Source organism: Sciurus carolinensis, chromosome 16 (assembly GCF_902686445.1).
Source record: "Sciurus carolinensis chromosome 16, mSciCar1.2, whole genome shotgun sequence".
Lineage (NCBI taxonomy): Eukaryota > Metazoa > Chordata > Mammalia > Rodentia > Sciuridae > Sciurus > Sciurus carolinensis.
In genome coordinates, this window is record NC_062228.1 from 25,955,928 (window position 1) to 26,080,754 (window position 124,827).

The 124,827-nt window shown below is 41.7% G+C and overlaps 2 protein-coding genes and 1 long non-coding RNA gene across 4 annotated transcripts; 2 read left to right on the top strand and 1 right to left on the bottom strand.

Annotated features, from left to right (window-relative positions):
• Positions 1-22,038: 22,038 nt before the first annotated feature.
• Positions 22,039-37,250, top strand: LOC124967233 (uncharacterized). Its single transcript, XR_007105498.1, has 3 exons — positions 22,039-22,138; positions 34,862-35,001; positions 36,714-37,250. It is a non-coding gene; the product is annotated as an uncharacterized LOC124967233 (long non-coding RNA).
• Positions 37,251-58,594: 21,344 nt separating this feature from the next.
• Prss54 (serine protease 54) lies at positions 58,595-79,891 on the top strand. The gene is given in 9 exon segments (XM_047527137.1): positions 58,595-58,633; positions 58,635-58,683; positions 62,058-62,229; positions 74,533-74,570; positions 74,573-74,790; positions 75,315-75,399; positions 75,402-75,445; positions 78,842-78,996; positions 78,998-79,891. Coding segments are annotated over 9 exon segments (1,182 nt in total). The 5' UTR covers positions 58,595-58,597; the 3' UTR covers positions 79,383-79,891.
• Ccdc113 (coiled-coil domain containing 113) lies at positions 76,227-109,168 on the bottom strand. 2 transcript variants are annotated; one of them, XM_047527134.1, is made up of 9 exons: positions 108,997-109,168; positions 107,295-107,421; positions 106,388-106,549; positions 101,943-102,098; positions 100,821-100,901; positions 98,564-98,719; positions 93,867-93,974; positions 81,085-81,240; positions 76,227-79,902 (listed from the first exon to the last, which is right to left on the bottom strand). In XM_047527134.1, exons 1-9 carry the CDS (start codon positions 109,095-109,097, stop codon positions 79,816-79,818), a joined length of 1,134 nt encoding a protein of 377 aa, XP_047383090.1. In that variant the 5' UTR covers positions 109,098-109,168; the 3' UTR covers positions 76,227-79,815. The 2 variants fall into 2 exon arrangements, with proteins under 2 accessions (XP_047383090.1, XP_047383091.1); XM_047527135.1 differs by lacking the exon at positions 93,867-93,974.
• Positions 109,169-124,827: the final 15,659 nt, after the last annotated feature.

Genomic DNA, 124,827 nt, shown 5'->3' on the forward strand with positions numbered 1-124,827 from the left:
GATTGAAATCACCGAAGTTCATTTTTATATAATTTGAATGTTCTTTTGGTTGAGCTATTTCTTGAGGCCTGCTCCAAAACCGCCTTCCACGAGATCAAAATAAATTGATGGGCACAATGCGACCTTGCGTGTGGGTAGCGCTGATTTTAGCTTCTTCCCACAGTCTTCAGCACTAACAGACATTGTAAACCCATCTTATTTATTTAGAAGATCGTGTGTGTCACCCTCATCACTTGGCAAAGAAGCACATATTACATCATGATCACAGAGGTACTTGTTAATCCAACTTTTCTTTTCTGTGTTCCAGTTCCATGAAAATACCTTTTCTTCCCATTCCTGTAGTTTCATCGTTTGGTGATAATCTAGTATATAATTTAATCCAGGGTCTGATAGCCAGAGTTTTCTTAGTCCATAGGAGTGGAGTGGCGAGCAGATGCATTAGTTTGGAAGAAAACATCTGAGGATGACTGTCCTTTGTACCTGTTCGATGCCTGGGTCAGGGGACACGGGCACAGAGATGGGTGTGACTACTTCTGGACTGTCAAGAGGTCACCCCCGGCCCAATGGAGGAGACGTAAGACCAGGTGCTAAGACAACAATAGAGTGTTCATACATGCACATGATATAACAATATGATTTAGCAAAACATCATTTCCCAGTATTTTCCCTTTCCCTTGGGACAAAGCTTTTAACACATGGGCCTTTGAAGATACTTATCCAAACCACAGCAAGGCATCTTGGAAAAAAACGTTTATTTTACACGTGAGAAAAGGCAAATATTTTGTGGTCAGAAGGTAGACCACGGCAGTTTTAAAAACATAGCTGCCAATTCTTTGAATCTGGGTGGGCTCTGCGATTGCTTCAGATAACAGAGGACCATGGAAGTGATGCTCTGTGACTTCTGAGGCTAGGTCATTAAAAAAAAAAAATGCAGTTCCTGTGCTGTCCAGCAAAATACTCATTCTCAGAGCTGTGATAAGAAAGCTGGCTGCGTGAAGAGAGAGCCCACAGAGTGGGAGAAAATCTTTGCCACTCATACTTCAGATAGAGCACTGATTTCCAAAATATATAAAGAACTCAAAAAACTCTACACCAAGGATACAAATAATCCAATTGACAAATGGGCTAAGGAAATGAACAGACACTTCACAGAAGAAGATGTACAGGCAATCAACAACCATATGGAAAAATGTTCATCATCTCTAGTAATAAGAGAAATGCAAATCAAAACTACCCTAAGATTCCAGCTCACCCCAATTAGAATGGCGATTATCAAGAATACAAGCAACAATAGGTGTTGGTGAGGATGTGGGGAAAAAGGTACACTCATACATTGCTGGTGGGGTTGCAAATTAGTGCAGCCACTCTGGAAAGCAGTATGGAGATTCCTTAGAAAACTTGGAATGGACCCCACCATTTGACCCAGCTATCCCACTCCTCGGCCTATACCCAAAGGACTTAAAATCAGCATACTACAGAGATACAGCCACATCAATGTTCATAGCTGCTCAATTCACAATAGCCAGATTGTGGAACCAACCTAGATGCCCTTCAATTGATGAATGGATAAAGAAACTGTGAGATATATATATATATATATATATATATATATATATATATATATATACACACACACACACACACACACACAATGGAATATTACTCAGCCATAAGAATAATAAAATTATGGCATTTGCAGGCGAATGGATGAAGTTGGAGAATATCATGCTAAGTGAGATAAGCCAATCTCAAAAAACTAATGATCTCGCTGATAAGCAGATGATGACACATAATGGGGGGTGGGAGGCAGGCAAGAATGGAGGAAGGAGGGACTGTATAGAGGGAAGAGAGGGATGGGAGGAGTTGGGGGAAGGAAAAAATAACAGAATGAATCAAACACCATTACCCTATGTAAATGTATGATTACACAAATGGTATGCCTCTACTTCATGTACAAACAGAAAAACAAGATGTATCCCACTTGTTTACAATAAAAATAAATTAAAAAAAAAAAAAAAAGAAAGCTGGCTGCTCTGAAGCCGCCAAGCTGGAGAGGCTACAGGACGCTGTCTGGTGAGCAAACCAGTGGATCCCACCCTTCCTGCCAACTCAACCAAGGTGTGGGACTTTAGAGTGAAGCCATCTCAGACCCTCAGACATATCCATCTGACAGCTGAATCTGACCAAGTGACCTCATCAATGTCATGTGAAACAGAAGAATCACTGGATTGGGCTCTTGCTAGAATTTGTGATCCACAAAATTATGAAGTAATATCAAATTGTTGTTTTAACCACTCAAGTTTTGGAGAATTTTTAAAAAAAATCTTTATATGGACAACTGGAACAGAATTTAACCCTTCCCCCTGGGGGGTGAAAATCAATGTCAAGGTTGGGCGTGGGTCTGTTTAAAGGACTATGACAATCAAATGCAATGAGTCAGATTTCTTTGCTTCTGGATCAAAAAGAGATGGTTAGAAATACTTTGGGGACCAATGGGGGAGATTCGAGCACAGATTATTAGATAAAAATTTTAGGACATTACTATTCATTGCGTTAGATATGACCATAATGTTGTGGTTGTATAGAAAATGCCAATTTCTAGAAGATACTTCCTCGGGTCATTATGTGTCAAGTGACATTTTACAATTAAAACTTACATTGCAACAGGCCAGCAAAATAATTACCCACACGAAGAAAACAGCAGAAAAAGTTAGCAACTGTTTGACTCTAGATACTGGGTATCTGGGTGTTCATTCTATAATTTTTTCAACTTTTCTGTCTCTGAAAATTTTCCCAATTAAAGGCGAGGGGAAAAAAAGATGAGGGGAAAATTAACTTATGAAAATGTTTCCAACATCATTAGTCATGAAGGAAATGTAAATTAAAACCAAAATGTAATACCACCCACCAGAATGGAGAAAATGCAGAGGACAGAAAATTGTTGGCCAGACTGTGAATCAAGTGGAACTCCCGCATGGACCACGGGTGGAGGCATAAAATGTACACCTACCTCGGAAAACCGTCGGCAGCATCTACCAGAGCCACCGGATACCTACCCTATGACTTCGCAATCCCAACCTCCAAGGAAATTCAAAAGTGCATTCATCAGAAGATATGTATAGGCGCTATTGAAAAAAGCCTCCAACTGAAGACTACTCAAATGTACATCAACAGGAAAACGAAGAGACAAAAGTGTGTGCGTGATAAGGCAGGTAAATTGTATGGATGTCAACATCCTGCCTGTGATATTGTTTTGCAAGATGTTACAATTGGGGGAACTGAGAAAATATTGAGAAAATGGGTGAACAAATAAATATCTTTAAAATTTTAATGTAAAAGAGCAGGGCACCGGACAATGTGTGTAGCATGCTGCCGTTTTTTTGTGTGTGAAAATGGGGCCTATATATTTATAAATATGCTTGTGTTGCATAGGATACTCCTCGAAAGATATTAATAAAAATGGGAACAGTGATTTTCTGTAAAGAAGAGAAGAAGGAAGCTGAGGTTCAAGAGGAAGAGGGACGTTTACTTGAATGGTATGTCTTTTGCGTGGTTTGCCTTTGTTCAACTCATACATGTATTACTTTTTATATGAAAAACTCTAAGAAATACATAAATAAATCAAACAGGAAATTTAAATTTTTTTTTGGGTACGGAAAGCAAAGATAAGGGCTTACAAACCACCAATTCACATACCACTAAAAATCCTAGGGCTGGGGATATAGCTCAGTTGGTAGAGTGCTTGCCTTGCATGCACAAGGCCTTGGATTCGATCCCCAGCACCACACACAAACACACACACACATACACACACACACACACAGACATCCTATGCTCCACTGGGCACAGTGGCGCATGCCTGTAATACCAATGACTGAGGAGGCTGAGGCAGCAGGATGACAAGTTCCTAGGCCAACCTGGGCAATTTAGTGAGGCCCTGTCTCAAATAAAATTAAATATCACACCCCTTTCATTGGGGGAAATCAGGGCTTTTACCCTGAGGAAGGGAAGTGGATTCTTGGTAAGGGCTAGCTTCATGTACGCCCCTCGGAAGACCACCTGAGTGACCTACTTCGTATCTGGATGTATTTTGGCCTCACCGCACCTCATGAACCTACAAGGTGCCCCTTCCCAACCTGGGGCTTCTGGGTGTGTAGGCAGCCTGGTGACTCCGCTTCAAGCCACCATAGTTCAGTGCCCAGGGAAATTTCATCTGAAATATGATTACACACAACTTGAACTTTTCAGTCACTCAGTAGTCCCAGCCACGTGGGTGTTCTTATGTCTTAGCATGTTGGAGGGTTGCTGAAGGTAAGGCAGACCCATGCTTCCGAAGGAACCAGAAACACCCCTTCAAGGACTCTGATCCTTGGAGGGAAGATATCAGCAGCTGTTTGAGTTTTAGAGGGAACTCCATCGCTCCTTTACTCTGTTGATGATGATCAATACCACATCATCAATGTGAGTTCTTTTAACTTCCTTGTGGTTTAAACAGTTCACCTAATAATTGTTGACAAAACGTCTTTTTAGGTGACAGAGCTTTTTATCTGATAAAAATAGAAAATTTAACTGAAGCAGCTAAAATACGCTTTAAAAATCCTGCATCCCACAATACCAGTAAACAAAAGACAGTATCATTTAGTTGAAATTTAAAATCTCAGATTTAAAGAACAAATAGTGTGGTGTGGTTTCATAATAAACAGATCCTATACTTATATTAAAAAAATTTTTCTTTCCCTCCACCCATCTCCAATGCCACCAAAGATCTAAAATATTTCAGACCTGAGAGATGTTCAAATCTGTCAGCACTAGCAGTTGGGAAACTAATACAAATAGAACATCACACCTCCCCAAACCTACTGTTCCTGGTCTTGCCACACAACATGCCACGTTGCAGACCCTGCAAACGGAAGTCCTGCCCGTTAGACTGACAGTAATACCAGAAAACCACGCTGGATGCCAGAAACTGAGCATTCTGTTTTCTTGCAAGTAACGCAGTGTGAAAAAATATATATAAAAAAGTGGTACCTTTGGCAGCAAGCGCATTCAAGAAATAATGCACAAAACATAGGGAAGAAATAGATATTGGATTTGCTGAATATGCATGATTTTTTTTTAATAAAGTTTCCTGTTAATGGAAAACCCCCTCAGCTTGGTAGAAGCCAGATCTTTGATGCATTTTGGTATTTATGAATAGGGCCAGGTTTAAGCTTTGTGAGTGCATATGTGTATGTATGTGTGCACACACATGCATGTGCACACGTATAGAATGTTACCTTTGGTGTCCCATTTGGGCAATGAATTTTTTTTTTTTTTAATCTTGTGCCAAGGATTGAACCCAGGGGTGCTTAACCACTGAACCACATCCCCAGCCCTTTTTAAAAAATACTTTTAAAGACAGGGTCTTGCTAAGTTGCTTAGGTTCTTGCTAAGTTACTGAAGCTGACTTTGAACTCACGATCCTCCTGCCAAGCCTCCAGAGCCACTGGAATTACAGGTGTGCCCCACCCCACCTGGCTGGGTAATGGATTCTGTCACTGTGAATTGAATGGTCCATTGGTGACCTCTCACAGCCTCCTCTCTCTAGCCTGCTCTGTCCTCAGAGGCTGTGCAGAAAGGGTCACCTTTCCGGGAAGACTAAAATCATGCTCTATGCAGACAGAGCTTCCTTCATGATGACCCCTTTTCCTCCTTGTGCTGGGATTCTGGTTTCTGAGGCACTAACTAGACCAATGTCTAGAGTGGCCAGCTGTTCTCGTTTGCCCTGCACTGAGGGTGATTTTTTGGAACACAGGAATTTTAATGTTACAGAAGAATCAGTTTTGAGGAAGGAGGAGAGGGAAAGGGGAAACACTGTGGAATGATATTGGCCAAATTACATTGTTATATTGTGTGCACATCCGAATATAACAATGACCCCAACTACAGCGCACCATAATACGGGAAAAAAATGAGTCAGTTCCATCCACAATAGTCCAATGGTAGAACGAACCCAGGCATACACGGAGAAGTAATGCACAAAGAAACATGGAGTATTAATTGACCTTCAAAATTAAGAACATTCTGACACACGCTTCAATGTGGTTGAAACTTGTGGACATTATTCTAAGTGAAATCAGTGAGTCACACACGCTGTCAGATTCCACTTACATGTGAGAGTAGCCAGGTTCAGAGAGACAGAAAGTATGATAGTGGTTGCCAGAATCTGGGGAGGGAGGAGAGTTTAATGGGGACAAAATTCAGTTTAGAAAGATGAAAGTGTTCTGGAAATGCCTGGTGGGGACAGCCATCTTAAAATGGTTAGAGTAGGAACTTCTTCCAGGTTAGGTTTATTTTAACTTTATATAAAAAAAACTTTATATTTAAAACAAAAACAAAAAAACAATCAAACCTACTTAGTTTTAAACCCTAGAACGATGGGTTACCCAAGTTTTGCAACCATGAGCTTTTGCCCCCTCAGCTGTCCATCATACAGATGTGCTTTGGAATGCCTGCACATCAGAGCACGGTCCATTCATGGAAGATTCCCTGGTTTCAGTCCTGTTCTGAAGCACAGGACCCCATTTTCCCTTCAGCCCTGGATGCAGCTGACTGGACCAGCAGACCCTCGTTTTCAGCAGAGCAGGCCTTGTGGGGCATGGCCTGGAAAGATAAGCCAGACCAATCAGATTCCTCCCTTGGATATTTGCACTAAGGGAAACCGAATGCTGTTGCATCTGGCACTGGACCCTGGAGTGAAGAAACAGAGACAGAGACAGTACTGGACTGCGACGGGGCTGAGGGGGGCTGTGCCTTGGGACTTGATGATTCCGCATCCTCTGGATTGCGTGGGGACTGTTTGTGTCCTTTTTTTTTTACTTTTTAATATTTTTAGTTTTACAGACTGTATTTTGATTCATTGTACACAAATGGGGTACAACTTTTCATTTCTATGGTTGTGCATGATGTAGATTCACACCATTCGTGTAATCATACATGTACATAGGGCAATGATGTCTGTCTCAGTCCACTATCTTTCCTTCCCCCACCTACTCCCCCCACCTCATTTCCCTCTACACAATCCAAAGGTCTACTATTCTTTTCTCATCCACGGCCCCAGTTGTGTATCATCATCCACTTATCGGCCTTTGGTTTTTTGGGATTGGCTTATTTCACTTAGCATGATATTCTCCAACTCTATCCTTCTACCTACAAATGCCATGATTTTATTCTTCTTTATGGCTGAATAAAATTCCATTGTGTATATATACCACAGTTTCTCTATCCATGCATCTGTTGAAGGGCATCTAGGTTGGTTCCACAATCTAGCTATTGTGAATTGAGCTGCTATAAACATTGATGTGGCTGCTTACTGTAGGACGATTTTAAGTCCTTGGGTATAAACCAAGGAGTGGGCTAGTTGGGTCAAATGGTGGTTTCATTCTAAGTTTTCTGAGGAATCTCCATACTGCTTTCCAGAGTGGCTACACCAATTTGCAACTCCACCTGCAATGTACAAGTGTGCCTTTTCCCCCACATCCATGCCAACACTTATTACTGCTTGTGTTCTTGATAATAGCCATTCTAATGGGAGTGAGATGAAATCTTAGGGTGGTTTTGATTTGCATTTTTCTAATCACTAGACATGATGAGTACTTTTTCATATATTTGTTGATCACCTGTATGTATTCTTCTGTGAAGTGTCTGCCCAGTTCTTTAGCTTGTTTATTGACTGGGTTCTTTGTATTTTTGGTGTTAAGTTTTTTAACTTCTTTATAAACTTTGGAGATGAGTGCTCTGTCTGAAGTATGTGTGAAAAAGATTTTCTCCCACTCTGTAGGCTCTCTTTTCACAATATTGATTGCTTCCTTTGCTGAGAAAAAGCTTTTTAGTTTGAATCCATCCCATTTATTGATCCTGGCTTTCATTTCTTGTACTCTGAGAGTCTTGTTGAGGAAGTCTGGTCCTAAGCTAACGTGATGAAGATTTGGGCCTACTTTTTCTTCTATTTGGTGCAGGATCTCTGGTCTAATTCATAGGTCCTTGATCCATTTTGAGTTGAGTTTTGCACAGGGTAAGAGAGAGGGGTTTAATTTCATTTCACTGCATATGGATTTCCAGTTTTCCCAGCACCATTTGTTAAAGAGGCTATCTTTTCTCCATTGTATGTTTTTGGCATCTTGGTCTAGTACGAGATAACTGTATTTGTGTGGTTTTTTTCTCTGTGTCTTCTATTCTGTACCATTGGTCTACCTGTCTATTTTGGTGCCAATACCATGCTGATTTTGTTACTATTGCTTTATAAGTAGAGTTTAAGGTCTGGTTTTGTGATACTTCCTGCTTTGCTCTTCCCAGGATTGCTTTGGCTATTCTGGATCTCTTATTCTTCCAGACGAATTTCACGATTGCTTTCTCTATTCTATGAGGAATATCATTGAGATTTTAATTGGAATTACATTGAATCTGTATAGTGCCTTTGATAGTATGGCCATTTTGATAACATTAGTTCTGCCTATCCAAGGGAATCTTTCCATCTTTCCATCTTCCAAGGTCTTCTTTAATTTCTTTCTTTAGTGTTTTGTAGTTCTCAATGTAGAGGGTTTTTACCTCTTTTATTAGATTGATTCCCAAGTATTTTATTTTTCTAAGGCTATTGTGAATGGAGTAGTTTTCCTAATTTCTCTTTCAGAGGATTCATTGCTTATGGATAGAAATGCATTAGACTGATGCCCATTGATTTTATATCCTGCTACTTTGCTGAATTCATTTATTAGTTCTAGAGTTTTCTGGTGGAGTTTTTGGGATCCTCTAAATATAGAATCATGTCATTGGCAAATAGTGACAGCTTGAATTCTTTTCTTATTCAGATTCCTTTAATTACTTTGATCTGTCTAATTGCTCTGGCTAGGGTTTCAAGGATGATGTTGAATAGAAGTGGTGAAAGAGGGCATCTCTATCTTGTTCCAGTTTTTAAAGGGAATGCTTTCAATTTTTCTTCATTTAGAATGATGTTGACTGTGGGCTTAGCATAGATAGACTTTACAATGTTGAGGTTTGTTCCTACTATCCCTATTTTTTCTAGTGTTTTGAGCATGAAGGGGTGCCATATTTTATCAAACACTTTTTCTGCATCTACTGAAATAATCATATGATTCTTAACCTTTAGTCTGTTGATGTGATGAATTACATTTATTGATTTCCTTATGTTGAACCAACCTTGCATCCCTGGGATGAACCCCACTTGATCATGGTGCACTATTTTTTAAATATATTTTTGTATGTGATTTGCCAAAATTTTGTTAAGAATATTTGCATCTATGTTCATCAGGGATTTTGGTCTAAAGTTTTCTTTCCTTGACGTGTCTTTGTCTGGTTTTGGAATCAGGGTGATATTAGCTTCATAGAATAAATTTGGAAGGGTTTCCTCCTTTTCTATTTCATGAAATACTTTAATGGTATTAGTTCTTCTTTGAAGGTCTTGTAGAACTCGGCTGAGAATCCATCTGGTCCTGGGCTTTTCTTGGATGGTAGGCTTTTGATGGCTTCTTCTGTTTCATTGCTTGAAATTGATTTATTTAAATTGTGTATGTCCTCCTGATTCAACTTGGAAGGATCATATGTCTCTAAAAATTTGTCGATGTCTTTGAGATTTTCTATTTTGTTGAAGAATAGATTTTCAAAGTAACTTCTAATTTTGTTATGTTTTCAGTGGCGTCTGTTGTGGTATTCCTTTTTCATCATGAATTTTAGTTGTTTGAGTTTCTCTCTCCTTCTCTTCGTTGGTGTGGCTAAGGGTTTATCAATTTTGTTTACTTTTTCAAAGAACAAACTTTTTGTTTTGTCAACTTTTTGAATGTTTTCTTTTGTCTGAATTTCATTGATTTCAGCTCTGATTTTAATTATTTCCTGCCTTCTACTACTTTTGGTGTTGTTCTGTTCTTCTTTTTCAAGGACTTTGAGATATAATGTTAGGTCATTTAGTTGTTGACTTTTTATTTTTTTATTGAATGCACTCCATGCAATGAATTTCCCTTAGTATTGCTTTCATAGTGTCCCAGAGATTTTGATATGTTTTATCATTGTTCTTGTTCACTTCTAAGAATTTTTAATCTCCTCCTTGATGTCTTCTGTTATCATTGCATCATTTAATAGTGTATTATTTGGTCTCCAGGTGTTGGAGTAGTTTCTGTTTTTATTTCATCATTGATTTCTAATTTCATTCAGTTATGATGATAGAATAAAAGGTAGTATCTCTATTTTTTTTTGTATTTTCTACGGGCTGCTTTGTGGCATAACATATAGTCTATTTTAAAGAAGGATCCATGTGCTGCTGAGAAGAAAGTGTATTCACCCATCGATGAATGGAATATATGTATCTGTTAAGTCCCAGTTATTGATTGTGTTATTGGGGTCTATGGTTTCTTTGTTCAGTTTTTGTTTGGAAGGTCTATCCAGTGGTGAGAGCAGTGTGTTAAACTCACCCAGTAATATTGTGTTGTGGTCTGTTTGGTTCCTGAAATTGAAAAGGGTTTGTTTGACATACATGGATGAGTCATTGTTTGGGGCATAAATATTTATGATTGTTATGTCTTGCTGATTTATGGTTCCCTTAAGCAGTATGAAATGTCCTTCTTCATCCCTTCTGACTAACTTTGGTTTAAAGTCCACTTTATCTGATATGAAGATGGAAACCCCCACTTTTTTACTGAGTTCATGTGCAAGGTATGTTTTCCCCGTCATTTCACCTTTAGTCTATGGATGTCTTTGTCTGTGAGATGAGTCTCTTGAAGGCAGCATATTATTAGCTCTTTATTTTTAATCCAATCTGCCAGTCTGTGTCTTTTGATTAATGAGTTTAGGCCATTAATATTCAGGGTTATTATTGAGATATGATTTGTACTTCTGATCACTTTGACTTATTTTCAGTTTTTAACTTGACTTGGTTTCTCCTTTGATTGGCTTTTCCTTTAGGGTAGTTCCTCCCTTTGCTGACCTACATTGTTGTTTTTCATTTCCTCTTCATGGAATATTTTGCTGAGAATGCTCTGTAGCGCAGGCTTTCTATTTGTAAATTATTTCAACTTTTGTTTATCATGGAAGGATTTTATTTCATCATCAAATCTGAAGGTTAATTTTGCTGAGTATACGATTCTTGGTTGGCAACCATGTTCTTTCAGAGTTTTAAATGTGTTGTTCCAGGTCTTTCTAGCTTTTAGGGTCTGGGCTGAAAAATCTGCTGGTATCCATATTGGTTTCCCTCTATATGTAATCTAATGCTTTTCTCTTGCAGCCTTTAAAATTCTATCTTTATTTTGTATGTTAGGCATTTTCGTTATAATGTGCCTTGGTGTGGATCTGTTGTAATTTTGTACAGTTAGTGTTCTGTAAACCTCTTGTACTTGATTTTCCATTTTATTCTTCAGGTTTGGGAAATTTTCTGAAATTATTTCATTGAATAGATTGTTCATTCCTTTGGTTTGTATCTCTGTGCCTTCCTCAATCCCAATAATTCTTAAAAATGATCTTTTCATGATATCCCATAGTTCTTGAAGTTTCTGTTCATAATTTCTTACCATCTTCTCTGTTTGATTGATCAACCTTATTTTCAAGATTAAATATTTTGTCTTCATTGTCTGAGGTTTTTCATTGTCTGTCCAAGCAAACTAGTTTGTTGGTGATGCTTTCTATTGAGTTTTTAATTTGGTTAATTGTTTTCTTCATTCCAAATATTTCTGTTCTTTTTTTTTTTTTCAGAATCTCTACCTTTTTATTGAAATGATCTTTTGCTTCCTGCATTTGCTCTTTTAACTGTTTACTGGAGTAATCATTCATTATCTGCATTTGCTCTCCTATCTGATCCTTTTCTTCCTGGATCATTTTAATTATGTACATTCTGAACTCCTTTTCTGACATTTCTTCTACCATGCTGTCACTGGATTTTATTAATATAGACTCTTTGTTTGTTTGGAACGCTTTCTTCCCTTTTTTTTTTTTTTTTTTTTTTATGTTGTTTGTGTATCTTCCCCTCTTGCAGTGCAGATCTGAGGTATTGCAGTTTTCCCTGCGGGTTTCCAAAACCTCTTCTTTAGTGGGAAAATCAATATTAGCAGCACCCAGTATAAACAACATGCAGCCCTAAACCAATAGCCCCAAAAAGACGTTAACAGTATTGTAATAAACAGAGAGGATGAGTTCGATTTTTATCTACAGTATAACCAATAGATTTGCAACGAGGTCTACAATTTCTAATGGTGAACAAAGAGGATGGGGAGGGGTGTAGGATGTAACTGTAAGTGCATAAGAAGAGAGCATATAGAGGTACTAGATCATAGGAAGAGTGAAAGCAGAATCAAAAGAAGTTGATTGTTAGCATGAGAAAAGGGAGAAAGAGACTCTGAGGAAACAGATAAACAAAAGGAAAATAGAGCAAGTAAAATAAAGAGGTAAAAACTTAAAATTTTTAAAAGAAGAGAAAATAATCTATAATATAACAGTCATATACTATTCAAACCTTCCAGCCTTCAGTAGCCTGATGCATGAGAGATACTTGACAATGAGCTTCCAGTCTCTGGCAGGAGTCTCAGGATGGGAGTTGCCCCACTTAAAGATGGCAGCTTCCACTTTGGGGATGATCCAAGATGGCTGCATCATTGGTAGATGAGGAGCTGCAGCGTGGGTGCCAAGTCCGTGTGGGGCACGGTCGGGCCAGGGACCTGAAGCGGGGCGCCACTTTCTGTGTTTTTTTGACAACCTCCTTTCACTTGAATTACTTTGCAGGATTTCTTTCTTCAACTCTCCCCACACCAGCTGTACTTCTGAAAAGCCTTCCGTGGTTGGACTCACCTGATAAAATTGTCTCCTATCTGTGTAATTATATTAAGAAAACAAACCTGGAAAAATCACCCAGCCTAGAGCAGTGGTTCTCAATGGGTGGCTGGGGTGGGGGGCACTTTGTTTCCCAAGGGGTATTTGCTAAGGTCTGCAGACATTTGTGGTTGCCACACAGGGGGGAGACAGCGGTGCAGGTAGAGGGGAAGAATGCTGCTAAAGCTCCTGCTGGGCCATAGTCAGGGATCATCCATCCCCAAATGTCAATTGTGATAGGTTTAAAAATCCTGCTCTAGAGAGTTGGGGCCTTTTAAACATATGCACAAGAGTTTATTTAGACCCTTAATTTCTCAAATCAAAAACATTTATTTTGGAGTTCTCCCAACCTTGGAGACAAAGGAAATGAAGGATTTCAGTCATTACGCTTACTCAAGATGTATTCATGGTTAATTTTTCCTTAGGAAACTATCTTCTCCACTGTTAGTTCATGTGGATCCTGTGAGGCTGACCTGGATGGGTTGGGAACTTAGACTGGCCAGTCAGAATATCAACACCCCGCCCCCCAGCAGTGTTGGAGGAACAGAGATGGGTACATGACTTAAATCAGACCAAAGCTGGGATGAGGAGCGTGCTCTTCTAGTGTGAGATGTTGTGAAGGTCAATGTAGCTGAACTGCTGGCTATTTGTAGGGGAGCACCTGCCAGGCCTGGGAGCCCACAGAGACAAAGCTGGGAGGTGGGGCGGGTGAGTCTAGGGCCCTCTTGAGGTACAGGACAGAGCCATGCCAAAGCTGTTATCTTCAGTTTTCAGAGACCTGAAGTTGAGTTTTTCTCAGTGGGTAACTGAGAGACATAGCGACTCAGGTAAGACCTCTGTCCAAAGGTTCAGCAAAACATTGGAAAGACTCCAGGGGTAGCATATAACATGTATGCAAATGAATATTCAAACGCATGCTATATATGATATGTAGATATAAAGTACCAACGTCATTTAGTGTCTTGCTTTATTGTTTTTCCCAGCGGAAGATCCATATAACTTGCTCCCACGCTCCCTACCTCACTTCCTGTTGGGTTCCTCCCAATGTCCTCTCCTGTCCAGCTGAGCCTCAGCCATTACCACCTTCAGACTCTGTGCCTGTGGTTCCTACCAGGGTCCACCTGCTGGCCCCAAAGACCTGAGTTTTGGCTCATGCTCACTGAACCCATATAAGGTGCCACATACTATGTCAAATACCTCACATACCTGACCTCATTTCATCTGCATAATAAGTTTCTGTGGTCGGTACTATTATTTTTCAAATTAGGAACTTATCCAAGTTTCAAGATGGTTGTGTTTCATTGTTTATGCTCTTAAATACTCTTAACTACCATCTGTTTTTGAGAAAAATGAATTACTTAAAGCCAGATGTGGTAACACACACCTGTAATGCCAGCGACTCAGGAGGCAGAGGCCGGAGGATCACAAGTTTGAGGCTAGTCTGGGCAGCTTAGTGAGACCCTGTCTCAAAACAAACAAAAGAAGTGGGGATGTAGCTCAGGTGTTAAGAATCTCTAGGTTCTACCCCTGGTACCAGGAAGAAAGAAAGGGGTGGGGAATGTTATGGGGCACAACTTAAGAACAGACTGATCACCACTGAGAAGTCCAAATTTGAGAGTCTTTATTAAGCCGGCCAGCTGACTGTCTCACACAATGCCCAAAAAATGGCTACTGGGAGAATAGCCTGACCATAGGTTTGTAGGGGGTTCTTATACCAAAGATCACATCAATCATAGGTGTCTATTGCTATGATTCGAAATTACAAACTAACATCATGAGATCATCAACAGAGGGGGAAGTGGGTCAAAACGACCCTTACCTAGGTACAAACTAAAGAATGGTTACTAACATCCACACAATCACTGTTTACATGGTACCTTGGTTAAGAGCAATAGGAATCAAAAGAGAGCAATTTTTCATTACATAAGAATTGTCATTTTGTATTGCTAAACATGTCACACTAAGTAACTGATGATGGGCACAGAGGCGGGTGTTCCCATGGGAGAAACTTATTTCCTACATAACATGGAGCCTTAGAGCAAAATGGAGTCTGTTTAGTCATTTCCCTTAGAGTCTGGCCTATAACATTCTCATGGAGCCAGATCTGTCAGCCCATCACAGGGAAGAAAGAGAGAGAGAGGAATTACTTGAGTCAGAAAATAATATTCTGTGGAGTTGAACCAATGCATTTCTGAGTCATTTTTTCCTACAGAGGCTTAGATATGAAGAAAGCTGCAGGTTTTCTGTACTTAGAATTGATGCTCGTAATCTCAAGGCATTTTTAAATCAAATGCAGGTCTCCAAAGTTCCACAAAGGGAAATGTAACTTCCATAGTTCTAGGCTGTTCTGCCAGCTGTGTTCCACTGTGCCACCATTTAAATCACTGTTTGACAATGCATAGGCACTGCTGCTAATATATAGCACCACATGGCTCTTTGTCAGTGTATCTGAGTCACGGCCGGGTACATGTGCTCTAATGGGGTCTGACTCACTTGTGGAAGCTCCACTAACTTGACATGTTTGATTTTATAAAACTGAGGGGGACTCTATGAACTTGGATTTTTTTCATCTCTCTGCTTAACAGTGAGGTGAGTTCAACATTATCCCCGTGACTCCTTATGGCCTTGACTATTGCTGACTCCTCCCCTTTCACCTGAGCCACATGTCTCAGAAGTAGCGTCCACTCTTGCTCTGGCTGCCTCTTGCTCCACACTCACTTCTCTCTCTGCTGCAGCCTGCTCTCTGACCTCTGCTCCCTGGGTGCCACTAAACTTACCCTGGACATCCCTGCCCTTTTCAGATCCTACCTGGGCTGGCTTCTCTGCATCACCTGATGCTCTTTGCCCTCCATTCTTGATATCCTCTCTCCTCATTTTCCCTTGGTGGTCTTCTCACCTTTTATCACTACTCCCCGCTGCCTCTCTCTCCCCTGTCCTTACTTTCCATTCCCTTTCTAGTCTATACAGCATCCCTAGATGATCTTGTCCACTGCCATGACTGCAATAGGACCCACAGGGTGCTAACCCCAGGCTAATGCCTGCTTGGTTCACACCCAAATTCCAATCACCCATGAAGCTAGGGTGTGGACGGCCGTGGGCACTTAAACTCTACGAGGTCACAGAAGTGAGCAGCCAATCTGAAAGTGAAATAACTACTGTCTGGTTCTAACTAGGTAACATTTTGGAAAAGGGAAAATTACATAGATGGGAAAAAGAACCATGGTTTCCAGAGGGAGGGGAAAGATTGGGATGAATGGATGGAACATAGAAAATTTTAGGCTCTTGAAACTACTCCGTATGATACTGTATTGGTGAATATATTTGTCTTAAAATATACAAGGTACAAAAGCAAAAACGAATCCTAATGAAAACTCTGGGCTGTGGGTGGTGACGATGTGTTAACTTAGGTTCATCAATTGTAACAAATGTATGCCTCTGGTATGGGACTTTTGGGGGCTGTTTGCATGTGTGAGTGGGAATATATGGGAAATACATGTACCTTCTGCTCAATTTTGCCACCGACCTCAAACTGATCTGAAATATAAAGTCTATTTTTAAAATATGTTCCATTTTTCCTATCTTTTCCACTAAAAATTGCCCCCTACATCCCACTCTTAGCGGCTGGTCTCTTCTCCATCCTTCTATCTCTATTCTTTTGGTTTTTATTAACCAAAATTAACTGTAAACAGTACATCTGTTAATTCCACCATTCTAATTACTCTGATCGGGGTCACTGTTGTCCTGGATATACTAAAATATTCCTCTTTATTTAAAAACCCTGTGGGGTCCACAGGAAAATGCCTATGGCATCCAGTGCCCTCCCTGATCCTGCCTGGCCCCATCTAACTTTTCTCTGGGGAAAATGTTACAAATAAATGTAACTTTTATTTTTTTCTTATTGGTTCTCTTTAGTTATGCATGGCAGTGAACTCCATTTTGATGTAGTTATACAAGCATGGACTATATCGTCTTCTGTTTAGGACCCTGTTCTTTGAATGTATCTGGTGGTGGGATTCACTATGATGTATCCCTATATGTACATAGGAAAGGTATGGCTGTTTAATTCCACTGTGTTTTCTTTTCCTATCTGCTCTCCCTTCCCTTCATGCACCTTTGTCTAATCTACTGAATTTCTATTCTTCCCCTCCCCCACCCATAACTAACTTAACTTTTAACTTAACGTGCTTCCCTTACTGGATAGTGAGCTCAGGGAAGCGGGGACTTCATCTTTCCCACTCGGTCTCTTGGCGCCCAATACAGTAACTGGAACACAGCACAGGGCTGTTCTAAGGGTAAGAACTAGCACGTGTTGAGTGTGTACTGTATGCGTGGCAGTGAACTTGGTCAAGGTGGTACCTGTTGGATACTCAGTCCTCCTCTCCTAGAAAACAGCTGTGTTCTAGCCCTGTGCAGAGGCGGCAGCCAGAGCTGGTCACTTTCTACACCATGAAACCCCAGTCCTGGACCACTGGTGCCCGAAACAGAGATGAGGAACCAACTCGAAACCAGCCCACCCACAGATGATCATCAGCCTGAGAAGGGGCTCATTATAAAAGCTCCACCTAGTCAGGGTAATAGTGATTGACAGGGACCATCAGATTTACTCCTGGGAATTCAGCAGGGAAGTTCTAGAGAAGATTTAGTAGGAAATGCAGAAGCTGAAAAGATACAGCAAGAGGCCATCAGATGCTGATTGCCACAAATAAAGCAATGAAGCAGTGGAAAGTTGCATAGTGGAGAAACAAAGTCATTTCAGAGATGGGGTGGGGAGTGACCCCAGCAAAGGCAGGGGCAGGGAGGAGCCAGTGATGCTGAGGATGGAGGAATGCTACCGGAGAGGGTGGCAGAATATTATGGTATCAGAGCCAGGCTGCATTCTCCCCTCTAGGCAGGTCTCCCTTCTGCCTGGCGTTGGCTGTTTCTATGAATCCAGCAGGTGGGAGTCGGCGTCTGATCTTGCTGCAGATGTCATCATGATGAGACCCCGATTACTTGCCTGTGTCTTTATTCCTCTGCCAGATAGAGAGTCTGTACTTGCCACCTGGGTTAATTTTCACAAGGATCGGGAGGCTCCCAGAAGTCAAGTGACCTTACAAAGTGCTGAAGCCGGACTGTGAACTCCGGTTCATGGATTCCGAAGCCCTGTAGGGATGTGACTCAATATCTAATGACTTAATTGACAGGGTGTGGCATAAAGCTGGCTCTGTCAACTCAGGCTCTTTGCAGGCTTATGCAAAGCAGGCTCTTACTCAACATAGCCATAGTTTTTATAAATCATAGGTTTCCCTTTGCAGAAGTCTTAACTCTTCATATAATGACTGTACCAGATGGTGTTCCAATCCTTGAGGGGATGTACCCAGCTCAGTTTGCAGACAGTGACGGCGATAACAGGAGACAATCAAGACAGAAACACTAGAGCGTATTTATGATGGTTGGATATTGGACCATTCAGCCCAGTTTCCCTGAACCTCTTCCCCGTTTCTCCCTTGCCTTTTTCGGGAGCACGCTTCTGTGTCCACGCCAGCTTGCGGTTTGAATGGAAGTTGGCAGTCGTAGACTCCATATTCCTAGCTAGAGTTAATCGGGTTAGTCACGGGTATCTGCTTTTTGCTCCTCTCCAGCAGCCTGCGGAAATCATGGTGCTCTCAGACTGTTCATCTTTGATTGGTCTAGGCGTGGGGAGGATCCAAAGCTGGGGCCAATCAGAGCCCTTCTCTGGGTTTATTATCCTGGAGAGCAGACAGATGTTTAAGTGTGTGGAGAAAGTTCACCTACCTTTAGTAGGAGGTGAACTTTTTTCTTTTATTCATGGTAAAATAAACATAGAATTTACCACCTTAATCATTGTGAGTTCAGCAGTGTTAAATACATTCAGGTTGTACAAATGAACGCCAGAACTTTTTACCTCGCACAAAGGAAACTCCATGCCCGTCAAACAACTCCCCACCCCGCTCCTCCGGTCCCTGAAACCACCATTCTGCTTTCTGTCTGGAGGAATTTGACTATTTTAGGTACCTTATAGTTTTATAGCCGTCGTTGACACTATATGATTTAAAGAAAAGAAACTTTACTGAACAAAAATTGCTTACAATTTATAAACACTTGGAATATACCATAGTCTGATTATTTTAACCATGGTAGGATGATCAGCCCCTATTTTACTTTTAGAAATTTCCCAAATAAGCATGGTAGACAGATTCTTCATTGATCTTCATAATGGCTACACCAGATGGTGTCCCAAATGCTGTTGAATGGAACCAGCTGTTTCAGCTTGATGAGAGTCACGCTCCAGTGGCTGAACCTGGACACCAGTGGTGCTACCCTTAGGGCAGTTTGCTTTCCAGGGGACACTGGGAGATATCTGGAGGCACTTTTGATTGTCTCAACTGGGGACAGGTGCCCCTGCCATCTAGTGGCCTCTGGGCAGGAGTGTTGCTAAACACTCTACAATGCCCAGCACATTGAGGAGGGATTCTCTGATCCAAAACGTCCATAGTGCTGAAGTCAGGAGATCCTGACCTTCACAGTGGTGGCCTTTCCCAGCTCTATGCTGACCACAACCGTTCAATCAAGGAATGAATCATAGCAGACATAATGGAATTTGAAAATCATCTTCTTTCTCTGAAGAAAGACACAGGGAGGGTCTAACTGCTTTCATTTTCCACCAACAAAAATCCTAACCAGTCGCTCCCCTGCGCAGGGATTCTGAAAGTCGTCCTGTGTGCTGCATTCCTAGCCTGCTACAACTTACTTCACACCTTTAGAATTTTACAGTGGAACCACAAATGACACCAGTGTTCCAGCACATTGACTGGGACTCCTTTTCCTTACTATGCAAGAGTACTTTCAGGTTCCTTGCTTTCGGGTGGCCTACAAAGTGGATATGATCCACAAATTTATTTCTTTGCAGCAACTATTTCCACATCAATACCACCATGTACCAATTAATCAGAAACATGTAGGACCAGGAAAATTCCATCTGCTTGGCAGCTATCTTACTGTGATAAAAATCTTCAAAATTCCAAGAACAGATGGTTCCTGACTTAACGGTGCTTTGACTGACCATGTTTTGTCTTTACGATGGTGCAAAAGCAGAACACATTCAGGAGAGACCATACTTTGAATTTGCATCTTTTCCTGGACTCGGGATTTGCAGTAGGATGCTCTCTTGCAATGCTGGCCAGTGGCAGTGAGCCCCAGTGCCCAGTCAGCCATGTGAACATAAGGAGACAAAAACAAGCCCTTCAGTGTGCGGCCATAAGCTATGATGTTTGGTAGGTTTGGTGTAGTAAATGCATTTTGACTTGCCATATTTTTAGTTTATGACGGGTTGATTAGGATATAACCCCATCGTAAGATGAGGACTATCTATAATAGCATTTCCCTGTTTCCCAGAAAAGGAAGTGAAACAGTGTTTTCAGATGTTTTTTTAAAATACTTTTTTAGATGTTGATGGATGGTTATTTTATTTATTTATTTATATGTGGTGCTGAGAACTGAACCCAGTGCCTCACACATGCTAGGCAAGTGCTCTACCACTGAGCCACAACCCTAGCCCCTTAGACTTTTTTTAAGAGTTCTAACTTGGAAGTAATCAAGAGTACCTCCAGATTCTATGGGCTGGTCAGTGGCTTAATGAATCCCTGAGTTTAAGTTAGATATTTAGTGTTTTAGTCAGCTATTGCATCCCTGTGACCAAAATACCCAACACGAACAACTTAGAGGAAGAAAAGTTTATCTGGGGGCTCATGGTTTCAGAGGTCTCAGTCCATAGACACCAACTCCATTGCTTTGGGCCCAAGATGAGTCAAGACTATCATGGTGAAAGGGCATGGAGGAGGAAAGCAGCTCAGTTTGTGGTGAAGTCAAGAAGTGGGGGAAAGAGAGAGGGAGAGAGGGAAGGCGAGGGCTAGGGTGAGGCAGGGAGGGGTCACAGGGAAAATGCACCTTTCCAGGGCACACCCAGTGACCCCCCTCCTTCCAGACACGCCCCACCAGCGTACAGTTTCCAGCAGTCTATCCAGACTAGGATGGACTGATTAGGTTACAGCTCTCACAACCCAATCATTTTACCTCTGACTATTCCTGCGTTCATATAGGAAAATTTGGGAGACACCTCACATCCAAACCATAATAGCACTTAGTGTTGTGGTGAACTTCCCCTCGTGATGCCAAGTACCTTCCACCAAGTTACCAAGTGTCTTATGAAGGAGGACTCTTGTTTTCCTGTTTCAGAATACCCAGCCTCCCAACCCCAGATCAGTCCCAGAGACAGCTGAATTCAGGGCAGAAGCTGGATTAGAAACCAGGTCTTGGGCTCCTAAAGTTGCCTTCTATTTATCCAGAGGGCAAAACTGCTCTGATTATAGGTCGTTATGTGGAATTTTTTTTTTTTTTAAGTAGCTGGCTAAGTTTGTGCTTCGGATAGGTAAAAAAGAAGCAGCCTAAAAGCAGTCATGCTTCTTGTGATGTCACTAGGCTGCTTTGGGTCATCATGTAATTTCCGAGTTCGGAGGGAAGCGAGTGGGGTATGACAAAGATGTAAGCGACGTGCGCTGACTTGAAGTCGTCTGTGAAGCCGGAAAATTCTCAGTCAAGTACAGAGAACACAGAGGTCTTTAAAGAGATGCAAGCGGCGGTGTCCTTGGCTTTCATTTGGGCTGTCATTCAAGGGCAACCCTCTGGAGAGAAGGGGCCCTTTGTTCAGTGAGCCGCAAGGTTTGGGCAAGCGAATCGCCACTAGATCAGTGCCTGGTATTCTTTTAGGGGTTACGGTCTTTCCAAAAGGTGCTGGGGGCACTGAGCCTTTGTGAGTCATTGGGTGGTGCCCTGACAAGTTCTTGTCTCTGTTCCTAATTTTAGAGCCAGCAGCTGTCACTGCTTTGTCCTAACAAGTCGGTAGTTTTCCATTGCCCTTCCTCATTCCTGTTCCCGGTCTATACCCAGCCCATCACTCTGCAAAAACTTCCAATGTGGTTTTATTCTTCTAACTCCAAAGACAGAGTTGCCTGTCATATGTCTTAACATTTTGTAACTTCTGTAATTTAAGAGTCACTTTTAAAAAATTAAAATAACACTACCTCTGCAATCCACTCGACCTGCATGCCCGGTACCCGTATGAATCTTCTGACACCATGTGACAGACACTGAGGTTTTTCATGCAGTGATGTGGCATCCCGTGCTTTTCCTCTTCATAGCAGGAAGGGTTTGGGGGTGGTTGTTTCTTTTTTTGTCCACTATTCACGCTTTAGGATTCCATGGGGTGACACTCGAATTCTTTGGAAGTGTTTTACAAGTAAGTGGTATGGTGACTTTTTCTATTTTCTTTTTGTGGTAGACTGGGATTTGCTTCCAAACTATCAGGATGGAGGGGAAGGGGACAGTGAAAGGAAGCTGCTGAAGGGGTGGTGGAAACACACCGGGTCCTTAGGGTACTTTCTCTACTTCTGTGTACACTTGAAACTTTCCATAATAAAAAGTCAAAAAAATTTTTTTGCATGAATACTAATACAAAGGCTGGGGTTGTGTCTCAGTGGTAGCATGCTCGCCTAGCCCCTGTGAGGCCCTGGGTTCAATCCTCAGCACCACATGAAAATAAAAAATAAAGGTATTGTGTCCACCTACAACTAAAAATACATATATATTTTTTAAAAAGATTAGTAACATCTTCCTTTAATAAAGATGATGATGATTGTACAAATATTGCCATCTATAGGTGGAAAACATATTATGCTTGTTTTGCTTTAAGTCTCAATATAAAAGGAAAAAAATATTTATTATAATCTTTATCTCTAATCTCCAAGTGATAACTCTAAAATGTTATTGCTGTTATCGCAGTTTGCTCAGAACTCTTCACTCAAATGAATCGCTTGGTATAACTGACACGTTTTATTTCAATCTCTGTTCTATACATCAGCAAAACTATACTTTGAAAAAGGCCAAATTATGTTTTAATGTAAAGACATGGTTTTTAAATGTTAAAAAATTCCATACAAGTATATAATAAAAATGTATTTTGGATCCTTCAAATATTTTTGGTGATATGAGACTGTGTCTGTATTTTAAGACAAAAATTCACATGACCTTGACATTTTTACATGAGCCCTCACAAAAGAAAAGAGCTGCTTTCAAGTTTGATGGAAAAGTAAGAGAAACTTCTTTAAATCATATAAAGCAGACATAGATACTTTATGGATACTATAAATGAGTAACAAAAATAAATACCTTTTGGGTTAAGCAGAATGTTCTGGAATTCATACCTGAAGTTCTTGATAGCAGGATATGCACAAAGTTGCCATCAGGACGTATTTCAGACCTCCCTTCCTGTCCTGGGATCACAGTTACACTCAACTCCCCTTTGTTTTCTGAAGGACAGATTGTGTTCCAAGAGTTGGCATGCCTACGCCTGTCAGTTAAAATTCATAATACTAGCTAACCTATTAAAATTCCATCTTTTCTGAGATGACCTTGCCCAACATTGTCCCCCTATTTAATTGCATCTGTAGAATTATGTCTGTACCCTTCTGTTCCTAAGCAAGGATTCTGAGACGGAAAGAGTTTCACCTGGGAGTGAAATCAGACTATACTGAGCCTTTTGATCCAGTCTATTGATTAAGAGTCAGGACTCTTCCTTCCCTTCCCTTCCCCTTCCTTCCTTCCTTCCTTCCTTCCTTCCTTCCTTCCTTCTTCCTTCCTTCCTTTCTTCCTTTCTTCTCTTCCCTTTCTTCCTTCCCTTTCTTTCGTCCTTTTTGGTTCCAGGAACTGAACCCAGGGGCACTTAACCACTGAGCCACATCCCCAGCCCTTTTTATATTTTATTTTGAAATGGGGTCTCACTAAGTTGCTTAGGGCCTCACTAAGTTGCTGAAGCTGACTTTTAACCTGGATGCTATTGCCTCAGCCTCAGGACATGTACTTTCATATCCTCTGGAAAAACCTACATAACTGACCCACTCAGACTCTCTTATTAATCAGTAAGGCACAACACAAAGATAATATCCAAATATCCTCAATAATTACAATATGATTCCTGATCAAAATCACATTTTAATAAATAAAATATCAACATTTCCTGCTTGAAGATGGTGTAGAACTTCTAATATTTAGGATGAGAGCCTACTTGGGGGGCCTGTATTGTAATGTCAGATTGACAGGTCGTTTTTGGATATGACACCAAAAACATGGCACCAAAATAATAATAATACTAATAATAAAAGGTAGATTGAAGTACAAAGTTAAAACTTTTGTAAGTCAAAGGATACTGATGAGAGTGAAAAGGGAACTTTCATGGGATGAGAGAGAATATGTGCAAACTACTGAAAAGAGATTAAGATCCAGAATATATAAAGGACCCTATGCCTTGACAACAATCAAAAAACAGGACTGGATTTAAAAATGGGTAAGAGCCAGGTATGGTGGCGCAGGCCTGTAATCCCAGTGGCTCAGGAGACTGAGGCAGGAGGATAGTGAGTTCAAAGCCAGCCTCTGCAAAAGCAAGGCTCTAAGCAACTCAGTGAGACCCTGTCTCTAAATAAAACACAAAATAGGGATGGGGATGTGGCTCAGTGGTTGAGTGCCCCTGAATCCAATTCCCAGTACCCTGCAGCAAAAAATGGATCAGAGACTTGAATAGGCATTCTCCAAAGAAGATGTACAAATAGTCACTTCACACAGGAAAAGGTGCTCAGCGTCACTAATAATTAGAGACATGAAAATCCAAACCACAATGAGATGCTGCTTCCCACCAATTACAATGTATATTATTAAAAAAACAAAAACAAACAAACAAAAAACAGGAAAACAAACCAACCAAAAAAAATCCCAGAAAATAGCAAGTGTTGATGAGGCTGTGGAGAAACTGGAACCCCTGTGAACTGACAGTGGGAATGTAAAATGGTGCCATTGTTTGGAAAAACCAGTATGGCAATTTCTCAAAAAACTTAAAGACTATGATCCAGCAATTCTACTTCTGGGTACATACCCAAAAGACTGACAGCAGGGACTGGAACAGACTGTACCCCAATGTTCATGGCAATATTATCCACAGTTACCACAAAGTGGAAGCACTCAAGTATCTATCAACAGGTGAGAGGATAAACAATGTGGTATATACACGAAGGGGAATATTATTCAGCCTTAAAATGGAAGCTCTGTTACATACTACAACATGGATGAACCTTGAGAATATTGTGCTAAGTGAAATAAACTAGTCACAGAAGGTGCATGATCCCACAAATAGAAGACACCCAGAGGAGTCACATTCATAGACACAGAAAACGGAATGGTGGCTTCCAGGGCCTGATGGGAGGCAGGAAATGGAGTAGTTTTATGGGTACAAAGTTTCACTTTTACAAGGTGAGAAAAGTTCTGGAGAGGGATGGTAGTGATGGTTACAGGACAATGTAAATGTGTTCAATGTCACCAAACTACACACTTAAAAATGGTTAAAATGGCAACTTTTACCACAGTTAAAAATAAAAATATAAATAAATTTGAACACAATTTGCAAATTAAAAAAGTGATCAGATTAAGAGAAATGATTCTGGAGAGAAGTATCAGAAATTAATGTTATTTAAAAGCATTGTGTTAATTGCTACCAATTCTGAAATTGTTCTTTTCAATTATATTTTCAGGATTTCCCTACATGCCTAGCATTGTACCAGAGACTGATTGGGTATTGTAAGTACATGACAGACTGAGCTCATCTTTGAGGAGAGGACAACTTCAAATGGGTGATACAGTTAATAAGTTTAAGAAAGAAGGCAGAAAGTTCCCGGGCTGCCGTCTAGGGGTGGGAAATGGCCTAGAAATGAGAGGTATGAAAGATCTTGACATTGCTGTGAACCGAAGAATCTAGTCTTCAATTTTTTCAAACTACCAATGCTGATTGAACACAATTCTCAGTAAAGATAAGCTTACGAATCTCACAAAAAAGAATAAGACACTTTCTCTGACCTTAAAGAGCTTTAATCTAATAAAGAAGCTAGGGCATGTATATAAAGAACTATAGTGTAAGGCAGACAGTGAGAAATACTGTTAGAATAATCAAGAAATAGTATAAACAGATTAATATTGGCACTTGAATAACATACAAATCTACGTGACAGAACAGAGTACACACACACATACACACACAAGATTCATTTTTACCCCAAACATGCATGAAAATTTGCTTTCTCATAAGAGTGGCATTTCAGATCAGGGGGAAATGGTAGATTATTTAATAAATGTGATTGTAGAAATTATTATGTTGAGACAAGACAAGGATGTCCACTCTCACTACTCCTATTTAATATACTGCTAAAATTCTAGCCAGAGCAATTAGACAAGAAAAAGAAATAAAAGAGATAAAAATAATAAAGGAAGCAGTCAAGTTACCACTGTTCACAGGTGATATGATCCTATACCTAGAAGATCTAAAAAAAAAAAAAAAATCTGCACCAAAAGACCACTAGAGCTAATAAATTTGGCAAAGTAGCCAGTTATGAAATCAACCTCCAAAAAATGGTATCTTTCCAATACACCAATAATGAATCTGAAGGTCAAGGGTTGCATGCTTTTTCTTATGTGCTGAAGCTAGAGAGGAAAAAGGAAAAGAAAGGTGGAGGCAGATCTTATGAAAATCAAAAGCAGCTCAGCAGAGGAAAGGGACCAAGGGGAGAGAGGTTGGGAGGGAGGGGGACGTACTACAGAGTGATATTGGCCACATTCTATTGTTGTATTGTGTATCGTGTGCATGTATGCATGTGTAACAACAAATCCCATCAGTAAATACATGCACCAATTAAAAAAAGTGGGAGAAAAAGAGAATTTATGATGTTGAATTCCAATTTACTTTTTATACCTAAATATATTTCAATTAGATCAAAGATTTAAAGCCCATGAAATCTTTAAACTACTTCGAAGAATTATAGTAAAAAAGAAGCTATTAATTTATTTTGCAGAGCTGGAGAGTGAACCCAGGGCCTCCCACTTGCAAAACACGTGCCGTACCACTGAGCTACCTCCCCCGACTCCAGCCAGGCAAACCTGCTTTTTAAACCTTGATGTGGGGAGAGCTTTCCAAGCTAGACAGAAAACCAAGAAATTTGGAAGAAAAAGATTGATAAACCTTATCATATAAAGATTAAAAGATAATGCACAGGACAACTTTTATCAGAAACAACATTTCAATAGAATGAGAAATTGGGGAAAATACTGCAAGATCAATCTTAAAGAATTATTTGATAAAGCACTCCTATTGATAAATTAAGAAGTCCAATGAAATCAAGAGAAAATGGATACTGGAAAAGAACTAGCGGCTTCCAAAAAGAAAGCAAAAATGGTTTATGATGTCTCATGAATGAAAAAAGCTTACAGCCAGGCACAGTGGTGCACATCTGTAATCCCAGTGGTTTGGGAGGCGGAGGCAGGAGGATTGCAAGTTCAAAGACAGCCTCATGAACTTAGCAAGGTTCTAAGCAACTTAGTAAGACCCTATCTCAAAATAAAAAATAAAAGAACAGCAACAAAAACCGCCTAAGGGGAACGGGTTGTGGCTCAGTGGTAGAGCCCTCGCCTGGCAAGTGTGGGTCCCTGGGTTCAATCCTCAGCACCACATAAAAAATAAAATAAAGGTATTGTGTCCACTAAAAAAAAAAAAAAACTAAAAAAAACAAAACAAACAAACAAAAAAAGATGGCCTGAGAATGTGACTCAGTGTTTAAATGCTCCTGGGTTCAATCCCTGGTACCAAAACAAACAAAAAAAACTTACAAACTCTTACTGAAAGGGAAAAATGAATGTTTATGTGTTCATGTCTCAGAATGGCAAAAGTTTCAGATGATAATGATATAAATGTAAGGGAGACTAACACAAATTGTTTCTGAAGAAAATAATGAACTCAGGCTTTAGGCTGGGAAAGGAAGTAATTTTAATATAATTTTTAATGTTGGAGAGAGGGTTTTGAACAGAGTTTTGAAAGACAGGAAGTTCGAGGGGTGGAAGGAAGATTGCCTGGGTTAACGGAGGGAGGCTTTGTCAGGGACAGGAACAGAGAACTGAACCTGAGAAAACATGGAGGGACTTTTGCTTTTGAAACAATGACTAACCTAAATGCTACATTTTCATCAACTGCTTCTGGGGTAGAATGTTGAAAAAGTCCTTTTATTAGACAGATTATGGCCATAGGAGAGAAAAAAAAAAAACAGAATATTTTTGAAAACTCACTATTCTTTTAATTTTCCAATCATAGGAACTAAGGTCTGTCAGTAGCCAAAAAAAGAATTCTCTGGGAACTGGGTCATAAGAAGTTCCAAGGCAATTTTCAATGTGCACAGTCCCTCTGGGCTGGTCTTAGTCACTTGGGATGTGATGGGGAAAAGCTCCTAATTAAACTTTCGCTCCAGCTGTGATACCCAGGCAAGTCCTTAACCGCCTCCACGTCTGGAAACCGAGGGTGGAAACGTCCAAACGCCGCCCTTTCCAATGCCACAATTCTCCCTGGTGGCTCTCTCCCACCTGTTCTGGGGGCTAGAATACAGAGATGTCTCTGTGGTTTTCCTTGAGGCAACAAAATGGAGTCTGACGGTGTTTGAGAAAGGCGAAGAAAGGAGAGGAGGAGCCCCCAGCAGAGGGGACTTGCTCCACCCTGCCGGATAGGTAAGGACAGAATTCTCTCTGTGGGAAGAAAGTCTGAGTGAGAAAAGCAGGCGTCCAAATTGCTGCCCCCAGAGCTGCGCCCCCTCTAGGCATTTCCTCTTGTCCACCACCAGGAGGTGACCTCGGGGTGCTGTGCAGTCCTGAGGCAGGGCGCTCCTGGGAGTCATGCCTACTTTCACCCTTCCGGGTTTGGAATAGCTCTCATCTGTGGAAAGTTGAAAGGGTTGCAGGTTGGCCATCTTTCAAAAATCACTGTGATTACAATTAGCCAAGCCTGGTGTGGCCGGGCTCATGCCGTCCTAGTTGCTCAGGAGACAGAAGCAGGAGGGTCGCCTGAGCCCAGGAGTTTGAGGTCAGCCTGGGCAACAGAGCAAGACCCTGTCTCAAAAAAAAAAAAAAAAAAAAAAAAAAAAAAAAAAGAAAGAAAAAAGAAAAAAAAAATGAGATTACAGTTTTCTTCTCTGAAGCCTGGATGTCCCTGAACATTCATTTAAAATTCAAGCTCACAAACACTAACTTTTTTATTATTTTTTGATGGTTCTGGGTACTGAACCCTGCAACACTCTACCACTGAGCTACATCCCAGCCCTCTTCTGCTTTTGTTTTTTTATTTCAAGACAGGGTCTTGCTAAGTTGCTAGAGCTGGCCTTGAACTTGTGATCCTCCTGTTTCAGCCTCCTGAGTTGCTGGGATTACAGGGATGCGCCATCACACCTGGTAAATGCTAACTTTTGAGAACATCTTCAAATTGATCATAATGCAGCTTAAACATCCTGTCTGGCAATTGAGGTTTTATCTTTGCCAACTTAATTTATTTCTCTTGTCTAGAGACTTGGAATCTAATCCCCAGCTGCCTTTCTATGTCACTGGACACTCGTAGGCCTCTGTAAAATAGTGATTTTGGAGAATTTGTTTTTTCCGGCAACAAAGAATTTCCAACATAAGAAATCTCACCCTTGAACTCTAATGAGAAAACAGGTGCTGGGGCTGAAAAAGGGTTCTACTCAGACTTTGAGGTTCACTCTGGTCTATAAGATGCTGCAAAGGAAGCCAGAGTGTGACTGGAATTCCAAGTTTCCAGCAGAAACAATGTTCTAAGCACTGCCATCCAGTTATGGTGACAACCACAGGTAGACCCTTTCTTGTAAGGTCAATCTGCTTTGAGAGTTCATTTCTGTGAGCCAAAGGGGAGGCTGCCACTCTGCCTCACTGGAAACGACAAAAGAAAAAGTCACCTAACACCAACTAAGAGAAGAAAGAAAAACACATCTTAATTTTAAAGTTTTAACATTCTCAATAACAAAAGCAAGCAGTCTCCCCGCCCCAGCGGTTCCTCCTAAAAACAGCGATAGGAAGCCAGAGAAAGCTCGTTTGCTTCGGGCACGTTTTCTCTTGTTTGCAAATGGCAGTTTCTGTGCCAACAAATTATCAGCGTAGCAACGGTTTATCTTAATTTTCTTGAAGGCCGCCCCAGTCCACCCTTTTGCAAAAACCTAAGTGTGTAACGTTGCAAGCAAGATCGCCACCTACCGGCGGAAGGAATGTTCGCAGTAAGCTCCAGCGTGGCCTTTGGTTGGCGGGGTTGAGGGAATGAATGAGCGAATCAGAGAATGACAGAGTGAACGAATGAATGACTGAACCGGAACGAGGGATAAATGACGCCGTGGGTGCGTGTGTGAGTGAAGGAGTGAATGGAAGCGAGGTTGGTCTGTCCCCGGTATGTTTCTTCCATCCACTTAGCCTGCCCGGGGCTTTCGTAACAGAACTTTGGAAGGGTTTCGTTGGGAGCGGGGCTTCCCGCAGGTTTATTCCTGCAGAGAGGAGTAGCTTCAATGCTGGCAGCGGGAAGGTGTTTCCAACTTCTCAATTGCCAAACTTCTCTTGCTGTTACCTCCAGCCTCTGCACAGTGGGTCAGCTGGGGAGCGTTAAGGCTCTAGGGATGCCTGGGACGCACACCAGTGTCAATTGGTCCGAGGGTCAAAGAGGGCATGGAGGGGTTTAAAAGGCCCAGATGATTTAAAAGTGCAACCAAGACCAGAAACCACTGCCTTCGTGCTTAGTTGCACTATTCTTGAATAATTTCATTTCTTAAAGTTCTAAACCATTCTGAAACTGGTCCCTAGTGTTCCTTCATTTGGAAACAGAAGGAGGTTTAGCATGGCTGTGGTAGACTCATAGAGCTGGCTCTGGAATTTGATGCTATTCCCTGAACCTTTTTGGCTTCAGGGTCTGACAGCCCCTGGGGGAGACCACGTGCTCTCTGCATCCAATGACCGAAGGAGGGCCTGGACCCCAGGTAAGGAAGAGAGCAAGGCCTTGTTCTGCAGTCCACGTGGCTTCATGCAGCTGAAGTGAGACATTTGAAGGACTTGAAAAAGCTGAAGGATTATCTTTCTTTTCTAATCTGTTAATAAACAGAGTAGGTGAAGCCAGCCTCATGATCTGACATTCCAAGCCTTTCCTAGCCACCCTATTAAAATGCACCAACACATTTCATGTTTATAGTTAAAGCATTTTTTTTAACTCCATATGTTTGTTTAGTTAGAATTATACTTTGCTGTTGAAGAAACAAATGTGTGATCCTTGTTTTAGTTAAATACGCTTAAATACTTGCTGTTTGGGATGCTATTATGCTGGTAATGCTTGCTGTTTCTCTTAATTACAATGTTACAAAAAATAATCCACTTAAATATTCATGACTAATTCTTAAGTTAAGTATGATCCCATCCGAAGACTTCACAAATACTGGTTTTGCTTAGCTTGGATTTAAAATTTTATTATGGTAAAATACCCATTATAGAAAATCAACCATTTTGACCTTTTTAAGTGTGTACTTCAGTGGCGTTAAATACACTTGGGACATCGTGTCAATATCTACTTCCAGAACTTTCCTACCGCCTTTTGTACCCATTAAGCGGTCATTGTCCATTCCACTTTTCCCCACATGATTTCATTGATATGAAATACCCAGAATAGTCAAATCTTTAGCAATAAAAAGCAGATTAATACTTGCCAGAAGCTGGGGAGGGTGGGATTGAGAGAAACTAGGCAGTGACTGCTAATGGGTATGAGGTTTTTAAAAGGTAATTAAAATATTCTAAAATTGATTATGGGGATGTGTGCACAAATATGTGGACATAGTAAAAATCATTGAATTGTATACCTTACATGGGTGAATTTTTTTGGTATGTGAATTATATTTCAATATATCTGCTCAAAAAAAAAATGCCAAAATGTTGGGCATGGTGGCACATGCCTGTAATTCCAGTGGCTTGGGAGGCTGAGGCAGAAAGATTGCAGGTTCAAAGCCAGCCTCAGCAATTTAGCAAGGCCCTAAGCAACTCTACTAGACCCTGTCTCAAAATAAAAAATAAAAAGGGCTGGGGATGTAGCTAGTGGTTAAGTGCCTCTGGGTTTAATCCCTGGTACCCAAAACAATCCCCAAATACTCAATGTCTAACTCATTACACTCCAATGAGTTCATAATTGTGATATTTATTGTTTTGCATCTTGAAGCATTTTACTTAACTAATGTTTTTGATTCTGGGGAGTTTAACAAAACAAGATCCTCGCCTCAGGAAGCTCCCAAGCAAAAACAATGATCCTCATCCCTACTTCTTGGGCACACTTGGCTGACAGTTGTATTTTATTTTTCTATCTGATTCAGCAAAGTGTTTTAAGAGTAGGCATGTTCCACTGAGTACAGCTCCAGCGCTCTCCAGGGGTGTTGACGTGTCATGTATTCATTAGTATTAGTTCTCAAATATTCTTAGTCTGTTTTTTGTTGCTATGATAAAATACTCAAGACTGGGCACTTTACACATAATAGAAATGCATCTGGCTCATGGGTTTGGATGCTGGGAATTGTAAGAACATGGTGCCAGCATCTTCTCAGCCTCTGGTGAGGGCCTTCCTTCTGTACCACAACATGGCGGAGGGCACTATGGTAAGATGGAGGAAGCGAGCTACACTGGGTCCCTCTTCTTCAAAAGCCACTACTGCCATCTTGGGGCTTCAGCCTCACAGCCTCATCTAAGGCATTTTGGTTTCCCACACAAACTTTTGGGGGACACATTCAAACCATAGCATATTCTATACATTTATTTATTTTTTGTCCATAAGTAGTTTGCTAGAAAGTCTTCACAGTCTCAAAATGACTGACTTTCTGCTTCTACTTTTTAATTTATTTCTAGGTTTGTTGTGTTATGATCAGAGAGTGTGATTTGTACTAGTTCTAATTTGTTATGTATAATTGATTTTTTATTTCTATTTTATATTACTGTGGTAATGACACTTAACATAAGATCTACCCTCTTAGATTTCTAAGTGTTCAATGAAGTATTTTTGTCTACAGGCACACTGTCAATTAGCGGATCTCCAGAACTTACTGGCCTCCTAGATTAGCAACTCTTTATTCCCATCTCCCCCAGCCTCAGGTACCCACCCTTCTCTTGTTTCTAAGTAGAATCCAACAGCATTTGCCCTCCTGTGATTGGCTTATTTTGTTTAGCATAGTGTCTTCCAGATTCTTCCATGTTGTTACATATGATAGATTGTGTATGTGTGTGTGTGTGTGTGTGTATTGAGGATTGAACCCAGGGCCTTGTACATGCTAGGCCAGTGCTCTACCACTGAGCTATATCTCTAGCCCTTTGTATTTTTAATTTTAAGACAGGGTCTCACTAAGTTGCCTGTACTGACCTCAAACTTGCAATCCTCCTGCCTTATCTTCCCAAATAGCTGGAGCACATGCCACTGCACCTGTCTAGAATTTCCATTTTTTAAGGTGGAATACTATTCCATAATATATATCCCACATTTTGTTTATCCAATCATCCGTCGATGAACTCTCATGACTTTTTCCATTCCTATTTGAAAAAAAGTCTATTCTTTTCAAAGTAAGAGCTCAGAATATATAGTAATTATATTCTCCTTATCTTTTTTTTGGGGGGGGGTGGTGGGTGGTGGTGTTTACCGGGGATTGAACTCAGGGGCACTCGACCACTGAGCCACATCCCCAGCCCTATTTGTATTTTATTTAGAAACAGGGTCTCACTGAGTTGCTTAGGGCCTCGCTGAGTTGCTCAGGGCCTCGCTAAGTTGCTAAGGTTGGCTTTGAACTCACAATCCTCCTGTCTCAGCCTCCTGAGCCGCTGGGATTACAGGCATGCACCACCACACCCAACCCTCCCTATCTTTAATACCCTGCTTTTCCCCCTTTGCCCAGTCCAACAAAGACTGGATAAGTGGGTGCAAGTGTACCACTACCTTCCTATTTCTATTGATTTGTCTCAGTTGCTTCCTGCAATTTATCTCTACATACGTAACAGGATGCTAAGATGGGGCTCTCATTCAGCTTTCGCTGAGGCCCCAAAGGGTGAGATCAATGCCATGGGTGCCAAGAGCCCACCTCCGAAAGTCAGATCATCTCTTCAGGACCTGCTAAGAGGCCGTAAAGACAACCAACCTCAGGGCTTGGGGTGCAGTTCAGGAGTAGGGCACTTATCAGCATGCATCAAGCCCTGGTTCAATGCCCAGCACCAGGAGGAAAAAGAAAAAGAACAATCTTATAATTAGCATTGAACAAGATTAAAGTATAAGAATAACTTACGGTGGGTTCATGTGGTAGAATTTTATACCATTGTTAAAAATTGTACTTTTGAAGAATATTGATGTACTTTAAAGACCCTAACCTACTATGAAGGAGGAAAAAAAACGCAGGACAGAAAACTATATGATTAAATCTAATGTTATGAAATAAATATACATATATATGGAGAAAAGACAGGAAAGAAGTACCCCAACTAGGATTTCAAGTACTTTTTCTCCTCCTCCTCCCCTAACTTTTTCTCTTTGGTACTGGGGATTGAACTCAGGATACTCTATCCCTGACCTACATCCCAGCCCTTTTTATTTTATTTCAAGACCAGGTCTCGCTAAGTTGCTCAGGCCGGCCTTGAACTTGTGATCAAGTTCCCCTGCTCTCTGGGGTTACAACTGTGTATCACAGTGCCCAGCTTATTTCTTCTTTATATTTGTCTGAATTTTAGAAGTTTTCTACAATAAATATGTCTTGGTTTCTTTTTTAGTCATTACTTTTGTGATGAGAAAAAATACTTAAAAAAAAAACAGTTTTATCACCTTCTTTTGATACCTTTCCTCTCCAATTTATGACCGATACATGAATGGAAACCATTGATGTGGGATCTATCCTTCTCTTACACAAAGCCGCAGAGGGCCCTGGGGGCCAGGCCCTGGCCTCATTAGCAGGCAGGGTTAACAGCAGTCTGTTGTCTTGTTTTCCCTGTAAATGGCCAGAATCTCCTCAAAGGTTGTGTAAAGTTCACCCACTTTGTTCTCACGTGTGTTTATTTGTAGCTGGTGCTGGGACTGATGCAGTACCTCTACTTTGATGTTTAATCAAGGCTCAGAAAGTCCGTTGCCATGGACACAGAGGACCAGGATGGCGTGACTGTTGCCATTCCCCTCATGCACTGGTTAAAACTGACCTTTAAAAGGTAAGCTTAATTACCTTTACTGCCAAAACAGGCTCCAGGGACTATGTTTTATGAATTCATATTTTGACAATCATTTCCTTCTTTCCTCATCATTAAAACTTATTTTCTGGAACTCCCAGGAATGCACCCTGGGCCTCTTTAAATTGCACATTTTCCAAATCTACACAAGAAAATAAATAAATAAATAAATAAATAAAAACCTTGTTTGTACCCTGCCTTCTCCCTGGAGAGGAGGAGGGAAAGGAGACCCCAGGAAGGAGGCCCCGTTCGTTCTCTCGGTCCCTGGCTCTCTTGCTCCTTTGGTGGGCAACACAGCTGGAAGGGGAGATTATAACCAACCTCCCACACCCCACTCCTTCCTCAGCACAGCACTGTCTTGTTGGAAAATGGATTCTATAATGAAATTTGTTGTGGTTTAAGATGGGAAGGATCCTCATAAATCTTGCTGGGTACCAGCCACACCCTGTGCACAGCTGCAGAGCCCCAGGGCTTGTGCTAATTGGTAACCACCTAGCACAGCTTCATTCATTCATTCTTTGAACTAAAGATAGAACAGTAAACCAGGCAAGGAAACTAGCTTTGTGCATCTACTCTGAATGGGACAGACTGATAGGAAACAAAATACTCTCAGATGTAGTTTTACAATCCCCCTGGTATGGGAGGGAGGCAGGAAGGAGGCAGGGTGTATGAGAGTCTATTTTTGCTCTGTGGGGTGGGGTGCAAAAGAAGAGTCCAGGCGAAGTCTCCCCAAGGAAGTGACATTTAAATTAAGACCTCAACAATGGTACTTTAGATTTTCTATATAGGAGATGACTTGGGACACCTATCAGGTTAGAAGGGGAGGGGGCAGTTGAACTATCTTTGACGAAACAAAGGAAGGAGATGGGTAAGGCCCCCCTCAAGCACCCTTTTGTCATCCTGTGGGACTTGATGAATGAGATTCATGACATGAGATGAATGACAAATGCCCTCAGTGTTCTAGTGGGTTATTTGGATAAAGGATCTAAACACAAATTATGTTCACTGTAAAACAGTGGTTGTCAAACTTTTGGTCTTGGGACCCCTTTATAAAAATTACTGGGGCCAGGCATGATGATCCATGCCTGTAATTTTAGTCATTTAGAAGGACAAGGTAGGAGGATTGCAAGTAAGGCCGTTGTGTGCAACTTGGTGAGACCCTGTCTCAAAATTTAAAGAAATTAAAAAAAAAAAAAAGGGCTCGGGATGTAACTCAGTGTTAGAGCATCCCTGGGTTCAATTCCTGGTGTGGCTAAAAAAGAAATATATATATATTTTTATATTTTATATATATTTTTATTATATATAATAAATACTAAATAAATAAATATTATTATATATATAATTTTGAATTCCAAAGAACTCTTGTTTATGCAGATTATATCAACCCAAAATAAGTTACCTATTAAAAGTTAAAATGGAGAAAGTTTAAAGTTATTTTCTATTAATATTTTTGAAAATAATAAACTAATATTAACACAACATAATTCTGTGAAAAATAACTGCACTTTCCAAAAAAAAAAAAATTCAGAGAAGAGTAGCATTATTTTACAACTTTGTCAATCTTTCTGCTATCTGGCTTAGTAGTAGACAGTTGGATTCTTAAATCTGCTTCTATATTCAGTTTCTTGCAAAATGTTGTTTTGTTGAAATATGTTGTTATGGGCTAAATTGTATCTCTCTCCCTCCCATAGTTCCATGTTGAAGTCTAACCCAGTGCATCAGAATATGACTATTTGAGACAGGTTCTTTGAAGACATAATTAAGTTAGGAGGACATTGGAGTGGCCCTAACTCACTATAACTGGTGTTTGGGATGTCTGGACTTCAGTCCCAGAAGAACCTGTAAAGACATTGCACTATCACAAGCCAAGGGGAGAGGCCTTGAAGAAACCAGTCTGCAGGTATGTTGATCTTGGACTTCTACACTGTAGAATTGTGGGAAAAATTAATATTTGCTTTCTAAGTCACCCACTTGGTGGAACTTTGTTTTGGCATCTGTACCAGACTAATACTAATGCAGAAAGTTTGGCCCCACACAGATAAATAGCTGGAAAAGGTAGACTATTGTAATGGTCTTTTCAGATCATTGTAAATATTCCTCTTTGATAGTGTACTCAAACTTGAATATTGATAGTTCATCTTATAGGTTAGTAGCACTGTGCAATCTGAAACCATATGAATTAACTTTTTGTTCTCTCATATTAAAAATCTGCAGGTTTGCATTGTTCTTTGAATGGATCTTTACTCCTCATGCATGATTTTATAATATTGTGTTTTCATCATTTGGAAAATATTGGTTCATTGAGTTATATAAGGAAAATGTTTGGAAATTTTTAAAAATTACATTCATCAATGTCACCAAGCATCTCATTAAAAAAAAAAGAAAAATCAGAAAGCTGTCAAGTTCATTGTAGTAGACACAAGTTTTCCAAATGCTACTTTTCATTTGAAAGCTCAAATTTTATCATTGCCAACTAATATTTCAGTTGTTTTCCTTGAAGTAACAGGATTGCTTCCTTTTCAAGAAAACATTTGCTGAATACCTAAGTCTAAGAATCCAGTGTGTCAGTCATCTTTTCAAATAAAAATGATATTCATCATAAAGGGGGATAGTTGAGCTGGTAACTCAATCATGAAGTTGTTTTTCTTGAAATGATCTTTGTCCTTTAATTTGCAGAGGAAATCTTCCTGTTTTATCACACGGAATATTAGAAAATCATGGACTTATGTCAAAATTTAGTAGAATTAATCATTTAAATGATTTTATCAAAGACATCACTAAGCAAAACTGCCACCCTGCTTCATGAGCGTGTTATGGTAAAGAACCAGGCCAGCCTCATCTTTGGGTCCCCTCTTATCTGTTTTACATTCAAATATATCTCAAAGCAGACCACTTTTCACTAAAATCCAGTTTTACCTCCTTGGTCTGTGTTTCCACCTTCTCTCTTAGATTACTGAAGAAAGTTCCTAAGTGGACTTCCTGCTGCCACCACTGTAGGCTTTCTGGTCTGTTCTCCCCCCAGTTATCTTCCCCTCTGCACACTGTATCCGAAATAAGACACATACCCTGCCTCTCACCTAACCTTATTTTTCTTCCTAGAACTTATTGTGGACCTGATATTGTATCTGAGTGAGCGAGTGTGTGTGTGTGTGTGTGTGTGTGTGTGTGTGTGTGTGTGTAAATTGTCTTCATGATTAGCAGGTGAGCTCCCCTGTGAAGGATTTTATTTCGTTTATACATCTAGAACTGGGTCAGCACATAGCAATTGCTCAATAAACATGAGTTGGATTTTTAAAAACATGAATGCCTGGGAAGGCCAGCACCCAACTGAACCTTCCTTACTAAACCTGAAAATGACTCTCCTCTTTGCCTCCTTTCCTCCACCTTTCTTTGTGCTTTCCCGTCAGACCCTGTGCTTGACCTTGGGAGTATAAAGGTAAATCAGACACATAATCCTCCCTTCAGGACCCTCCAGAAGACAGACATGTGTGCACACAGTTCTGATGTGGTCTAGTGCATCAGCAGCCAGGACTTGGAGTGACAGAGACCTGAGTTCAGAGCCTGGGTCTTGACCTTTCCAAACCTCAGTTTCTTTATCTGTAAAATGACAATAATAATAGTACCTACTACCATTCAGGTTTTTTGTGAAAATGAAGTGAGCTAATAAAAATACTTTTTGCATATTGGTTATTAATCAGTTCTTTATGTGGTGAAGATGAAATTTGAGTATTAAAGACTAGATTAAAAACAAACAAGCCAGGGGCTGGGGTTGTGGTTCAGTGGTGGAACGCTTGCCCAGGATGTGTGAGGCCCTGGGTTCGATCCTTAGCACCACATAAAAAATAATGATTGTAATAATATAAAGTATTGTGTCCATCTACAGCAACAACAACAACAGAGAAAAACAAGCCAGGCTCAGTGGCACATGCCTGTAATCCCAGCAGCTTAGGAGGCTGAGGCAGGAGGATCGAGAGTTCAAAGCCAGCCTCAGCAACAGCAAGGCAGTAACCAACTCAGTGAGACCCTGTCTCTAAATAAAGCACAAAATAGGGCTGCAGATGTGACTCAGTGGTCGAGTGCCCTGAGTTCAGTCCCGGTACCAAAACAAACAAACAAACAAACACAGAGAGGATTCATAAGAGACAGGGAGAAGAGGACAGGGGCAGGGGTGACTTTGTGAGGCTGTGTCCAACCCTGTTGAACTGGTGAGACTGGGTGAGACTGAGGTGGGGAGAGGTGGGTGTGTCCCTAGACAGGTTGGCAGAAGCTGGGTGGCAGAGGACTCTGCGACCCTACTGAGGTGCTGGGGGCTTCTTGCCTGAGAGTGAGGAGGGGAGACCGAGGCAAAGCTGCACAGGGTGGGTTGGATGAGGCAGGAAGATGCCCAGCGTGTCCTGGGGATGGGTTTGGGGAGGGGTAGGGATGGCAGACCAGGAGGCTGGGGAAGAACCTGCACTGGAAAGGAACTCCAGTACCATGCCAGGACTTGACTGGGAACCTCTTCCTGCTTCCCCCCATTTCTTGCAACTGTCAATTGAGGTATTTGTTGCCAGAAATTTCCTGCCGCTCCCGTCTGTCTCAGTAAGGTGATGTAGGTAATCCAGGAGGCAGAATACCTTCACAGCTCGTCTGACAGATGGGTCCTCAGTCTCTGACATTGCTTTATTCTATAGCCAGGGACACATGGAGGGACATGTGGAGCCTTTCCTTAGTTGGTTGACTTTGCTACGTCATGCTTCATTCCCAAAAAAGATCCTCTCATGCTAAGCCTTAGTCAATACGCGTTCATTGGCTGATAGATGTTAAAGATATCATGGAGTTTTTGAAACACAATAATCTTTGTTACTAATTATTTATACTAGAATGTTCTTAAAATTAACTGTGCTCCTTTGAGGCCCACGGAAAGGCTGGAGGGACAGCAGCCTACATTCTGGGAATGTTCTTTACTATATAAAACTGACACAGGCTTATTAAAGAAAAAGGACAAAATTGAATGAAGCCAAAATAAAAGATTCCCATCTCCTTCCCACCACCCCCGCATCCTTAACCCACTCCTCAGAGGTGTGGATGTAGCTTGTCAGACATTTTCTAAATGTATCTTTTTATAATGTACTTTAAAAAGAGACAGAAAGGAGCCCACACTCTATCTACATCCTGTTTTGTAGCTTGCTTTTCTCCACAAAAGATGGCCTTTTGGAAGTCCGGGCATTGACTGTACCCCATTCTGTTTGGGCTGCTGAGTCCTCTCTGTGCAGGATTTGTTCCTATGGGCATCTTTAGTAGAAAAAGAAGACCTCAATTCCACCCGCTTAATTTGCACAGGGATTCTTGGGGAAAGGGCAGTTTTTATCCTTTGTAAAGCACCAGCCTGTGGCCGGATGCCATGTGCCTCTCACGGAAACTCCATACCTCCTCAGGGAATAAGGAGGTCCCAGGCGGAACTGGGCAAGGGCCAGCCCCAGAGGGCTGGAGAAGGGTTTGTTGCTAGTTCAGATTCTTTCAGGAGATCCCGAGAGCCCCAAGAAAACATGGTTAAACACATTTTGCATTTCCTCCGGGGCTTTGATCACTGACATTGAGAAATGTAATGGCAAGTTGATTTTTGTTAAGATGTTCCTCCCAGGAAAGTTAATTATAGCATTCACTCCGAAGAGTCTAGTGAGGATGTTTCTTTGGTGATATGGAACACACAATCCTTGACACCTGAACACAGAGCCCTGTACAAAAATATTTGCTGCAGCATTATTAATATTGTAAAAACTGGTAACAATTCAGATGTCCTTTGGCAAGGGAATAAATAAATAAATTGAGGTGCAGTCATAGGATAGAGTACTTGACAGCAAGGAAAGTGAGTGAACTGGGTCCTAAACTAACATTGAGTGAAAGAGCAAGCAGCAGATGGTGTGGATGGTGTGAGGCCATTTAAAACATGCAAATGTTATAGATGCATGTAATCTGTGGTAAAATGTAAAAACACCAGAATTACAGTGCTCATGACCTTGCGGAGATAGGAAGGGAATAAGCTTCCCAGCTGGCCGTATTGTGGACTTCACCCGTACCTGTGATGTTGATTTCTTTTCTTCTTCTTTTTATTTTTGAAATTTTAGAAGAATCTACTGAAGTCTTTCCTCTCCCCTGCCCCCTTTTTGGCCCAGTTTTATGCAGATATAACTGACCAAAATTGTATATATCCCTGATGTACAATGTGATTTTTCTTCTTCTTTTGGCAATCCTAGGATTGAAGCCAGGGCCTCATGCATGCTCTGGTAAGTACTCTGTCACTGAGCTACATCCCCAGCCCTTTTTATTTTTGAGACCAGGTCTTCCTAAGTTGCCCAGGCTGGCCTCAAACTTGCAATCCTTCTGCCTCAGCTTCCTGAGTAGCTGGGATTGCAAGTGGGCCCACTGTGCTCATCTCCAAGGTGATTTTTGATATACATTTGTGTTGTGAAATGATTGTCACAAGCTATGTAATATATCTGTGACATCATATCGTTATCCTTTGTGTGTGGTAAGAATATTTAAGATCTATTTTCTTAATAATTTCCAAGTATACAATTTATTATTAGTTATAGTAGTACCAGGGATTGAACCCAGAGGTGCTTAACCACTGAGCAATGTTCCCCGTTTCTTTTATTTTGAGACAGGGTCTCACTAAGTTGCTTAAGGTCTCAAAAATTGCTGAGACTAGGCTTAAACTTGAGATCCTCTTGCCTCAGACTCCTGAGTTACAGGCATGTGCCACTGTGCCTGGCCACAATATATTATTATTAACTATATCCACCATGTTAGTTCAGTAAATCTCCAGAATTTATTCATCCTGCCTAACTGGAGCTTTGTACCCTTGGAGGTATCTCTGTCCCCTTACGCTCCTCTCTGACAATGACCATTCTATTTGCTTCTTTGAGGCTGATTTTTTTTTAAGCTTCTACCTACAAGTGAGATCATGCAGTATTTGTTATTCTGTGACTGACTTACTTCACTTTAACAGAGTGTCCCACAGATTCCTCAGTGTTGCTGCCAATGACAGGATTTTCTTTTCTTTTAAGGCTGAATAATACTCTGCTGTGGATAAATATCATGGTTTCCTTATTAATTCATCTGTTAATGAACACTTAGGTTGATTCCTTGTCTTGGCTCTTATGAATATTCCATATCTTGGCCATGAGGAATGCAGATGTCTCTTGCTATACTGATTTCACTTTGTTTAGCTGAATACTCAGAAATGGGACTGCTGGATCACATCCTGTTGCTGGAACTTGGTTTCGGTTTCTCAAGGAACTTCCATATTGGTTTCCATAATGGTTCAGCTGATTTCATTTCCCAAGGAGAGCGGACAGTGTTCCTTTCCTCCACATCCTCGCCAATGCTTATCTTTTGCATTTTTTGAGAATAGCCATTCCAATAAGAGCGAGGTGATGCTTCATTGTTTCAGTTTGCGTTTCCCAGATGATTCATGATGTGGAGCATTTTCCACACATACCGTTTGTCTGTTTCATATGTCTTCTTTGGGAAATGCTTATCCAGGTTCTTTGCCTATTTTAAAAATCAGGTTATTGTCTTTCAGTTATTGGGTTGCATTCCCTATGTAGTTTGGATATTAACTACTTATCAGATGAATAGCTTCCAAATATTTTATCTCACTCCATAAATCATCTCTTCACTCTGTTGGCTGTTGCTTTTGCTGCACAGAAACTTTTTTAGTTTGGTGTATTTTTACTTTTGTTGCTGTGCTTTGGGGTCACGTCCAAAAAAATTATTGTCCAGGCCAATGTTGAGAAGCAGCTTTTCCTCTATGTTTCTGTGGACTGGGTTTTACAGTTTCGGGGTGTATGTTCACATCTTTAATCCATCCAGAGTTGAATTTCATACACTATGTGAGATGAAGGTCCGATTTCACTCTTGTGCATGTGGATGTCCAGTTTTCCCAGCACCACTTACTGAAGAGATGCTCCTCTCCCCCTTGTGTGCTCTTGGAATCTTTGTCAAATTTCAGTTGACTATTAGTGCATGGGTTTATTTCTAGGTTTTCTACTCTGTTCCATTGGTCAATAGGTCTATTTAAACGTCAATACCACACTATTTTGATTACAATAGCTTTGTAGTATATTTTGAGACCAAGTATTGTGATGCCTCCAGTTTTGCTCTTTCTGCTCAGAATTGCTTAATCTATTCAGGGTGGACAATATGATTCCACATGAAAATGTCCTTGAAATTTTGATAGAGATTTTATTTGCTTTATAGATTAATTTGGGTAGTATGGATATTTTAGCAGTATTAACTCTTCTAATACATGAGCATGGAATATCTTTTGAATCATTTCTGTCTTTGATTTCTCCCATCAATGTTTTACAGTTTATTTTTTATGCTATTATAAATGGGTTTTTAAAATAATTTCTTTCTCAGTTTGTTGTGTATAGAAATGTTACCCATTTTTGTTGATTTTATATCCTGCAACTTTTCTGTATTGGTTTCTCAGTTTTAACAATTCTAACTGTTTAGGATTTTCTGTATATAGGATCATGTGAACAGGAACTAAGGTGGCCGCACTCTAGGCCTCTGTCCATCCCTCAGCTCCTGATAACAACCCTTTCTTTCTTGCTAGTGATTAAAGCAAAGGTGACTTGGAAAGTAACTGACTGTCCCAGAGGGATCTCCTTTAAGGGATTGGAACTGAATGATGAGAAATTCATCAGCTTCTAGCAGAAGCAGAAACAGATACACAAACAGAAGACAAGAAAACCAAGGCCATAGGGAGGCCATTAAACCATTATGACTATGACAATCCGGCCATTTGGGGACAAAAGCTGTTTGTTAAATTGAACTTTTGATATTAGAAATGGAGAAAAGTACCAAAACAAAATAGCATAAAATTAGAGTTTTCTAGAATGAGAGGCCTAGTCTGGCGTAAAGTCTGTGTGAATGCAGTAGAAGATGCAATGAAACCTTTTTGGAAGGATGAACTTCATAAACCGCTATGACTTAAAGGAAGAATAGAGGTGAATTCAGTTATAAAGTCAGGGCAATAAGAGCTCAGAAGGGATAATGACTGACCCCAACTGATGGCGTGGGGAGAAAGTTTCATGCAGAAGGTGGCATTGGACATGGACCTGAAGATTAAGTGAATTTGGTCTGTAGAGTTGCAAGGAAACAGATTGAATGAAGCTTTCCCATCTGGAAATAGTAAAATGTGGGCAAACGTGGATAGTAGCATAGTTGAGAGAAAAGGTTTTACACTGGGATTGTTAGGTAGCTAGTCAACCATGAACGCAGAGGTAAGGGAAGAACAATGAAAGGTGGTAATTTATAGAAGAGAGAGCAGACGTGTACATCAAAGAGGGTCCATAGGTCACAGGACTGGGAATCACAGGGAACCTTATCAAAACAAACATCTGGAATAGTTAGCCAAAATGCTCCCCGCCATACTAATTTTAACTCCTTAAAGGAACTATTGTTTCAAGGTCATGTCTCACCCCCATCCCTGTGATGGGTCCTCACTAAGGAAACTAGCTGAAAGCTATAGAAAGGGAAACCAACCCCTTGAGGGGGCGATTGTAAAACTAAGAACAAAGGAACTCCAAACCCTTAAAGACCCCAGACTCAGTAAAATCCACACCAATCTCTCTTCTTTAGAGGCAGTTTATACTGTCTATACTATAGGTTATCCTCATTTCTCACTTTCCTACTAGACTCCTGTCTATACTCTGTGCAACTTGATTGAAATTCTCCCTGTAGGATCACAAGAACAGATAGATGGCTGTGGACAACCCTGCTGCTTGGGCTCCAGGGGTGGGTCTCCCCTGCTACTGGTTCGAGTAGCAAAGCAGAGACATACAGAGGGTCTTTTAAAGAAAGCGAAAGAGGGTATCTGAGGTTTTGCCAGCACTATGAGAGTCCAACTTAATCCTAGTGGGAAGCACTTAAAAATACATCGCTGCTGGGTACATACCTGAAATAATTGAAACAAGAAATTTAGATAGACATTTGATATCAATGTTCCTAGCAGCATTGTCACAGAAGGGTGGGGAGCTGAGGCTCCAAACCGCGTTTCTTGTCTCCCAACCGAAGAAAATTTAAATTCAGACACAAAAAGTCAAATAAGAGAACTTTAGTTGAGTGAAAGTAATGTCAGGCTCAACCAAAACAGCATGAGAGGAGAGAAGGGGGGCGGGGAGAAATCCATCTCAAAGCAAGAATGACAAGGGAAACAATGTTGCTTACAGGGGAAACAATATTGCTGTTTGATGTTTGCCAGGAGAATTGGGTTCCACTTCCTGCCATCTTTATCAATCAGATGTTTACACTGATTGATAAAATTCCACTCCTCCTTCACATGAGGTGCGGGAGTTTTTGACCCTAGTTGGTCTTCTCCAGAACTGTCATGGTGGCCATGACATCTGCAAGTCAATTGTATGTTATTGTGGGTATTGGGGTGAGTGACAGGACAGAATTTACCTTAGGGTGCCTGTGCTGCTGAGGACCGCTCTCTTCTGAAATACAAGGAGAATCCTATGACCTTAAATCCCACCTTTACAATGACCTCAGTGGACCCTGCTAGGAGTTAGTCCCATTGATCTTTCTTTCTTGACAGACTTCTTAATTAACTCCCTTTGTTTCTATGTGCTTATTCTCAGTGTTAGTTGATATTCTTCAAGTTCATGAAAGGCAATTTCAAAGAAACCCAGTGATTCTGCTTTTATTGGTTCACATTTCACTCCTCATTACTAGTTACTACCTAACAACATTATTTGCGGTAGTCAAAAGGTGGAAATGGCCCAAATGTACAACCATGAATGAACGTAGGCAACACGGTATTTCTATAAAATGGTATATTATACAGTTTTACAAAGCAATGAAATTCCAGCACATGCTACAACTTTGAGGGATAGTAAAGGTAATATGCCAAATTAAATGTTAGACACCAAAGGACAAATATTATAAGATTCTACTTATAGGAAGAAGCGAGAGTAGTCAAATTCCTAGAAACATAAAATACAGTGGGGGTTGCCAGGGGCTGGCAGAGGGGGCCATGTGGGGTTGTTTAATAGGTAAGGAATTCCACTCTGTAAGGATGAAGGGGTTCTGGAGATGAACGGTCGGGATGGTCACATGACGACATGAATGTACTCAGCGCCACAGAAAGCTGTACACTTCAAAAATGTCAACTGATAAGTTTTATGTTACTATTCATTTTGTGAATTACAAATACATTTTACAAATACAGCAGATTACTAAAATTAGTAGAGTGGGAAGCTCCAAAATCTGCCCCTCCATAAAATCAATGAAAGAACTGGCAAATATGATCAGAATCAAGTTTATTTAGAATTCTGGAAACTAACAAAAGCCAAATGCAACCAGGGGAATGCTTAATAAAGAAAATCCAGCTGAGTCAAAGAACAGGGAGTTTTTTGCATGTCTTAACTGTCTGGTCCCATCCCCTGCTTACCAGCTTAGCAGGGCCCTGAAGAAAACAGCCCCTATCTGGAGTCTAGGGCCTCTATTGGAGGGAACAGGAGGGACCTGATTCATGAAAAATTGTGGTTGGTGGTTTTGACCTGTCCGGTGTTTCCTTGGAGGATCAGCTTAAAGGGCTTAATTTATCTCATTGTCATGAGCAGTGAGTAAGAGAGGAATCGAGTTTAGTTCCAACAAGTGGATTTTATTCATGCAATACACACTCAATTTAACATTCCAATAATAGCAAGTCAACTTAACATTCCTAATAATAGCAGGTAACAAATACATTAAAGATTCACCCTCTTATTCACCTAGAGTCCAATCCCCGTAAACTTACTCAATGCAACATCTCTTAGCCAAGAGGTCAGTCAGCAAGACCAAGGGGATTCATGTCAACCGTAGCCTCTCTCAGCTCCTTGTATGTCCACAGATGTCCTCTGATTGTCCAATGAGTCGGGGGCTGGGTGTTCGGGATAGGAGTCACTGTCACTGGAGCGGTGGTTAGTCATCCAGGCTTGGTAACAACAGTCCATCAGCAATTAGCGAAGATGTGGACAGCAACCAGGGCAGTCAAGTGACAGAGTGATGTGGAGTTCTCTGGTCACGGTGTTGCTGATCATTTGCTCCAAAAGTCCAGGGGCTTAAGTGATGATTTTTAGTCTAGTCATGTTCTGGTCTCATAGATAAAGGTTCATGTTGACATTGGTCAGGAGTATTGGTCAGGAGGTGCCTTATCAACCTGCCACACACCCGCCATACTTGCTCCATACAGCAAGTGTGTAACAAGTTGACAAGGCATCTGCTACGTTTTATGATTTTAATTTTACAAGTCCAGGCAAATACCAAATACAACTTATTATCACTACGTAACACACAACTATAGCAATTCCTATTATTTTCCTTATCTTGTTACACTCATCAAACTCAGAACCCTTCCAGTGCTGGGTGGCTCTCCAGTTACAGGCTAACCTGTCTGCTGCAGCTACCTGAGCAGTGGGTAACAGTGGAGGGGAAAAAATGGATCACAAGCTTGGAAGAAAAACCTGGGGAATTAAACTTTTTATGGAATAAAGGTTTTGAAAAGCCCTGGGAATCTAGAAACAAAGAATCAATAAAGGATGGAAGATATATAAAGAAACCAAATAGAAATTCTGAAAAATGCAATAACTGAAACAAAAATTCAATAGAGGATTTCAGTAATGGATTTGGGGTTTTTTTGTTTTTAAATTTTGTTTTGTAGTTGTAGATGGACAGCATGCCTTTATTTTATTTGTTTATTTATTTATTTTTAATGTGGTGCTAAGAATTGAACCCAGTGCCTCACAAGAACTAGGCAAGCGCTCTGCCACTGAGCCCCGGCCCCAACCCCTCAGTAATGGATTTGAATAAGCAGAAAAAGAAATCAGCAAATGTAAAACGTTGTCAATCAAGATTACTAAAACCAACAAAGGTAAATGAACAGAGACCAAGAGACTTGCAGGATACCATTAAGCATATCACATATATGTATAATGAGAGAAAAGGAGAGAAAGGAAGGGGCAGGAACATTTTTTGATAAGGTCTGAAAAATCCCCCATGTGTGAATAAAAATCATTTATCCACACGTCTAAGAAGCACAGCGAACTCCAAGTAGGATGAAACATAGAGTAACAGAATGTTACATAAAGAGTAATGTTATTAATAGTTGCCAAAAAGCAGAAACAATCCAAATGTTCAGGCATCTGATGAATGGATAAACAAAACGTGGCATATCCATGCAATGCAGTATTACTCAAGGTAGGAAACATTGATACATGTTCCCATGTGGATGAACCTTGAAATCATCATGCCAGATCAAAGGAACCAAACATCAAAGGCCAGACAGCATAAGACTCACTCAGGTGCAAAGCAGATTAGTGATTATGAGGGGAGGGAGAGGTGGAGGAACAGGGAGTGACAACCTAAGGGATCCAGGGATTTTGTTTGAGGTGAGACAAATGTTCTGGGATTTGATGGTGGTGACAATTACCCAACATTGAACACCCTAAAAACCCCAGAAATGCATTTATACTTTAAAGTGGCTTTAAAATGGGTACTTAACATGTTGTGTGAATTTTAGCCCAATTAAAAAAAAATACCAAGCTACAAAATAATGAAATAAAATTAGTGGCTTATGAAAAAGTTAGTATGCCTTTTTCTCCTCCCGGAATTTTGCGAGACTACTTCTGGTCCCTCTTCTCCAGAGTCAACAACTGTCACCTTGTTTACCAATCACGGTGTGTGGATTTCCCAGTCCCTACAGGTTGCAATAGTTTCAACAAAATGAATGAGAACAATGGGCACTCCATGGTGTGGCCAGGTCAGGAACCGGTCCTTATGTGGACTCCATTATCCCCGGGGAATGCTTTCTTCCTCCATTTATCTCCATAATGCCTTAAACCCGGGATGGGCAAACTATAGGCAGTGGGACAAATCCAGCTGCCGCCTCTTCCTGCAAGGTCCAGTGGGACTGGTTTTCACTGAGCGAAGGAGAGGAAGGGATGGACATGGGGTACCCAGCATTGCTTCTTTTGCCTGGTAGTCCCTTGACCCTCATCCAGCAGGCGCTCTCCAGTGACCACAGGACCCGCGTGCTTTCCACAGCACCTTCTCCTTCCTGGGACTTCTGAGGCTCCTGCCCCTGGATGCTGCCTGATTGGTTTGTTCTGCCTCTCTCCCATGGTGAGGCTGTCCTGAGGACTCCGATGCTTCACCCAGCTGAAATATGATCTTCTAAAAAGAATTTCATTCTTCTCAGTAGACCTGTCTTAATAACAACAACATCATCCTATTTGACAATCATTTGTCAATCAAAATTTTTGGAAATTTGTTGTTTTCTTTTGTTATATAAATACCTATATAATATCTTCAATGTTGCTTCTAGGCTCCTGCAAAGCCTAAAATATTTCCTACCTGGTTACTATGGTTTGAATATGGGTAGTGTCCCCCAAGGGTCTGTATGGTATAAAGGCTTAGTTCCCAGGGTGGTACTCTTGGAAGTGAACCTTTAAGAGGTGAGATCTAGTGAGAGATCCTGAGGTCACTAGGGCATGCCCTTGAAACAGATTATGGAACCCCTGTCTCTTGGTCCCTCTCTTTTTTCTGGTTGAAGATGTGAGCACTTATTCCTACATGTACTCTGCCCAAATCCATGGAACCACCTGATCTTGGACTTAAATCTCCAGAACCATAAGCTAAATAAACTATTTTTCTTTGTGAGTTGATTGCCTCATGTATTTTACACTATGGTTACATGAAGCTGACCATGACACTGGCCCTTAACAGAAAAGGTTTTCTGAGTCTTGAATTATTTGCTTACCCTCTTTCCATCTTGCCTTCTTTTTACCTTTTCCCTTCCTTTACCTCTCTGCCTTTTTTCATCTCCCTTGTTTCCTGAGTGTTACAGTTTAGATGTGGTATCCCCCAAAAGCTCATGTGTGAGACAATGTAAGAAGGTTTGGAGGAGAAATGATTGGGTCCTAGTCTTAACCTAATCAATTACTGATGGGTTTAACTGAGTGGTAACTGGAGGCAGGTGGAGTCCGACTGGGGGAAGCGGTTCATTGCGGGGCATGACTTTGGGGTATATATTTTCTATCTGGAGAGTGGAGTCTCTCATTCTGTTTTCTGATCATGTGAGCTGTTTCCCTCCACCACACTCTTCCACCATGATGTTCTGCCTCACCTTGAACCCCAAGGAGCAGCTGTCTGTGGATTGAGACCTCTGAAACCATGAGCCCTCAAATGAACTTTTCCTCCTTTACAATTGTGCTGGTCAGATCCTTTAGCCACGGCAGCAAAAATGCTGACTAAGACACTGGGTTTCCTTCTCCAACTGATGTCTCTGTCTCATTCCACAGAAGCCTAACTGGGAAACTTACTCCAAGGCCAAGGGCTACAGATGAAATAAGTTGAAATCCCCACCTAGTGCCTGCTTATTTAACTGGAGGCTCTGATCACTTAACTACAATTCATTCTCATTTGGGCAACCTGGTTGTCCACGGTGGGGAGGAATCCATCTTCCTGAGGTCCACAATCTCAGGGGAGAATGCAGATAAACAAGTTGGCTCATGTGCTTCCCCTTCCACAGGCAACTCTAACCATCTCTTCCTTACAGTCAAATTCTGTTTTGCTTTGTTTTCTCTGCTATGTATGCGTTTGTCAGACTGTGTTGAGTTCACATAATAAAATATTTGCATATTGTCTCAGAAAACAAAACCAAAAAAATCCCCTTTACCACAAATTTCAATCTACTGGATAGTATATACAAAATAACCAGGTACCCTCTTGTGCAAGCATCCATTCATTATGCTACTTCGATTAAACCAGCAATCATAACATAAGCATTTTCATTCTTTTCTAGTAACTTAAAATGTTTAACCGAAATTAATATTTGATTTAGTAATATTTGATTTAGGCTATTGGCATGAAATAACCTTGTTTTGAAGGATGGGGCTGCTGAATAAATATGTCTTCTCTTTGGAGGGGAAAGTGAGTCTATTGATTTTATTCTTGTGGCCCAGAGATGACAGAGGGTTTTTCCTTATGAAACAACTCTGACGGATCGGTAGTGATGTCTGTTCTGAGCAGCATTCCAAGGAGGTAGTTCAGGCTCAGAGGGGAAGGGTGCAGCTTAGTGGGATGTCACTACTGCTCTGGGCAAAGCACTGGAGAGCTCAGAGCTGCAGTGTGGATACCAAGTATTTGTAATTCCAGTCAATCACTTTATTTCCTTTGATCGACTATCACCCAGAGTGAAGAGGCATACCAGATGGTTGGGCACCGTTTCCCAAAGACCTAGCTCTCTGGGACTGGAAATGGATCTCTTTACTTCAGACACCTTCCCAAAGAGGAATCAATGAACAGAGTTCCCTCAAAAGTGTTTTGGGCTTTTTTGAAGAACTCTTTGTTTTTGATAAAAGTTTGTGTATTTATAAGTAAACCCCAAAGGGCCATTCTATAACTTAGTGGGAATTGCTCCCAACATTGAAAGTATAATAATTTTATGTCTAAAGAGACAAAAGCAGGTGATGGATGTTAGATTGCATACTATAATTTGAGTTTTCTCTGTGCTGTTCATGAAATAACTGACAAGTGTAAACCTACCTTAGGTCCACTAATTGCCCTTAGTTGGAAAAGGCAGCTCCAAGAGTTGAATGCTCTAAGGTCTACAGATGACATCAGAGATATTTTGATCAATGAAGGACAAGTGACAATTAGGGACCTGGATTAGGGGGTGGAAATCTTTAAGTGGAATCTTTGAAATAGTTTTCAATTTAGGACTATTCATCTGAGGGAAAAAATGCTTTTTTATTCCCTATAAATTCTTAAAAAAAATTTTTTTTGGCCAAAAATCTTATCTTTATTTCTAGACTATTTATTGGTTTTCTTGCAGATATTGAGTAAAAAAATAATATTTAGTTTTTTCCACTTTATTTAAAGAATCAGTAGTGAGAATTTATACACTTAAAACAGTGCCTTACTTTTAAAAACTAGCATTTTTCCCAATTATAAATTGACTTTATAGTTCAAACAATACTGAAAATAAAAATTTTATCGTAATTTTATTTTTTATTTTGGTACTGGGAATTGAATCTAGGGAAGATTTACCGCTGAGCTACATTCTCAGGCCCCCCCCCCCTTTTTTAAATTTTGAGAAGGGGTCTTTGCTAAGTTGCGGAAGACCTCGTTAAATTGCTGAGGCTGTCTCTGAACTTTCCATCCTCCTGCCTCAGCCTCCCAAGTTGCTGGGATTATAGGTGTGTCCTTCCACCAGGCTAATTTCAATCTTTCATTCTACCTCTAGAAAATCAGGGTCAGTAGTTCATCTGGTTTTCTCTTTTGACATGGTATTAGTGTTTACTTTGAAAATGAGGAATCGGATGTACTCAGTCTTGCCCCATCGACTTTCAGTATCTGTATAGTTATATCACCCTCATTAGCGGGTGGCATTTCATAGTACTATTGCTTATTAAATCAATGCCCTATTAATGAACATTTGGGTTGTTTCCAATTTTTTCCTATAAAACTACAGGTAATGCTGGGATCATGTGACCACTGTTTGTAGAGGTGACCCTGTCACTTTGAAACATTGTGAGTGTGTATCTGACCTCTTCCTGTGCATGTGGTAAAGAGGCAGTGGCCCAAGGTCAGGTCCAACTTGGTTGAGAGTTAGTGAGGCTGGCCTACATCAACCTGGAATAAATAAAACATTTGTGTAGGACTGCTTGTACTAGGGAATTTATATTTTATTAAAATAATGTAATTTTGTTTAAATAACAATAAAGCATTTTTGCATATTTGACTGGGTGAAAAAAAAAAAAAAACCATGGGGCCACCCTTACTGGGAAGGAGGAGGAATATGACTGGGAAGTTCAAATGACGCCATGGTGATGCTCTAGTCTAGTTTATATGCTGGGTTGTAGGTACCCGGTAATGCTGTTTTTGTGTGTGTTTATCTTGTGTATTAGCCTGTCCTCCATTGCTATAGCAAAATACCTGAGGCTGGGTAACTTGCAAAAAGGTTTATTTGGCTCACAGTTTTGGAAGCTGAAAGTCATGGCACAGACTCTGGTGAGGGGGTCCCTGCCAGGTTGCCTCACATCACCGTGCATGGCATCATGACAGGAGCACAAGTGAGAGGGAGAGGTCACATGGTGAAGCAAGAAGCATATCAGTCCTGTGTGGCATTATAGCCCCTACACACACACACACACACACACACACACACACACACAAATGAGAAGGCTAAAGAGGTTCTGTAAAGTGTACAGTGAAAAAAAATGGAGACATAAATGCTGTAACTCAGAAAGAGTGACTGGAACTCAAGCGTGATTCATTCATACTGGAATATGTGAATCCAAGGGTCCGATGGCTTCAAGTAAAGCAACCAGAAACCAGAATGTGTAAAACCAAACAGTAGCAACACCAAACCCAAAGGTGCAAACAGGAAGTCTGATACGACCTGAAATCACACTTCACTTGACCAGGAAGCCACTAGCCCAGCTTCTAGCACGTGGTCTATTATAAAGCTCAACCCCTCTTGACTTGGAGCATCGCTGCAGACCGGGTGGCCTCTCATGCAACACAGTGCAGGGGACACCCCCTTGAGTTATCTTCAATTGCACAAGCCTCAGGAGAAGACCCCAAGAAAAGTGAGCTGAGCTCAGAGCTGCAGCCAGCTGGGAGAGGAAGGGGTGCCTTAGGGCAGGTGTTCTCAGCAGCACAGCTGTGACCAGCTGTAACCAGTGCAGAGCCTGGGAAGCCAGCCACAGGCCCTGCTTAGTGGTGCTCTCTGGGGACAGCAGAAGCAGGAGCAAATTCTCTCTGGAAGAAAGTGTATTCACTTTAGACCCCTGGGCACCCATGTGGAGCAAGAAGAAAAAACTAGCAATTATGAAGATACAAGGGAAGACAAGCCTCTTTTGTGTGCCAGGTAGCAGACCAAACAAAAAAACCGATTTAGAATCCCTCCACCTCTCAAAGAGCTGACTTTGGAACTGTCAGAAACCAAATATAGAACAGATAGATGCACATGTGAAGTGTCTGATGAAGGATGTAATAACAAACCTAAGACCCCAGGAAACACAATCAGAAATAAACAGGCTTTAAAAATGAATCTTTTAGAAATAAAAGAAGAAAAATTTACCTTGTTAAATTAAAAAACAGAACAAACCTCCAGAAGGTGGTTGGACAGAAAATTAGACATAGATGAAAAGAGAATACATACACTGGAAATTATACCACAATAATCACCCAGAACACGACACAGAGTGATAAAAATATGAAAACAATGATAAGAGATATGAAGGATAAAATGAGAAATATCTATTTGGAACCCCAGAAATAAAGAATAGAGGACCTGAAGAAGAGGCAATATTTGAAAAGAAAACAACCAGAACCTATAAGAAAATATAAATACACAAATCTAGGAAACATGCTGTATCCTAAACAAAATAAATGAAAAGGAATTCATGCTTCAACTTATAGTGAAGTCACAGTATACCAAAACTAAAGTTCTTAAAAGGAGCCAGAGATAAAGAACAAATAGTTCCTGTAATCCTGAGAAACTAAAAAAAAATGAGTCATAGTTAAAAATTCTCGACACAAAGCAAATACCAGACCTAGAGATTTTTCAAATGAGTTCTGCAAAATTTCAGTGAACAGGTCATTTCTATCTCCCTATCTAATTCCATGAGACCAGTTTAACAGAGAAGAGTACAAGAAAGGAAAATTCCGGGTCAGTCAAACTCATAAAGATGCTTGCCAAAAATCCTACTTGAAACATTGATGAGTAATAGTGTTTAAAAAGAGAAAACAATCTCTGAAATTCAAGAGTGGTTTAATTTGAGAAAGTCCATAAACTTCATTAATTACTTTAACAAAGAAGAAAAAAGCATATCTTTATCTCAATAAATGCCAAAGAGTTATGACAAAATTCAGTCTCAGATTTTTATTAAAACAAAATCAAACCTAAAAGTAAAAGGGTTATTCCTTAGCCTAACTAAGTAAATCTACTTAACAACCTATATCATATATTATTTTAAATGGGGAAGAGTTAGAAGCCTTCCCTTTGACCATGATTGTAGTAAGAATGCCCTCTATAGAATAGCCAATTCTATTTAGCTTTGTACTGGAGGTCTTAGCCAAAGCAATAAGACAAGAAATGAAAGACATAACAATTGAAAGGGAAGAAACAAAATTTTCATCATTTGCAAGTGATATGATTCTTTACATGGAAAACCAAAAATAATCTAAATATGATATTTATTATTAATTTAAAATTGTTTTAAAGCATAATAATAAGAGAAGACATCATTTAATTACAACCCAAAAGTTTAAGATATCTAGGAATCAATTCTATCAAAAGATGTACAAGGTCTATGTGGAAAATAATAAAATTTTATTGAAAAATCTTAAAGGAGACCTAGTTAATTGAAAGATATTTTGTGCTTATGAATAAGAAGATTCAATATTGAAAAGACGTTAATCTATCCACAAACTGACCTACAAATACAATGCAATTCTAATCCAAATCTTAGCAAGGTTTCATGTGTGTGTGTGTGTGTATGTGTGTGTGTAAGTTGCCAAGTTGTTTCCAAAACATATGAAAGTATGAAGAACCAAGAATATTTAAGATATTGCTAAAGAAAAATATTTAGGTAGGATATTAAGACTTATACAAGGCTGTAATATTTTAGATTGTGTGAAATTTGTAGAATTTGCACAGGGCAAAAGACAAATGGCCAATAAAACAGGAGAATGATCTCAGACATAAACCCAGGCACACATGGAACTTTGATACAGAGTCACATTGAAGACCTATAGACACAAATGATCCTGGCTCAACTGGGCATCTAGTGAGAAATGGATCCACACCATGTACCTCAAAAAAAAAAAAATAAATAACATCGAGGCAGAGGACTTACTATGAAGAACTTGAAAGGTTTGAGAAGATAAAGTGGAACTGATCTCTCAAATGTTCAGCTACTAAAGGATTTCTTAAATAATAAGATACCAAGGGTCCTAACTGATACATGGAACTTTACCCCAAAGAAACTCTTGTACATGTGCTTAATAAAAAGTTTAGGCATATATCCATGTACGCAAACCTATTAGAGAGCAAAGGTCTAAGAAATGCATTCTCTCCCAGGAGCAGGAGAAAGAGAAAGGAGGAAACTTTTGGGTAGGTACAAGATGATACTGTATTCTAGCACTTCTGTTGTAAGTTTAATGGTTCATAGAATTTAATGGTAAGAAAGAGAATGGTGCCAGGCATGGTGATGCATGTCTATAATCCCAGTGACTTAGGAGGCTGAGGCAGAAGGACCCCAAGTTCAAGGCCAGCCTTAACAATTTAGGATTGCCCTAAGCAACTTAGTGAGACCCTGCTAAAAATTAAAATTAAAAAAGGACCAGCGATAAAGCACCCTTGGGTTCAACAATCTCTATTAACCCCCCCCAAAAAAACTGAATGATAAATTTAATGACAAAGTTTACAAATATTCCATTTAAATTGAGTAACTTAAGATCTAAAGTTTTCATGGGACTTCAATTTAAACTTTGCACTAAAATTTACATCAGTAGACACAGGAAACAGGTATAAATGTTCGTTATTAGTCAATCCCTATGACTATTGATTATAGTTTGACTTTCAGGGTACAGTACCTTAAACGCAACCCATGGATTTGCCCCACTTACCATTTCTGCTTCTGTCCCTTCTAAAGGACACCATGTGACTCAGACTGCCAAGCCCAGACTTGGAGGTGGCTCACCACCCTGGAGTTGTAAGGATCTTTTTTGGTCCTGTCCCTGCCACTTTCTAGGTTTATGACTCGAGGGAAGTGACTTCCACACTCTGAGCCACCATGTTCTATCTGCAAAGCTTAACCTTCATCCTGTCCTGGTGACTTGGATTGTGAATGAGAAAATGTACATAAAAGTTCTATGAGATCTTCAATGTGGAGCAAAGGAAGGACCAACTTCTACTCTTCTCGCTGCCCAAAATTGTTCCCATTCTGTTCTCCCAGTGGAAGTCATCCCACGTAGGGTTAATGGTGATCGGCGCAGGCATGCAGGGCATCGGGGGATCACCAGGGCCAGGAGACAGCAGTCCCTTTCATCCCGCCATTTTGTCTCCCTCCAGGCATCCATGGAGTGAATCTCCCCCGCACTCTGGTGCCAGGTGCCTATGAGCCCCTGTGGCTCACTAAGTTAGATCTTACCCCATACCGTCAACACTTTCCTCGAGTCATGGCATTTGTGCTGAAACCAAAGTTGCTCATAATGGCTGAAGCACAGGTTCTAACTGGCCCCATGACTTGGCAGAGCTGGTCTGTTGCTTGGTTTGAATCTACTGGGCTGAACCTTGAAGAACCACACTGGGGATACAGGATGCTGACAGGAACCCGAAGCCCCAAACCTACCCCAGCTGTGGGCTTCCTCAGTCCAGCAGTCTAACAAACTTGTGCAGCTACGGGGTGGGTACTGAGGATGAAGACATACCATGGCTACGACCGGTGAGAACTTCATGATCTAGCAAAAGGGATGTCTCCCCAGCCAGACTCGGGGAGCACCTGACCAGGTTAGATAACGAGAGACTTTTCATCCTAGGTCTTCCTGAGGTCCCACATCCAGACGTTTGCTTGGAGGCACCATGGTAACCACGATGCCACAATGGAACATTCTTCCCGAGGTAGTAGAACAAACTCCTCTGTGGAGCTTGCTGTGGAAGGCCGCCAGAGTGAATTCATTTCTTCTTTAGTGAGAGCAGTTCATGGAAGAACTCTGAAGACCATCCTGAGGACCAGAAACATCCAGTGTCATGAGGGGAACAAGGTGACTCAGAACGGTGAACCTGGGTGTCTTTCGTCATTGTGCACTCTTTGAAGCAAGGGTGCTGGCCTGGGGCGTGGTGTGAGGTGAAGAACCCAAGAGCTTGGATTCAGACAGTCCTGAGATCAAATTTCAGGTCCCACAACTTGGGAACTGTGTGACCTTGGGCTGGTTTCTCAATGTCTTTGAGAGTCACTGTGTGAATCTGTAAAATGAGGATCATGAGAGGGTCCATCTCCTGGGGTAGTTGTGTGAATGAATGAGTCACGTGCTGGGGCTGCAACTATGGACAAGTACTGGCTGTTACTAGTGAAAAGAAATCCCAGCGTGACTTACCCCAGCAGAGTTGGGTGGAAGGATAAAATCACACACAGAGACAGAGGTTTCCCCTGTGATTTTACTCTTCTTTTTCTTTCAGCAGCATTTTATGGATACAGAGTTAAAGCAAGGGTTGAATTCCATGAGTCAAAAACAAACCCTTTTCAGAGACCTAACTCTCTAGGACGTCCAGGGGTCCAGGCTGGATTGAGAAGAAAACTGTAAAGAAGTGTGCTGCCTTCTCTCCCGGAGCCAGACGGCTGCTGAAATTCGGTGCCAGACGGCTGCTTCCTGCCCCTTGACTGCACAGAACCAAGCCCGAGGGATGTGACAGGTTGGTTTCCAGGGTCGCGGGCCCGGGGGCAGTCACCACTCTGGGGAGGAGAGGAAACACTTGTGTGCTTGCAAAGATGTGGAGCCGCTGAACCTCCTGTCTCCCCAGCTGCCCATGGTGCCCGCGGTGGTCCTCTCCGGGGATGGCAGAGATGAGAGGGGTGCTGCTGGTGCTGCTCTGCGTGGCCCAATCTTCTGCCGGTGAGTGCACAGCTGTCGCCATGTGTGGCCTGGCTCGCGGAAGCGGTCCTCAGTGTCCAGAGAGGGACTCTGCTCTGACGGCATGTGTAGGGAGCAGGAACCAGGCCTGCCACTGAACCACAGGGTGTGGATGTAGGAAAGCAGCTTCAGAGGCCCAGTGCCAGGGTTAATCCTTAGGGTAGGAAAAAAAGCCTCAGACTGCAGAAAGGGACACTGGGCTGAGGTCAGCGTGAGGCCTGTCCACCACCCTGCCTTCCTAGGATATCCCACCCTCTGCCAGCTGTAACCCCTGAGTACAGGGCTGGTCCCAGGAGCAGCGCAGGCTCCTTCCACTGTAGGTGGCTTGCAGGCTGCCAGAGCCTCAGGTGGCAAAAGTGGCAGCTGCAATCAATCCCCTCCTCCCCTGACCTCCAGGCTCTTTAGGACTAAGAGTTCCAGCCCACAAAAGGGCAGGTGGACAGGGGCAGGCTGGCTACTAAGCCTACTAAATCAGGATTGGTCCCACCCTGGAGCCATCACAGCTGTCTGTGCCCTGCCTTCCTGGGAAAGATGGCAGACACCCCCACGCACATGCAGAGGCCCTCCGCCTGCCTCAGCCTCCTCCACCTCCGCTGCCTCCTTGCGGCCCCAAGGAGACAAGGGGATGCCTGGAAAACACAGCTAAGTGACCCAGATAACCATTTTGTCTCTGCATCAGCTCTCTCGATAACCTGGCTTTCCCAGGGTTGCTTAGGTCAACTGAGTGGGCCCATTAGAGCTTTGAACAAGCACAAGCTATCACATGCCCATGGCGCTGGGTACAGAAGGACTGATCAATGTCTTGGATTATAGACTGCAGTGTCCCAACCAAAATATCAAATTGTAGATAAGGAATCCTATCTTTGGTGGTTTCTGAAGCACTTAGTGGCCTTACTGATACCATTTGATAATAAGCCTACTTATTGTTCCAGCAAAGTCTCCATGGGTCCCTTAGTGGAGATGTTTGATCACATGATGGCCCATAATAGTGAGGTCCTCTGCGGTCTTTTAATGATAATACCATAGGTGACAACTGACCCCTAATATCATGACCCATAATATCATGGAAACTCTGTCTTTGGCGCTGACACGAAAGGTCACCTCCCGGACTTCACGCCCTGGGAAGAATTCATGGCTTCTCTTCTGTATGCTCCAGGTACACTCCCTCAAGTCACATCTGCCCACGTGGCCACTACTCAATTAGCTTGTGCCTACACCTGGCAGGGGTCTGTGCAGGTGAATTCCTGGCTGAAAAAGCAGTCACCAATAGTATAATCCATACAGTCTGTTGGGGTGTTCATCATGTGACACCTGAGACCCAAGGCCACCAGTTTCTACCTAAGTGTTAGTGCTTGCAGGTCTGAACTTACAAAGAGCCACCAAGGCAATGGTTTGGTCTATTCTGCCCAGCGGTTGTGCATTATCTGTCTTAGGGATAGTGTTTGCAAAGCATTGTCCCATGATTTCATCTCCTGTGATCTTCACAACAACCTTAGGAGCTGTGTGGGTCCTGGTCTATACCCCATGTTTCCAAAGAGGAAACGGAGACTCAGAGAGGTGAAGCATCTCACCCACCTTCTTGCAGCCTAGGCAACTTGACTTTGGATTCTGCGTTTAGTCCCTTCCTAAATACACACTAGAATCTACCCTGAGAAACTTTCACTAAATGCAGTGCCCAGGATTCTGGTAGATGCAGTGTGTGGCCAGGACAGAGAATCTCTGTCCCCACCTCTGTTTAGGTGAGCGGGAGAGGGGCATTCCAGGTTCAAAAGGTAGACAGGGACAGAGTCCTGTGGGTATGGAACTCCTCCAAACGAGGCACGTTGACAGAGGACGAAGACAGGCACAGAGAGAGCCAGCAACCTGCATGAGCAAAACAGCCCTTGGAATTGCTGTCTTGTAACAAAGGGTGCCTGGAAAGTGGGGGCTCAGCTCACCCCTCCTGGGACTTTGAGGAAGTCAATTCCCTTCCCTTCCCTTTCTTTTTTATTCCTTCCATCCTTTCCTTTTTCCTTCCCTCTCTCCTTCCTGTCCCAAATATGTTTTGTTTTTAATTTTCTTTCATTGCACTTATTTGTGGGGTACTCCCTCCCAACTAGATCAATCTTGAGTCCTCCTGTTCTGACATCCATGACTCTATGTATATAGAATTTTTTTTTTTTTTTTTTTTTTTAAAGTCAGGGCAAGACAGGACCATCCTGGACCAACCCAGCACTGGTAGGGGAGTATATTATTTAAAACATTAATCAACATTTAAATCTCACTGGAAACAAAATCCAGGCTTCCCAAGAGATTGTGCAGTTGGGTAGTTGGAAGGCAGAGGCCAAGCAGGACTGAAGGAGGACACAGATGAGCCCCAATAGCCAGCACCTTTTAGCCCCTCAATGACAAGGGGTTAGGGAGCCTTGGTGGGCAGAGGCCTTTTGTTCATGAACCAGGTAACTTACTGAGCAACTACTAGGTGCCAGGCACCATGTTACACCCTAGGGATATATTCCAAGCAAAACCGACATGGCAGGGAGACTCACACAGCTTGCTGGGAGAGAGCAAGGGTGGATTCGAGGATATGAAATGTGGCTGGACTGTAAACATTGAGGTTGAGAGGATGGAGTTTGGATTCATCTGGAATGGCCCCATATACTACCAGCTGTGTAAACCGGACAAGGGTTAGTCACCCTAACCCTTGATTTTCTCACCCATGAGCTGAGAGTGACAACACCCAACCCTCAGGGTTGTCGGGGGATTGTGTGAGGTGGTGAATGCTGGCAATTATCAAACTTTTCTCAGGACCCTTTAACATTCTGGAAAATTACTGACGATGCCCAAAGATTTTTTTGCTTTCTGGGGCTATAGCTTTCTGTATTTACCGTATTAGAAATTTAAACTAGGAAAAATTAAAAACACAAGAACACACAGATTTACACATACCATTAGCCATCAGAGGGATGACATCACGAAGCCTCTGGAAAATTCCACCTACTGGTAAGAAAAGAAGAGAAAGAAAAGCAAATTATAGTTTTAACCTGGCAGAAAAGCATCTCGACTGCCCAGGTCCCAGAGGACAGTTTGGGGGTTGGGGACATATCAGAAGCTCAGGTACTGCCTGGAGTGTAGTGCTGCATGCTCAACAGATGAGCATTAATATCAATAGATGTGATTTTTTTAGGTCCAAAGATGCCACCAAACATCTTTAATGTGGAAGGCCACCTCCTAGGATAAGGAAAGAAAAGAAACGGGTAGCAGAATCATAATGAGCAAGAGGAGAGCCAGCAGAAGGGTCCCCAAGCTGGTGGATGGTGGCCGCCTACAGGTCACTAACCCCTTGCCCCGCAGTGAGGCCCACGCTCCCCCTGCAGGTTGCGGCCTCCAGAAGTTCCCACTTAAGGACCGTTCGGAGGAGAACCTGGTCATCAGCACGCAGTTCCCCTGGGTGGTGTCGGTACAGGACTTGCGGTACACCCACCTGGCCTTCGGCTGCATCCTCAGCGAGTTCTGGATCCTCAGCATCGCATCTGCCTTTCAAAACAGGCCAGTACCCGGAGGACAGGGGAGCGGGGTGGCTGGTGCCTGCTGAGTCGGAAAGGTCTTGCAGGGCAGGGCGGCTTCCCACCGCCAGGGGGCTGGTTCTCAGCTCAAGGCTTTCTCTGCCGCGAACCTGGGTTTCTACAATCGCAAGCTGCCAAGGCGCCTCTGCGCTGAGGACTTGCGGGTGGCAACTGAGGAGCAAAGTGCCTTTTCCTTCATTCCCTACAGGCAGGACATTCATTCTGATTTTACTGCAATCACAGAGGCACCGACTCCTAATATTAGACTTCCCCACCGTTTATCCCGCTAAGCGAGTCATAGACCTTACATTGAGACACCTTAGACCCTACAAATGTCCCTGCCACAAATATATGTGAACAGAGAAAAGACTAAGGAAATTCAGAAACCCCTTAAGAGCGCTTATTTCTAGGAGATCAGAGCACACGTGAATTTTATTTTCTTCTTTGAACTTTTCTGTATTTGCTAAATTCTGCACAATAAGCATATAATCTTGGAAACCAGAAAAAAATTTTTTTTGTAAATATCTCTAAAATATTTTTGCAAATATTTGTAAAATCTCGCTTTGGGACCAATGGTTTTATTTCGGAGAATCAACATTAAGAAAATAATTTCAACCACTGGAAAAGTTTTCTGCACAAAGTTGTTCATAGGATAATCACATACAAAACACTAAAAAGAATCTAAAATCCAATTATCACAGCTGAATAAACTAGTATAATTTCTTTCATGTATAGAATATGCAATATGTGATAATATATGCTATAGAAATAAAATATATAACATATGTGGAAAGAGCATATTTAGTATAATTAACTAAATAAATTTTAATATAAATCCTTGATAGATTGTGTGTAGTTGCTGAATTTTTAACATGATTTACTTTTTTAACCGAAAATATATACACATAGATTCATGTACATGAGGAACCAAAGATATAGTGACTAGCAGTTCCCTCCTGCCCTGTCCCTCAGGCACTAGTTTCCCTCCCTTACACCATGTTCTGTTAATGATTTCTTGGCTATTTTTCCTTAACTACCCAATACATGCATGAATATCTATATACTTATAGGACTAGATGTACTGATTCTTTTTTTTTTTTTTTTTTTTTTTTTTTTTTTTTTTTTGTGCTGGGGATGGAACCCAGGGCTTCACACATGCTAGGCAAGTGCTCTGCCACTGAACTATATATCCCTAGACCCCATTGATTCTTTTTTTTTTTAATTGTAAACAAATGGGATACATGTTGTTTCTCTGTTTGTACATGGAGTAAAGGCGTACCATTTGTGTAATCATAAATTTACATAGGATAATGTCGTTTGATTTATTCTGTTATTTTTTCCCTTTCCCTCACCCCTCCCCACCCCTCTTTTCCCTCTATACAGTCCTTCCTTCCTCCATTCTTGCCCCCCTCCCTAACCCTAACTCTAACCCTAACACTAACCCCTCCAATCCCCCATTATGTGTCATCATCCACTTATCAGCAAGATCATTCGTCCTTTGGTTTTTTTGAGATTGGCTTATCTCACTTAGGATGATATTCTCCAATTTCATCCATTTGCCTGCAAATGCCATAATTTTATGGCATTTATGGCTGAGTAATATTCCATTGTATATATATATACCACAGTTTCTTTATCCATTCATCAATTGAAGGGCATCTAGGTTGGTTCCACAATCTGGCTATTGTGAATTGAGCAGCTATGAACATTGATGTGGCTGTATCTCTGTAGTATGCTGATTTTAAGTCCTTTGGGTATAGGCCAAGGAGTGGGATAGCTAGGTCAAATGGTGGTTCCATTCCAAGTTTTCTAAGGAATCTCCACACTGCTTTCCAGAGTGGCTGCACTAATTTGAAGCCCCACCAGCAATGTATGAGTGTACCTTTCTCCCCACATCCTCGCCAACACCTGTTGTTGCTTGTATTCTTGATAATCGCCATTCTAATTGGGGTGAGATGGAATCTTAGTGTAGTTTTGATTTGCATTTCTCCTATTACTAGAGATGTTGAACATTTTTCCATATGTTTGTTGATTGCTTATACATCTTCTTCTGTGAAGTGTCTGTTCATTTCCTTAGCCCATTTGTTGACTGGGTTATTTGCATTCTTGGTGTAGAGTTTTTTGAGTTCTTTATATCTTCTGGAAATTAGTGCTCTATCTGAAGTATGATTGGCAAAGATTTTCTCCCACTCTGTAGGCTCTTTTTTTTTTTTTTTTTGCGGTGCTGGGTATTGAACCCAGGGGTCTCATGCTTGCAAGGCAAGCACTCTACCAACTGAGTTATCTCCCCAACCCTCTGTAGGCTCTTTCTTTGCATTGCTGATAGTTTCCTTTGCTGAGAAAAAGCTTTTTAGTTTGACTCTATCCCAGTTACTGATTCTTGCTTTTATTTCTTGTGCTATGGATGTCCTGTTGAGGAAGTTTGGTCCTAAGCCTACATGTTGAAGATCTGGACCTACTTTTTCTTCTATAATCTGCAGAGTCTCTGGTCTGATTCCGAGGTCCTTAATCCACTTTGAGTTTAGTTTCATGCACAGTGAGAGATATGGGTTTAGTTTCATTCTGTTGCATATGGATTTCCAATTTTGCCAGCACCATTTGTTGAAGAGGCTATCTTTTCTCCATTGCATATTTGTGGCACCTTTGTCTAGTATGAGAAAATTGTATTTATTTGGGTTTGTGTCCATGTCCTCTATTCTGTACCATTGATCTACCTGTCCATTTGGTACCAATACCATGCCATTTTTGTTACTATTGCTTTGTAGTATAGTTGAAGTTCTGGTATTGCGATACCCCCAGCTTCATTTTTCCTACGAAGGATTGCTTTAGCTATTCTGGGTTTCTTATTCTTCCAGATGAATTTCATGATTGCTTGCTCTATTTCTGTAAGGTACATCATTGGGATTTTAATTGGAATTGCATTGAATCTGTATAGCACTTTTGGTAGTATGGCCATTTTGACAATATTAATTCTGCCTATCCAAGAACATGGGAGATCTTTCCATCTTTTGAGGTGTTCTTTAATTTCTTTTTTTAGTGTTCTGTAGTTCTCATTGTAGAGGTCTTTGACCTCTTTTGTTAGATTGATTCCCAAGTATTTTATTTTTTTCAAAGCAATTGTGAATGGGGTAGTTTTCCTAATTTTTCTTTCCAAAGAACCATCACTTATGTATAAAAATGCATTAGATTTATGAGCATTGATCTTATATCCTGCTACTTTACTGAATTCACTTATGAGATCTAACAGTTTTCTGGTGGAATTTCCTGGTTCCTCTAAGTATATAATCCCTATCATCAGCAAGTAGGGATAGTTTGAGTTCTTCTTTTCCTATTCGTATCCCTTTAATTTCTTTGGTCTGTCTAATTGCTCTGGCTAGAGTTTCAAGGACGATATTGAATAGAAGTGGTGAAAGAGGGCATCCCTGTCTTGTTCCAGTTTTTAGGGGGAATGCTTTCAGTTTTTCACCATTTAGAATGGTATTAGCCATGGGCTTAGCATAGATGGCTTTTACGATGTTAAGGAATGTTCCCACTATCCCTATTTTTTCTAGTGTTTTGAGCATGAAGGGGTGCTGTATTTTATCAAATGCTTTTTCTGCATCTATTGAAATAATCATGTGATTCTTGACTTTAAGTCTATTGATATGGTGAATTACATTTATTGATTTCCTGATGTTGAACCAAACTTGCATCCCTGGGATGAAACCCACTTGATCATGGTGCACTATCTTTTTAATATGTTTTTGTATGCGATTTGCTAAAATTTTGTTCAGAATTTTTGCATCGATGTTCATTAAGGATATTGGTTTGAAATTTTCTTTCCTTGATGTGTCTCTGTCTGGTTTAGGTATCAGGGTAATATTGGCTTCATAGAATGAGTTTGGGAGGGTTCCCTCCTCTTCTATTTCATGGAATACTTTGAGAAGTATTGGAATGAGCTCTTCTTCAAAGGTTTTGTAGAACTCGGCTGAGAACCCATCTGGTCCTGGACTTTTCTTTGTTGGTAGGCTTTTGATGATTTCTTCTATTTCATTACTTGAAATTGGTCTATTTAAATTGTGTATGTCCTCCTCGTTCAGTTTAGGCAATTCATATGTCTCTAGAAACCTGTTGATGTCTTTGAAATTTTCTATTTGTTGGAGTATAGATTTTCAAAATAGTTTCTAATTATGTTTTGTATTTCAGTCGTGTCTGTTGTGATATTTCCTTGTTCATTCCGAATTTTAGTGATTTGGGTTTTCTCTCGTCTTCTCTTTGTTAGTGTGGCTAAGGGTATATCAATTTTGTTTATTTTTTTCAAAGAACCAACTATTTATTTTGTCAATTTTTTGTATTGTTTCTTTTGTTTCAATTTCGTTGATTTCAGCTCTGAGTTTAACTATTTCCTGTCTTCTACTACTTTTGGTGTTGGTCTGTTCTTCTTTTTCTAGGGCTTTGAGCTGTAGTGTTAGGTCTTTAATTGTTGATTTTCACTTCTTTTATTGAATGCGCTCCATGAAATAAATTTTCCTCTAAGTACTGCTTTCATAGTGTTCCAGAGATTTTGATATGATGTTTCTTTGTTCTCGTTTACCTCTAAGAATTTTTTAATTTCCTTCCTAATATCTTCTCTTATCCATTCATCATATAATAGCATATTGTTTAATCTCCAGGTGTTGGAGTAGTTTCTGTTTTTTACTCTCTCATTTATTTCTAATTTCAATTCATTATGATCTGATAGAATACAAGGTAGTGTCTCTATCTTCTTGTATTTGCTGACATTAGCTTTGTGGCATAATATATGGTCTATTTTAGAGAAGGATCCATGTGCTGCTGAGAAGAAAGTGTATTCGCTCTTGGTTGGATGGTATATTCTATAAATGTCTGTTAAGTCTAAATTATTGATTGTGTTATTGAGATCTATGGTTTCTTTGTTCAATTTTTATTTGGAAGATCTGTCCAGTGGTGAGAGAGGTGTGTTAAAATCACCTAGAATTATTGTGTTATGGTCTATTTGGTTTCTGAAATTGAGAAGGATTGTTAACATACATGGATGAGCCACTGTTTGGGGCATAGATGTTTATGATTGTTAAGTCTTGCTGATTTATGTTTCCCTTAAGCACTATGAAATGTCCTTCTTTATCCCTTCTGACTAACATTGGCTTGAAGTCCACATTATCTGAAATGAGAATGGATACCCCATATTTTTTGCTGAGTCCGTGTGCGTGGTATGTTTTTCCCCATCCTTTCACCTTTAGTCTATGGGTAGCTCTTTCTATGAGGTGAGTCTCTTGCAGGCAACATATTGTTGGATCTTTCTTTTTAATCCAATCTGCCAGTCTATGTCTTTTGATTGATGAGTTCAGGCCATTAATATTCAGGATTATTATTGAGATATGATTTGTATTCCTGGTCATTTGGCTCATTATTTAATTTTTATTTTTTGACACGACTTGGTTCCTCCTTTATTTGACAATTCCTTTAGGATAGTTCCTCCCTTTGCTGATTTGCTTCTTGTTTTTCATCTCTTCCTCATGAAATATTTTGCTGAGAATGTTCTGTTAATGCTGGCTTTCTTTTGTAAATTCTTTAGCTTTTGTTTATCATGGGAATGATTTTATTTCATCGTCAAATTTGAAGGTAAGTTTTGTTGGGTATAAGATTCTTGGTTGGCATCCATTTTCTTTCAGGGCTTGAAAAATGTTGTTCCAGGCCTTCTAGCTTTTAGGCTCTGGATTGAAAAATTTGCTGATATCCATATTGGTTTCCCCCTGAATGTAATTTGGTTCTTTTCTCTCACAGCCTTTAAAATTCTGTCTTTATTTTGTATATTAGGTATTTTCATTATAATGTGCCTTGGTGTGGGTCTATTGAATTTTGTGTATTTGGAGTCCTATAAGCCTCTTGTACTTGATTTTCCATTTCATTGTTCAGATTTGGGAAATTTTCTAATATTATTTCATTGAATAGATTGTTCATTCCTTTGGTTTGTTTCTCTAAGCCTTCCTTAATCCCAATAATTCTTAAATTTGGCCTTTTCATGATATCCATAGTTCTTGGAGATTCTGTTCATGATTTCTTACCATCTTCTCTGTTTGGTCAACTTTGTTTTCAAGGTTAAATATTTTGTCTTCAATACCTGAGGTGTTCTATCCTATTGGTTATGCTTTCTATGGAGTTCTTAATTTGGTTTATTGTTTCCTTCATTTCAAGGATTTCAGTTTGGTTTTTTTTTTTTTTCAATATCTCTAACTCTTTATTGAAATGATCTTTTGCTTCCTGTATTTGCTCTTTTAACTGTCGATTGGTGCGATCATTCAATGCCTGCATTTGCTCTTTCATCTCATCATTCAATGCCTGCATTTGCTCTTCATCTCATCGTTTGCTTTCCTGATCATTTTAATTATGTACATTCTGAACTCCTTTTCTGTCATTTCTTCTGCCATGCTGTCGTTGGATTCTATTGATGTGACATCTAGATTTGTTAGGGGCATTTTCTTCCCTTATTTTCTCATATTGTTCAGGTATCAGTGGACTGCTGAGATATTGTAGATTTCCTCTATTGACTTATAATGTCCCTGAAGATTTCTAATATATCCCCTCTTAGCCTTCAGTAGCCTTCAGTCTTGGAGGAAGTTGATAATGCAGTGCTCCACAAGGAAGTTGCCTCTATCGGGGTGGTGGCCTTCAGGTATATTCCCTGCTAGTGGGCAGAGGTGCCTCCACTTGTTGACCAATGATCATCCAAAGGGGAACTAGGCTGCAGGCTGAGGCAAGGCCTGTTTGGGCCTGTGTCTCTGGTTTTATTGTCCTTGTGGGAAAACCTCACCCGGCGGGGAAGACTCACCCGGTGGGGAGGTCCCGCTGGTCAATTCCCCTCCTAGAGGTTCCCCTCAATCCACAACTACCCCCCGGCTGGGCTGTCTTCCTCTGCAATGTTCCCAGGGGCCCGGACCTACCTCCTGGGCCTGGGAGCCTCACCCTGAGTAGAAGAGTCTCCTTAGGCTGCCCCTCCTCAGAGAAGCTGCCTGCAGTCCTGGAACCTTCACTCCGCCTCTCAGCATGTCTCTGTACGGCTTTTCCACCAAGAAGCCGCCTAGGTCCTGGGACCCTGCTCTGCACCTAATCGCCCGGTTATGCAGCCCCTCCTCTGAGCAGCCACCTGGAGCCCCGTACAGTCACTCCGAGTCCCAGCGGCCCACTGCACTCCTCCTCCTCCTCCGGGCAGCCCCCCGGTGTTCAGGAGCAGTCGCTCTGAGTCCAAACAGCTCGCCGCGCACCTCCTCCTCTGAGCAGCCGCCCGGAGCCCCGGTGGGTTGCTCCGAGTCCCATCGTTGTGCTGAGCGGTCTCTTCTATGATGCTCCCAGTTGTCCAAGTTCACTGCTCCAGCGGGGGAGGGGTGTCTCGTTGGGCAGCTCTGCTTCACACAGTTCCCTGCGTTCTGGGACTACCGCCCCATCCGGGACGCCTCCCCAACGGGAGAGACTCACCCAGCGACTTTGAGTTGGTCCCCAAGTCTCTCAATATCTCCTCTTCTTGAATCCTGAGTCCTGGAGCAACATGAAACGCAGCCACCCTCTAGTCCGCCATACTTGAAATCCCCCCCCATTGATTCTTGTATCTATTGACAGGGAATTTTTTTCCCTCCAGTCCCTGTTTAAGCCATCTCAAGCAACCATAACAAGACATCTTAGACTGGGTGGTTTAAACAACAGAAATGCAATTTGGCGGATTCTGGAGGCTAAAAGTTCAAGAATATAATGTTTGTGTTCTTCCGAAAATTGAACCCAGGGCCTCACGCCTGTCAGGCAAGGGCTCTAGTTTTAAGCTATACCTGTAGCCCTTCTTAAGAGGACACTAATCCTATTGGATTAGGACCCCACTTTTATGACTTCATTTGACCTTAGTTACCTCTATCTCCAAATATGGAGAAAAGGGTTCTATCTCCAATTACGGTCACACTGGGGCCAATGGGACTTCCACCTATGAATTTTGGAGGGATACAATTCGTTCTTGCCTAGTCAACCCCAAAATTCTTATCCTTCTGGCATACTTTCATCCCATCCTATCAGACCAAAGTCAACCCATTCCACCATCAACTCCAAGTACAAAATCTTATCTAAATCAGGTATTGGTGGGACAGAGGTGTGATTCTTACTGAGGCAAAATTCTCCACATGTGAAACCTGCAAAACCCGACCCATTGTACGCTTACAAAATATAATGGTAGGACAGACCTAAAATAGATATTTCCATTCCAAAGGGGACAAATCAAAATGATGGGGTGATTAATTCCAAGCAAGTCTAAAATCTATCAAGGCAAATCCTTAGATATTAAGGTTTATTTATTATTTATTTTTTATTGTTTGTTCCTTTTAGTATACATGACAGCAGAATGCATTTTGGATTCATGGTTCACAAATGGAGTACAACGTTCATTTCTCTGTTTATGCAAGATGTAGACTCACACCATTTATGTGATCATACATGAATATAGGGTTATGATGTCTGTCTCATTCCACCATCTTTCTTCCCCCTGCCCCAGATCTGAAGGTTTAAGAACAACCTTTTTAGGATAGATGCTCTGCCCTCTAGGCTCACTGGAATAGCCTTGCCCCCCTCAGCCCTTGGGCAGTGACTCCTACTCCGGAGCTCTGGTTGGGGGCTTTGTCCTTGAGGCGCTGGTCTGGGGCAGCCTAGTCCACTGAAACTGAGGAGACAGCCCTGCATCCAGCCTGTGCACTCTGAGCCCAAGGTGGGGGTGGCAGCCCTGCTGGCCTCTTAATCACCCATGTGGTCTTCCCTCCCTTCTCTGAAGGAAAAGGCACATTCACTCTAACACCCTGTCCTGAAGAATCCAAGAAATATAACACCTTCCTTTATTTTGTCCTGTTCTGTCTCCTTTGTTTCCAGATTAGCTGTGTTTCTCCTGGTATTAGAGAATCCCATAAGCTCTTTATCAAGTAGAAGTCCAGCACATCCTTAATGCTCTCTCTAGGACATGCTTTCTTATTATTTTTTTTCAATATTGACAGGCTGAGAATTTTCCAAATCTTTAAATTCTGGTTCCTTTTGCTTAACACTTACGTTTTCAATTTCTTCTGACATTTTACTATAAGCAATAAGGAGAAGTCAGGCTGCGTCTTCAATGCTTGGCTTAGAAACCTCAGGTATCTAAGGCAGCAATGGTACCTTCTTCTCCACAAAATGCAAACACACGATTCAGCCAAAGCTCCTCCGCCTCTTTGGCCATTTTATAACAAGGATCATTTTTCTTCCCGTTTCCAATAAGTTCCTCTTTTCCATCTGAGACCTCGATAGAAGAAACTTCTGCAACCATATTTCTATCTCCAGTCCTTCCAAGGCAGTACAGATTTTTTAAAACAGGTGCCTCAAAAACTCTTCCAAGCCTCTACCCATTTCCCAGTTCAAAGGCACTTTCACATTTTTAAGTAATTTAATTTTGGAACAAAATAACAAACCAACAAAAAAAACCCCTGCTGCCAAACTAGGTAGGGGAAGGGACTTGAAGTCCTTGTTTCTGCCTTATGACGCCTAGGACAGGAGAAAAACCACTAGAACATCAATCGGCAGAGGAAGCCGGATGGGAAAGGGCCATTCAAGGCTACCGTAGGAGCTGCGGGGTTAACGGTGGGACTCCAGCGCTAAAATTTCTATCAATTTGCTCAAGGTGACAAAAGAAATTTATTTGTCATAGTTTCTGGTGTTGGCAGGTTTGGTTTCTCCTGAGTCCTCTCTCCTTGGCTTGTTGGTGACTGCTTCTAGCTGTACCGTGTGGCTTTTCTCTATGTGGACACCCCTGGTGTCTCCTTCCCACCAATAAAGACATATGTGCTATTGAATTAAAGCCCTGCCTCTTTAACTCCAATTACTCTCTAAATGCAGTCACATTGGTGGTCAGGGTCTCAACTTACGCATTTTTTTGGGGGGTGGGGGGATGAAATTCAGTCCATAACACCCCCTGATACAACTGCTAGCTCGCCATCCACCTTATTCCTCTCTTAGCTTTTTTCACTCTATCATGAATTTTGGAGAACTTATAGATATGAATCATATTTGGCATAGTTTATATTCTTTGGGCCAACTGTACAATATCCCACTTTGGATACGCCATAATCACACAGTCCATTAAGAATGGAAATTTGAATGGTTCCAATCTTTCACTAATATCAAAAATGCTGCAGTAGAGTTTGTACAAATATTATTTCACACACATGCAAATATGGTGTTGTATGAATAACCTAGGTGTGGAAAGGATGGAATTAAAAAAGACATGCCTTTATATAATCTCCATTGCTCTTGCCAACGAGCCCTGCATGGAAGTTCTTCTTTCTGTTAGAGTTCTCATTGTTGCTCTTCGCTATCACTTGGTCCTGGTTTTAAGTGTTGAGCTCAGGTTTTGAGTTTTGCGCTGATTCAAATGTTTATTAAAGACAGAGTTTTAAAATATCCAGATGCTAGGGTCATTTGTTGATTTTTCCCCTAACTTTATTCATTTGAGTTATGCTGCATGGTGAGTTATGTAGCCATTTTTTGGATAGTCCTGTAGTCTGCTATATGTGGACCACGGTAATATTTTCCAAAAGTAAATTAAAAAGTTCATTCTCTGTCTTGATATATAATTTATTACATTAAAAAAAAAATGGAAGAGGAAGTCTACCTGATCAGTCTACTGGACCGATAAGAGGTGAGTTGAAATCTCCTACCAAGAGCAAACTTCTGGCTTTTTTCTCCTCCTGTTTCCTGTGGTTTTTATTTTATGAGCACTGGGTCACTTCATTACAGACTGAATTCGTTGTTGTTTCTAAGAGATGATTGTCATCTTACTTAATGCTCTTCTCTGAGTCGATGCTTGGGATGTGACCCCTGCTTCTCATTCCTGTTTTTGGTTGTGTTTTCTGGTTTTCTTTTCACTATATGACATTTCTTTTGCTTTAGATGTCTCTGCTGACAATTCGGAAAGTTTGTTTTTTCATTCTGTTTCAGAATGAAAAACTTTTTTTGGCTTAGAGCTATAATTTCATGTAAAACCCCCAAATCCTCTGTTTCTTCTAGACAGTCCTTTCAAGACTCTACGGTGACCAATGCCAGGACTCCTGTCTCTCCACTTCTCTCCTCTTCCATCATCCAGTTTTTAATGGATTACATATGTGTTTCATTTCATTTATGTATTTGCATGTTGCATTATTACATAATTAGTTGTACAAAAATAATAAAATGTTTAAGACATCCTCAAAAGATGAAAACATTGGTTTACATACCCGCCTCTGACTTACCTTCTAACTTGTTATGCTATTGATTTTTGCCAGGGTTTACATTTTTATTATAAGCTATAAGATTTGAAAGTTTTTTTGTTTAAGTTTAGTCCAATATTATAATGAATTTCACACTTCCTGACGTCCTTTCTCTAGATTTTCTCCATTGGACACTAGGTTTGGCTGAATGTGTCTTCGGTAGTCTATCGAAAGGGCTCCCAAGAACCATGTTTCCCTTGGGTCTTTGCATATTCAAAAGCATTGTGCTGTCCTTAATCCTGAATCCTCCCTTAAGGACAGATTTCATGGCTCATGACTTCTTTCTTTTGAGGATTTTAAAGGCTTCAGCCCACCCCACCCAACTCTGGCTTCTGGAATTGGATCTTGCTATAGAGAAGTCTGAGGTCGCTCTCTTTTCTCCCTCAGGGTAGAGTGACCACATGTTCTAGTCCACCTGGGAGAAGTCTGGTTTATACCTGCTGCTCCAGCTTCCTGTTGTTAGCCTCTCCTTTCCTTTTCACAAGTTCCCTGTGTTAGACAATAAATGATATGACCAAATGTAGAATGACTTCACTTTTGTTCATCTGGATGACTAAGGGACTCCTTGTCACCTTAACTTAAACTTAACCCCATCACTAGTAAAACCAGAACTTCCCCCAGAGTGTATTTACAAAGTATATGATAGAAAGATGCTTGTACTAAATTGTCAAGTGCTAAAATCAGGAGGCTTACATAATTGGCATAACTACAGATATGTTCTAAAAACATTCATAGAAAGTTCAACGTGGTAACATGATTGTCTTTGGGGGTGGGACAAAGGGTGTAAAATAGAAGATCCTTCAGGCTCCCAAGGGAGGGCACAAGCCTAGGGATTTGGAAAATATTTCCTGGAGACCGATCGAAAGGAATGAGTAAAAATAAGCCCAGGGAAGATGAGTCGGATGCCCATTTCATGCTGGTAAGAAAACAGGAAATGTGAAGCTCCTGGCAGCCGTGGTTTCTCAATGTTCTCTTGCTTTCTCTCTCTCCAGGAAGGCCGCCATAGTTATGGTTGGTATAGCTAACATGGATCACAGAATATTGCTCACACAGAGTATCCAGTCAATACCATCATCATCCACGAGGAATTTGATAACCGTTCAATGAGCAATAACATAGCCCTCCTGAGGACAGACTCGGCCATGCATTTCAACGACCTGGTCCAGTCCATCTGCTTCCTGGACAGAAAGCTGCATAAGCCGCCAGTCTTGCGGAACTGCTGGGTGTCAGGATGGAATCCCACATCTGCAGTTAAGGCAATCCTCCTCCTGGAGGAGGCTGTGTGTGTGCTGGATGTGACTTGGATGAACTGTTCTAGGGCTTATTTTAATAATGCAGGCTGTTTGAAGTTCTGGAGTTGGGCTGGAACCCTCAGCCAATCATGGAATCTCTACATTACATTGGTCCTTTTTCCTCCAGGCCTAGATCCAAACTACAAGTACATAGGTAGTGGACTGCCTGAAATGTGCACAAGTTATGGAGGGCAGGGGGTGGGGATGGGGATATTATTCCCTGGCCTAGAGCTAATTTTCCAGTCATTCCTGGAAAAGAAACAAGGAAATAGATGTTTCTCAAGATGTGGAGGAGGGTTCTCTGCCTGTTCACACATACAAAGCAAGACAAAAACTCAGACATAGGTTCTGATTTCTAGAAAGAAAAGGGATTTATGGGCACATCTCCTGCTTGTTGTCATTTGGATTGTGAGTTGCAGTTGCACTGACACAGGGGACGGCCGTCTTCTTATAATTCTTGGGCTCTCTGTTGCATGCTCCAGACAGGAAATCACATGACAATGAGTATCCTGAGGAGAATCTCCGTGAAAGACATTGACCTGTGTCCCTTACACCTACTCCAGAAAACGGATGCGGCAGTCACACACAACAGGAAACCGAAGCCGTCTGCTTGGTAAGAACTTGATGAAGTAGAACCTAAATCCTGAGAGTGAGCATTGGGTACATCCAGGAGGCCTTGACGCTCCTCCTCACTGCATGAGGAGCTCCGTGAGGGCGTGACTTGGGATTCATGGCTGTCTCTGGAAGGAGTAGCACGAGGCAGATAGCAGGTACTCAATAAAAATCTGCTGAATGAACAGTTACGTTTTCAGTGTGACATGATTAAACATGTCTAATCACAGATTTTTAAATGGGCTAAAAATGTGAAACGGGCTGAAATCTGTGCCCGATTCCACATGCAGATATAGTTTAGCAGGTCTGTAGGAGAGGAATCACTGAACCCCAGCATCTCTGGAATCTAGACTCTCCTCTAGTGCTGTTGATATCAGATATTGGGGCTTTCTTCTGCGAGAAGCCCTGCCCTCCCCCACCTGAGGGCTGTACAGATTTGGTGTCCTAGTGTTTCAGGAAAATGTGTAGCATTCACAAATACCTGGTTCAGGCACCCTGGCATCCAAGGCTGGACAAAGTGTGACTCATCAGGGCCTGTCAAGGAATGTTGGGACAGACAAGAATACAAGGCCAGTAGACTTGGGTGCTACTCCAGGTAGAGTTTGTCTCCTCTACTCTAAAATAGTCTTTTTAAAGGTACTTTATCACTCACTTTCCTCTAAATGACCTTCAGGACTCTCTCAAGGGGACATAATTTTTCATCCAAGGATCTAAAAGGCCAACTTTTTAGGGTAAGGGGGACAAATACACATATACAGATGATTCATTTTAAAAGTCTTTTTATTGCAAAAGCATGAAGGCCTGCCTCTTGTGAAGCAGTAAGTTTGCTCTTTGAGGTTGGTTCAACATTTCTTGAGTGCCTACTTTGTCCTGGGCCCTCTGCCATATAGGCAACCTTAGCAACTTCCTAAATCAGATAATGTGTTAAAATACAGTAGAGGACACAGCAGCTAACCAAACCCGGCTGCCAACCGTTCCATCAGTCCATTGGCATACTGCGTCAAGTCTAAGAGGCCACCCATGGTAGAATCCACAATTCTTTTCTGTATTGCCAAGAAAGTAAAGACAAACTCTGATATCAACTCATTAGAGACCCGTTTTAGTCTTAAGGATGTCAATGTTGAAGTGTATCTTGCACTCATGGAATCTGATAAGCTGTTTACGCATGCAGTGATCGCCCTTCTACATCCCCTCGAAGTTCAGGGTTTTTTGTTTATTTTTAACTGGGGCACATCTGTAAATAGTCCTTTGTTTCAAACACTGTGCTTGCAATATTGGTGTCTACTTAGAATTTCCTCCTCTCGGGGCTGGGGAGATAGCGCAGTCAGTAGAGTGCTTTCCTTGTAAGCACAGGCCCTGGGTTCATCCCCAGCACCCCCCCCCCCAAAAAAAAAGAATTTCCTCCTCTCTTGGAATGGGATCTAATGTCTGTCTAGAGATTCTCAAAGACGTACTTCTCACATGTCAAAGAAACTCCCAGTTTTAGTAGCTAAACTTCCTCAGAAACCCAACAGAAGTTGAATTCACTCCACACACCACTTAGTTTTATTTTTTATACTGCGAGGACTTTTGAAGAATGTCAAGGGAGAGGATCACTCAATGAAAGCCCCTCTGTGCTGTGGCTACCCAGCCTGGAGATGAAGTAGGGCTGTTCCAGAGAGGCACCTGGTACTAATTCTCTCAGCTCTTTTGCTTCACAGCCCCACAGGATTGTGGGGAAAAGAAAGAGCAGCATCTTCTGAGCCGGGTGGAAAAAGCACTTGCAAAATCCATGCAGTAGCCGGGGACATCCACCACAACCACCATTCAATCTGTTTGTCCTGAATTGCAGTTTTTCCCCTTCCTTGAGCACAGTTGAGATCAGCTGATAATGGGTCCGGGAAAGGAGGGACCCATACTTTCTTGACCAGGGAGTCTCCATGCCCCACACAAACTCAGTGAGGTGGGGAAAAGGACCCATTTACCAGTCCTAGGTAACCAACCAGAACTCTGGAATGAGATCTCTATCCTCTGTTGTCAGGGTGGGGTGAAACTGAAAAAGATCAAAGCTACCGCAGCACTCCTTCCTTTAGATGAGAGCACAGAGTGAAGCCCAGACTGTCTTCCTCATGCATCTGGCCTTGGCCTTCCAAGGGGCTACCAGGGCGTGATGGCGGCCTTGGGGGGGCGTGCCTCCCTACTGCCCTTCCTGCAGAGTTGCTCCTTTCTTCTGTTTACCCTCACCTCTGTTCTGGTGTGACTTCCTCAGGAAAAGGGGTGCTTACTGAGGAGGATACCCCAAACAGACCAAACACCCCCGCCTCAGATAGGAAGGAGCTGCAGTGGCCTCTCTTCTGCCCTCTCGGCTCCTTTTGTCAGACACTCCGTGTCTCCATCCAAACTGGTGAGAGCAACGTTTCATTGCTTGGCTCCTCCCTCCAGGCAGGCCTCACAGGTCCAATCTGGCCGACTAGCCTTTGGAAGGCAACCCCCTTCTCAGACCAAAGATGGACCACGGGCTGGGGGTGGGCGTGGGATATTCCTTTAAGAGGAGGCCTGGGGTGGCGAGTGGATGGGACAAGTAAGGTAAACCATTCCTAGTAATTGTCTTGTTGCTTTTTCCATTTTCCTCACTTTTTGTACCAAAACGATGGCTTTTTATAGGTGTCAAGATGATAGTAGCTAGCACTTCAGAGAGTGCATGCTGTGTGCTAGGTGCCATGCTAGGTGATTTGCATGTGTTAGAGGCATTAACTGTGTCCCCACTTGGACTGAGAAAGAACTAGGTCACTTGCCCAGGGTCACCCATCTAGCTAAGCATGCCAAATTTCTGCCCACTCATCATATGTAAGATAGAGTGTTTACAGAATCCCTGAGTTCCAGAGGAATACCCCTTGGGATGTCAGACAACGATTGGGTGGGAAAGCTTTAAGGCTAGCCCAGGGTGCGTTCCCTGGGGACTTTGGCTCTGCATCCCTCCCTAGCCATTCCCTTTGGGACTGCAGGTGGAAAGGATCAGCTTAGATGAAAGATGGGAACAAGCTGGGGAAGAGAAGGGGAAACTGAAGCATTCCAAGCCAGAAAGAAGATTAATACCAGTATTTGAGGAATGAGAAGCCCAAAGAAGGAAGCACTAGACAAAGTACTGGGGACAAGAAAAATGCAATATGAACCAGGAAATTTCAGTCCACAAATAATTTGCATAATAAACAGGAAAAACCATCATGTTGGAATTTGTGGTGGTGACTGTCTAGATTTGAAATAGTATCCTATAATTTGCCCTATTTCCAGGGAGAACCAGTGTAAAATATTTCTAGAACAAACAGTAAATTGGCACAAGAATCTATTAAAAAAAAAAAAAGAAAAGAAAAGAAAACAAGGTCTTCTAAGACCTGATGCCTTCTGTCCTTTGTTGCAGGGGGAACCAGGAAGTCCCATGATGTGCCAGCTACAGCAGTTGGACCTGTGGGTCCTGAGAGGAATCTTGACCCAAGGTGGAGATACATGCCCAGGCCTCTTTATGTACACCAGGGTGGAAGACTACAGCGACTGGATCATGTCCGAGACTCGCAGGGACACCGCCCCTGTCCTCCCTCCGCCACTGGCAGGACTTTATCCCTCATCCCTATTTCGAAGAGCATGCTGCTGTGACACGGAATTCATATTCTGAAGTGAGCCACACTGGATGGTCCCAAACCACCTCCCAAGAACCAAGTAGTTCCGCTTCCACTGTGACTTCACAGATGACCAACAGCACTAGAGATGGGCTGGACTTCCGGGAAAAGGGTCTCCGGGAATCAGGCAGATCTTCGGAGGCGGCCCTTCAACCCATGTACTATGACTATTACGGCGGGGAGGCTGGGGAGGGGGGGTCTTTTGCAGGTCAGAACAGGTTACATCAGCCCCAAGAAATTATCTTGGTTTTCTTCGTGCTTGTTTTCTTTGGCAGCGGTGTCTAGTCTAAGGGGAGCTCACCCACCAAACGGAAGAGGAAGCTCAGGATGCCAAGTGCTGGGTATTCGCCATGCTGCTGGGCTGTCTGTTTTTGATAGCTGCACACCTGGGCTGCCGCAGATGGCCCCACAGCACACACGGGGCTGGCTCTCCCTCCTCTGTCCCACTCCCACATGCGGAAAGGTCACTTTCATTTGTGCTTGTGAACTAAACGTGGGCTAACAAGTGTCAAACCGTTAGCGTGCCCTGTGGTTCTTTCAGTGACAACGGTTCCAGAGGCCAGGCGGTGAAGACCCCCCGTGGGCAGATGTAGCCTGGGAGGTGAGGGTCAGCCTGGCTGGGGAGTTGGGGACACCAGTGAGAGGACCCCGTGACTAGAAAAGAGCTGAGTGCTTTAATGGATCATTTCTCGGTCAGCGAGCTGTGGCCTACCCCTGGCTATTTCCCAGGGGAGCAAATTGCTTGCAACTGCTCATTGCTTGTCTTCATCTTATCCCAAGCCTTGCGATAGCCTTTCAGGGACATCTGCAAAATGGACAGAGGGGAGGGGAAGAAGGTCACTTGGGGAAGTCTGAGTGCCTATACCCAATGCAGCACTCATCCAGCTTTGCTGAAAGTGTGGGCCCGCCTGTGGGGGGGCAGTGCTGACCCTGCACATGCCACCAAGGGGAAGTGAGTGCCCGTCAGGAGATCTTCCTAAGGAGCCTCTTTCATTCCCATGAGGCGAGGAGTTGCAGATTCCTGCTGCAATTCTCGGCTACAGATTTAGTGAGCCCGAGTTTGGATCTAATTTTCTCCCTGCCACCAAGTGAACAGGGGAAAGGCAGGAGAAAGGAACATGGGAAATGGAGTGAGGGCCTAGATGTGAAAACGCCAAGCCCCCAGTTTCCCAAGCCGCCTGACCCGGAAGCTATTCAAATGATGTCTTCCCAGTGACCTTGGTTTGCAACCTGGCTGTGGCAGTCTTGACACCAGCACAGTGTTTTTATGTTGCCTGTTTCTCTTCCACAGCCCACAAGGAGCCAGGGCACTTCCTGGACACACAGGACCATATTCAAAGGCTATGGTATTAGTTAAAGACAAAGTCCCATGGTAACTCTGTAAATGTATGGAATTGGGTTCTGAGTGATATTAAAAATCCATTATTATCTCATTTTTTAAAACTGGCTTCTCCATGTATAAAGTAGCAATCACATTACCCATGATGTGGAGGGATTCAGAAGCTTCTAGAATTCATTAAGAAAACAACTCACTGGAAGTTGGTGGTGCATGCCTGTAATCCAGTACCTCAGGAAACTGAGACAGGAGGACTGCAAGTTAGAGGCAAGCCTCAGTAATTGTCTCAAAATAAAAAATAAAAAGGGCTGGGATGTAACTCAGTGGTAAAGCGCCCCAGGATTCAATCCCCAGTACCAAACAAAAACAGAAAAAGAAAAATAAGCAGCTAACACCACTCAATTACTACAGAGTATCTCCCTGATACCTGAAAATACTGTGCCCCTAATAGTGAGAAGGGAGTTTTTAATTATCTTTCATTTTGGTTTAATAATTGAAGCACTGCTGAGATTTCCCACAGATAAAATCTACCCAAACATCCATGTTCTTAGCCCCCAAAATAAATCCTAAACAAGATATCATGGACACTTAAAAACTGGACAATCCATTGGACATGAGGAGTCCCAGTCCACTGGGTTCTCGGGGGCTCACCTCTGCGATTTCCACTTTTCTTTCCCACATCTTGATGGTCTTCTCCATCTCCCCATTTAGGATCTTCTCCCGGAGGTACATCATCACCTGTGGTGCCCGGAACTCAGTCAGCTGCTTCCGTAACTTCTTGTTGGAAGCCTCGGCTTTGGCCCGGTCCTGGGTTGGAAAGGACCAATTACCCCAGGGAACCCTGGTGGCTCTTTCTCTGGGGCCTTGCTGGCCCCGCCGACTCTCCATGTAGTTCTGATAATAACGGTTACATGTTCACAGGGTGGGGCAGTCAAGAAGTTCTGCTGAATTTTGGGGGGTTTGGACTTTTATAGATTGTGATGTCTTAATCCAGTTCAAGAAACACTACTCTTCTTTCCCTTCCTTTCCCCCATTTCCTTTTCTTTCTTCCTTTCTCTTCTTTATTTAGGAATATGCTTTACTTATTCTGATTTCTTAATTTTGTGTATATGTAAAAAATTGGGTATTGAAGTACACTTTGATCAGTCTCAGTTCACTTTCCTGTCTTCTTTTATTGTAAAACACACATAAAATTCGCCATTTTAACCAATTCTTAAGCCTTTGGTTCAGTGGCATTAAATACATTCACGTTGTTGTGTGACTTCTCCACCATCCATCTCCAGAACTTTTTCATCTTCTCAAACTGACACTCTCTACTCACTAAACCACTAACTCACCATTTCCTCCCCACCTCACCCCCTAGCCACCAATCTTCTGTCCCCATGAATTAGACTATAATAGGTAACCCCTATAAATGGAATCATACATTATTTGTACTTTTGTAACTGGCTTATGTCACTTAGCATAATGTCCTCAAGATTTATCTACAGTATAGCATGTGTCAGAATGTCCTTCCTTTTTTAAGGCTGATTTTTTTGTTGTTGTTGTTCTGGGGATTGTGTCTAAGGGTACTTTATTATTGATCTACTTCTCCAGTTTTTTAAATTTTTTATTTCAAGACAAGGTCTTGCTAAGTTGTCAAGGATCTTGCTAAGTTGCTGAGGCTAGCCTCAAATTTGTGATCATCCTGATTCAGTCTCCCTAGTTACTAGGACTACAGATGTGCACCACCATGCCCAGCGGCGTTAGAGAAAGAGACCACTAAGAAGAGCACTATTGCCAAACCAGAGACTGAGGCAGGAGGATCACAAGTTTGAAGCCAACTTGGGTAAATTAGTGAGACCCTGCCTCAAAATAAAAATTTAAGAAGGGCTGGGATGTAACTCAGTGGTAGAGTGCTTGCCTAACATGTGCAAGGCCCTGGGTTCAATCCCCAGCACCACAGAACCACACACACATAAATAAAAAGCAAAGTCCTCTTGAGGTTGGAGCAAGCCTTCTCAAAGATTAGCAGCACCTTGCCCCTGCAAAGGGTCCTGACTTTAATTGGATTGGGATGTCTCAGGGTGTTGTTGAAAGCAATAGAAAAATTGGGTAGCAATTAATAGAAGCTAATAGCTGGGTTTGATGCCAATAGAGGCAGCCAGAAGTTTGGCAGAAAGATGAAAAACCAAACAGAAGTCAGCTGAAACAGAAATGAACCCTGTTGTCAGGGAGACTACATCCAAGACCAAGGCTACACCCTCTGCTAACAGCAAGGGAAGCAAACTACTGACCTAGTCTAACCAAGTCATAAACAATGACTAGTCCAAGAAGGAGGAGAAGAGGGATTATCCAAAGTCACTACAATATCTAAAATGTACAGTTTTTAACAAAAATTATGAGATAGGCAAAGAAATGGGAAAGTGCAACCCACACAGGGAAAAAATCAGCAACAAAAACTGTTTTGGGGACGTCCAGATGGTGGACTTAGCTGATGATCTTCAAAGTAGCTATTCAAAGAACCAAAGTAAATCATGTTTGAGGACTTAAAGAAATACATGATGATAATGTTCTATCAAGTGGAGAATATCAATAAAAAGACAGGGATTATTTAAAAAGAACCAAATGGAAATTTTGGGGTATTTTTCAATATGACCAAAAGTAGAATTTCACCACAAGGAAATGGACAGTAAATTTAAGCCATCAGAAAAAAAAAATAAGAATCAGTAATCTTGAAGGTAGGTTGATAAAGATGATACTATATAAACAGCAGAGAGAAAAAGAACCAATTAATAGAATCTCAGAGAAATGTGGAATATCACCAAGTGCACCAAATTACATGTAATGAGAGTGAAAGAACAAGAGAGAGGAACAGAAAAAAATATTCACTCAATGGCTGAAAACTTCCCAGATTTGATTTAAACAGTACATACCCAAGAACTCAACAAACTCCAAATAGGATAAATGCAAAGAAATCCACACAAGGCAAAGAAAGATTGTTCAAAGCAGCAAGAGAAGACAATTCACTACAAATAAGATGAAAGCCTGATGAGATTAACAGCAAACTTTCATGTGAGATGATGCAGATGAGAAAGCAATGGGATGACACACATGCTGAAAGGAGAGAAAAGTGACAGGCACCACACATCTTATATGCAGCAAAGTGGCTTTTCAATAATCAAAGCAAGCAATGAGCACACAGAGATCTTGGTTACTAATGCCATGATTGAAAGGAACCATTTCTTGGAGAAATGGTTAATTTGGGGGTTGGAGCAGGAATCCTCCAAGATGAACCTGGAGCATCCTGTAGTGCCAGGAAGATAAGCGCTTCATATTTCTTCAAATTCTTTAAATGAAGAAGTAATAAAAACCTTCCCAAATAAACAAAAAACCAGAGACTTCATCGTTAGCAGACCTTCCTTATGAGAAACAGTAAAGGAAGTTCTTTAGACCGAAAACAAGCGACCCTAGACAGTAATTCAGAATTCACATTTTTTTTATAAAAAAGGTACTTATGGAGGTAGTTGTAAAAGATAATATAATTTCATATTTCATCTCAACCAATTTAAATAGCAAGGGTATAGAATAATATGTATGCAGGGGGTCTGTAACATAAAATTGTAATATATTTGACAGTAATGGCATAAAGAAGGCAGGTTGAAACAAAACTATATTTGAATAAGAAAGTAACAGCAGATGGTAACTCAAATTCACAGGAAGAAATGAAGAAAAACACAAGAGAACCAAAGGGAAAAAAATTTTTTAATAGAACAAAATCTGTGAACAAACTTCATCTTCTTTCTTATTTTGGCTTTGAACCCTTTCCTTACACCACTTAAAAAATTAATTCCAAATCAATCATAAACCCAAATGTAAGAACTAAAACTATAAAACTCTTAAAGAAGACTTAGAGGCAAATCTTGATGACCTCAGGTTAGGCAAAGGTTTCTTAGATATGAAACCAAGCAACAAGTATAAAAGAAAATAATAAACTGGACTTCGCCAAAATTAAAACTTATTGTGTTGTAAACAATACCATCAAAAAATGAAATGAGGGGAGCGAAGATGGCGGCCTAGAGGGCGGCTGCATTTCACGCTGCTCCAGGACGCAGGATTCAAAAGAGGAGATAGTGAGAGACTTGGGACCAACTCAAAGCCGCCGGGTGAGTCTCTCCCGTTGGGGAGGTGTCTCGGATGGGGTGGTAGCCCCGGAACGCAGGGAATTTGTGAAGTGGAGTTGCTCGGCGAGACGCCCCTCCCCCCGCTGGAGCGGTAAACACGGACAACTGGGATCATCGTAGAGGAGGCCGCTCAGCACAGCGCTTGGACTCGGAGCAACCACTGGGACTCCGGGCAGCTGCCTGAGGAGGAGCTGCGTGGCGAGCTGTTAGGACTCAGAGCAGCCGCTTCTGAACACCGGGGGTTGCCCGGAGGAAGAGGAGAAGCGCGGCGGGTCGCTTGGTCTAGGAGTGACTGCATCAGAGACACAGGCAGTTGCCTGAGGAGGAGGCGAGTGGTGAGTTGATTGCACTCAAAGCGACCGCTCCTGAACACCGGTGGTCTGCCTGGAGGAGGAGCGCGGTGGGTCACTTGGTCTCGGAGCCACTGCCCCTGAACACCCGGGGGCTACCCCGAGGAGGAGGAGGAGGAACAGGGCGGGTCACTTGGGCTTGGAGTGACTGCCTAGGGCTACGGGAGGTTGGCGGTAGGAGGAGACGCGAAGTGAGTTGCTTGGACTCCTAGGGACTGCGTCGGAAACCGGGCTGTTGTCCGGTGGAGGAGGTGTGTGGCGGGTCTCTGGGTATCGGAGCTATTGTACAAGGCTCCAGGTGGCGGCTCAGAGGAGGGGCCGCATAGCCAGGCGATTAGGTGCAGAGTAGGGTTCCAGGAGCTAGGTGGCTTCTTGCTGGAAGAGCCGCACAGAGACACGCCTAGGGGCGGAGCGAAGTTTCCAGGACTGCGGGCAGATTATCTGGGAGAGGCAGCCTAAGGAGACTCGCCTGCGGAGGGTGAGGCTCCCAGGCCCAGGAGGTAGGTCCGGGCCCCTGGGAATGTTGCAGAGGAAGACAGCCCAGCCCAGGCGGTAGTTGTAGATTGAGGGGAACCTCTAGGAGGGGCACTGACCAGCGAGACTTTCCCACCGAGTGAGTCTTTCCTACCGGGAGAGGTTTTCCCACAGGGACGGTAAAACCAGAGACACAGGCACAAACAGGACTTGCCTCAGCCCGCAGCCTAGTTCCCCATTGGATGACCATTGGTCAACAAGTGGAGACACCTCTGCCCACTAGCAGGGAATATACGCCACCTGAGGGTCACCACCCTAGAGAGGCAGCTTCTTCGTGGAGCTCCACATTATCAACTTCCTCCAAGACTTCAGGCTACTGAAGGATAAGAGGGAATATACTAGCAATCTTCAGGGACATTATAAGTCGATAGAGGAAATCTGCAATATCTTAATGACCCACTGATTCCAGAACAATATGAGAAAACAAGGGAAGAAATGCCCCAAACAAATCGAGATGTTACATCAATAGAATCCAACGACAGCATGGCAGAAGAAATGACAGAAAGGGAGTTCAGAATGTACATAATTAAAATGATTAGGGAAGCAAACGATGAGATGAAAGAGCAAATGCAGGCATTGAATGATGAGATGAAAGAGCAAATGCAGGCATTGAATGATCGCACCAATCGACAGTTAACAGAGCAAATTCAGGAAGCAAAAGATCATTTCAATAAAGAGTTAGAGATATTGAAAAAAAAACCAAACAGAAATCCTTGAAATGAAGGAAACAATAAGCCCAAATTAAGAACTCCATAGAAAGCATAACCAATAGGATAGAACACCTGGAAGACAGAACTTCAGATATTGAAGACAAAATATTTAACCTCGAAAACAAAGTTGAACAAACAGAGAAGATGGTAAGAAATCATGAACAGAATCTGCAAGAACTATGGGATATCATGAAAAGGCCAAATTTGAGAATTATTGGGATTGAGGAAGGCTTAGAGAAACAAACCAAAGGAATGAACAATCTATTCAATGAAATAATATAAGAAAATTTCCCAAATCTGAAGAATGAAATGGAAAATCAAGTTCAAGAGGCTTATAGGACTCCAAATACACAAAATTCAATAGACCCACACCAAGGCACATTATAATTAAAATACCTAACATACAAAATAAAGACAGAATTTTAAAGGCTATGAGAGAAAAGAACCAAATTACATTCAGGGGGAAACCAATACGGATATCAGCAGATTTTTCAATCCAGACCCTAAAAGCTAGAAGGGCCTGGAACAACATTTTTCAAGCTCTGAAAGAAAATGGATGCCAACCAAGAATCTTATACCGAGCAAAGTTTACCTTCAAATTTGACGATGAAATAAAATCTTTCCATGATAAACAAAAGCTAAAAGAATTTACAAAAAGAAAGCCAGCATTACAGAACATTCTCGGCAAAATATTTCATGAGGAAGAAATAAAAAACAAAGAAGCAAATCAGCAAAGGGAAGAATTATCCTAAAGGAACTGTCAAATAAAGGAGGAACCAAGTCGTGTCAAAAAAGAAATAAATAAATAAATAAAATTTTAAATATGAACCAAATGACCGGGAATACAAATCATATCTCAATAATAACCCTGAATGTTAATGGCCTGAATTCATCAATCAAAAGACATAGACTGGCAGATTGGATTAAAAAGAAAGATCCAACATATGTTGCCTGCAAGGGACTCACCTCATAGAAAGAGATACCCATAGACTAAAGGTGAAAGGATGGGGAAAAACATACCATGCACATGGACTCAGCAAAAAAGCTGGAGTATCCATCCTCATTTCAGATAATGTGGACTTCAAGTCAATGTTAGTCAGAAGGGATAAGGAAGGACATTTCATACTGCTTAAGGGAAACATAAATCAGCAAGATATAACAATCATAAACATCTATGCCCCAAACAGTGGCTCATCCATGTATGTTAAACAAATCCTTCTCAATTTTAGAAACCAAATAGACCATAACACAATAATACTAGGTGATTTTAACACGCCTCTCTCACCACTGGACAGATCTTCCAAACAAAAATTGAACAAAGAAACCATAGATCTCAATAACACAATCAATAATTTAGACTTAACAGACATTTATAGAATATACTATCCAACCAAGAGCGAATACACTTTCTTCTCAGCAGCACATGGATCCTTCTCTAAAATAGACCATATATTATGCCACAAAGCTAATGTCAGCAAATACAAGAAGATAGAGACACTACCTTGTATTCTATCAGATCATAATGGATTGAAGTTAGAAATAAATGAAAGAGTAAAAAACAGAAACTACTCCAACACCTGGAGATTAAACAATATGCTTTTATATGATGAATGGATAACAAAAGATATTAGGAAGGAAATTAAAAAATTCTTAGAGGTAAATGAGAACAAAGAAACATCATATCAAAATCTCTGGGACACTATGAAAGCAGTACTTAGAGGAAGATTTATTTCATGGAGCGCATTTAATAAAAGAAGTAAAACTCAAAAAATAAACGACCTAACACTACAGCTCAAAGCCCTAGAAAAAGAAGAACAGACCAACACCAAAAGTAGTAGAAGACAGGAAATAGTCAAACTCAGAGCTGAAATCAACGAAATTGAAACAAAAGAAACAATACAAAAAATTGACAAAATAAATAGTTGGTTCTTCGAAAAAATAAACAAAATTGATAAACCTTTAGCCACACTAACAAAGAGAAGACGAGAGAAAACCCAAATTACTAAAATTCGGAATGAACAAGGAAATATCACAACAGACACGACTGAAATACAAAACATAATTAGAAGCTATTTTGAAAATCTATACTCCAACAAAATAGAAAATTTCGAAGACATCAACAGGTTTCTAGAGACATATGAATTGCCTAAACTGAACGAGGAGGACATACACAATTTAAATAGACCAATTTCAAGTAATGAAATAGAAGAAATCATCAAAAGCCTACCAACAAAGAAAAGTCCAGGACCAGATGGGTTCTCAGCCGAGTTCTACAAAACCTTTGAAGAAGAGCTCATTCCAATACTTCTCAAAGTATTCCATGAAATAGAAGAGGAGGGAACCCTCCCAAACTCATTCTATGAAGCCAATATTAGCCTGATACCTAAACCAGACAGAGACACATCGAGGAAAGAAAATTTAAGACCAATATCCTTAATGAACATCGACGCAAAAATTCTCAACAAAATTTTAGCAAATCGCATACAAAAACATATTAAAAAGATAGTGCACCATGATCAAGTGGGTTTCATCCCAGGGATGCAAGATTGGTTCAACATCAGGAAATCAATAAATGTAATTCACCATATCAATAGACTTAAAGTCAAGAATCACATGATTATTTCGATAGATGCAGAAAAAGCATTTGATAAAATACAGCATCCCTTCATGCTCAAAACACTAGAAAAAATAGGGATAGTGGGAACATTCCTTAACATTGTAAAGGCCATCTACGCTAAGCCCATGGCTAATATTATTCTAAATGGTGAAAAACTGAAAGCATTCCCTCTAAAAACTGGAACAAGGCAGGGATGCCCTCTTTCACCACTTCTATTCAATATCGTCCTTGAAACTCTAGCCAGAGCAATTAGACAGACCAAAGAAATTAAAGGGATATGCATAGGAAAAGAAGAACTCAAACTATCCCTATTTGCTGATGATATGATTGTATACTTAGAGGAACCAGGAAATTCCACCAGAAAACTGTTAGATCTCATAAGTGAATTCAGTAAAGTAGCGGGATATAAGATTAATGCACATAAATCTAAGGCATTTCTATACATAAGCGATGAATCTTTAGAAAGAGAAATTAGGAAAACTACCCCATTCACAATAGCTTCGAAAAAATAAAATACTTGGGAATCAATCTCACAAAAGAGGTGAAAGACCTCTACAATGAGAACTACAGAACACTAAAGAAAGAAATTAAAGAAAACCTCAGAAGATGGAAAGATCTCCCATGTTCTTGGATAGGAAGAATTAATATTGTCAAAATGGCCATACTACCAAAAGTGCTATACAGATTCAATGCAATTCCAATTAAAATCCCAATGATGTACCTTACAGAAATAGAGCAAGAACTTATGAAATTCATCTGGAAGAATAAAAAACCCAGAATAGCTAAAGCAATCCTTGGCAGAAAGAGTGAAGCAGTGGGTATCGCAATACCAGATCTTCAACTCTACTACAAAGCAATAGTAACAAAAACGGCATTGTATTGGTACCAAAATAGAAAGGTGGATCAATGGTACAGAATAGAGGACACGGACACAAACCCAAATAAATACAATTTTCTCATACTAGACAAAGGTGCCACAAATATGCAATGGAGAAAAGATAGCCTCTTCAACAAATGGTGCTGGCAGAATTGGAAATCCATATGCAACAGAATGAAACTAAACCCATATCTCTCACCATGCACAAAACTAAACTCAAAGTGGATTAAGGATCTCGGAATCAGACCAGAGACCTTGCATCTTATAGAAGAAAAAGTAGGTCCAGAGCGTCAACATGTCGGCTTAGGACCAGACTTCCTCAACAGGACTCCAATAGCACAAGAAATAAAAGCAAGAATTAATAACTGGGATAGATTCAAACTAAAAAGCTTTCTCTCAGCAAAGGAAACTATCAGCAATGCAAAGAAAGAGCCTACAGAGTGGGAGAAAATCTTTGCCAATTATACTTCAGATAGAGCACTAATCTCCAGAATCTATAAAGAACTCAAAAAACTCTACACCAAGAATGCAAGTAATCCAATCGACAAATGGGCTAAGGAAATGAATAGACACTTCACAGAAGAAGATCTACAAGCAATCAACAAACATATGGAAAAATGTTCAACATCTCTAGTAATAAGAGAAATGCAAATCAAAACCACCCTAAGATTCCGTCTCGCCCCAATTAGAATGGCGATTATCAAGAATACAAGCAACAACAGGTGTTGGCGAGGATGTGGGGAGAAAGGTACACTCATACATTGCTGGTGGGACTGCAAATTAGTGCAGCCACTCTGGAAAGCAGTGTGGAGACTCCTTAGAAAACTTGGAATGGAACCACCATTTGACCCAGCTATCCCACTCCTTGGCCTATACCCAAAGGACTTAAAATCAGCATATTACAGAGATACAGCCACATCAATGTTCATAGCTGCTCAGTTCACAATAGCCAGATTGTGGAACCAACCTAGATGTCCTTCAATTGATGAATGGATAAAGAAACTGTGGTATATATATACAATGGAATATTACTCTGCCATAAAGAATGATAAAATTATGGCATTTGCAGGCAAATGAATGAAACTGGAGAATATCATGCTAAGTGAGATAAGCCAATCTCAAAAAACCAAAGGAAGAATGATATCGCTAATAAGTGGATGAGGACACATAATGGGGGGTGGGAAGAGTTAGTGTTAGGGTTAGAGTTAGGTTTAGGGAGGGGGGCAAGAATGGAGGAAGGAAGGACTGTATAGAGGGAAAAGAGGGGTGGGAGGGGTGGGGGGGAAGGGAAAAAAATAACAGAATGAATCAAACATTACCCTATGTAAATTTATGATTACACAAATGGTATGCCTTTACGCCATGTACAAATAGAGAAACGACATGTATCCCATTTGTGTACAATAATAAAAAAAATAAAGAAAAAAAATGAAATGAAACTCACAGGAGAAAATATTTGCAAATCATATTTCTGATAAGAGACTGAGTCCAGAACAGATTCTTATAACTCAAGGATAAAAAAGTAAATAACCCAATTAAAAACTGACCAAATAACATGAATATACATTTCTGCAAAATAGGGATGGACACATGACCAATGATGCTCATCAGTAGGGAAATTCAAATAAAAACCACACTGAGATATTAGTACATACCAACAGCAATGACCATTAAAAAAATTTTTTTATGACAAGTATCGATGAAAATGTATAGAAATTGGAAGGTGGTAGGAGCGTAAAATAGTGTAACCACTTTACAAAACAATTTGGCAGTTTCTCTAAATGTTAAACATAGAGTTACCACATATAACTCACAATCTCCTTTTAGATATATGTCCAAGAGAAAAGAAAACACATATTCACATAAAAAAAAAACTGTTCAAGAAAGTTCATATCAGCATTATCCATCTTAGTCAAAAAGTAGAAACCCAAATATCCATTGCCTGATGAATAGAAAATAAACTGTGGTCTAGCCATACAGCAGAATATTATTAATTCATAAAAACAAAGAATTAATGCATGCTACAACAACATTAACTCTGAAAATGTTATTCCATGTTAACGAAACCAGACAGGAAAGACCACATATTCTATGACCCCGTTTACGTGAAATATCCAGAATAGACAAATCTGAAGGGACAGGAAGTAGATTAGTAGTTGTTTGAGCTGGAGAGAGGGAATGATGTAAGGGGGACTAGAGGACTTATCATAGATGCAGGGTTTCTTTTGGGGGTGATGGAAATGTCGCAAAAATTATTGTGCTGATAGTTACATAATTCTTAAAATACCAAACACCTTTAAGCTACATACTTGAAATGGATGAAATGAGTGAATGATATGGTATGTGGATTATATCTCAATGAAGCTGTTTTCAAAAAGCTAATAAACAGTATGCCAGCCTTTTAAATACACTAAGTAGTGAATGCTAGGCTTTTAAAAGTCAATTTTAAGCTTTACTTGTTATCCAATAACTATCAACCCAAAGACAAAATAAGTGACACAAAAATCCTGCAAGGAGAGAGAACACAGCCTTCTGCTTCAGTTTTGTCACCTGTCACTCTATACTGAGGCTGGGTCTTCTGCAGAAAGTGTTGATTCTCCATTGAGGCTACTGTTATGGTTTGGACCTGGAATGTACCTCACGAGTTCATGTTAAAATGGTCCCCAATGCAAAAAGGTTCAAAGGTGAGGCTCTTCAGCAATGATTGGATCATGAGGGCTCTGACCTCATCAATGGTTAATGAAATGGATTAATCCATTAATACATGGATGGACCACTGGGAAGTAGGACCCAGGTGAAGGAGGACACTAGGGGCGAGTCCTGGAAGTGTGCCTTTTATCCCTAACCCCTTCCTCTCTCTCTTTCTGCTTTCTGGCTGCCGTGAGTTGATGGCTTTGCTCCACCATGCCCTTCCACCATGTTTCTGCCTTGGAGCCAGCTGACTATAGACTGGCTCCTCTGTAATCATGAGCCCAAAGAAATCCTTCCTTCTCTAAGTTGTTGTTCTCAGTATTTTGATCACAAAGACAACATGACTGATGCAAATACGATGTGAGTGGCATGACAAAACTGTTTCAAGTAATACTCTGGACTTCTGGCCATTGGGGGCAGGCTTGAGCCACACGGATGGGTACACTTGAGACCTACTCAAGACAAAAGCACTAATAATTGTAGTCAAAGCTTTCGAGGTTGACAAAGCATCATTATATGTGATCTCATCTAATTGCCACAAGAAGAGCTGTGACCTCTATGTTACATATATGGAAACAGTCCTGTCTCATTTGAAGGCTTGTTCAGGAGGGATATATAGCTCAGTGTTACAGCCCCTAGCTAGCATATGTGAGGTCCTGGGTTAGATCCCCAGCAGTGCCAAAAATAAAATTAATAATTATGTAAAGTTTTGTTCAAGGTCAGAAGCTGGCAGTATGAAACCCAAGGCCAGGCCATTTAACTATGGTGTCCAGTGTTCTTTTTCCTCCATCCTTCCAAAAAACTCACATCCTATGTGTAGCTGAGTCACATCTTGTGTGCATTAAAGTCACAAAAATTTAGCTCCCTGTGCTCAGAAAATAATGCAAGAGATAACTTGCAAGGCAGATATGTAGGAAGGTCAGCTGATTCCTCTCACTTTCCACACAGTGACCACAGGTTCTGGAGCGAGCCTGGGGCAGAGGTCATAGGTCTGCCATCCTTCATAGATAGGCATGGAACCAAGGAACCAAGGACTGCTGTCCTTCAGGGCAGCTACTGCGCCAAGGAAGAGTTGTGTTTTAAAAGAGCATCCTCTCTCTCTCTCTCTCTCTCTCTCTCTCTCTCTCTCTCTCTCTCTCTCTCCCCTTTATTCAAAACATTATAGTTTGCCAGGTGTACATGACATGCATTATAAACATTTTTATGGGGTTGTAGGTACAAAACTTTAAATATTGTATTTTACAGATTCTTGCACTATTTGGACTCTACGACTCTACGAGATTTTTAATTGACTCTAGAACCTCACTCAGCAGTAAATGTAACACTCCTGGGCTGTAAGTCCACCTTCTGCTTTGATGACTCAGAGCTATTTTGATTTGGATGGTCTATACTTCTCGAGATAAAAAACCAGGCATCTTGGATCTTGGTGAACATTCACCCAAACCCTCTCAGACAAAAGACAAACGTCAGAAACGTTTCTCCCTCTCCTACCTCCTCTACTTGTATGGTTTCTTTATCAATTTTTTCAAGTAGCTCTTTTCTCAGCAAGATCTCCTTGCCCAAACAGATGTACATCTCCACTGCTCGGTGAAGCTTGCTCTGAAACACAGTAACACAGCAAGTCTTGAGCCCAGAGTTCCTCTCAAGATGGTGGGAAGGGTAGTAGGAAGAAAACAGGACTGTTCAGGAACTTGGGCTTACTCCTCTCATGGGGGCCCAGGTTTCCAGAGTCCTCATGTCTGAGAACTGGCAGAGGAGGAGAGGACTTCAGGATTTTGTCCTCAGATGGAGAGTGGTTAACACACCAGGACCCACCGTTTACTAAGGGACACGTTGTGAAAGTCCCAGACCTCTCCGAGCTTGATCCAGTCAGCTTATAGGATTGTGGCAAGGTTACAGGAGATATCCTGGTAGAGAGCTGGACACTGTGCTTGGCATATGGAGGACATTCAACAAACAGTTGTCATGGCTACCTGGTGAGGATGGAGAGGAAGGGACACTCCACAGGAAGTGGTGCTACCACTATCCCCACTTAGGACAGTGAAGCAATTTGCCCAAGATCTCAAGATGGGGGAGGCAAGATTTGAACCTAAGCAGTGTGACCCCATAGCCCCCGGCTTCCATCTACCATGGACCCACTGCCAAGTCCTGCTGATGTCAGGGGGTAGGGAGAGGATCCTCAAAGCTCCCTTAAAGGTTCCCATTTCATCACTTGCCCTCCACCAGCTCCCCATGGTTCCCACTTCTCAGTCTGGTCCCCTTTGGGTGCTGTCCCCCAGGGGGAAGTCAACCAGAGGAGGTGAGATACGCTCTGCCTGGCTGAGGAGTGGGCCAAGGGAAGGAGCCAGTGATTTCCAGATAATCCACCCACCCGCCCTGCACCAGATACTGTTCAGGGTAACCACCCAGGTCCTGCCTCCAGGAGGCTGGCTCAGAGATTTGGAGGCAAATAAACGCAAGAAGAAACTCAGAATTGAACTGCACCAAGGTGTCAGAATGACAGGGAAGGTGGTCCTGAGGAAGGAACGCTGGAGAGAGCTGAATCAGGACAAGTCCAGGAAGAGGGAAGAGAGGAACGATCCAAGCTAAGGAAAGGGCCTGGGAGAGGGTGTGAACAAGCTGGGAGAGAAGATGGGAGGGCAGTAGAGTCACAGATGGAGGCAGAGCGGGGCTGCACAGGGGTGTCGCTCCAGGGTGTCAAAACTGGCAAAGCAGAGCCAGAGCCCTTGCCTGGCGACCTTAGGCCCTGGGGGTCCCCACTGCTCATCTCTCCAGCCAGCACTTCTTTAAGGTGCATTTCCTATTCCACATCCTGCACCTGGATAGGAGACCAGACTCCGGGGGTCAGCTTGGGGGTGGGGAGTGCAAGACAAGACTCCTCTGCCAGCCAACCATTCAGCAGGAAGGAAGGAGAGCAGAGGGAAGGTAGTGCAGCCAGCAACTTAGAGAGGAGGGTCAGGAGAGAGTGGACCTGCAAGGGCCACAGCAAGGCAAGGACTGGCTCTGTTGGGACAGGGTCTTCACAAAGTGCCGCAAGAGTTGGTGTCCAACGCTCCGTTCAGATGCCAGTCACTTAAGGAGGCTGCTGCTGGAAAGGTTTCCAGAGTTTTCTATTGTGGTGTGGCCAATTAGCATAGACTTTGAGGCTTAAAACAATAGCGATTTGTTGTCTCTCAGTTTCTCTAGGTCAGAAGTCTGGGCACAGAGTGACTGGATTCTCTGCCCATGACCCTGCCAGACTGAAATCAAGGAGTGGCCAGGACTGTGGTTCTCACCTGGGGCTCGGGGTTACAGAGGAACTCTGCTTTCAACAGGCTCACGTGATTAGTCAGGCCCAACGCATAACCTCCCCATCCTCAGGTCGAATGTGCCGTATGATGTAACAGGCAGAGCCTCATGAGCGTTCACAGCCTCAGTTGCACCTGAGGGCAGGGTCTGGGGGCATCTTAGCGGCCTACCTTCTGTGGGCACCTATCACTAGTTCAGTCAGTCAAGAGCAACTTACTGCAGCCATAGTTATCGGCTTGTGCTCTATCAGGTACCGCCATGCAGGTTTGAGGGCATATAGCCACAGGAAGAGACACCATTGATCTGATTCAGGATCACTCGGGGAGGTCACAGAAGACACCTTACCTGTCTTGTGCTGTCTGAGTGCTAGACCCTCAGCACTCGGCCCTGTGTCTGGCAGAACACAGGTATTGATACTTTTGCTAATAGAGGGAAGTTATTCTGTGTGTTTTTAACAAGGTCCACTTTGGGGTCTTTTGATATTTATATTAAAATGACCCCTTCTGTCACCTGTTTTCCCCCACCAAAAACACAGCCAATATTGTCAACGAACTGCCTCCCCCGCCCCAAGCTGACCCCCGGAGTCTGGTCTCCTATTCAAGTGCAGGATGTGGAACAGGAAATGAGCCTTAAAGAAGTGCTAGCTGGAGAGATGAGCCGGGGGAGGAGAGTGACCCCCAGGGCCTAAGGTCGCCAGGCAGGGGCTCTGGCTCTGCTTTGCCAGTTTTGACATCCTGGAGCGACATCCCTGCACAGCCCGCTCTGCCTCCACTTTGCGACTCTGCTGCCATCTCATCTCCTCCTAGCAGTTCATTTGATAATATCGGCTGAGCACCTGCTCTGTCGGGCACTGTCCTCGGTGCTGGGGACACAGCATAGACTACACAAAATTCCATCCTGGTGGTAAGACACAAACCCCCACCTCGGACAGGTGAAGCGTCTTGCCCAGATGAAGCATCTCCCCCAGCAGAGCCATCTCCAATCCCAGGTGAGGTTCTGCCTCCATTTCTCCCAGGAGAGCTGAAGTGGGTCATGGAGGAAGCGGCTCAGCTTGTCCCTCAACCTGCTCTACCTTTGGACTCCTGTGGGGCCTCTCCCCAAGTTCTGCCATCTGCTTGATCATGTGCAAGAGGTCTATGGACACAGTGGCCACTGGACTTTGGACCAAAGTGGCTCCTGTTTGGCCCACAGTGGCCTATGCAGCTGCTACTGCTCTGGTATTGGATAACAATCCGCACCTTGAGTCTAGATACAGCCTTATGGACCTCAGGCCCTGCAACCTGGCAGATCCATTTTATAAAGCAGTAGCTCCACTTCCAAAATCCCAAGACCCGACAGGTCCTGTGCTAGTAAACTGATTCCACAGAATGAGATCCAGGTCCCATGTACCTGACCGCCAGTTATCCAAGGTGGTTAGCAGCAAGGGGCCTGTTTCATCTTGAACTAACAGTGATCAGATGCCAAGTGTGATGAGGTAACCTAAAAGCAGGTGACCTGTTGGACGCTCATGACACATAAACATGTCATGCCAGCACAATATTTTCCACATACTCTAGGCCAGGAGAAGGCAGTGAGAGGGACACATGCTGAACTGGGAGTCCTAGCTCTGCTACTAACCTGAGGCTTGAATCTGGCAAATACTCTGCATCTTGGAGCCTCAGTCTTTTCCATTTGTAATAGAAAAATATTGACAAACATAAGCCTGGTCTAAACATATTCAAATTCACATTTTTAAATGACACTGTGGACCCATTGAAGGTCACCTGTGAGCTACCTAGGCTCACAGCCACTATTGCCACCTGGGAACTAGGCCAGGAGTCAGCAAACTTTCTGTAAAGGACCAGATAGTAAATATTTTAGACTGTGTAGGCCCAGAGGCAAAACGATTGTACCTATTAACATGATTACTTATATTAATAAGAGAAAAGACCCAAACCCTACAAATGTTTAATTGATGATAGTATGTTTTATTGACAAAATTATAGTTGAGTATAATATATTGGAATACAAGTCTACTAGTGAGAAGAATGGAATTTCTGGGGGAGAAACAATTTTGCTTAACTGGGTTTCAAAGTTAGTATTCTCTATCATGCAATCACTTACAGATATTCTATGAAAACCACCCTTAGCTCACAGGTCAGTGGGTGGAAATACACTGGCCCAGTTTGTTGACCACTACATTAGGTGGTTGCTAGAAGGTGACCAGATGACCTGGTCTGCTGGGGTCAGGCCCTACTCATGCCCAGAATCCCTGCTTAATTATTAATAGTGCCTCTTCTCTCCCAAAAGCATTGCATTTGGATGATAAATAATTTAATAGTTTCCTGATTTAGAGCTAAGACTGTTTTTCTTTACAGGGTTGTAAGCAGGGAAGTACTTAGTACATGCCTAAATTAAACAGGGCCCTAAAGGTCGTAGTGTGTACAATTCTGTGCATAAAATTCACCTGGTGAATTAAAAATAAAGCAAGATACATGACCCTTACCCCTATTTCAACGAGTCAGGGTGGGACTAGGACATTGGTATATTTTTAAAAAAGAAAACCTTGCCAGATGTGGTAGCACACTCCTACAATCCCAAAGGCTCAGGAGGCTGAGGCAGGAAGATCACAAGTTCAAAGCCAGCCTCAGCAGCTTGGCGAGGCCCTGAGCAACTTAGTGAGGCCCTGTCTTAAAATAAAATATTTAGAAAGGTCTGAGGTTGTAGCTCAGTGGTTAAGCACCTGTGGGTTCAATTCCTGGTACCAAAAACAAAACAAAACAAACCACCCCCGCAGGTGGTTCTCATGTGCTGCATTTGGGATGCTTCAGTGCTGGGTTTGAAACCTAGTCCTAACCCTGTGGCTGGGAAGCTGGGTAAGTAGGCCTGGTGGGGGTCCCCAGCACTGGGGTGGGCCTTACTTTGTACGCGTTGAGGATCTGCAGGGTGTTTCCGGATGCCAGCTTCAGCTGGATCAGGTCTTGATTCCGTGCTTCAATCGTCTCTAAAAACTGAGCATTCTCGATCTTCAACTGCTGAAAATCAACGTCGTGCAGGGCCTCGCCTACCTCTTCCTTCTACAGCCCAGAAAGAAGAAAAGATGGCACAATCAGGTCTGACTTCCAAACGTAGGCTCCCACTGGCAACCTGGTGAGACTCTGGAGGTCAGTCATTATTCTGTCACTCAATGAACATGTACTGGACATCTGCTGGGTGGCATGGTGCTAGGCACTGGAGGTAGATTTTGAGTAAATACAGTGCTTCCTGGCCTCGAGGAGTACATGTCCACAATCACAGGTAACCCAAGAGTGGTGTGGGTGAGGGGCAGTGGGTGGACGGGGGCAGAATGTACCCAGGGCCCCTCAGCCAGGCCAGGGCAGGCTTCCCAGAGGAGACAGTGCCCAGACAAGGCTGTGAAGGAAAATTAGGAGTCAGGCCATTTAAAAGTCATTTTAAACCACTGAAAAAGCAGCCTGTAAATTCCTCTCTTCCGATCCTATGGCATTACTGTAGAGCAGGTGTGTCCGAGCATCCTCTCTGACCTGACCCCACCAGGCCTCTGCCATCTTATGTATGTTTGTGGTGGCAATAGCCCAACTCAGGCTGCTGTTCCCCACAGAGCTCTGGTCTGGCTGTGTGAGTTCCAGGGATGCTTCTTCCCCTTCCCCCCAAACAACACGATGTCCTTAAGCCCAAATACGACCCATCCTCCTGCTCCAGTGCGCCAACCTGTTCTTCACACCTGGGAGTAACCTGAGCTCAGCAGGGCAGGGCCCACATCAGTGTCATTTCTGTGCAGCAATGGTGTGTAGCTTGTCATTTTTCTCCTCCCTGACTTAACCTGAAAATCCCTGTTTCCGAAATGGCTAAATCTGCATGAACTCCAGGAACGAGGACTCATGCTCTGCAGGCAGCTCCCCTGGGCAACAATCCTTCTTACCCTGGCTCGAACCTCCTTCCTGACACCTCCAGACAGGCCCAGCTCAGCCCTCAGGTCCCCCCAGTCAGTGCATTCACCTTCCGTGGGCGCTCAGAGACGGTGGTCATGGCCATCCTGGGCCACCGTCCTTGGCCTTCCCATGTGCTTTCTCCTCCCCTCCGCATCATCGCTCACTTTACATGAACTCTAGTCTGTGATTCTTTCTAGGGCGCAGCTCACGCTGGATGTAAAACTCCAGGTCAGAGCTACTCAGGAGAGAGAGCAAGGCCAGTCCTTTCCTGGCCTGGGCGCGGTGTTTCCATGGGGGCAGCTGAGCCACAGCTTTCCAGCCAAGCTGACTCTCAGGCACTCTGTCGCTTAGCCAGCCATGCTTGTGCAGGTATTTGGGGAAATCAAAGTGCAGGAGCTCACATTTGTCCCTAATCATGTCGTGCCAGCTGTTCCAGCTGGTTGAGATCTTGATGGACCCTGAGCCAATCAAGTATGTTAATTTTCCTGCCCAATTCTGTGTCGCCATCCATGGCCACCTCTGATGCACATGCCCATATCTGGCACATCAGTGCTCATATTTGACTTGGTGATAAAAGTTGAGGAGGAGGTGCCGCACAGCATGCTCCATCATGTTTGCCACCCCTTCCCCATCCCCAGAGGGGCCAATGAATATATCCAAGAGAGTCTTCTAAATTCAGACCAGCTCTGGGTCCACAGAGAACCCTGATTTGCCTGCATAGTATCCATTGGATTTCTATGGTTTCTAAAACCAATTGCCACAAACCAATGGCTCAAATTAGGCAAAGTTATCATCTTATAGTTCTGGAGGTTGGAAATTGGAAATGGGTTTGGAACTTAAATCAGGATGTTGGCAGGGTTGCCTTCCTTCTGGAGGCTCTGGGAGAGTCTTTCCTTGCCATTTCTAGCTTCTAGAGGCTCCCTGCATCCCATGGCTTTGGGGGCCCCTTCCTCTCTCATAATCTCATCACTCCCCTCTCTGCTTCCCTTACTGTATGGTCTCTCATCCTCCTGCCTCCCTCTGATAAGAAGGGAGATTATATTAGGCCCGATCAGTAATCTAAGATCATGTCCCATGTCAAGATTCTTAAATGACTCACTTACCACGGAAGGCAACACATTAATAGATTCCAGGGAGTAAGACAGGGACATCGTGGTGGGGGCGATATCATTCAGTCCATGAAATAAATAAATGAAGGAAAGAAGGAAAAAAGGAAGAAGCTACATACCTGCCTCAATTGTAAAAGCAGTTTTTTCCTCTGAACTTTGAGGGAAATATTTTTCAAACGTAATTTATCCCTCAAATTATCCTAAAAAAAAAAAGTAAAAACCTAAGTTAATGAATTTCTTTTCTGTTGTTTTGAAAAGTAGACCTAGGGCTGCAAATCAAACCTTGAACCCTAACGTTCGGTCCTCTGTTTTCAGATCCTTCTATTCCGCCCAAGATGGCCATGTGAAGGCACTTCACTTATGATCAAGATGCAGAGGAAGCTGGGTCTGCCCTGTGAGCATTTCACAATGCTTTTAAATTCAAGATTCTTTGCATATAGTGTAGGGGACTTTCCTGACCAAATTATCTTCTGATTCGTGGGTCTTGTATTCTTCTGGTAGCTATTACTCATCTCATGTTAGAGTCAGCAAGCTTATCTAGCTGTCCCCTGGGTCCAAATCTTGCCATGCTATAAAATCTCTGGAAATGAATACATATGCCCCTCCCCCGTCCTCTTTTCTTTCCTTTCCCATGCCAGCCTGGGGTCCACTTCCTTATAGTAAGGAAATTCAAAAAGCTTGAGATTTACTTGTCCCATTCCATGTAGTCACCTGACTAGCCCAGTCTTACACCTTTTTCAAGAAAATACATTTGCTCTTGAAACAGATAGGAACAACAGAAAAGAGGATATCAGTCAGGTGTGGTGGTGCACACCTGTAATCCCAGCAGTTTGGGAGGCTGAAGCAGGAGAATCACAAGTTTGAGGTCAGCCTCAGCAACTCAGTGAGACCCGGATCTCAAAATAAAAAAACACAAAGGGCTGGGGATATGGCGCAGTGATTAAACGCCTCTAGGATCAATCTCTGGTACCAAAAAAAAAAAAAAGGAAAAAGAAAAAGAAAAAAAGAAGAAAGGAAGTCAGTCTGTTATACTACCAATATTCATCCTGCCTGACTGGTTTTAGCCTACATAAATATGCATTTTAAATATGCATTTTCAAACACACGCACACACTTCAGGAGATGTGAAAACTGCCTATGTGGGCAACATATATGAAGTCAGGCTGCCCTACATGGATAATCTGTGCCATTGTTATGACTCTATTCTCCCTTTTGAAGCTCTAACCACCAAGTCAACTCACCCGCCGGTGGTTCATGTCCTCGATGTACTTCAACACTTTCTCGGTGGCCAAAATACTCCCTTTCTTCTTGGATATGGTTCTTAGAATATCTTTTTCAAAGTCATGCACTGCTTTCTGGACTTCAGTCCATCGAATTTCAGCTTCCTCAATGATAGCCTGGTCGAGTCAGCACAAGAAAGGAGTGTTTCCAAAGTTTCTCAAGGACAAATCCTCTGAGGATGCCCAAGTTCCCAGGTCTTTGTCCCAGGGCAAAATGCCTTTTAGTTTTAGAAGATGTCCTTAAGCCATAAACCTGACTATGTGAATATTACTATTAAAAAGCATGCTTCAGAAAAGTGATAGTATCCATAAAAAGTGAGCAATCAAAAATGATGTCTCAGGTATAAGTATGTATTTCCATATCTGAAATATTATGCATCCATTAAAAATTATGTTATGTGAAAAATATCTGAGAGGATACACAGCAAAATGTGAACCCAGTTAAATCTAGAGAGATCAAGTAGTGGGATAAAGCATTCTTATTATATACTTATGTAACTTGAAAAAAGATGTTATCAATGATGGGAAGTTACACTCCATAGATGTCAAAATATGCTCCACTGTCATGTATATCCAAAAAGAATAAAAAAAAATTTAAAAAGATGTCATCAGACTGGGGATATAGCTCAACTGATAAAGTGTTTCCCTCATGTGCACAAGGCCCTGGTTTCAATCACCAGCACCACAAAAAATAAAAATTAAAAAAAAGATGTTATCCATGAATATATATATATATATATATATATATATATATATATTTATATATATATGTATGCATACAGAGAATCCCCCCTTATCTTCATTTTCATTTTCTACAACCTAACCATCTGAAAACATTAAATGGAAGATTTCTGAAATAAGTAATTCATAAGTTTCAAACTGTACACCATTCTGAGAAGCCTGATAAAATCTCATGCTGTCCCACTCTGTCCTGCCTGGGACATGCATCATCCTTTGTCCAGTGTAACTTTATATAATGTACTGCTTGGCCATCAGGCACTTAGTATCTACCTCAGATCAGCTGTGGTGGCACTGCAGGACTTGCATTCATGTAACCCTTATTTTACTTAATAATGGCCCCAAAGGACAAATGACATTTGTAATGACATTGGGACAATTTTATTACAGTGTATTGTTACAATTGTTCTGTTTTATTATTAGTTACTGTTAATCTCTTACAGTGCCTAAGTTATAAATTAAATCGTATCATAAGATGTATGCAGAGGAAAAAACATGGTACATATAGGGTTTGATAATGTTCAAGGCTTCAGAAATTCACTGGATGTCTTGGAACGTATCCTCTGACAGTTAAGCGGAACTGGTAAATTGACATAGAAAGACATTGTTAAGCACAAACACACACACACACACACACACACACAAAGATACAGTGCACAAAACAATGATACCTTTTAAAAAAGAAATTCATATATGCATAGGAAATGATATAAACTCCAGAAGGAGATGAATCCAATGGTCAACCGTAATTACTTCTAGTTAGAGACACCATTGTGAATGTTTTCAAAACCTATATTTTAAAATGTTGTATAACAAATATGAATTGCCTTGGAATAAACACATACTCACACATCATTTTAAAGCATAAACTGAGAAAGTATCTATGGTCTCACAGCAAATCAATTCAGTTTGGGACTCTCCCCTATGACACCAAGACACTAAAGCATCTTCTCTGGACCTCTCAGGCTGCAGTCCCTTGCCAGCCTGTCATTCAGGTGCTGGAACAGAGATCACCTTACACACTGCTTTGGACGTGCTGCTTCCCCGCCCAGGCATCCTCAGTGGGATCCAGTTTTCCAACACATCCAAGATAAACTCCTCTTCCTGCCTCTCTATGTCTCCCTGCCTTATTCAATCTGATTTCCTAACACAGCACCCTCTTTTCTAATCAATCCCGTCTACTCAACATCATGAACTTGCCAATCCCATTCCCATCTCCCCTTCCTCACTCATGTCATTCACCTTATCTGGGGTGCCCTTCTTTTCCTATTCCTGAAATAAAAGCCATCCTTCTTCAAGGTCATGCCAAGTCTCATGTTAAGCCCCACCTCCTCAACAAAGTCCTCTTTGGGGATGGGGCATAGTTCAGTGGTAGAGTACCTGACCATCCTGTGTGAGGCCCCGGGTTCAATCCCCAGCACCATTCAAAAAAAAAAAAAAAAAGCCCTTTTAACCTCAGCAGCCCACACCAATCTCTCTCTGCATTTGACATTGATGTCACACGAACTAGCAGATTAGGACAATGCTACCTATCATATCCTAAGATATTTTAGCTTGCTATAATTTAACAGTGCATGTTTACAAAGAAAAAGGAGATGGGGCAAGTCAAAAGGGAAGGAGAGAAGGGAGAGAGGTGGGGTTGGTTTATGTGGTACAGATGATATGGCCCTCTGTAGGCAATGAGGGTGACTCTGTGTGTCTACCTTTCATTAGAAAAACAGAAACAGAAAATTTTAGAACAAAAGTATGTATTTTTCTATTGTCATGTATAACTAATTAGAACAAAAAAATAAAAAGAAGTGTCTATTTTTTGACCAGTGTAACTCCACATTATGCACAACCATAAGAATGGGAAGTTATACTCCATGTATATATAATATGTCAAAACATACTCTACTATGATACATTTCTAAAAAGGACAAAATTAAAAAATAGAAAAAATTACTATATTTGGAAAGAGTAAAGAAGCTACTTCAGGCTGCTGAACTATTAGTGTTTAAGCATAAGTATGGAAAGTTTAGAAAATTTTAAGTTTTCTTATTTTGGGTCCCCTATGATGGCATGAATCAGCTTCTCCACTTTGCACATATCTGTATTATTGAGACATTCTAATTTGTGCACTCTTAAAAGTTACCAGCCGGGCACAGTGGCACATGCCTGTAATCCCAGTGACTCAGGAGGTTGAGGCAGGAGGATTGTTAGTTCAAAGCCAGACTCAGCAACTTAGCAAGATGCTAAGCAAACAGTGAGATCCTGTCTCTAAATAAAATGCAAAAAAAGAGGGCAGGGGATGTGGCTCCGTGGTTCAGTACCCCTGAGTTCAATTCCTGGTACAAAAAAAAAAAAAAGTTAATAAAATTTAGGAGATTTTCTTTCTTTTTTCCAATAAAGTCTAAATGCAGACACAGACATACACACACACACACACACACACACACACACACACACACACACAAGAAGTGTCTATTTTTCATACAACATGACTCTCAAATGCAAGGTAACAACTTCCTTCCATGGGCAAATGAATTAACAGGGATAGTTCTTCTCTGGAGGGAAACTGACTTGGTTTGACTCACTGAGAGATGCTCTGGTGGTCTCCAAGGACTAGGCCATGATCATGCATATGTACATAAAGGATGACTGTTACAGTTTGAATCTAGAATGTCCCCCACAAACTCACGTGCTGAAAGCATGGTCCCCAAAGCAGCAAGGTTCAGAGATTGGGTCATGAAGCTCTGACCTCATCAGTGGATTAATCTATTTGATGAAATAATCCTTTGAGAGTTAGACTACTGGAGGTAGGACCCAGTTGGAGGAAGTAGGTCACTGGGGATGTGACCTGGAAGGGCTTGTCTTATCTCTGTCCCCTTGCACACATTTTCTTTCTTTCTCTCTCTCTCTCTCTCTCTCTCTCTCTCTCTCTCTCTCTCTCTCTCTCTCTCTCTCCCTTCCCTGTTGCCTGTTGCCATAAGCTGAGAAGCCTTCCTCCACCATGCCCTACTGCCATGATATTTCTTAATTGGAGTCAGCTGACCACGGACTGAGTTTTTTTTTTTTTTTTTTTAAATCATGTACCAAAATAAATCTTTCTTCCTCTAAGTTGTTCTTATGAGGCATTTTGGTTACAGCAATGAAAAGCTAACATGATGATTTAGGGATTTTTCACCTAATTCATGGCCTTAAACCTCAAACCCCTGAATTATTAAAGAATTATTGCAAATTTTTAAGGGCATGTATGGTTATTGTGGTTATATTTTTTAAAAAGAAGAATCCATATCCTAGAGACATATCTAAAATATTTAGAGATAAATGATGTCTAGGATTCTTTTCATAACAGCCCAGTGGGGTGAGGGGGACACTGGTTGGGACATGGATGATAAAAAAGTAGCCATATGTTGATGTTAGCTGCATCTGAATATTGAGTACATAGGGGTTAGTAGGGATAATTCTCTACATTTGAGTATATTTGAAATTTTCCATTTAAAAAGGTTTCAATTTTGTTGTCTCCTCAAGAAAATGGTAAGTTCTTTAAAGACATGCCCTCAATTTGTCTTATCCTACTTCTGTTTCTTCCAAAGCACCAATAATAGCACAGACACACCCCAGGAACTTCTTGACCAGGTGGAATTGGGAGTGCAAAAAGATAATGAGACTGAGAGGAGGGTCACCTCATGGTACTGCAGGTCCCGTTCAGCATTTGCCCTCATATGCCTCAACTCGTCCTTCATGTCTTCCAGCTCCTTTTGCACAAGGTCAAGTTTTTGTTCGACAGTGAGGCCTATCATGCGTTCACCACCTGGCCGGGATCTGGATTTACGTCTGCTCCGTAACTGCAACCCAACAAAACCAGAGCCACTATCAAAGAGGTGAGCATCGACATGATCCTTCAGAACTGCTAGAACTTATCCTAAATGAGAGCCTGAATGGGAACAAACTCATGGTGAAAAGATTTGGGATATTTGGTCAGAGGTGGGGTTTATTTCACAAGTCAGTCTAAGATCCCATGCTAATTTCCTTGAAGGCCTATGAACTAAAAATGAACTAAAAAGTCCGAACTGAAAACATCTTGAAGATGAAAAGACTGTGAACCACTGTAGACCAACATTTAAATCAAGATCAGGAGAAACCTGGAGCTCAGTGCTTCCTAAACTGAACACCAAAGAGAAAGTGCATCCAGGAGCACAGTGTTCAGCAAAACAGACAAATAAATCAAAGTTGTGGGTTTCCTAGACATCTAAGGCAAAGGTCACAAGTAAGTGTTCCAGGGCCTCCAAGTAGCTTTATCTGATCTTCAAAGGATAAGCCTACACAGATAGGCCCTCTGAGACAAGGGCTCCTAGCAAGGCCACTTCACTCCCCTATGCAGATGGCCTGGTCTTCTAGGGTTGAATCCTCCAATTTAAGGAAATTCTTTCAGATAAAATAAGATATTCTGGGAGAGTAGATTCATTACTAATTGAACCTGATTCCCTTCACATTGACTTGAAATAGAAACTCTGACACACCAAAGGAAGAAATCTCCTGCATTTAAGGGGACAGACAGGTTAAAGTACAGTTCAGATCTTTGTTGTGTACCTGTGCAAACTCTGCTGCTGACATTTTAACATCTGAAATTCGTTGAGGTCGGTGATCTCTGGCCTCCAGTTTACAGCAGTATTTTTCAAACATCTCTGTCTCCGTTTTGAGAGCAGAGTTTCCATAGCTGCAAGAGAGTGAGTACTGAAGTTAAGTTCTAAAAAGAGTTTAAGCCCCAAATAACCAACTTATCAGCCATGTGTGACCTTCCACAAGACAGGTAGCCTCTTGGTGTCTTATTTTTCTCACCTATAAAAAGGAAATAAGAATTGTATCTGCCTGTTAGGGTTGCAATAAGAGTTGCAAAGATTTTAGGACAGCTGCTGGCCACGTTGTAAGTGTTGTTTAAGGCTCTGATATCTTTACTATCACATTTAATGAGCCACAAAAGTCACAGCACTGGTATTATATTGAAAATTGTTGTTACTGGTTCCATCTTCAAGTATCATCTAACTCATTTGTGAAATTCCTTCCTAAGCACGACTTTTTTGAAACTATACATATCCACTGACTCCAGACATTTCCTTTGGTTTATGTTTCTCAATTCTTTTATTTCTAGCACCCAAGAGATGAAAGAATCTGCTGGAAGTTTATCACCAACTGTAAAAAACTTTGAACAATGTTTTTTTAAACAACTAAAGATGACAAATCTAGTGTAGTGTCTTAACTTCTCATATATATAACTTATATGTTTTATATATCTGTTATAATACATACACGTTACATATGCATACGTATGAGTGAAATGACTTTGAGGTTTTCATATATTACTATGCTAATTCCTATTTGACTGAATTTTAAGATTAGTAAAGAAGACTGAATAGAAAACACAAAATACCAAAATGTCTTGCTTTCTCAGCATATATCATGTTTCCAGTGTACCTGAGGAATTACTCCTGAATCTGAATCCAAGCATGAGCACTCATGAGTTCTGTGAACTTAGGAAAGGAACTTAATCCTGTGTGCTTCCTAGGATTGTTGTGTCATTTATATAGGGCCATATATTCAAAATACAAAAATTGTTGCTTTTGGTAATAATACCTCAATTCTGGACAAAACTATATGTAGATGTATAGAAGTAACATCTGTTTAACTGCCAGAGTCAGGCTATTCTGTGCAAAATCAGTAAGTTGTGCAATTTACCTTCACAGTATCATAGAATCTTGATATCCCATTACTTACTATAGTAGACATAAAACAGACTGCTAAAAGCACAGAACACCGGACCAGTCACTCTTTACCGTCTCCCTCCATGCTTACTCTCTTTCAAGTCCACGTTGCCTCACAGTAAAATCATTTCATTAGCTTCCTTCCATCCTGCTTCCATATTCATTTACCATAGAATCTCAGCATTGGAAAGGCTTTTCTGGTGCAGAACAGGGGAGCAGTTAGGCACACATGGTCTGGCACTAGGCAGAACCCAGGTGAAAGCTCTAACTTCACCAATTACTCTCCGGGCTTTCCACCCACCAGGCCCCGCGCCTTCGCCCCTTCGCAACTTCGCCTAGTCTTGTCAGCTCAGAGGCTCAGGAGCTCAGAGGCTCATGAAGCCTCAGGCATAACACCCACTTTGGGGGTCTTAGATTCCCCCGCGTTCTGTGTGGACTTGGACGGTCTCCAGGCTGGAGCCAAGGTCCGAGGGCACTCCGGGAAGGGGTCCATGGTACGGAGAAGCGGCCAGCAGCAGCCGGCTGGCGGATACCTGAGCTCCTCCACCAGCCCGCACAGTTGGATAACGGAAAGCTCGCTCTCCTCCCCGGCCTGGGAATCGGTGTGGACGCTCTCAGAGTCCTCTTCAGTCATCGCTGTGCCCAAGCGGCCCTTGCCAATGCCAAGTGTGCCCAGGAGCGCCGGACGCTAGCCGCCACGCGTCAATCAGGCTCCTACCCACAGGGCGCGTTGCCCGGACAACCGGACGCCAGCAAAGGGGCGGGGCTTCCGAAGGCCCCGCCCAGACCCTCCAGCCTATCGCCGCGCTGACTGGAGCGAAGTTCCTGGCCTCGCCCAGACACGCGAGTGCTTTTAGTTTCGCTTTTTTTTTTTTTTTTTTTTTTTTTAAACAATAGCTTTTAAATTGACAGCAATACTAGCAACTACCGTTTGCTAAGCACTTCTTATGTCTTTGGCACTGTGTTAAAGCAGTTTATGAAAATCCTTGCAACAACCTTGTAATATTATTATTCCGTCTATTCTCCAAAACAGGATCCTGAGATCCCGAAAGCTAAAACGATTTGTCTGATTTGTCTATCTGGCTGAGCGCCTTCTTTCCCCACCTCACCGTGAAGCCTATACTCTGTCCACCACCTGCTGTTTCATGCGTGCTAACTGCAGTTTCTCTCAGGTATCAACATCTTGGTATAAATTCAAGAGACATGTCTAAATACGCACTCATCTCTGCCGAGTCCTTAGTATCCTGGGGGAACTTGCAGAAAAGACATTTTGGCCCTCGAAGGTCTCCTAGTTAATTGAGGAAAATGACCCCTACACGAGTCAATGCAGCCTGTTCGACTGGGTGACCACAGTAACAACATACTTAACACAACTGTACACTTAGAAGTGGTTAAATGGTAAATTTCGTATTTTGTGATTTTTAACCACAACTTTTTAAAAAAGTAAAGCAGTGAAACCAGATGTGAACTTCAGGATGTAGTCTCTCGGTTGGGTAAGTGCAAATTTTAGTTCACACATGTAATATGTTACAGTAGTTGAATAATATCTTTTTTAAATTATTTTTTTCTAGTTGTAGACGGACACAATACCTTTATCTTACTTAATTCTATGTGGTGCTGAGGATGGAACCCAGGACCCCACACATGCTAGGCAAGCGCTTCACCACTGAGCCACAATCGCATTCCTGAATAATATCTTTAAGACTGAAATTTGTTCTTTTGTGTTGGTTTGGGAGTGCAGCCTGTTGACACCTTGATTTCAGTTCTGAAATCCACTTTGGAATTCTGGCCTCTGGAACTATAAAGGAATAAACTTGTGTATTATTAAGCCACCAAGTTTGTGGCAGTAGTCACATGAAGTTAATAGAATTTACAAGTTAACAAAGGAGATTAAATAGGATTACGTCTTTTAAAAACCCTCAATTGATCCAAATGAAAACAGAAAAGGAAAGCAGAAATATAAAACAGAAAGAACAAAGAGAAACACAAGCAGCAAAGAAAAATAGATAAATTGAACTCATCAAAATTAAAAACCTTTGCACTCCAAAGAACACTATCGAGGGACTGAAAGGGCAATGCACAGAGTGAGAGAAAAAATTTTTAAATCATAAATCTGATAAAGGACTTGTATTTGTAACATATAAATGATGATTATTACAATTTAAAAATAAAAACAATTAAATGTGGGGCAAATTCCCAAATTCTGATAGAAGTGTAAAATGGTATAACTTCTTTGGAAAGCAGTTTGGTAAATCCTAAAAGATTAAACATAGAATGTCCATATGACCCACCAAGTCTACTCCTGGTATATACCTGAGAGTAATAGAAATATATATTCATGCATGAACTGTAACATGAATGTTCATGGTAGCATAATCCATAACAACCAAAGGGTGGAAATAACCCAAATGTCCATCAAGTGATGAGTAGACCAACCAAAGTGTTGGATTATTATTTGGCAATAAATAGAAATGATGTGAGGCTGGGGTTGTGGCTCAGTGGTGGAGCACCTGCCTAGCATGTGTGAGGCACTGGGTTCGATTCTCAGCACCACATATAAATAAATGAATACAAATAAAGTTAATTGAGGAAAATTAACAAACCAACCCTAAACAAGCCAACAACTAAAAATGTATATAAAATAATTTTAAAATAAAGAAATGATGTGCTAATATGTACTTTAAGATGGATGAACCATAAAAATATTATGCTAAGTGAAAGAAGCAAATTGCAAGGGATCATATATTGTATAATTCCATTTTTAAGAATCATCCAAAATAAGCAAATACATGTAGAAAAAGTAGATCAGTGGTTACTTAGGGATGGGGCAGCAGAAATGAGGGTTGAGGAGTGGTTGCTAAGGCATGTAGAATGTATTTTGGGGTAAGAAAAAGCATTCTAAAATTAATTGTGGTGATGATTGCACAACTTCTGAATATACTAAGAGCCATTGGATTGTATGGTTTTGGTGAATTTTAAAATATGTGAATTATATCTCAATAAAGCTGTTTTTTAAAAAGAACAAGTAGGGACTGGAAGTGTAGCTCAGTGGTAGAACATTTGCCTACCATGTTTGGAGCCCTAGATTTGATCCCCAGCACTGCAGTAGTAGTAATAGTAATAATAATAATAATAATAATAATAATAATAAAACAAGAAGAAAGTAAGCAGAAAGATGGTAAGCTTAATTTAATCATATCAACATTTATATCAAACATAATTAGTCTAAGCCATCTGATTAAAAGGCAAAGGTTATTTGATTGAATTAAGAAGCAAAACCTGGGCTGAGGTCGTAGCTCAGTGGCAGGGCACTTGCCTAGCATGTGTGAGACACTGGGTTCCATCCAGTATTGTGTTCATCTACAACTAAAAATAATATTTTAAAAAAGTAAAACTGAACTATATATACTGTCTATAAGAAATGTGCTTTATGGACTGGGGATATAGTTCAGTTTAGGCCTTGCATGCACAAGACCCTGGGTTCAATCACCAGCACCAAAAAAAAAAAAAAAAAAGAAGAAGAAGAAGAAAGAAAGAAATGCACTTTAAAGATAAAGACACGAATAGGTTAAAAGTAAAAAGAGTGGGATCCAGATGCAGTGGCAGATGCCTGCAGTCCCAGCTATTCAGGAGACTGAGGCAGGAGGATCACTTGAGCCCAGAAGTTTGAGGTCAACATGGCAAGACCTGGACAACATGGCAAGACCCCTCCCACCTCAAAAAAAGTGGGAGTGGGAAAAGATATATAAATACTAAGTAGAAGAAAGCTGAAATAGCCATGTTAATGTCAGATATAGTAGATTTCAGAGCAAAGAATGTTACCGTGATAAAGAGGGTCAATTCATAACAAATAAGGGTCCCACATATACTATTTATGCACCTACTGATAGGATAGGGCTTCAAAATACATGGAGCAAAAATTAGTAGTACTGCATGAAGAAATAGACAAGCAGAAAAATCCACAAAGATTTTAAAGACATCACTGCCAATCTCTCAGTAATTAATAGAGCAAGTAAATAAAACCAGTGGGAAATAGAAGATATGAGCATCTTTATTAACCAACTCACTAACATCTACAGAACACCCTACTCTACGACAGCAGAATTTATATTTTTTCAAGTACACACAGGACACTTACCAAGAAGATCATATTCACAAAACAATAAATTTAAATAAATTCAAGAGGATTGAAATCATACAAAGTATGTACTTTCACACCATTGAAATAAAATTAGAAACTAATAACAGAAAGATATCTGAATACTATTTGAATACAACACACTCAAATCACAAATGAGTCAGAAAGGAAATCAATAAGGATATTAAGAAATAATCTCAACTGAGTAAAAATGAAGCACAATCTAGCTTGCATGAAGCCCTGGGGTCAATCCCTAAAGCCCCTCCTACACACACACACACACACAGACACACACACACAGACACACACACACACACACACACACACACACACACGAGAAAGAAAGAAAGAAAGAAGGAAGAAACAGAAAGAGAAAAAAGAAACCAAATATATTTAAATGTATAGCATGTAGTCAAAGCGGTATTTAGATGCAAAAATAAAGTATTAAAATGCCAGAAAGAAAGGACAAACAGCCAACCAGCCTTATATCAATGAACTCAAGTTTCTACCTTAAAAAATTTGAAAAGGGAAACAGATAGGGGTAGAAGCTGCAGAGTGGTGTGAATGTAGTTAATGTCACAAAACTATACACTTAAAATGGTTTAAATGGTAAACTTTATGCATATTTTACCACAAATTTAAAAAAATAATTAATAGGAATTAGAAAAGGAAGGGCAAACAAAAACCAAAGTAAATAAGAAGTAATAAACATCAAAGTGGAAACCAATGAAATATTTTAAAGACAGGGAAAAATATCAGTGAAGACAAAAACTGATTCTTTGCAAATAGTAAATAAACCTCTAGCACAGGTGATCAGGAAAAAGGAGAATAAATTGCCAATAGGAATGAGAGAGGAGACATTCCTATAGGTTCTAAGATACTAAAAGGATAACAAAGGTCTATCAACATCTAAAAAAATATTTTAAAAGAAAAACTTAAGTCAATGAACTTGGTAACTTTGATGAAACAGATAAATTTCTTGAAGGACACAAATTCCCAAAGAGATGGACAACCTGGATAGCCTTATAACTATTTAAAAACTGATTTTATATTTGAAAAACCTTCAAAAACAAACAACACAAAAAAACTACACACCTCCAGGCTCAGAAAGCTTCACTTGGGAATTCTACCAAACAAGTAAAGAAGATAAAACTCATTTATGCAAACTCCTCTGGAAAAATTGAAGAGGAAGGAATCCTTTTCAACTTATTCTAGTAGATGTACATTTTTCTGATACCAAAAATGGACAAAGGTATAACAACAACAACAACAACAAAAAAACTGCAGATAAATATACCTCATGAACACAGGCACAAAAATTCTTAAAATTTTAACAAATAGAATCAAACTATATATAAAATAAGATAATATATCATGATCAAGTGGGATATATCCCAGGAATACAAGGTTGTTTTAACATTCAAAAGTTAATCAGTGTAATTCACCACATTGACAGACAAAAAGAAAAAAGAAAAAAGCATATCATCATTTCAATACATGTATAAAGGTTTTGATGAAATCAACTTCCATTTCTGTTTTAAAAAAAACTGTCAGCGAACTAAAAATAGAGGGGAGCTTCCAGTCTGACAAATGTCACCTTAAAAAGAAAGAAAGAAATTAAAAAAAAAAAAACTTTAACATCCCATTTAATGATAATAGATAAATTCTTTCCTCCTAAAATCAAAAGAAGAGGCCAGTATATCCACTTTTACCATTTGTATTCAATTGTGTACTGGAAAGTTCTAGACGGTGTAATAAGACAAGAAAAATAAGTAAAAGATGTCCATATCAGAAATGAAGAAATTAAACAGTGCTTATTAACAAATTATATGATTATATGTATAGAAAATCCAATGAATCCTATAGAAAAATCTACGAGAAAAAAAAAATCTACCAGAACAAGTGAGTTTAGTAACATTACAGGACATAAAATCAATATACAAAAATCAATTGTATTACTATATTCAAGCAATAAACTATTTGAAATTGAAATAAAAAAATAATACCATCTTCAATAGCATCTAAAGGTATGAAATACTTAGTTATATGAATGGTAAACCAGCACATGAAAAGACACTCAACATCATCAGTCCTTAGGGAAATGAACATTAAAATTACAAGCTACTGACATGCACTTATTAGAGTGCACAAAAATTTAAAAGACTAGTTATACCAAGTATTAGGTGAATATTCCCACTACTTGTCAAAATATAAAATGATACAACCACTTTGGAAAACAGTTTAGCAGTTTCTTTTTGTTGTTGTTGTTGGGGCCAGGGATCAAACCCTGGGACTCATACTTGCAAGGCAAGCACTCTACCAACTGAGCTATTTCCCCAACTCCCTAGCAGTTTCTTAAAAAGCTAAAAATGCTTTTACCATCTGACCAGCCATTCTACTCTGAAATGTTTACCCAAGAGACTTGAGAACCTGTGCCCATCTACAAAGACGCAAATGTTCAAAACTTTATTTTTAGTAGCCCCAAATTAGAAACACCCAAATATCCAAAAAAAAAGAAAGAAAAAAGAAATTGTGACATATCTATACAATTGAATACTCTTCAAAAAGGAGGGAGGAACCAATTACTAATACAGGCAACGACATGCATAAATGTCAAATTAATTATGTCAAATGAAAAGAAGTCAAACCAAAAAGAGTACACACTGTAAGGATCCATTTGTATGAAGTTCTAGAAAATACACAGTAATTTACAGTGATAGAAAGTAGATCAGTGGGCCAGACACGGTGACGCTTGCCTGTAATCCCAGCGGACTGGGAGGCTGAGGCAGAAGGATCAAGAGTTCAAAGCCAGCGTCAGTAAAAGCGAGGTGCTAAGCAACTCAGTGAGACTCTGTCTCTAAATAAATACAGAATAGGGCTGGGGATGTGTCTTAGTGGTTGAGTGCCCCTGAGTTCAATCCCTGGTATCCCACACCCCACCAAAAAGAAAGCAGAAAGCAGATCAGTGATTGCCTGATACAGAAGGGGCAGGGAGGTGGGACTACGGGAAGAGGGATTGCTCAGAAGCATAATGAAACTTTTGGGGGTGATGATTTCATGGATGTAAATAAACATCAAAACTTATCAGGTTGTACCCTGTATACTTCTTAAGTATGTGCATTTATCACCTATCAATTGTACCTCAATAAAACTGTAAAACATATTCTCTTCCCTACTCCAGCCCTGAACATCCAACCACCAACTCAACATCTGTTCTGTATGTGTAATGGACATGTCAATCTTAACATTTTCCCTCTAAAGTCATGATTCCCATCACCCACCTCCAAATCTGCTCTTGCTCCATTCTTTCTACCTTCATAATAAATTCAGAACTTGACCTTGTCTCATAGCTTAACCATCCTGGCTCAAGTCACCATCATCTCTTGACTGAATTACTGCAGTTATCTTTCCACTGTGTACTTTGTTATATGCCAATAAAATTGAAAAGTAGGGGAGAGGTGGAGAAGAGAGAGAGGGAAGAAGGAGAGAAGAGGAGGAGGAGAGAGGCAGGCAGGCAGAAGGAAGGAAGGAAGAAGGAAGGAAGGAAGGAAGGAAGGAAGGAAGGAAGGAAGGAAGGAAAGAAGGAAGGGAGAAAGGGAAGGAAGGGAGAAAGGGAAGGAGACTCTGCCAACTCCCAATTCCTGGTCCCCTTTTGATCTCACCTCCACCTCCTGTAGTGTATTCGCCACCCAACAGAGACATCCAGTTAAACAAAAATTAGATCATGCCTCCTTGGCACAGAACCCTTCAATGACTTCCCATGTCACTTAGAGTAAGCTCCAAAGTCCCTTATGGTGGTCCACCCTCTCCACCCCACACCTGCCGTTTCCTATCTGACCTCAATTCCTGCCCAACCCCTTAACCTTCTCTTTGCAGTCACACTGGTCTCCTGGCTATTTCTCAAGTGTGCCAGACATGCTCCTGCCCCTGGACCTTTCCCCTGGCATTCCCTCTGCCTGGACAATCTCTCCTCAGATAAACCACATGACTGATCCCTTCACTTCCTTGGGATTCTGTTCTTATTCAAGGATATCTCCTCCATTCTGCTTCTCAGTCCTGGAAACTTAGCAAGCAAAGTAGGTTGGTTTTGAAACCAGCACCCAGAATACAGGAGTCAGAGTCAGTATATTTTCAGGCTCCCTGTCATGGCAGAAGAGTTTGCCCCAATATAGCCTATTCCCCCACCCACTCCTGGGCTGCTGATCCTCCCTTTGCCCCTTCAAATCAGCACCCTCCTCATGTCTGTGCTACCAATACTCCCTCCTCTGTCCCTTCCCCCAAATCCTGTTCCTACTGCCCTAGGCACTGTGCTGTAGTTTGCATCTGGAATGTCCCCAAAGATCCATGTGGTAAAGGCTTGGACCTCAGCTTTGGTGCTTTGGAGAGGCCCTAGTGAGAAGTCTTCAGGTGTGCCCTCAAAGGGGACAGTCGGATCCCAGCTCTTTCTTCTTCCTCTCTGCATTCCCTGGCCATAAAATGAGCAACTTGGCTTTACCACACACTCCTGCCATGATGGACTGCCTTACCACAGTTCCAAAGCAAGGGGGACAACTGATCGTGAACTGACATCTCCAAAACTACAAGCCAAATAAACCTTTTTTCTTCACAAGTTGGGTATCTGAGGTATTTGTAACAGTGACAGAAAGCTGCTAATATACCCTGGAAGGCCGTTGCCTGTGGATTTCCCAGGCTTCCTTGCTGGTTGACTGGTGTCTGTCCATGAGAGGCATCCATGGAAGACCAGAAATCAGGAAGAGAGAGCACCCGGGAATTTCTTCCCTGCTGCAGTTCTGAAGGGCACAGTCCCTGTATAAGCACACTTCTGGTCTGGTGGCGCCTCACTCAATGCTACCACCTTCCCTTTCCCTCTGATCTGAGAATACTGTGGTCCCTTGAGGGCCTTGCCATGCCTACTGGTTCCCTCACCTCTGCCTGTGTGAGTACCAAGAGCCCCTTCACTAAGGTCTCTTCGGTGGCACTGAGTGGAATTCTGTTTCCTAGAGGACCCTGACTAATGAACGCATCTGGACTCAAAATACATCTGGACTTCAAAAACTGTTTGCCCACCGGACAGAGAGATTTACTCTACAGATACTCCCAGAAGAGAGAACTGGTATATGCAAGTCACTCTAAACCGTCAGTCAGTGGTTTCTGTTCTTAGAGTTTGGCTCTTGAAGGTGGTAGCCAGTGTCTAGAAGTGGGGGAGGGAATGACTTGGAGGTGGGGGAGTCAGAAGCAGATTCTTTAATGGCCCAGGGTTCCAGCCTTGGTTTGGCCACTGGCTACTTAAAACTTGTGTCTCCCAATGCTTTTGGTCCCTCAGTCTCCACCTCTGGAGAATGGGGACAATACATTTTAAAGTCTTACAAAATCACTATCAATGATGATATCACTATCAGTGATCACTATCTTGGGATGGAGTAAGAAAAGGTATGAAGCCAAGATGGCACCCCGCATCTTCTCTATCTGGGAGGAGGCATTGCCCCGGATTGGCAGAAGTTCATAGTAGATTACTATGCGACACACTGACTCAGCTTGCAGGCTTAAATAATAATAGTGATAATTTCCATTGTTATTTCTTATATATTTATTACCTATTAGGTAATATTATTGCTTAATAAAACACATACCAATTACTGTTTCAGTTACTATTCATTGAGTGCTAGCTGTCTGTCCATGCTGCATGGAGCACGTTCTACTCATTATCTCATTTCTTCATCATGAAGATGCTCTGAGATACAGAGACCTTCAAAACCCCATTTTACTCATGAGGAGACTGAGGTTCAGAAAAGCTAAATAACTTGCCCAAGGTCACGTAGCTATTCTGGGCGGGGCTGACGTTGAAATCCAGGTTCATCTGGCTCTGCTCAGTCCTCCCAGCCTATTCATTCTGGTAGAGCAGGGGTTCCCAGCAGTAAGTAAGGGTTCCTACCCAACTCCCACCTCCCACTTTGGGCAACATCCAAGATGTTTTTGTTTGACCTAACTGAGGAGGGGGCTGCTGGGATCCAGTGGGTAGCTGCAGATTTGCAGCCAGCATTAGTTTCCTTGGGTTTCCATAACAAAGACCGGAAAAGCAGAAGTGATTTGTTCTCTCCCAGTCCTGGAGGTGAAGTCTGAATCAGGGCCAGTCTGCCCCTGGAGGCTCTGGGGAACTCTTCCCTGACTCCTCCCAGCTTCTTGCGACTTCTGGCAATTCTTGGCATTGTGTGGCTTGTGCCTACCTGGTTTTATCTCTGCTGCCTCTTCACATGGCCTCCTTCCCTGTGTCTTTGTGTGTTCTCAATTCTTCATGAATTTGGGACAGGAACTCTTGAACTACTACGCTGGTGAACACCCTGAAATGTAGTCTCCACAACAAAGACTTATCTGCCCCCAAATATCAATGCATTGAGAAACTCTGCTCTAGAGAAACATCTCTTCTCTGAGAAGCAAGAAGAAGGTTCCTCTGCTTATCTAGATTGCTACAAACAGCAAGGGTCTCAGAGTGAGTGGCTTCAAGTTCAGAGGCCACCCCCGCCTGTCCCCCCTTCCCTTCCACTTTTCTGATACCACTTCCACTGATTTAGCCCCCAGTATCTCCATGTGGCTTCTGCCCGCTACCTGCACCTTTGAAGGAGCTTGATTTGAACAATAGGGTCAAACAAAGTATTAAGTGTCAACCATAAATCAGAAGTGCTTGTCTTTATCCTATTCCTCCCCAAAGGGGAAGATAAGATGCTTGAAAATCAGATGAAGGAGCTCGGGCTCATAGACAAGTGGCTATTTGCAAATTATGGAAACAGTACCAGCCATGTGAGGTAGACGTTCATTGATGGCTGCCAGAGGGCTTTCCTTCATTCTATCAACAAATGTTTATTAAGCACCTACTGTGTGCTTGACCCTGGGCTTGCAGTAGTGAGCATCAAGACCAATGGTCAGTCTAGTGTCAACAATCATGGACCTGGGTGGTGGGTACCCAGAGCAGAAGTATAAGTTCCCCAGATTTCAGAGGATCAGGGAATGTTTCCTGGAACAAAACTGAGTAGAATGAGAACCCAGGTGAGCCGACTCTTGGTCCAAACTCAACCATAAGCTGAGTCCCCAAGCAGAGGCAAGAGTCGTGTCTGGGAAGGGAAGAGCTCGTCCTAAGTCCCAGAGATCAAAGAGAGCAGAGACCTGAAGGAAGGTCAGTCCATGCTCCACCCCTTTAGAAGGGTGAAGCAGAGAAGGTCACGTCTAGTGTCCACTTTTTGGTTTTCCTCCTGTCCTTGGGTGGCTCCCGTTGGCCTCTTTTCTAATGAAAGCTGTTTGGATGATTTCTGCTGGTGTCCATGTTGAACTTGACTCCCTTCTTCTCAGAGTTCCAGGGAGCCCTGTTTAGGACTGATCTGTGGGACAAAGACTTTTGACCCTATTCAGATGCAGATGGCGGCATGAGGAGTGGTCAGTCCTCTTTGATGTCCAGAAGTTGTTTTGTCCCAGTTAGGAGTGAAGCAGAAACATAAAGTCCCCACAGAGCTTTAAAACTGAAGCTTGGTCCCTGGCAAGGGAGCTTCCATTTTAAAAATCCAAATCAGAGGCACATAATGAGCTGTAACCAGCATTACCTGTGCTTCCTGTTCCCTCTGGATCAGAGAGGAATAAAGGGCTTAGGATTCTGAGCTCTAAAGCAAATGTGATCTGGGTTCAAATTCTGCTCTGGCCATTCACTAGTTGTGTGACCACTCTGAGACTCATTGCTTATAGTCACAGCACTGGCCTCTAGGGGTGTGTCCCCACGGGTGCATTGGCGGCGTCACCAGACTTTCCCCTAGGAGCTCAGCATAGGACTCTGGCCCCCCACAGGGCAATCCTTTGGACCTATTTCTTTCTCCTCTTTGGCTGTGAATCCAAGCCCAGCCTCTTCCTTTATCCAATTTCTGGGGAAGCTCTATGGACTGATACAGGGGAAACAGGAAGTGGGGAAGGAAAATAGTATTCACTTTTTATTAAAGAATTATATATGAGAAAATGTGCACAAATGACAAATGTACATCTTGACACAGAATCAAAAATTAACCCACTCGTATAACCAGCACATGAAGAAATAGAACATAACCGAATCCTAGAGCCTCCCGAGGAGGCCTTACCTGTGGTCACCACCCCCCACGGTAACCTATTTACCCCTCTTCTGAAGCCTGACATTAGCGTCACCTGTTCTTCTACCTATCAGAGATGGAATCGTTCAGGCCGTGCACCTTTGTGTCTGGCTTCTCTCACTCAGCATGGTACTGATAAAAGTCATCCACCCTCCGTGGGTAATTACAGGCCATTCATTCTTGTCACCGTGTAGTATTCCATTGTGGTCACCCATTCCACTGCTGATGAGCATTTGGGGAGTTTCCAGTTTGGGGCTCTTGCAATACGTGCTGCTATGAATATTCCGGCATGCGTTTGGGTAAACATGTGTGCACACTTTGATTACGTATACACTTAGGAGTAGAATTGCCTCATCCAGAAGCAGACGGGGGCATCTGGTACAGCCAGGCATCATGGTGTTCAGGAGTTTCTTCGTGCCAGCCAAGAGGAGACAGAGTCGTAAAGTCCCCACAGAGCCTCAGAGCTGGGCTTGTTCCCTGGCAAGGGAGTTCCCATTTACCAATTAGAATCGGAGGCAGATGGGTGAGGGCCTTAGGCTAGGTCACAGCACGTTCAACTTGAGCAGACGCTGACCAATGGCTTCCCGAGTGGTCACACCAGATGTTCACTTTTTACAATTGTCAGTGGCACGGGGGCACTGTGCCCTCCTTCCTAAACAGTCAATCATTTGTTCATGCATACTTATGAAGTCCCTACCTATGCCAAGTACAGACAAGCCATTGGAATGTCAAGGTGGAAAGGCCATGGAAGGATACTGGCCCATTCGCCCTGAAATGTGATCTCTTCCTCACCTCTCCTCCTGTGTGTGTGTGTGTGTGTGTGTGTGTGTGTGTGTGTGTGTGTGGCAGGGATGGGGGGGGGGTGGCACTGAGCCCTTTAGACTGTATTTCCCAGGCCCCTGGGTCAACTAGAAGCGGAGCCCAGTGAGCAGAAGGGAAGAAGCTTGGGGAATTCCCCCCTCTCTGCCTCAGTAGCACCTCTTGCTGTGGCGGATTTCCTCCTTGGGCTCGGGGACCATCACTGCTCCATTGCTCTCCAGCTAGGAGGGGGCAGCGTCTTCCCCACTCTGCCATTACTGGTACATTCAACTCCCCACAGCATGCCCTCTTCAGGTGCTTTCAAATGGGTTCTCGTCTGCCATTGGACTTGGACCTTTACTGATCCTGGCTGGGACCTCCAGGGCCAGTGGGGAGATGTCCAGGCAAAAGGACAAGTCTCATTCATCAAGACCATCACGCTGGTGGTGGCAGGTGGGACTTGCTGCAGGAGGGGTTGTATGTACTTTAGGTTTCCTGGGGGACTACCAAGGGGACCGTGATTAAATAGGGACAGTAGCTCCCCCCAGATCAAGGAGCAATGCTGCTGTGCCCTCCTCCATGTCCTGCTGTCCAAGGCTGCTCTCTCCGAGGCATCCCTCGGGTTCTATGCCAGAGATCCACAGGCCAGTCCTCGGCATGCATTGCCTGCTGTGTTCTAGACCTTTGTGTGAAGGAGCTACTCTTCCTGGCTCGGGAGCAGTCCTGGAGTGGAGTGGCCTCTGAGACCTCATGGTACTCCCTGTGCCTTATGCACAATAAGCAGTGATTACCAGACATGAGCACTTACGACATGCAGACACTGTCCTGAGCACTCGTTGAGTTTTAATTCATCAAGCATGGGTCATCATAATCCCATTCCACAGATGAGGAAACTGAGGCACAGGGAGATAAAGTAAGTGGTACCCAATGTTTGTTGATGACTATAACATCAATAGTATAGCAGAGAGATTAAAACACTGACTTTGGAACTCAAAAGGCAATGATTTGAATTGGGATTCTGCCCCTTGTGAGCATGTGACTTTCCTCCATTTCCTTTACTATGAAATGAAAATGATGATACTCACCTGGTCAACTCCTGGAGGGAATTAGATAATGAACAAGCCTTCATGAAGTGGAAGAGCCCTTGGGTGTGTTTCTGTACATACAGGCAAGGAAGTGCAATTTTACATTACATATCTATGTTGTTACATATATACATACATAATATCTGTGTCATATATTCATGTATGTAAGTTCACCTATATATAATGTAAAATTATACTTCATCTCATGTACATTACACTTTGATTTTTTTCAATCATGTACTTATTCATGACAATTAACAGACTAAAAATAAACCATAACCTTCAGTTTTAATGAACCAATGATTAACTTGTTTTATCTGATAAAATAATATTTGTTAGAAATTTACCTGTGTTATTCTAGATAACTTGTCTTAGGTCATTAAGTTGCCCTTTTGGGGGATCATATTAATAATCTCAATATTTGAGGTATCCTTTTTGTCTGTTTGTTTGTTTTGGTACCAGGGATTGAACCCAGGGACCCTTAACCACCGAGCCACATCCCCAGCCTCCCCCCTCCCATCCCTTTTTAAAACAGGGTCTCACTAAGTTTCTTAGGGCCTCACTAAGTTCCTTAGCCTGGCTTTGAACTGGTGATCCTCCTGCCTCAGCCTCCCAAGTCCCTGGGATTACAGACATGCACCACTGCATCTGGCTCATGTTAACATTTTTAAAAAGCAAAGGCTGATTATTGGACAGTGCTCTTGGACTTGGGCTTGTCTGATGTTTACATGATTCCGTTCAGGTTTAGCCTCTTGGGCAGGGATCTCAGGTAGGGAAGTGTCATTCTCAATGTAGCACTGAGGCATGTCTGGGCGTGGCTTTTTTTTTTTTTCCCCAAAAGATACAGACAAATAGACCTTTTAATACTGATTCTCTATAAAAGCTGAAGACTTCATATTGACCCATAACTCAGGTGAGACATTTTTGCAGGGAACCATTATAATACAGACTGGATACATTTTTTTTTTTAGAGACCCTAAAGGAAACAAATAAATACTTTGTTTTCTGTTGTCAATCTTGAAATATCAGGCATGGGGGTAGCTCTAGATCATGTGACACTGACAGGTGGTACAAATGTCCATATTCTATAGTTTAAATAATTTTTAAAAATTGCTGGATCATAATCAGACATGATAGTGGGATATAGTAACATATTTGTATATGCATGTAACATGATTTGATCCATATCATTCCCCAGTGCCTCCCATATTCTGCATTAAAAAAAATTTTTTTTTAAATTTAAAGTTATTTTTCTTGTGAACAAATGGGATACATGTTGTTTCTGTTTGTACATGGGTAACAGCATACCGTTTGCGTAATCATTCATTTATATAGGGTAATGATGTTTGATTCATTCTGTTATTTTTTCCTTCCCTCCCACCCCTCCCACCCCTCTTTTCCCTCTATACAGTCCCTCCTTCCTCCCTGGGGGTGGCTTTTAACTTGGATTCCTTGGTTAAGATGTTACCTGCGGGGTTGTTCTGCTATAAAGTTACTTCTTTTCTCTTTGTAATGTCTAAGTATCTTGTGGGTAGATACTTTGAGTCCATGTCGATATCTTGTTTCTCGACCTGTTTTTACCCAGCAATTTTAGCCTTCTTTGTTAATTCTTGCCCAAATAAATGGTCACTGTGACCACTGTCAAATGGTGATTCTTCTGATTCCATCATCCCCTTGCATTCATCAGTCAGGATTCTGCTTTGGTTGTTAATATCCACATGGACCTATGGATTCTTACTTCATGACCTATAATCCCTAGCTATTGTTATTTTATCTGATGCTCAAATCATCCCAGTTTTGGCCAAAGGGTGCCCCCTTGGAACTGGAACCTTGTCCTTTTGACATGTCCCCATCAATTTTTGTCTACTTGCTTACTTCCTGGAGAACTAGATGTTCACTATATTTTTCTTACACAAATCTGGAGTCAGTCATTTCTCCAAACAGTCCTAATTCTTTTCAGTGGAGAATTTATAACTCAATATTAAAAACAGAGGAACAGGAAGAAGACAGGGGAGGAGGAGAAATTTAAAAAGAAAAGAAAAAGAATACAAATACTCCAATATGTTCTGAACATTTACATTTAATGAGCCAGTTGTGTCTATACCATGCAAACCTTGTGCTTTCTATAAATCTACATTTGCACTTCTTCTAGAATGTGGGTCCAAATAACCTCTGCACTCCATAACGGGCCCCATACCACAGGTCAAACATCCCTGATCTGAC

What these genes read in the sequence shown, in the direction of transcription:
- Ccdc113 (XM_047527134.1), bottom strand. Translation starts at nt 109,097, where the DNA reads ATGACTGAAGAGGACTCTGAGAGCGTCCACACCGATTCCCAGGCCGGG. An exon ending in AGGACATGAACCACCGGCGG is followed by an intron (nt 100,902 to 101,942) that starts GTGAGTTGACTT and finishes TTTTTTTTTTAG; the next exon opens with GATAATTTGAGGGATAAATT. An exon ending in AGATCCTCAACGCGTACAAA is followed by an intron (nt 93,975 to 98,563) that starts GTAAGGCCCACC and finishes ACTGTGTTTCAG; the next exon opens with AGCAAGCTTCACCGAGCAGT.